The 117,922-nt window shown below is 54.7% G+C and overlaps 29 protein-coding genes across 29 annotated transcripts in view; 15 read left to right on the top strand and 14 right to left on the bottom strand.

Moving 5' to 3' along the window:
* Nucleotides 1–4,360: 4,360 nt before the first annotated feature.
* Nucleotides 4,361–12,418, bottom strand: THITE_53646 (polyketide synthase; the record flags this gene model as incomplete). Its single annotated transcript, XM_003653687.1, has 3 exons — nt 4,361–7,290; nt 7,366–11,852; nt 11,919–12,418. 3 exons carry the CDS (start codon nt 12,416–12,418, stop codon nt 4,361–4,363), a joined length of 7,917 nt encoding a protein of 2,638 aa, XP_003653735.1.
* Nucleotides 12,419–13,256: 838 nt separating this feature from the next.
* THITE_53797 (uncharacterized protein) lies at nt 13,257–15,138 on the top strand (the record flags this gene model as incomplete). The annotated part of the gene is made up of 6 exons (XM_003653688.1): nt 13,257–13,580; nt 13,654–14,019; nt 14,094–14,314; nt 14,387–14,831; nt 14,897–14,986; nt 15,040–15,138. 6 exons carry the CDS (start codon nt 13,257–13,259, stop codon nt 15,136–15,138), a joined length of 1,545 nt encoding a protein of 514 aa, XP_003653736.1.
* Nucleotides 15,139–15,423: 285 nt separating this feature from the next.
* THITE_2116297 (uncharacterized protein) lies at nt 15,424–16,779 on the bottom strand. The gene is made up of 2 exons (XM_003653689.1): nt 16,052–16,779; nt 15,424–15,986 (listed from the first exon to the last, which is right to left on the bottom strand). Exons 1-2 carry the CDS (start codon nt 16,539–16,541, stop codon nt 15,550–15,552), a joined length of 927 nt encoding a protein of 308 aa, XP_003653737.1. The 5' UTR covers nt 16,542–16,779; the 3' UTR covers nt 15,424–15,549.
* Nucleotides 16,780–17,514: 735 nt separating this feature from the next.
* Nucleotides 17,515–18,927, top strand: THITE_2029366 (uncharacterized protein; the record flags this gene model as incomplete). Its single annotated transcript, XM_003653690.1, has 2 exons — nt 17,515–18,745; nt 18,830–18,927. Coding segments are annotated over 2 exons (1,329 nt in total), but the record flags the coding sequence as incomplete, so codon positions are not given.
* A 203-nt stretch (nt 18,928–19,130) lies between these two features.
* On the bottom strand, nt 19,131–20,077 carry THITE_52934 (uncharacterized protein; the record flags this gene model as incomplete). The annotated part of the gene is made up of 2 exons (XM_003653691.1): nt 19,131–19,850; nt 20,000–20,077. Coding segments are annotated over 2 exons (798 nt in total), but the record flags the coding sequence as incomplete, so codon positions are not given.
* Nucleotides 20,078–24,053: 3,976 nt separating this feature from the next.
* Nucleotides 24,054–26,112, top strand: THITE_2144780 (uncharacterized protein; the record flags this gene model as incomplete). The annotated part of the gene is made up of 3 exons (XM_003653692.1): nt 24,054–24,075; nt 24,660–24,925; nt 25,111–26,112. 3 exons carry the CDS (start codon nt 24,054–24,056, stop codon nt 26,110–26,112), a joined length of 1,290 nt encoding a protein of 429 aa, XP_003653740.1.
* Nucleotides 26,113–26,413: 301 nt separating this feature from the next.
* On the bottom strand, nt 26,414–27,735 carry THITE_2116299 (uncharacterized protein; the record flags this gene model as incomplete). Its single annotated transcript, XM_003653693.1, has 3 exons — nt 26,414–26,882; nt 26,995–27,567; nt 27,624–27,735. Coding segments are annotated over 3 exons (1,055 nt in total), but the record flags the coding sequence as incomplete, so codon positions are not given.
* Nucleotides 27,736–28,518: 783 nt separating this feature from the next.
* Nucleotides 28,519–30,185, top strand: THITE_2116300 (uncharacterized protein). Its single transcript, XM_003653694.1, has one exon. It carries the CDS (start codon nt 28,678–28,680, stop codon nt 30,088–30,090), a length of 1,413 nt encoding a protein of 470 aa, XP_003653742.1. The 5' UTR covers nt 28,519–28,677; the 3' UTR covers nt 30,091–30,185.
* Nucleotides 30,186–31,188: 1,003 nt separating this feature from the next.
* Nucleotides 31,189–33,272, top strand: THITE_2116301 (uncharacterized protein). Its single transcript, XM_003653695.1, has 2 exons — nt 31,189–31,730; nt 31,794–33,272. The coding sequence occupies exons 1-2, from the start codon at nt 31,325–31,327 to the stop codon at nt 33,068–33,070; spliced, it is 1,683 nt and encodes a 560-aa protein (XP_003653743.1). The 5' UTR covers nt 31,189–31,324; the 3' UTR covers nt 33,071–33,272.
* Nucleotides 33,273–33,652: 380 nt separating this feature from the next.
* THITE_125678 (polyketide synthase) lies at nt 33,653–41,338 on the bottom strand (the record flags this gene model as incomplete). Its single annotated transcript, XM_003653696.1, has 2 exons — nt 33,653–40,132; nt 40,190–41,338. The coding sequence occupies 2 exons, from the start codon at nt 41,336–41,338 to the stop codon at nt 33,653–33,655; spliced, it is 7,629 nt and encodes a 2,542-aa protein (XP_003653744.1).
* A 1,342-nt stretch (nt 41,339–42,680) lies between these two features.
* Nucleotides 42,681–44,562, top strand: THITE_160963 (uncharacterized protein; the record flags this gene model as incomplete). Its single annotated transcript, XM_003653697.1, has 3 exons — nt 42,681–42,962; nt 43,015–44,383; nt 44,444–44,562. 3 exons carry the CDS (start codon nt 42,681–42,683, stop codon nt 44,560–44,562), a joined length of 1,770 nt encoding a protein of 589 aa, XP_003653745.1.
* Nucleotides 44,563–46,341: 1,779 nt separating this feature from the next.
* On the bottom strand, nt 46,342–52,869 carry THITE_2050784 (uncharacterized protein; the record flags this gene model as incomplete). Its single annotated transcript, XM_003653698.1, has 4 exons — nt 46,342–47,270; nt 47,329–48,590; nt 48,720–52,201; nt 52,264–52,869. 4 exons carry the CDS (start codon nt 52,867–52,869, stop codon nt 46,342–46,344), a joined length of 6,279 nt encoding a protein of 2,092 aa, XP_003653746.1.
* Nucleotides 52,870–53,303: 434 nt separating this feature from the next.
* Nucleotides 53,304–55,124, top strand: THITE_2144786 (uncharacterized protein; the record flags this gene model as incomplete). The annotated part of the gene is made up of 7 exons (XM_003653699.1): nt 53,304–53,349; nt 53,389–53,603; nt 53,672–54,037; nt 54,089–54,315; nt 54,375–54,813; nt 54,875–54,964; nt 55,026–55,124. The coding sequence occupies 7 exons, from the start codon at nt 53,304–53,306 to the stop codon at nt 55,122–55,124; spliced, it is 1,482 nt and encodes a 493-aa protein (XP_003653747.1).
* A 414-nt stretch (nt 55,125–55,538) lies between these two features.
* On the top strand, nt 55,539–56,666 carry THITE_2050139 (uncharacterized protein; the record flags this gene model as incomplete). Its single annotated transcript, XM_003653700.1, has 1 exon — nt 55,539–56,666. The coding sequence occupies one exon, from the start codon at nt 55,539–55,541 to the stop codon at nt 56,664–56,666; it is 1,128 nt and encodes a 375-aa protein (XP_003653748.1).
* Nucleotides 56,667–58,962: 2,296 nt separating this feature from the next.
* THITE_2027678 (uncharacterized protein) lies at nt 58,963–59,542 on the top strand (the record flags this gene model as incomplete). The annotated part of the gene is made up of 3 exons (XM_003653701.1): nt 58,963–59,152; nt 59,302–59,375; nt 59,438–59,542. Coding segments are annotated over 3 exons (369 nt in total), but the record flags the coding sequence as incomplete, so codon positions are not given.
* A 948-nt stretch (nt 59,543–60,490) lies between these two features.
* THITE_165582 (uncharacterized protein) lies at nt 60,491–63,161 on the bottom strand (the record flags this gene model as incomplete). Its single annotated transcript, XM_003653702.1, has 6 exons — nt 60,491–60,777; nt 60,848–61,857; nt 61,929–62,211; nt 62,268–62,299; nt 62,371–62,572; nt 62,670–63,161. The coding sequence occupies 6 exons, from the start codon at nt 63,159–63,161 to the stop codon at nt 60,721–60,723; spliced, it is 2,076 nt and encodes a 691-aa protein (XP_003653750.1). The 3' UTR covers nt 60,491–60,720.
* A 281-nt stretch (nt 63,162–63,442) lies between these two features.
* On the top strand, nt 63,443–65,023 carry THITE_2116303 (uncharacterized protein). Its single transcript, XM_003653703.1, has one exon. The coding sequence runs from the start codon at nt 63,692–63,694 to the stop codon at nt 64,682–64,684; it is 993 nt and encodes a 330-aa protein (XP_003653751.1). The 5' UTR covers nt 63,443–63,691; the 3' UTR covers nt 64,685–65,023.
* Nucleotides 65,024–66,003: 980 nt separating this feature from the next.
* Nucleotides 66,004–67,609, top strand: THITE_2129321 (uncharacterized protein; the record flags this gene model as incomplete). Its single annotated transcript, XM_003653704.1, has 2 exons — nt 66,004–66,053; nt 66,130–67,609. 2 exons carry the CDS (start codon nt 66,004–66,006, stop codon nt 67,607–67,609), a joined length of 1,530 nt encoding a protein of 509 aa, XP_003653752.1.
* A 306-nt stretch (nt 67,610–67,915) lies between these two features.
* THITE_2088904 (uncharacterized protein) lies at nt 67,916–69,385 on the top strand (the record flags this gene model as incomplete). Its single annotated transcript, XM_003653705.1, has 1 exon — nt 67,916–69,385. The coding sequence occupies one exon, from the start codon at nt 67,916–67,918 to the stop codon at nt 69,383–69,385; it is 1,470 nt and encodes a 489-aa protein (XP_003653753.1).
* A 66-nt stretch (nt 69,386–69,451) lies between these two features.
* Nucleotides 69,452–70,645, bottom strand: THITE_53079 (uncharacterized protein; the record flags this gene model as incomplete). The annotated part of the gene is made up of 1 exon (XM_003653706.1): nt 69,452–70,645. One exon carries the CDS (start codon nt 70,643–70,645, stop codon nt 69,452–69,454), a length of 1,194 nt encoding a protein of 397 aa, XP_003653754.1.
* A 254-nt stretch (nt 70,646–70,899) lies between these two features.
* THITE_160953 (uncharacterized protein) lies at nt 70,900–72,261 on the top strand (the record flags this gene model as incomplete). Its single annotated transcript, XM_003653707.1, has 3 exons — nt 70,900–71,582; nt 71,653–72,156; nt 72,216–72,261. 3 exons carry the CDS (start codon nt 70,900–70,902, stop codon nt 72,259–72,261), a joined length of 1,233 nt encoding a protein of 410 aa, XP_003653755.1.
* Nucleotides 72,262–72,490: 229 nt separating this feature from the next.
* THITE_125668 (uncharacterized protein) lies at nt 72,491–74,507 on the bottom strand (the record flags this gene model as incomplete). Its single annotated transcript, XM_003653708.1, has 5 exons — nt 72,491–72,664; nt 72,704–72,941; nt 73,020–73,939; nt 74,005–74,220; nt 74,319–74,507. The coding sequence occupies 5 exons, from the start codon at nt 74,505–74,507 to the stop codon at nt 72,491–72,493; spliced, it is 1,737 nt and encodes a 578-aa protein (XP_003653756.1).
* Nucleotides 74,508–75,519: 1,012 nt separating this feature from the next.
* Nucleotides 75,520–77,022, bottom strand: THITE_165581 (glycoside hydrolase family 7 protein; the record flags this gene model as incomplete). The annotated part of the gene is made up of 2 exons (XM_003653709.1): nt 75,520–75,645; nt 75,703–77,022. 2 exons carry the CDS (start codon nt 77,020–77,022, stop codon nt 75,571–75,573), a joined length of 1,395 nt encoding a protein of 464 aa, XP_003653757.1. The 3' UTR covers nt 75,520–75,570.
* A 1,254-nt stretch (nt 77,023–78,276) lies between these two features.
* On the top strand, nt 78,277–79,860 carry THITE_2129327 (uncharacterized protein; the record flags this gene model as incomplete). The annotated part of the gene is made up of 9 exons (XM_003653710.1): nt 78,277–78,310; nt 78,354–78,419; nt 78,456–78,528; nt 78,572–78,733; nt 79,046–79,145; nt 79,274–79,339; nt 79,388–79,576; nt 79,724–79,780; nt 79,837–79,860. 9 exons carry the CDS (start codon nt 78,277–78,279, stop codon nt 79,858–79,860), a joined length of 771 nt encoding a protein of 256 aa, XP_003653758.1.
* Nucleotides 79,861–80,601: 741 nt separating this feature from the next.
* THITE_2116305 (uncharacterized protein) lies at nt 80,602–82,972 on the top strand. Its single transcript, XM_003653711.1, has 3 exons — nt 80,602–80,836; nt 80,990–81,108; nt 81,235–82,972. Exons 1-3 carry the CDS (start codon nt 80,698–80,700, stop codon nt 82,936–82,938), a joined length of 1,962 nt encoding a protein of 653 aa, XP_003653759.1. The 5' UTR covers nt 80,602–80,697; the 3' UTR covers nt 82,939–82,972.
* Nucleotides 82,973–83,908: 936 nt separating this feature from the next.
* On the bottom strand, nt 83,909–84,951 carry THITE_2116306 (uncharacterized protein). The gene is made up of 5 exons (XM_003653712.1): nt 84,525–84,951; nt 84,353–84,370; nt 84,183–84,263; nt 84,070–84,118; nt 83,909–83,964 (listed from the first exon to the last, which is right to left on the bottom strand). Exons 1-5 carry the CDS (start codon nt 84,705–84,707, stop codon nt 83,918–83,920), a joined length of 378 nt encoding a protein of 125 aa, XP_003653760.1. The 5' UTR covers nt 84,708–84,951; the 3' UTR covers nt 83,909–83,917.
* A 470-nt stretch (nt 84,952–85,421) lies between these two features.
* On the bottom strand, nt 85,422–86,867 carry THITE_2116310 (uncharacterized protein). The gene is made up of 4 exons (XM_003653713.1): nt 86,262–86,867; nt 86,151–86,178; nt 85,751–86,042; nt 85,422–85,688 (listed from the first exon to the last, which is right to left on the bottom strand). Exons 1-4 carry the CDS (start codon nt 86,534–86,536, stop codon nt 85,612–85,614), a joined length of 672 nt encoding a protein of 223 aa, XP_003653761.1. The 5' UTR covers nt 86,537–86,867; the 3' UTR covers nt 85,422–85,611.
* A 23,621-nt stretch (nt 86,868–110,488) lies between these two features.
* Nucleotides 110,489–113,041, bottom strand: THITE_2116314 (uncharacterized protein). Its single transcript, XM_003653714.1, has 2 exons — nt 112,559–113,041; nt 110,489–112,487 (listed from the first exon to the last, which is right to left on the bottom strand). The coding sequence occupies exons 1-2, from the start codon at nt 112,695–112,697 to the stop codon at nt 110,647–110,649; spliced, it is 1,980 nt and encodes a 659-aa protein (XP_003653762.1). The 5' UTR covers nt 112,698–113,041; the 3' UTR covers nt 110,489–110,646.
* Nucleotides 113,042–113,171: 130 nt separating this feature from the next.
* Nucleotides 113,172–117,922, bottom strand: part of THITE_132390 (polyketide synthase) — a gene marked incomplete at its 3' end in the record, with an annotated part of 7,685 nt that continues 2,934 nt past the window's right edge. The window contains exons 2-6 of the mRNA XM_003653715.1: nt 114,923–117,922; nt 113,726–114,841; nt 113,569–113,624; nt 113,225–113,452; nt 113,172–113,187 (exon numbers count right to left, since the gene is read on the bottom strand). The exon at nt 114,923–117,922 is cut by the window's right edge and continues 2,129 nt beyond it. Of these exons, the coding sequence (XP_003653763.1) occupies nt 113,172–113,187; nt 113,225–113,452; nt 113,569–113,624; nt 113,726–114,841; nt 114,923–117,922 (4,416 nt within the window). The remainder of the gene's footprint in view (nt 113,188–113,224; nt 113,453–113,568; nt 113,625–113,725; nt 114,842–114,922) is intronic.

Consider the following 117,922-nt stretch of genomic DNA (forward strand, 5'->3'; position numbering starts at 1 on the left):
CCCTAACCCTAACCCTAACCCTAACCCTAACCCTAACCCTAACCCTAACCCTAACCCTAACCCTAACCCTAACCCTAACCCTAACCCTAACCCTAACCCTAACCCTAACCCTAACCCTAACCCTAACCCTAACCCTAACCCTAACCCTAACCCTAACCCTAAGTAACCCTAACCCTAAGTAAGGTTTTTGCAAATTTTGTTATAAGTTTTGGCCTAACCCTAAGCACTGTTTGGCAATGGGAGTATAAAGTAGCGATTGCTACTTCGGCTCCTAGTTAGGCAAGTAGATAGACTATATTATAAAGGGGTCTAACCCTTCTTTTTTAAACGTTACTACTACCTAGTCTTCTCTAGCTTTAGTAGACTACATTATATAGTCGAGGCGCTTACTTATATATAACGTTGCTTTATTAGCGCTATATATTATTTTATATTATTTACTTTATATATAGGGTAGAGTAGGTAGAGTTATAGTTAAATAGATTAGTATCTTTTAAATCACTACTAGGTTAAATTTCTCTCTCTCCTTTAGCGCCTAATTAAGGCAGTGTCTACTACTATTAGTCTTCTAGTAAAGTATCTTTAGCGTTATAGCTATATACTTAGTATAGAATAGAAGCCCTTAGTTATAACTATATTAGGCTATAAGGCTAGCTCTACGTTTATATTACGTAGGAGCGCTATATAAGCAGCGTTTCTATCTTACGCTCTAGCTCTTTAAAACGTTTATAAGAGTACTTTAAACGAGAATAGGTCTATACTATTAGAGCGCCCTACCTTCTAGATATCAATAGACTAGTCTACCTTAGTAGAGCACTTCCTTAGACGCTACTCCCTTAACTCGTCTTCTTAGCTTCTATACTATATATTCGCCCCTACTATTGTCATTGCCTAAGGCTAGGGTATATAGAACGTAAGTAAGTAGTTAAAGAACTGCTCCTTTATATACTTATATTGCTCCTATATAACTTTGTAGCTTATATTAAAGGCTATATAGGCACCCTTATAGTTGATGTACTTTAGCTAGTGCCTACCTAAGTTAGTCTTTATAAGGTTCTACACCTCCTATTCTCTTATAGTATTACTATTGCTATATACTATATAGATATAAACTAGACAATATACCTCCTCCTCTTTATAAAATACTGCTTTATACTTCTATTTCCTATATTTAATGTATAGGATTATATATACTATATCTTTAAAACGTTTATAAAGGTAGACTATATAGTTGAGTAGAACGCTTTAATTAATAAGCTTTATAGCTTCCTTAACTATATAGAGCTCGACTAGTATATATATTGTTTATAGCCCTTAACTACCCTCAGTACTACCCTATAGTATATATAGCCTTATATATATGATCTAACCTTGTTCTCCTTTGCTAAATCTGCTACTAAGTAGCTAAGGTTATCCCTATACTTCGTTAAAGTAGCTAGCTAAACGCCCTTCGCTAATACTATAAAGGTATAGCATTTAAACATTATAGTCGCCCTAAATATAATAGTAACCTACACTTTATTATCTTCGTTAATGAACTATACTTAGCTATCTTCCTTAAATATAACTACTATATTCCTACTCTTTAATAGCTTCTATATTATAATAGCGCTACTTCTACTACCTTTTATAGTTATTTCTATTATAGCTATAGCTATATTGACTATCTAGACTATATCCCTTGTACTTCTATTAACAATATTCGTAGACGTTTATCTAAAGTCGATTATAAGCTTATAAAATAGCTTCTTTAATATATATTGCGTATAGCTCTTAAATAGCTAAGACATCGACGTTGTAGCTACGCTCTACTCTACTATCTAAGCCTAGGTCTTTACCTAAATACCTCTAACGCCTATTTATAGCCTAACCTTATTCTTTATCTATATAACCTCCTCTTTTATATAGTCAAAGCTTTTATATAGCTTATATATATTGTTAAGGCAGTTTAGCTCATCTTAAAATACCTTATAGTAGTATATATATATAGTAGCCTATATATATAGCTATATTTTTAGTGACACTAAAGTATAGAATTCTTATAAAAGCTTTGATATTTTGTCGCTAACGCCTTCAATATATATATTTCAATCGTTTATAGCTCCTATAGGAGGGAGCCTAAGTCTTTGGCTACGTTGGTTGAGGTACTCGTATATATTAGCTACAGTGTCGCAACTTACAGCGCTCGCTATCGAGCTACCGCCATCGCTACTACGACCTATGCGGCTGCTACGCCCCCTCTACGACATCGTAGATGGGGGTAACTAGGTACGCTAAGAACGCTTGCGTTGTCGGATTTGATTTTGGCTTAACGGTTCCTTCGTAATCGGCGTTTAAGTGCGAAGAAGCTCTCCACAGTTTCTCCTTAGGTATAATATATAAGCAGGTCGGTTCCTAAAAATTCTAACCTATTTATAATATACAAGTAGGTTGGTTCCTGAAAATTCCAACTTGCTTATAAGATATAATTAGGTCAGTTCCTAAAAATTCCAACTCATTTATAAGATTTATATAGGTCACCTACCTAACTTCCAAATAAATGCCTATTCCTAACCCTAAGCAGGCACTAGGAGCTAATACAATGAAGATACACAATGAAGATACTGTTAGAACTAGCCTAGCTCAGGGCCCTGGGCTAGCCTACCGAGATTAGGATCTTCTAGCCTAATGCCCAACTGCTATGTAAGACTGGGCTCCTAATTAGGACCTCTCCTACAAGACAACATCTTCAACACTATAATTGAACACAGTTGTGTGCATTTGCCTGCATCGTAATAGCTTCATCTTCCTAAGCCTGCGAGGTGGACCCAACAGATACTTCCCCTTCCTCTCTTAAGATAGAAGTGGGGGTGCAGCGCCAGTGCAGTTTGCACTCGGCTTAAACTCTCCCACATTGACAAACCACGAAACAGTATTGAACTCGGAGTACGCTGCCTTGACAACCCTCTTCGCAGGACCTCTTTTTCCATCTCCCTCACTAACCCCTGTTTCAAGTACTACCAATCCCCTCACCCGCTGGACCGCCCCAGGATGCTCCCATAGAAAAGTGACATCATCGCAGGAGTGCCACACTCGCACAACACGAAACTCGAATGGCGGCAGTGTAAGCTGGTCAGCTGCAAACTCGGCGCGGTTACGGTCCAGTGGCTGGGGGCCGTTGGTGCAGCCGTAGCTCTCGAGGACGCGGATGCTGTCGGACCAGTCTGTGAAATCGACGGCGTAGGTAGCGTTAAGCAGCGCCGCGCTGTAGGTTGCGTTGAGCGACCAGGAGGAGACGAGCCAACCGAAGTTATCCGCGAGGGTTTGGGCGGTGCTTGCGGTGAGGCAGGCCGAGGAGAGGTGTGCATTGGCGGTGGTGGCGCGAGTGCCGCCTATAAGAAGGTAAAATGTGCCAATGAGAAGGCACATTGAGCGACAGACGATCATGATGCTTCGGTATGCTGTGTGTGTTTGTGGCTAAGCGGCTAATGGCGTCTTGTTCTCCTCGGTTGCTTGATGCTAAGCTGGGATTCACTTTGCCTATGAGGTGCCTTGTTATCTCTCTTATTAGTCGAGGTGAAGCGAGGCGCCGAGGCTCCTGGTTAAGCCTAGCGAGAAACATCATCCATTAGCGATAGGACAGACTGTATGGATTACCTAGCTGAATGTTGCGTGGAAACCCGTAGGTGAATTACTTCCCTAGCGAGAAAGCTGCTCTGGAGATGTTGCCGTCTTACTTTACCGACAGGGGTCGCCCCACTGCATGAGTAAGTCGGTTATGTCAGAACCTGGGCCTCAATACCAGGGGCTCGGCGCCCACGGGCCGAACTGCCGTAATTAGGATCTACCAGAGCCACAGATCTGGATGCCCAAGATAGCCCTCTCCCACACACACTTCTCCTCAATACAACGAACAACACCACCATTGATCACCATCTCTGTGTATCAGGCACTTCGTGATAGCTTCATTGTCTCCATCCTGCGCAGTGGTTCTGTCAGGTCATTCAGTTGCTTATCCTGCCAAGCTCAGAGAGCAAAAGCTGCATCAGATACCAAATCGGGCGCTCCTCCAACCTTGAAAATGGGGAATGGAAATTCGCGGGAGTGGCGCCGCCAAGGACGCAAGACCCGCTGACAGTTGAGGCCGTGGCTGTTTAAAGCAACACACGACACATCCTACCCCTGTCTGTATGCATTGTTGTGTCTGTTGAACCTTATGACAGGGCTGCCTTGCTTCATTGCCTCACCAGTTTTCTTCCTTTCCTAGTTGGACGTATATGTACCATCTTGCTTTGAGACACTAAATCAGGAACACGATGGCAACAGGCAATCCAAATTCCAGCAGTGGTTCTCAATTTCATCCAAGGTGTTGATCATGTAATTACGAATGAAGAAATCCCATCTCCTTCCACGCCCTCACATATTTCCTCACCAAGTCTGGACTAACAGGTCCTCGCTGGCGGAGGGTGGCAGAATGTGCAGTAGAGTGAGCTGTGTCCAGGACCAGGTTCCCGCAGGACATACGAACAAAGTGATGCTCAAGGAAATCCACCAGTCTCCCCGCAGGATTGTCCGTTTCGATGGAGCCTGGGAACCGGCGCACGCGGCGAAGCCATTCGTCGAAGGAGACAATGTTTTCTCGCGGTACATTCAGGGCATCAGCAAGCACGCGGATCATATCCTCCCAAGGCTGGCGGCTCGGATTCTCGATGTGGTAGATCGGAAAGACCTCACGGTCATCCCCCGAAAGCATCAGCTCGCCTAGTACCGTCGCTACGTCGGTAACTGGGCACCAAGACAGAGTTCCTGTCAAGCCTGGCAGCGCCCGCAGCGTCTGCGCCGACTTGACGACAAACGCAAAGTGCTCGACAGGGTTCCAGTACCCGCTGACAGCCGACCCAGCAATTTGTGCGATGCGCACCACCATAGCGCGAAACCGGTCGGGGTACTTATGAAGGGTTGCGTCGAGCATCCGCTCGCAGACCAGCTTGGCGTCGCCGTAGCCCGTGGGCAGCACTGAGGACACGGACATTCGCTCCTCGGGCACCCGCGTGGGGCAGGCTTGACCGCTGGGTTGGGACGCATAACATCCGACGGTGGCAATGGAGGAGATGAACTGGAAGGTGATTGCGCGAGGACGACGGCGAGCTGGAGAGGAAGATGCTGCTGCTGCAGCCGCCGCAGCCGCCGCAAGCGCAATCAAGTTCGCCATGGTTTGAAATTGCGACGCAAACGCGTGGATACCACGTGTGATGCTCATCGGCCAAGCATTGTGCACGATGTGTGTGACTGTGCGCTTGAGTAAATTGTGCTCGTCGTCAGGCAAGCCGAGCTTGGGTTTGGAAGTATCGGCCGCGAGCACGCGGAGCTTCGCCAACGCTTCCGCGCTGAGCGAGATGCCACGCGAGCGCATTGCCTGATGTTGTCGGGCCGTCGGGTCATTGTTGTTGGTGGTGCTGCGTCGGTTGAGGCAAATGACCTCCTTGACAGACGGAAGAGTGGCGAGGTGCGCCACGAGGTGGGAGCCGAGGCTCCCTGTCGCGCCGGTTACAAGGATGGTGGCGCGTCTGTCTTCCTCCTGCTCGAGGACGCCCAAATGCTGGCTTTGTTCGTCTAGCGCGGGCGGGAACTGAAAATCCCGTGTGTATTGCTCGACGAATGCATCAACAATGGCTTGGCGAGTGGCAATGTCAGCCGCCAGATCTTGCGTGTGGGGGCGCATAGAGCCAGGATCAGATTCTGGAGCAGAGGGCCTTGAGGGGCGGTCATACCTTGGCCCAGAGGCCATCGCGATGATGATGCGCTGCACTTCGGACTCGGGGAGCCGCCCCTCGGTCCAGTCGACGTAGCCATATCCTACGGAGCGCAGAGTCGTTTCCCACAGGTCGGGTGATGCAAGGGCGTGGCGCCGCCCGTCGTCAAACAGCCACCAACCCTCAATCAGGCCAAAGGTCAGATCGACCCACGGCACAGGCGTGGTCATCTCCAGCATCATCAGGAAGCCATCTGGACGGAGCACGTTGTGTATGTTGGCGGTCGACTGCACCAGACTGTGCGTAGCGTGCACGCAGTTGGTGGCTAGGACAATGTGCTGCGAATGCACGAGATCGCCCGTGGGCGGCTTCTCGATGTCGAATGTTCGGAAGTCGACGAACGGGTACTCCTTGGAGAAACGCTTTCGCGCGGCGGCCACGAGAGACGACGAGAGGTCGGTCACCGTGTACCGCACCGGGACGCCGAGGCCGGCGAGGAGCGGCAGCATCTTGGCCGTGGTGCCGCCCGTGCCGGCGCCCATCTCCAGGATGCGAATAGGTTCTCCCCCGGGTGGCAGATGCACTCTACCGAGGAGCTGCTTGAGAAAGTGCTCCATCTGCTTTACCCAGACCAGGTTGATCGGGGACTTGCCATACATGCCCGAAACGATTTCACGCCCTTCTGGGGTGCCGAAGATGAGCTGCAGACCGTCCATTCTCCCTATCAAGCAATCTGCCAGCTTGCGTCCCACGAGATACGTGAGGTTGTGGTCGTAGACATGGTCCGGGAAGTTCCTTGTCAAGTCTTGCCACAGCGTCTCTGCGGGCCTGCTAGGGAGCGAAACGGCTGTGCGTATGATGTCGGGCCCGTCGAGGTCGACAAGCCGCGCTTCCTTTTCGAGCAGCTCATACATCCAGTCGACAAACTGCCGGTGGCGAGGAAGATGCTGGATCCTGTCAAGCTTCTGCCCAGGCTTCGCGCTGCGGATCTTGCACCCCAGCTCCTCGAATGCGTCGACAATGTGCGCAACGCACAGTTCGGTCGATCGTGGCATGACTTTGTCCACGTAATCCCCCATCTTGTGGTCCCGGATAAAGTCATCCGTCGCTTGCTTGCACTCAGCAAATACTTCGAGGACCGTGTTGCCGAAGAGGTGATTGGGCACCGCGCTCCCGTTGACCTGCTTGACACCGTTCGGCTGGGTGATCTCAACTCTTTCATGGCTGCCGTTTCCCAGACCCTCTGCCATCTTGTCGCTTTCCTCTGGTTCTTCGTCTGTATCCGGGAGCGCAGCGTGCTTCTGGACGCAGGTGACCAGGCTTCGGAAGTCGGTCAATGCCATCAATTCGTCGGTGCTTAGCACAATCTCGAACGCGGATTCGATCTCTCTGGCCAGTTCCATGCCCATGAGCGAGTCGATGCCGAGTTCCACCAGGTCAGCATCGTTCGTGATCTGCTCTGGTTCAAGTCCCGAGAGGTTCACAATGATGTCTCTCACTCGGACGGAGACGCCCGACTCGGACTTCTTCTTCTTTTCCCTCTCATTTTCTCTCCGGTCTTCCCCAGCCGGCGGCGCGTATTCGGTGATGGCAGGAAGCCCCTGCTGTGTGGCTGCCGGGGGTATGGCTGGACCGTGTGGCGTGCATCCATTCGGCAGCTTTGTCTGGCCGTTGGTGCTGGCAGGGGGAATCGGTTCCGCGGTCGGAGGAAGACATTTCGAGATGGCTTTTGCCAGAGCCGCTTTAGGGACCCTCCGGTAATGGATGCCGAGAATAACTTCCGCCAACCTGCTGGTGCGTTGATCGTAAATGAACACGTCGCTGACGTACTCTTTCTCGGATTGGCGATGGTGGAGAGCGAGGACCTCCCACTCCGTGCGTTCCGTGGGGTTCATGTTGTCAACGCCGGCCGGCGAGCGGACCCATTGGTCGATCCTGTCGGAGATGTAAATGTCGCTGGGCGATCTATCCGTCATGGTGTTGACAAAGATGCCCGCGACCTGGCAAAAGGAGTCGGCCAGACCAGTGTCAAGCCAGGACTTGCTGCTGCTGTTGGACGTGGTGGTGCTGGTCTTCCTTGCAACGACTCTACCGGCGGACTCGTCACCTTTTCCAACAAGCTTGAGAACGCCTTTGTACAGGTCTCCGTACTGCACGATCTCGGCAAAACGGTTGTAGATCTTGGGGCCCTTGATGACCTCGTCGGGGTCGAGGTCGTTGAGCAGCCGTTCACATCGCTCCCAGCCGACCAGCCGCTCGAAGCGCGAGAATTCGTCCCTCCAGTCGGCATCGTCGGGTGCCAGGAACACAATGGTGCCAGAGACATATAGCGTGTGCGGGCCGTTACTAGCACTGCTGTGGACACTGCTGCTCATCTTCCAGGTCCAGATGCGTAAGTCCGGGTCTTGTGCCTCAGCATCGAGCCAGACCGGATCCTGCAGGCCGAGGGGCAGCGGTGTGTGACTGGTCATCCCGCGAAGCCGGGGCTGGAGGCTGGCGTCGACCCGGACGCTCATAAGGGCATCAATGGCGATATGGAGCTGGAGCGTGCTGGGACAGAGCGGCGCGGCCTGCGCGATGATGTGCCCGCTGACGTGCTCCTCGAACTCTGCACTCGTGGTGTGGACGCGGAAGCGCACGCATCTCCGGTGCTTGCCCTGATCTTGCCCGACAAAGGACCAAAGCCCCACCGGCCGCGCAGCAACGGTGGCAGGCGGAACAGCTAGCTCAGAGTTTGCCTTGGGCGGCGGCTTCAACTCGATCCAATGCCTCGATTTCTCGAATTGATACGGTGGCAACATGAGGGGCGGATACTGCGCTCGCTGCGATGCGTGGTGTGGCCAGAACGTGACGTCCACGCCCCAGTTCCAGAGCTGGACCGTCGCCTCCGCCAGGAAGTCGAGCGAGTTGTCCGCTGTAATGTTGAAGGATTGGAATTTGTGAGAGTTCTTGGAGGATGCGTTGCCGCCGATGGCCCGATAGGCGATGGATGTGACGCTCGAATTGGATCCAGCCTCAAGCCAGACGCAAGCCTGGTACTTCTTGGCGAGTCTGCGGGCTGCGTGGCTGAAGTAAACCGGCTGTCTCATGTGGTTGGCGACAAACCTGGAGTCTAATCTGTCAAAGCTCAGCTCGGTTTCGGTGGCATGCTCGACTGGGATCTTCGGCGCTTCAAAGCGAAGGCCCATCCCTATGCGCTCCAGGTCTGGCACCAGCGGATCCACGAGGGAGCAGTGGAATGCGTTGGTCACATCGATCCTCTTCCACCTGACGCCACGAAACGCCGCCTTGCTCTCCAGCGTCTCTGTCACAGAGCCGATGGCCCTGGTCGAGCCGGCCAGGGTGAAGCTCGTGGGGCCGTTGAAGCAGGCGATGGTAGCTCTGTCTTCGCTGCTGCCAGCCGCCGCCGCGTCGCTCAAGAGCTCTTCCACCTGTGACTGCTCCGCTTCGATAGCAATCATGGCCCCGGGGTCGCGCCCCCACTTCTCTTGGATAACACGGGCCCGTCCGGCGACCATGCCGATAGCGGTCTCGAGATTCAACACCCCCGCGACACAGAGAGCTGTCAACTCGCCGAAGCTGAAGCCCACCACGGCCGCTGGCTCTAGCCCGCAGTCTATCCAGCTCCTCGCGCAGGCGTACTGCGTGGCGAAGAGCATTGTCTGGAGTTTGACAACATCGCTGGCTGGGGTTCGTTGGAAGATGTCAGGGTAGATACTCTCCAGGCCTAGCGAGCGGCACATTGCGTCGCATGCATCCAGGTGGCTGCGGAACACGCTGACTTGGTCGTATATAGCACGATCGATGCCGACGCAAGTCGAGTTCTGGCCTCCGAAGCAAAGCACCACGGCAGGTTGCAAGTTGCCTGCGGGTCGACCAGCGCTTTCTTGGCTAGTTCCCTGCTCGAATGCTGCCAGCTTGTCTTGCAAATCCTCAACCGAAGTGCAGTTGAAGATGAGAGAACTCGGAAGAGACCGGTTTGACTGCCGAGAGAGCTGGAAAGAGAGGGTGGGGAGCAACGCAGTTGCCCGACCGGCGGCGCCAAGTTGCTGGGAGGCGAGAAACTGGCGGAAGCGGGCACAGTATGCCCGGAGGCTCTTTTCATCATTCCCACAGAACCAGAATGGATACTTCATTCTAGTCTGCGTCTCTCCCTCGGAAAGCGCCCTCGGTTTCCAGTTGACCTTGTGTCCCTGGGTGACCACCAAGCACGCGTTCGAGCCCGATGCACCGTAATTGTTGATGAGTGCCGCCCTGAAATCCACATTCCACGGCTCCAAGACCGTGGAGATGGTGATCCTGTCCTCTGGCGCTGTTTCGATCGCCGGATTAATCGTTTCAAAGCTCGCCTGAGGCGGAATGGCTCCCTTGTTGATCATGACCAAGGTTTTAAGCAAGGCTGCGATGCCCGATGCCGACTCGGTATGGCCCACAAGACCCTTGACCGAACCGAGAGAGAGCGTGACCGATCGGGACGGGCCACCCAGGACTCTGCGAATCCCGGCATACTCGGCAGGATCGCCCACTGGCGTGCCGGTTCCATGAGCCTCGACATATGTGATGTCGCCGGGGCGGAGACCAGCGTCTGTGACGGCTTTGCTAAAGAGATCGGCTAATGACGGCGCATTGGGGACTGTAATTGGAGTGCAATTTTGGTTCTGATAGACCGTGCTGCTCGCGATGACCCCAAAGATCTGGTCGCCGTCGGCGATGGCGGAGGAAAGTTTCTTCAAGAACACAGCGCCCACTCCCTCAGCCCTGCAATACCCGTCCCCTTTGGCATCAAAAGGCTTGCACTGCCCAGTTGGGCTGAGGAACGAAGCACCGGCCAGGTTCTGAAACCATTCTGGGCTGGTCATGACGTTCACGCCGCCTGCAAGCGCTCCCCCAGTGCATTCGCCAGACAAAATAGCCCGACAGGCCATGTGAACGGCCACCGCCGACGAGGAGCAGGCTGTGTCGACAGTGAGGCTGGGTCCAGTCCACCCAAAGTAGTGGCTGATTTTGCCAGCGGCAAAGCTCTTGAGGTTGCCAGTGGCGGAGTAGGCGTTCGCCGGCGCGCAGGCAATGTTGCGCTCGTAGTCGACAAGGCCCACGCCGATGTAGCAGCCGATATGTTTGTCCACTGCGTCCCGGTGAGGGCGGTTGAAGTAGCCCGACTGCTCCACGGCTTGGTAGGCGACCTGCAGCATCAGCCGGTGCTGGGGATCAGTCGACGACATCTCCCTGGGGCTCTTCTTGAAGAATTTGTGGTCAAAGGCGTCGTGGTCCTGGACGAAGTTGCCGTACCACTTCCTCGATGGCTCTATGTCGCGAAAGGCCGTGTCAAACTGAAAGCGCTCCTGCGGCACCTCGGTGTGCTGGGACCTGCCTGCACAGAGAATGGACCAGAATTCGTCAAGATCTGCCGCTCCAGGGAGCTGGCATGCCATGCCGATGACAGCAACTCCGTTGTCAAGCACACGGCTCCTGTACTCCGGTGGCCCGTCGAGACCCGAAAGTCTGACAAAAAGACTTGATTGCGCCACGTTCAAGTCGGCGAGGTGTGTGAAGCGCTGTCCGAGTTTCCGGATGAGAGACACGGGTACGCAGTTCTCGGGCCCGAAACACAGCACCTGGAGTTGTTCGTTGCTAGAGACTGCATCCTGCACTCTCGCAAACGCGCTTGCCCAGTCGGACTGGGCGGCGAGCATGGAGTGCAAGATGAGGTGATGCAACTTTCCGTTCGTGACGAAATGGCCTTCGGCGTCGAACCTGAGCGGAAAAGCAAGCTGACTGGTGTCGGGAAACTGGAACCAAGGACAGGTGTCGCACAGCTTTGCCAAGAGTTGCACTTCTTCGTGGTGGTCCGGGCAATGGAAGCGGCCCAGGAGAGGGACACTGGTGACACTGAAGCCTGCTTCTTCTAGGGCTGCCTGCAGAGGGCCTAGCTGGTCTCCCGAGACGGTCACGGTAGCGCGGGCATGGTCTTGGAGGACAGAGATATAAGCATCGGGGTGTCGACCAAGAATCTCGCTCATGCGGTTGGCGAGGGGCTGCGAGCTCCAGCTGACGGAGAATGATCGAGCTTGGCGTTGCGAGCGGTTCTTTGCGTCTACCACGGCGCCAATGACCATGGCACTGATACGCACCAACCATGTCAGTCAATGTAATCGTGTTCGGGATACCCCGGTTGTTGTTACTCACAGACGAACCGCGACCGCAGCATAATGCTGCAATTCTGCGCCCGACGACGACGAGGCTACCGCCGCAGCACTCAGCAGTCCGGTGCAAAGCCCGAGTGCCTCGGTTGAGCGCCTGCAAGACTGCGGAAGATCATCGTCGCCGCTGCTGTGCCCATGAATGCCGAGCTCGACGCTTTGTTGATACTGGGCCAGGTGGAAGAGGACGACGAGAGGCGTCAGCAAGATGTTTGGCAAAGGGTAGACTGCCTCCGGGAACAAGCCAGTGCGAAGCCAGGCATCCAAGTTTCCTAGGAGGTCTTCGCCTGGGAGAGACTGAAGCGTCGGCACAGCCTGGGACACGGTTTTCCAGAGGCGAGGCAGCTCGCGAATGACGCTTGCAGCCCAAGCCAACGAGTGACCATCAACCAGGCGGTCTCGGAGTCTCCGCGCAGAATCTGCATCGAAGGACAGTATCTGGGAGCCGAAGATGAGCAGCTTAGGGAAGGCTGTTGAATGGGCCATGGTGGGACGTGTCTCAACGGTAGACTGCGGTTGAATGCAATTGGTTGTCACCAACACGCTGGTTGACCAGCTTGTGGGATAACTAGCTGTCGAAGAAGGGACTAAACAAGGCTTTAACCCTGTGCGTTTATCTCTCAAAAACAATGAAAGAATGATAAGGCTGAACGTTGGCCCCCATTCCCGGCTCGCCGTACCAACAGGAATGGTTCGTTTCTGGCCGGATCACGCATCCACGCTCGCCAATTGGTCACGTACGTATCACACATGATGTTCCGGCTTGGCTGGACAACCATTGAAGATTCAGCTGCGTATAGTCGTGCATGCACAAGCGCTCAAGTCAACGCATATGATGCGCCGAGTAATAGCTGACTAAGTTACTCTTCCGGGTGTGCCAAGTACTAGTTCGTCGTCAGGGGAATTTCTGCCCGAGTGACAGGTCCCCGATGGTAATACTAGGGTCAGGTCGGAATAAGCCGTGCCCTGCGGCTTACGTGGAGCTGCATGAGCTATACAGAAACCATTTACCGGATCATCGAGGTGCTCCTCTTACCGTGGCCCTTCATGACAGGAGGCGATTGGCGACAGCAAGCTCTTGCCCGGCCAGTGCCAGGCGTGGCTGTGATATGATGTCCAATCTCGGTGGTGTGGCTCAGGTGACCCTCTGGACCACTTTGTAAGAGAGGAAACGAAGCGTCTTTCTACCCGACTAGTTCCGAGTTGGCATAAACACTACCTAGTGACTTGTGGGCTGCCGCATCCTCACCTTGAAGTACAAGCAAAAAGGTCAGAGGTGTTGATTTCAACCATCGTCAGCTACGTGCACACGTCGAGAATGAGAATGGCGCATCTCGTTCAAGAGATTGCACTCGCTGCCGGAACGATCTCGCCCGCGGGTGGTGGTATTCTGGTGCTACTCGCGACTCTCTGCTCCTGGCATCTCCTGCGCAAATTCTGGAAGCTCCGTGATATCCCCGGCCCGTTCTGGGCAAAATTGACGGATCTCTACCGGGCTGGCATTGTCAAGACAGGACGGTCCCACGAGATCTTCCAGGCCTACCATCAAAAGCATGGGGCCCTCCTGAGGCTTGGCCCCAATATGGTGTCGGTGGCCGACCCAGCTGAGATTCCCGTCATCTACCCTATGCGACCAGGCTTTCCAAAGGTCTGTCTAATCCGACAGGGTTGCGCGTTGTCGTGGGCTTGGCAGTGCTGATCCGCTAAGTCCGCTCACACAGGGCGAATTCTACGACGCCTTCATTCCTTACATCAAGGGCGGTTCCGCACCGCCAGCCATCTTCACCGCCAGGGACGAGGAGTTGCACAAGAGAATCAAGAGCCCCGTGGCGCCGCTGTATTCCCTCAGCAATGCGGTCAAGAGCGAGCCCTTCATCGATGAAGTCCTTGACGTCCTCTTTGATCAACTTGATGCCAGATTTGAGAAGTCCCAGGCAACCTTCGATCTCGCCGACTGGCTCCAGTTCTTCGCGTTTGATGTCATGGGCACCATGACATTCTCGCGGAGATACGGGTTCCTCGAGACAGGGCGTGACGTGCAGGGAATTCTTGCCACCATCTGGAATTTCATGTTAACCGTTGGGCCGGTAAGTTTTGTCAATCCCTGGTGTGGCCTTCACGATGATTGCAGATAACTAACTCAGATCAACTCTACATGTAGATGACCCAGGTTCCCTGGCTTGACAAGTTGCTGCATAAGAACGCCGTGATGGCAAGTTTCAGAAAGGCCAGCGGGAACGTCATATTCCAGATTGCTGCCGACAACGTGGCTCGTCGAAAAGCCGAAGCAAATGACGCCCCGCGCGCTACAGAAGGAGCAAAAACAGACTTCCTGGCCGAATTCCTCAAGATCCAGGCAGAAAACCCGTCCATTCCCCAATGGTGAGATCTCCACCCTAGCTGGCAGCAAAACCTGGAGCGGATACCCTAACAGATGATGGCCACCCAACTTAGGTCCCCCCTCGTCTGGACCTTCTCCAACGTCATCGCGGGCTCCGACTCAACAGCCGTCGTCATGCGAACGACCATGTACAACCTGCTCGCCCACCCCTCGTCCCTCGCTCGCCTCCACCGAGAGCTCACTGACCCCGCCATAACCCTCTCCCGACCCTATCCGCGCTGGGCCGAGGTCGCCAACCTGCCATACCTGGACGCCTGCGTCAACGAGGCGGTCCGGCTGCACCCGCCCTTCTGCTTGCCGCTGGAGCGTGTCGTGCCGACGGGTGGGGTGACCATCTGCGGGCGCTTCTTCGAACAGGGGACTGTTGTAGGGATGAATCCGTACGTTGTCAACAGGCACCGGGCGACATTTGGAGACGATGCGGATGATTGGCGACCGGAGAGATGGCTGGAGGGTGATGAAGAGCGGAGGAGGAGGATGGAGGCGGCTATCATGACGGTACGTACCTTAATTACCGACAGACACAAAAGGGGCTGCTGCTGAAGAGTCACCCCGGTGTACAGTTTGGCGCCGGCCGGAGAACTTGTCTGGGCAAGCATGTCGCCCTGTTGGAAATCAAGAAGATTGTCACAGCCTTGGTGCTGAATTACGAGGTGAGTGGTCACCAGATGAGGGCGCAAAGAATCGGCTAAGGGAAGGTTCGCAGTTCAAGCTGGTCGACCCGAAGGCTTATGTGGTGGAAAATTCATACTTCTTCCGTCAGAGGGGAATCATGGTGCAGATCAAGAGACACGAACGGTCGTAAAGTGCCGTTGGGCTTGACTGGAGGGCCAGAGATGTTGGTTTAAAATGCTTACATACCTATCGGTAATTCATCGACCGAAGTCCGGACCTGCTGCGGGGGGGGGGGGGGGGGGGGGGGGGGGGGAGAAGTCTTTTCTACAAACAGCTAACATCTCCGAGTTGTGGTTGAAAGTGACATGGTGCTTTCGGCTAGTCCCTGAACCGTGGTTCGTCTCTAACGATCGTAGGGGTCATAACGGAAATCTTATCCTTCACGGTTCGAAAACGTGCTCGACATGGAGATAAACGCAAATCTCAAAACGGCCAGAACTTCAAATTGACGAGCTACCTAAGTTGTGTTTTGAGCCCAACTTCCTACATTGCAAAGTTGATACCCTTACCCCAAGCCCCCTCCTCGGGCCAATGGATTGTCTCATGCAAGCTTCACGGCCCTGGAGATAAAGTCCTCCAGCGTTGTCAGCTTACCCAGCGCCTGCTCTGCAGACCACTTGACCCGTTCCGCAGTCTCAGGGCCATAGTAACCGAAATCCTGGATGTACAAGAACATGTTGACGATGGTGTCGGCGGCGGCAGGAGGCAGATAGCTGCGGTACTTCTCCTCAGGCATGACGGTGTACTTGACCGTCTTGCCGGTTCTCTCGCTGATTAGCTTCGCAACCTCGTCGAGTGAGTGAATGCACGAGGCGGCATAGAGAACTTGGCCGCTGTACTTGTCAGGGTTGGCCAAGATGGCGCCGACGAACTTTCCAGTGTCCTCGACAACGTCGATCCAGGGGAACAAGGCAGTTCCAGCGAAAAAGTTGGCAATGGCGTACGTCCCGTCACCGACGGGGCGCGGGGCCATCATACCTGTGGGGCAGTTTAGATGAGGTTCACTCAAAAGCTCGCGAGATAGCCCGGTGGTCCGATCATACCACTGAGGTTTTGCATGAAGGTTGCCGGGGCGAAGAAGGCGCTTTTGATGGGCAGGGTGCGAATATAGTCCTCAACCTCTGCTTTGGAGTCGTAGGAGCCGACGGGGTACTTCCCGCCAGAGACGGTTTCGGCGTGGCACTCGGAGCTGAAAATGATGTACTGCGCGCCCGCAGCGACTGCAGCGTCAGCAATGGCCTTCCCTTGGCGGACCTCTCTTTCCTTGGACTGGTCATCGTAGATGGTGCGCGTCATGGCAAACACGGTGTGGGCGCCTTCGAGAGCGCTGCGAATCGATTGCTCGTCGTCCATGTCGGCCTGGACGACCTCGACTCCCTCGGCACGCAACGCATCGGCGGCGGCTTTGGACGGGTCACGAGTAACGCCTCGAATTCTGTACCGCTTGGAGAGCTCCGGACTGGCGGCAACGAAGCGGGCGACCGAGCCTCCTTGCTGGCCGGTTGCGCCAAAGACGACGAGAAGCTGGCTCATGGCTGGTGCTCGAATGTGGTATGTGGGCGATGGTCGTTTGCTGGGCACTAAGAGTGCGTATCTCAACTGGGAGTTGGGGGGGTTGCACCTGCGGCAAAATTACCAGTGCATGGCCGGCCCGCGCCTATTCTCAGTTCCCCTTTTGTCCTCGAGGCGGGTGCCCGCAGTCTCTCTGCTGGTCCAGGCGGCAGGCTAACTCCGACTTAACTCCGGCACCGTTCGCAGAATGGGGTTTTGCTGTTTCCCAGAGGCGTGAGAGGGCAACATGGCTATTTCCGGGCACGTTGCCTTGCTTGTGAAGCGCAATGTCACCGCGCTGCAGCTTACACAGTACACAGTGGACGGTGGAATCGGTGGGCAGACGCAATGCAAGGCAAATAAGCTCACGCTCATGCTAATAACCTAAACATAACGTAAGAAGGTTAGTTATTTGGAGCCTCCACTTAGCCCCCGCCCCCTGGGGTAAGAAAGGATGCAGGGCTAACGTAGCCGACAGCTAGTGTAGTCACCAGGGACCCCGGCCATGTTCTCGTGCACATACTTGCACGGCAACGTTACTGTCACCTCCGTTCTGGGCACCCAATACTGCCTGTATGCACGTCCCCGCAACCAAGCTTTCAGAAGATTGTCAGAGAATAAGCCGGGTCTACAACATTTCCAGGAAAAATTCAGTGACTTGGGCAGCGAGAAGAGTAAAGCAAGCAAGTGCGAAAATGAGAGGCATCGACGGATGTCAGAGACCGCGAGCCTGGAGCGGTAAACCAGCTTCTGGCACGTCTTGACCTTCGGCACTCCGCGTCCAACATCTTCGAAAGACTAGCATTACCGGGCCTCATCTAGTTATCACAGCTCGAAGATGCCGTTCGAAGTGGGCACCTCTCTCGCCGAAGCGAGCCCCGAGACGCCCTGCATCCACAACATCATCGACGGGCAGCCCATCACCTTGCCATCATCGGCGAACTTCCCGGTTGTCTCGGCGCGGACCCAAGAAGTGGTTCACTATGGCCAGACCGCTACTGTCGAGGTTGCCACTCGCGCCGTTGACAGCGCTGCTGCCACGTTCCGGACATACAAGCGCACCCCCGTGCACGAGCGGCGCAGGATGCTGCTGCGTGCCGCCGACTTGTTCGAGCAGAAGGTTGTCGAGATGGGCGAAATGCAAATGCGCGAAACGAGCTGCGATGAAGCCTGGGCCCGCTTCACGGCCATGCAGACGTCCACCTTCTGCCGCGAGGTTGCCGGTGCCGTCTCCGCCGCCCTGGTCGGGGACATCCAGCCGTCATATTTCGGCTACACCCACCTCGTCTTCAAGGAGCCGGTGGGCCCTGTGTTGCTGATTCCGCCGTGGAATGCCGCTGTGGTTCTCAGCGTGCGCGGCGTCGCGAATGCGCTCGCTGCTGGTTGCACAGTGGTGCTGAAGGCATCGGAGCTGTGTCCTGCCACCCACCAGCTCGTCGCCCGCACCTTCCATGAGGCCGGATTCCCTCCCGGCGCCGTCAACGTCATCATGGCCGACCGTCCCCATGCCGCCCTTGTCACTGAGACCGTCATCGCCCATCCGGCGCTGCGAAAAATTGAGTTCATTGGCAGCGCAGCTGTGGGGAAGGCTATCGGGACCCTCGCGGCCAAGCATCTGAAACCGGTCTTCATGGAGCTAGGGGATCAAAGCCCGGCCATCGTTCTGGATGACGCCGACCTTGAAGAGGCTGCCAGGCTGATCGCCCATGGATCCATGTTTCATCACGGCCAAGTCTGCTTCTCCACGGAACGCATCATCGTGCAGAGGGCCGTCCAGGACGAATTCTGCCGCCTTCTCTCAGCGGCCATCGATCGCCTTGCCCCGGCATGGATGGCCGTCACGAGAAGCCACGCTGAAAGAGCCAAGGCCACGGTCGATGATGCCGTAAACCGCGGTGCCCAGTTCGTGTACGGAAGTTCCGAGCTGAAAGGCCCCGCTCAGCTCGCGCCGTCGATCCTGGTCGGCGTCAACCGAGATTCCCTCATGTCCTGCGGTGAGGCGTTCGCCCCAACGGCATTTCTCGTCGCCGTCGACACCGAGGAAGAGGCTGTCAACGAGGCGAACTCGCGTCTCGGTGGCCTCTCGGCTGCAGTGTTCACTCGCAGCCATGAGCGCGGATTGCGTCTTGCCCGTGAACTCGAGTTCGGGATGGTGCAGGTGAACAATTCGACAATTTTTGCGGAACGTAAGTACAATTCCCCTCTCCATAGCCCGCGAACCTGCGGGGCGATGTCGCCTCCCCGGGATGTGGGCTAAGCCGGTCAAACAGCAAGCGGGCCCGCCACCAACTTCAAGGGCAGCGGCTGGGGCAGCAATAACGGGAAGTACGGCATTGAGAACTTCTTATATTGCAAGGCCGTGTCGCTCGTCCCCTCCCGGAACAAGCCGGCAGAGGAGGAACGGACTGAGGCAAACGGCCCGACCCTGTCTTAGGCTGGTCTTAACTAGGTAGCAAGTAGAGGGAGTTCATTGGCAAATTTGGGATTTCCCAGGGACGGTAGCACCACGGCCTCGTGCATCGATGAGAACACCAATGACCCTTCAGTGAACTAGTCGTACCTCTCAGCCATCTAGACGGTAACGCCACATTCCCTTGCCACCCTGTAGATCTCAGCCGCGATTTGTGCCACCACGCTTGCCTTGATTGGGACACGATGGCCCCCATCCCACTGCACTATCGTCGTCGTCTCTGGGTCGCAGTACTGCTGAGCCAGCCTGCGATGCCATTGCAGTCCCTCGTCCCGCGTCCCGTGAACGTGCACCGTTGGCAGACGCAACATGTGCGGCGGCTTGTGCCGAGACTCGCTGCACTGTAGGCTCATCTCCCCCGGCGCCATGAGCGCCGGCTCTCCGAAGTTCTCTGGCCTCAGTGCCACCAGAGGACCCCTTCCGGCCATCAGGACACCAAATTTATACCCAGTCGAGCGGCTTCCGCTAACACCTCCATGCTGCCCCATTTCAACCGCGTCCTGATCAAACAACAAACTCGCCGCAATCTTCGCACCTTGACTAAACCCCAACACCCCGACCCACTCCCCACCACTCCCGCCTTCCTTGGCACAAAGCCAATCATCCTGCGCCTTGCACAACTCAAGGCTCCTGATGATTGCCTGAGCGGCCTCAGCATCTTCCACCGCCGGATGCGATGGCTTCCAGCGCAGCCATCGGCGGAAGGGCGGGCCCCAATTCCCGTAGACGGGCAGCACATCCGGCCCTGGCTCGGACGGGAAGGGGGCGTCGGCAAAGACCAGGCGGAAATGTGGCAGGTGCCGCACCAGAACGCGACATTGCTACCACCAAAAGCTGGGTGTCAGCTACTCCTGAGTATATTTCTTATGCGAGCACTCTGGGGGCACGTCTCCATGTCTGGGGAATCACTCCCCCCTCGGAGTCAGTCGAGAATGGGGAGAACAAAAAAAAACGAAAATTTGCTGCTTACAGCACGAAAGATGGCGGCGGAGGTGCCACCGCCGTGGAGGCAGAGGATACGGGGCCGGGAGTCAGGGACCGGCGTTGGATCCGTCAGGGTCTGGCTAAAGTTAACGGCTGTCGGGGTTGGGGGTTGCTCGTTGGAGATCAGCGAAGAGAACGGAGCAGGACAGGGGGATGGCAGCACGACCATGACGGACTGCCTGAGTATGTTGGGTGTCGAGGGCGAGGCAAAGGGGCCCTCGAGCGGAGGACTGGCTTGCGAACCCGAAGTCACCTCGGGGATCATCGATGTTGGAAAGGGGCTGGCACCCGTGGGCAACAGTGGCACGGTCGTTTCGCCGGGTACCTTACTTATCATCTGGTGCCTATCGTGATATCTGGGCGCACTTGGCTGCTTCTCGGCTACCGACGGCGCGCTGACGTGATGGCTTCCAAGAGCTTGCTTACGCGGAATCACCCGAGAGCACGCGATGAAGACTGCTTAAGCTTGGTGAAGAACAACAATAAGCTTATCTTTTGCCAAGAACAGCCAGCAGAAAACAATCTAGGGTAGGAATTGTAGCACATCCGTTCCAGGTTTGGTAATGATCTGCGAGGCTGTCGGCACATTGGGCCGAAGAACTGCTCAAATATGTATGTACACTTGTGCACTGGACATATACTACACTACGTATGTGCGCAAAGTGGGGCCCTTTCCCACCCAGACAAACGAATGTCAACCAAGAGTTATGGAGTTCCAAACACCTCACCGACACTCTATGCATGCCTACATGTACGCGTGTCAGACTGTCCATATGGCTGAAATAGGAAGGATCTCTTAGCGAGTGCACCCTAGTGTGCATATGCATAAATGTGCATTATCGAGCTTATTCTAATGGACAGCACAGTTGCATAGGCTCAGCCAGGGCGGAGGGGTTGGTTGGTTTTTTAGCGGAAGGGGGATTCCCGGCTCGGGGGTTGCAACGTCCTCCCTCACCCTTGCGTGTCCAGAGGAACCTTTCTCGCGGTACGGCCCGTGCTTGTCCCGGTTACGCCCGCCAGCCAAGCAGAAACCCTCGGCTCTGACTTGATGGAAGCTTCGGTCACAGAGAAGGCCGTGGAGGACTCGGAAGAAAGGCGGTGAGGAGGGAAATGGCTGGCCCCTCCCCGTTGAGGCAAGGCTCGGGAGAAATTTCCCTGGCAACTCTTTTCTTTCACTGATTTGTTTGTTTTTGCGGCCCTCCTGAGCTGCCTTCCATGCCCCTTTTCCCGAAGCAGATGTCAGGCCATTGCCACTTCGGAGCCTCTCCAAACCTCTCCTTTCTTGGGCGGCCAGTCAAATGCGGAAGCGAGGATTCCGGGCGCTACTGGCGAACACGTCTTTACCTCACATATCCGCTAGTTTACGGCAGAGCCTTGCAGTGTCTTCATGGTCTGGTGCAATAGCCGTTCAGGAAGAAAAACAAAACCCTTGAAAGGGCCCACAATGTGGCAGCCAGTCCCTTTTGTGAGATGCTGCATGAGGTTGGCACGGGCATTTGCGTCCCGACCTCGCCACCGTCAGACGGCGGACGAATCGTTCCGAAACGTTTCATGGCGGCTCTACCCGCGGAGTTTCCACGTGGGGGACCTGGCGAAATTGGCCGGGGGTCTGGAGAGTGGGTGGGTTTATTTACTCTGTACACGTGTAGCCTCTTTGCCTGCACATGATCCTCTTGACTCGGGCTGACTACGGGTAGCTGACCTGGCTCACGTTTACCTAGCAACTGCAACCACTTCGCTGCTGTGTCGAACCCAGTGTCCAGTTGACGTGTTGGGACTGGCACTTGCCCTAGCACCTCCTCGAAGATGGATCATCAAACACACAGCCACCGCTGGAGCAATCCATTCCAAACCGTTCCATCCAACACGAGCACTGAGCGTGGGAACAATGCGGCTTCGGAGAACCAGCCTTGTTCGACCGACCGAGACGTCTGGACGCCTGACATGGACCGGAAGACGAAGAAGCGTATTCAGAATCGAGTTGCACAAAGAACATATAGTACGAAACAGCCTCGTGGGTCGTGCACGGTGTGGGGGTCTGGGTACCTATGGGGTGCCGGTGGGCATGCTAACTTAGTTGCGGCACTCAGGAAGTCGAATGCGCCAGCGTGTGCAGGATCTGCAGCGGGAAATATACGCCCTGCGAACAGGACGACAGCTCGGTGAAACACGCAGCCAGTACCCCGAGTCTGGGTTTGACTTGATTGGATGCGAAACACGTGCCAGCGGGTTGGCTAGCAATAGCAGTTCGCCGTACAGCACCGCCGTCCCTGAGGCCAAGCACAATCTACCAAACCTCGGTGTTGTGGACAGCGCGAGTCATAGTGCTTCCAACGCCTGCGACGTGCTCCCAGACCTCTGGGTCGGCATGTCAGGTGAGTCTTTGTGGAACAACTTCGTTCAAGGACAGGGGAGTCCAGCGCTTCCACCATCCCAATTACCGCCTACGGACGCGGCATCCGAGGTGCCACCGGTGCCACCGGCGTCGACCACAGCGGCACCAAGCGGGTTGCGGCCAAGTCTGGACTCAGTGGAAGCACTTTCGTTCCACAGCCAAAATACGGGTGAGTTCATGCCCTTGGTCATACCTCGGATCTTAAATGCACGTTATCTTGATGTAAGCTGGATGTTACTTTGTGCAGTCCTTCTAAGTGTATGCTGCGACGACTGACCAAGGTGGCTATTCGAAGGCCACGGTGATCACAAAAGCTTCCCAGGACTCGGTCCGTCTCAGCCCGTGACCCGTTCCTGGGCATGCAGCGGGAACTCACCCGCTACCCCACCCACCGCTCTGGGTGTCACACAATCGGGCTCGGTGTTGCTGCCCAAGGAGAACGAAACCGTTAGCAATTACGGGTCTTGGAAAGATCCATCCACACACACAAGTGCCACGACTCCAAAAACCCACTCTGTACCGCCCACCCCGACGGAAACGCCGGCAACAGATCTCTCGGAAGAGAGCAAAATACCAGGCCCACATGCGACCGTGGAGGATCGCTTCTCCTATGTCCTCGCATGCGCCCGGCGCGTGGGGTTCGACTGGGACTTCGACGCGCTGGCCACGCAGTACTATGCGCACGATTTTGAACCAGGGTCAGCGCTGGCGCTGGAGCAGCGCCTGAGCCGGAAACGACGCCTCCCCACCCTTTTGGCACAGCTACGCCAGTGCTCGCCCACTTGGAGCCCCGGACAGCGCCGGGGGTACCAGGACGAGACGCTCAGGGCGGCCGAAGAGATCTGTGCGCGAGAGTGCATCGAGTTTCACAAAAAGAAGACGGCCGAAAAGCTCGAGGGAAAGGACGGGGATGATGATGGCGCGGCCATGTTGGAGGATCATGTTAGTGTTATGCTTTCATGTGTCCTTTTTTTTTTTTTCTTTTTTTTTTCTTTTTTTTTTGTTTCTTTTTTATTTCTCTATCCCTTCATCCTCAAGGAACGGCGGTCGAGGCACGAGTGGCTTGGCCTCCAGACCTCGTGACAATTCCATCGACCTTTTGACGGCACCGACGCGGACAGCAACCGGAACTACTAACAGCTCTGCAGTTGCCAAACCTCTGGGCCCTTTTGACAGGGTTAGCATCGAACAACCCACTGCTCCAGCACAGTAAGCGGACCAGCGTCGCATTGATGTGCATGAAGCTGCTTAGCGGGGAGGAGCTAGGCGCAGCTCGGCGGGAGGCATCGTAAAAGCTCAATTGAAAGCTTTGATGGGAAGAATCGGAAGCTACCTACTGCCGAGTACCCCATCATGGCAAGGCTGTGTATAGGTACCTAGCTTAGACGGCCAAATGATGCTCCAACCAAGGGCGTTAACATACTGTGTAAATTCTAATGTTCATCTGCCGAGGCCTAATCCCACCTCGTTACTATGCCTGTTCCCCCAAGCAGTGATCCTTTCATTGTGCAGCGTAAGCTGCCAATGTCGGGGGAAATCCCTGGCGGCTAAGCGGGCCCTGGTACATTCGGAATAACTACACCTGCATAAGAGAGAAGCATTTGCCTTACTAATATGATATTGACCACACAGTATAGCATGCCCAATGCTGCAGCTCTGCAATATGTGTAGGTTACACAAATTCCTCCCGCCGCAACGGACTTTGACTTCTTTATCTCCTTAACTCCGAAGTTGGACATAGGAGAATCAGCCTCCTGAGCTTGTGAACAGTACGGTATTGAACCCTCTCCCCAGCTGGAGGGGTGTAGCAAAGCGCCATAGAACAGGGTGCAAGCGGGCAGTAACATGAAAGTGGGAGGCCGGATATAGAGTGGATACTCAAGTCCGTTTCTCAACCGTTTTTATGGCGGTGGTTCGTGGAAGAACCGGTCAGTTTGCGCCGGGGCGAATATTCAATGCTTTCCATCTGGTAGCCCGGCTGAATTCCCGCTTTCGGGCGGACATCCTTCTGTTTGACGGTTTGCCGAGCAGCAGCAGCCAGCAACCAGGCGCTCACGGTATTTCAGCTGAGGACTGCTCCCTTTCCCTCTTACAGACCAGATCATCCGAGTTCCGACTCAGCTCCTCCTTCCACGCGACCACATCACCCTCTTGCCTATGGCCAACAGCACGGTTGACCTCCAAGACGATAAAGAGAGCAGCAATGGCAGGGACAAAATAGTAGGATCCTCGGAACGGCCATCCCCACCAGCAGAAAAGATCAATGGCGTCGCTTCCGCAGATACGTCGACCGCTGCACACAACACCAGCGCCGATGACTTCCCGGATGGCGGTCTGCAAGCTTGGTTTGCTGTTCTTGGCGGATGGTGTGGCATGTTTTGCACCTTCGGGTTACTCAATTGCGTCGGCGTCTTCGAGGAGTACTACGTTCGCGGTCCGCTGGCCGCCTTTGGTCTCTCGACCGTGAGCTGGATCACGTCAACCCAGCTTTGGCTCATGATATTCGGTGGGGTCGTGGTGCGTGTGTCACGCTTTCTTAACTTTCAATCTATGTCGTCGCCTGGCAGTATTACAGACGGGATCCTGAGGCTCGTCATCGATCATCGTGAGACTTGTCACTCACAGGCACCGTTGCGCGTCCAACATCTCCACATCAGAAATCATCATGGGTTTCTTAGCCTCAACTGACTGTTCCTCCCTAGTTCGGTCCCGTCTTTGACACCTATGGACCTCGCTGGCTGCTCATCCTCGGCACACTCTCATACGTCTTCGGGCTGATGATGACCTCCCTCTCCTCCGCTTACTACCAGTTTTTCTTGTCCCAGAGCATCGTCGCGGGCGCCGGCTCTTCCGCCATCTTTAACAGCCTGGTGTCCTCGGTGGCCACGTGGTTCTCCCGCCGCCGCGCAGCAGCATTTGGCATCATGATCTCGGGCGCATCTGTCGGCGGCGTCGTGCTGCCGATTATGCTGACCCAGATGATACCCACTGTCGGCTTCCCGTGGACCATCCGCGTCCTCGGCTTCCTCTTCCTCGTCCTCCTAGCAGTGACATGCGCCACTGTACGACCACGTATCCCGCCACAACCCCGACCGTTCGCCTGGGCGACATTTCTTGCAGGCTTCACCGACGCCCCGTTCGCGCTCACGGTCACGGCATCCTTTCTGTTCGTCTGGGGCCTGTTTCTGCCCTTTACCTACATCGCATTGCAGGCGCAGCAGCGCGGCATGGACATCACACTGACCAACTACCTCCTGCCCATCATCAACGCCGTCAGCATCGTGGGGCGCATCCTCCCGGGCATTGTGGCGGATCGTCTCGGGAGGTTCAACGTCATGATCTTCATCACAGCGCTGTGCGCCCTGATTGTTCTCGCTCTGTGGATCCCGGGCAGGAGTAACACGGCCCTGATCATCTTCGCCATGGTCTTCGGGTTCTCGTCTGGTAGCTTCATCAGTCTGGGGCCGTCGCTCGTGGCGCAGATATCGGACATCCGTCAGATAGGCGTTCGCACGGGCAATGCGTATGCCTTACAGTCGCTCGCCGCCCTGACAGGGAGCCCCTTGGCTGGCGCCATTGTGAAGGCGAATGGGGGTGACTTTCTCGGCTTGCAGGTCTTTTGCGGGGTGTGTATGGCCGCGGGATCTGTGGTTTTTGTTGCTGCGAGGTGGGTGCAAGTTGGATGGAGCCTGAGGAAAGTGTAATAAGTTCAACCTTACGTATGGTAGAACTGCGATGTTGAATGGTGTCTCCCTCCACGTACGTGCTCCGAACTTGGTGATGTTTTGGGTAATTACCTTGGAGCGCCCCGGGCTGTCCGAGAGTCAATAGGTATTCGAGGGAAACGTGTCAGAACCTGGGCCTCAATACCGGCCATGCGGCACCCGCCAGGATCCGACAAAACGAACATGCTGGAAACATCCACGTCACTCCCAACTGCATGGGTGCTTCCTTTTACACGGAAGCCAGCGCTACGATGAAATACCTCATTCGCAGTCGGCGCCAGGAATTTTCACCACATTTGACGTTTGTTATTATTTTGCAAATGAAGCAAAATGCGTATTCATCTGGCTGCTCTACGACCCTCACCCCCCTGCTCACTCATCTTCTCTTGAGGGTGCCGCCTTTTTGAATCCGTTGAGGACAGGTCGACCTCGGCTGCTGGATACCCTCACCTCAAGAACGCACTCCTCGTTCACTCCAGCTGGGTAGATGGCAACGATTTCTAGCCCCGCCTTCTCAAGAATAGTGTCATACTCCTTCTTGGTCCTTTCAGAAGAATTGAACATGCACATCATGTGAATGTCAGCAACTGCACTGTGGAGCTGGACACCTGTATTTGGGAGGACATAGTCGTCGATCAACAGGGTCGAATACTCAGGATCCATGGCTGGAACGAGGTTGCGGAGAATCTCGATGCACTTTTGCTCTGGCCAGTTGTGGAACACGGCGCGGAAGTAGTAGAATCGTGCACCTTCAAAAGGGTTGGTTAGCCAAAAACCAAAAAAAAGAAAAAAAAAGAAAAAAAGAAAAAAAAGAAAGAAAAGAAAAAAAGGAAGAAGGTTTTGTCCAGCAAGGGAACCTACCCTTGATGGGCTGTGGTGAGAAGAAATCGTAGGCCATGACTTCGATGCCATCCGGGGGCTGCCTCATGGCGGCAAGCGACTCGGGAAGATCCTGCAGGACGTAGCGGCCTGGGAGGTGCGGAAACTGCTTCTTGAAGTTGATCAACTGCGAGCCGTTGGCCCCGCCCACATCCACCATGAGGACCGCATCCGGTCCGCTCTTCAGGTTGTCATGGGACAGCGCTGTACAGGCTGGGTAACGCCTATGCCAGAGCGTTTCCTCATGTCTCTTCCGCTCGCGCATCCACAAGTCGAAGTTTGTGCGCTGCTCTGGCTGGTTTTCCAGGACCTGCCACATGGATCGTTTGTGCACGAACTCGAAAGCCGTGACCGGGGGGTCCAGAACTCGGCCGAAGTTGGTCGAGGTCAAAAAGCGACGCATGTCGGCCGCTACCGGGTAGATGATTTCCATCCAGCGCATGGCTCCTCTCCAGCCCGGCTGCACCAGCAAGGACGTGAGTTTGTTCGCGCGATATGTCTGTTCGCCTACTTCATCGCAAAAGCATAACGAACAGGCCAGACGCATCAGACGCACTGAACGAGTCCCAGTTAGCCCGGTGATCAATGACAGTCGGCCGAGTGAAACATACCCACGACTCCTTCATTGCAGCCGGACGCTTTCGCCAGTTCAGAGGAGGTAGTTGTTTGTGCTTCGCTCCCGACAAGCGCGTCCAAGATGCCCAGCTCGACGAGCATCATGATTCCCATGTTCTGGACCACCTAAGCACAGTGTCAGAAGCATTGTCTAGACACACCACAGGATCGTATCTTGTCCAACCTGGAGCCGGAAGTTAAAGAGAGTATCCTCCGGTGTGGCCGCAGCGATCTGCAGGCGCCGTACGCAAGTTTGCAGTGCCTTGTAGTTACTGATGTTGCTGTCGGCGGCATATTCTTGAACAGCGCGATGCACCGTGCCTGCCAACTCTAGGAGGACCCTCTGGTCTGCCATGCTGGGCTTCCTGATGCGGTTGGTTGGGATGGCTACCTGCACCTTAATGCTCCTGTCGGGAAAACGCAGATGCAGATGGATCCAATGTTAACCTGTGTCTGCAGCTAAGGTGAGCTGGACAGTGTCGACCAGGCGTTCCTTAACTGCTGCTCCTTATTCGTTTGTGATCATAGAAGCTGATCTCTAGCGATTTATCTTCGCCTCCGCGGCCATCTTCTTTTGCCCCTTGGCTGGGTGGTACATGTTGCGGACACGGCAGGTCACCAGCTTACCGCGAGCTCTCCCACGGTTGGCCGGCCAATGCCGTGGACCACAGCAGTCTGACGACAGTTGAATGAGCCAAGGCGGGACTGCGTGGCGGCGTGGAATGGATCACGTAAGCCGCATGCTGGCTTACTCATATGCATAATCTAATCACAACCATTCTAAACAAGTCAACCCAGGTAATTTCGTAGAGGGCGTAATACGGATCCTAGCGGAGTCGACGACGGGCAATGCCCCAGAGCAAGGCTCGCGAGACTCAGGGGCAGCGGGCGAAAGACTCGAACGTCTGAAACAACGTCCTCGGACCATGGCGCGATGATACTCCCCCGGCGTCAAATGAACCTATAAGAGCTGCAGCGTGATGATAGATTTGCGTGTCTCGGCGCCGAGCACCGAACACCTTGCTCATGTCTCGCCTTGTGCTGCCCACCATGGTCAGTCTCCGCTTCCTTATCTCCGTCTTTTCCAGCCTGCCGGCAACGATCGCGGCCGCATGCGCTGATCAGTTTGATCCGAGTTGCTACGCGTCTGCGGATGTTCTCACGCGAAACGTCGCAGTCATTGGCGGTGGATCCTCGGGAACGTATGCAGCGGTCAAACTTCGGGACGCGGGGCGGTCCGTTGTCGTCATCGAGAAGCAGGACAAGCTTGGGGGAAAAACGGAGACGTACACTGTTCCAGGGACTGGGACCACGATTGACTATGGCGTCCAGGTCTTCTGGAACACGTCGGTGGTGACGGACTTCTTTTCTCGGCTCAATGTCCCGATCGCCCCCTTCCAGCCGTCGGGCGGCGCCACGACCACCGTGTACGTTGACCTGAAGTCTGGCCAGTTCTTGTCGAACTTTACACCGCCGAGCAGCGACTTGAGCGCATACCGTCAGCAACTGGACAAGTATCCTTACCTTTCCTGGGGCTACGACATTCCCACCCCGGTCCCGGAGGATTTGTCCCTCCCATTTGGACGCTTCATCACCAAGTACGGTCTGCAGGACGTTGCGTTCACCATTTTCCACCACTCCGCAACGGGCGGGTTGGGCAATATCCTTCAGAGGTCTACCGTCAGCGTGCTCAAGGCTCTCAGCGAGCCGGTGTTCCAGGAGTCCCAAGGGAAAATCGTCGTCACGGCTGCGCACAACAACCACCAGCTTTACGACAAGGCGCTGGAAGCGCTGGGCCGAGACGTTCTCCTCAACTCCACCGTTGTCGCGGCATCTCGGCCTGCGAACAGCTCGGCGAGCACGGGCGTCCGCCTTGTCGTGAAGACCCCGACGGGGAACAAGCTCGTCATCGCCTCGCAAATCCTCTTCACCGCTCCCCAGACAATCGACAACCTCAGCCCGTTCGATCTGGACCGGACCGAGCGCCTCGTGTTCTCCCAATTCAACGCCACGGGCTTCTATGCCGGACTTTTGAACAATACCGGGCTGCCCACTGGACACAGCTTCATCAACGCCGGACTCAGCACACAGTATCACATCCCCTCGACCCCAGGTCTGTACCACATCCAGCCGACCGCGGTGCAGGGTATCTGGTCGTTCTGGTACACCAGCGACAGCGTGCTGCCCGAGGCCACAGTCAAGCGCGAGGTGCTGGCTGCTGTCAACGTCCTGACCAACTCATCATCTTCATCGGGAGTGGAGATCCTCGCGTTTGCCAACCACTCGCCGTATCTTCTGTACCCGCCAGCGGAGCAGATCAGCCAAGGTTTCTACAGCAACTTGGAATCTTTGCAGGGCTACAGGAACACGTGGTATACGGGTGGCTTGTTCGAACCTGCTGCGGGCCCTCTCTGGGTGTTTACACAGGCCCTGATTGAAAAGATTGCGGCTACTGTGCAGTGAGGGCTGGGGAGGGTGCGGCGGTGCCGGTCTGTATCGAGCATTGAAGGTCAGGTTAATCTAGATTAGAGAGAATGACATGGCCATTTAGCATCGGCAGAAACATCACTCCTCTCATCCGAGATGATGATCCAGTTTGAGCAACCCGAGTACGCTACGTTGTTTGTAAGTAAGAGCTGGATAAGTTGGAACATCTAACATCAACAGTCAGCCGCCATGTTACTGGACGAACGCAGGCACGTCCAGAGGGTGATACGAAGCGAAGGCGGCGTATTACTGGTCTGGTGGTTGGGAGCCGAATCGGACGATATGACCATCCATGACCATGGGATATCCTGGCTCTGCGCCCGCGACTGCGGGAGCCCCTGACCCACCCCTAAGTGTGTCCCAGCCCCGGACAATCAGGTCGAGACCACTTGACCCCGGCGAGACCTTTCAACAGAGCGTGCCTCGAAAAGCGAAGATAGTCCAATGGCTACCTAGTAAGACTTTGAGTCATTCCTTCCTTGCTTTTAGCGTCGCAATGGTCCAGCAACACACTCCAAAGTGCTAATTCAAGTAGGTTAGTGAGCACGTGATGCAACGTTCGCTATTCTTATTGGTGCGCATAATTAAGCTCAGCCAATCTGGGGGATTCTAACTAGTGTAATGCTAAAACGCCTAGCTCCGGTACTAACCAGCGTTGACGTGCGGGGCTCAAACAGACCCGCTCTATAACCGAACCTGGAGAACGAAATACCCCGAGATACCCGAGCCACGTTAGAGAGCTGTTATGCAACCATTGGTTCAAGATAGTATACAAGGCAAAGCGCCTTGACTATGCATACAGTTAGTCGTGCATTGAGTTGATACTTGTATTGAACCATTGTTTGCAGATATCTTGGAACCGGTGGCACTAACCCTCAATGCCCAATGGGTTAGGTTGTATCGCTTTTGTTCCAATCTATTCCGTAGGGTCGGCAACAGCCTCGGTCGGCAACAGCCAAGTGCTCTGTCAACTCAACGTCCCTGTTCTGCCGAAGTTCCCCACTCAGGTGGACCTTACGCCCGTTGATTGCCGGGTTGGCTTGCCCAGCCAGAACCTGAAAGACGAGGAGGAGGGAGCGATCAGCGGCGCATGTAACGCATATAAGTTCAGCTGTGGCCGCCCTCGGACTCCCATGGCGCGTGGAAAACAATTCAGTGCCAGAAACCAGAGTCGACCGGAACCCTCAGACCGCAGGCTTCATCCTCCACCATGCCACAGGCTACACAGCTGCAGAGGCTCCCGGGCTTCAACGTGGCCAACCATTTGGAGAAGCGGAAGCTCCTGATCGCCATCAACTGCATTGCCGGCTTGTCCATCTTCTTCTTTGGCTATGATCAGGGCATGATGGGCGGCGTCAACAATGCGAAGCACTACATCGATCTGATGGGCTTCGGCTACGTTGATCCAGAGACCGGCGAGCCGGTGGTTACGGATAGCCTACTGCAGGGTGGTATCGTCTCGGTCTACTACCTGGGCACCCTCTTCGGCTGTCTGCTGGGCGGATGGGTCGGCGACAAGACGGGCCGCATCAGAACCATTGCGTTCGGCTCCCTGTGGGCTATCGTCGGGGCGAGTCTGCAGTGCTCGGCTCAGAATGCAAACTGGATGATCTGCGGTGAGTCATCATCCGTATACGCTGATAGACTCCGCCCCTCGGTGTGCTGATGAATCGACATAGCTCGGGCGGTCAACGGCATCGGCACAGGCATCCTCAACGCCATTGTGCCCGTCTGGGCGACCGAGACGGCCGAGTACACATCCCGCGGTCAGTTCATCTCCATCGAGTTCACGCTCAACATATTGGGCGTCGTGGTTGCCTACTGGCTCGAGTTTGGCCTGTCCTTCATCGACGGCGGCGCGTCGGCCTTTCGCTGGAGATTCCCCATCGCCTTTCAGATCATCCCGCTGCTCTTTCTCCTCGCCGCGGTCTGGTTCTTCCCCGAATCCCCCCGTTGGCTGGCCAAGATGGACCGCGACGACGAAGCTCTCTTCATCCTGCAGCGGCTCCGGGGAACCGACGCGGCGGGTCTGGCGCAGGCACAGGCCGAGTACCACGATATCCGCAACGTAGTCGCCCTGGAGCGGGAAGAGGCCAACATGAACTCGTACTGGCGCCTGTTCACCGGCATCGGCTCCGGGGAGTTGCACGTCGGCCGGCGCGTGCAGCTCGTCATCTGGCTGCAGATCATCCAGGAGTGGGTGGGCATCGCCGGCGTCACCGTCTATGCGCCCACCATCTTCCGCATCGCCGGCTTTGGCACCGAGAAGTCGCAGTGGATTAGCGGTCTCAACAACATCTTTTACATGTTCGCCACCCTGATTTGCGTCTTCACTCTCGACCGCATCGGTCGGCGCTGGACGCTCTACTGGGGCGCTGTCGGCCAGGGTATCGCCATGTTCCTCGCCGGCGGCTTCTCTCGCCTGGGCGAAGATGCCCGTGCCGCCGGCGACCTGTCTAAAGCCGGCTCGTACGGCGCTGCCGCTGCGTCTTTCGTCTTTATCTTCACCTCCGTCTTCGGCGCCACGTGGCTGACTGTTCCCTGGCTCTACCCCGCCGAGATCTTCCCGCTGCAGATCCGCGCCCGCGGCAACGCTCTCGGCGTCTTCGGCTGGTCCATCGGCAACGGTTGGCTGACTCTGCTGTGCCCCGTGATGTTCAACGCCATCGGCGAGAAGACGCTCTACATCTTTGGCGCCTGCAACGTCGTGGCCATCCCCATCGTCTGGGCCCTTTACCCTGAAACCAACCAGCGCACCCTCGAGGAGATTGACTTGCTTTTCTCGGCCCCGACGCCGTGGACGTGGGACGCCGAGGCGGCCTTTGCGCGCATGAAGCAAGAGCGGCCTGACCTGATTGAGGCCGCACATCGAGGACAGGGGGTTTTGGGTGTCAAGAAGTTGGCTGACTCGGACGGTGGGCACGTTGAGAACTCGAACTCGTCTTCAATTGCATAGGTGCATGGTGCGTGAAACGCCTTCAAGCAAGCCCTTGCACCAGTTGTTCTAGGAGGGTTATGAGCACAGGGTTTAGAGTAGATTTATGTTTGCTCGAAACCGGTGTAGACGAGAATTCTAAGCAGAAACTTGGAGACATACGGCGTCGTCGACAATACCTACCCGACCTTAACTGTGACATTGACACAAGGCAAATATTCTTCTCCGTTCCCCTTGTCTATCCGTGGGACACTCCTTCGCACCCGGTAATTTCTGGACCATGTAGTGCAAAGTCAATTTGCCAGGGCATGGATCGCATCCCGCCCATCGCTGGGTTCTCTCCAGAGCTGGAAGATCACGCCCTTCCTTCCAGCGCGAGAACATCACAGAATGAAGATGCTGAGCGTTCAATCTCCTACGCGGTACATTACTATTTTCCGCCCTCGTGCTGCCGGAATGTTGCTCATCTCCTTTGATCGCTTTCTCCACAAGTAAATGCCCATCCCATATCAAAGCCACCATGACTCCTTCTATCCGAAACGCCGCAAAATCTCTTACAACACGCACCTATCAATATTGCGAAAAAGTATTGTAGATGTTTTTCTATGCAACCAACGTGCTTCTCCGTGCCACCAGGGCTGCAAACTCCCGCAGCGTCGCCGCCTGCAAAATCTCGAACACCGTCACATGGGCCTGCACGACGCTGCTGAGCCAGTTGCGTAGCTCCACGGCCACGAGGGAATCGACACCCACGGCGGCCAGACTGCCGGTGGCGTCGATCTCCGCCTCGGCCAGGTTGAACAGCGCCGCCAGCTTGTGCATCAGGCCGGCCATGACGACTGCAGCGCGTGCCTCAGGGGATGTCGCGGCCGCCACCAGGCCCTGCTTCAAGGCGTCGTCAGGGCTGTGCGTAGCGGCTGCGCCAGCGGAGGACGAAGCGCGCAGCCCAGCGCTGCTGCCGAGTTTGAGCGTGGAGAAGCGCGGGTCCTGTTTGACGGCCGCGCCGGCCGGGAGGCGGTCGTAGTCGATAATCCCGGTGATGACCTGGCTCGCTTCGGGAGTCGGTGGCATGGGCTCGCACACGGCCGCCTCGATCAGACGCAGCACGCGGGCGATGGGTATGATCTTGCCGAGGGTACGCTCGACGCGCTCCCGGACGGCCCCGCCGTTCTCGGCCACGAATCCCACCTCGTCGACGCCGCCCAAATCGATGGCAACGGCTGGCAGACCCTTGGAGACGCGATGGCGCGCCAACGCATCCTGGAACGTGTTGCCGGCCGCGTACGCAGACTGCGAAGCGAGGCCGATCACACCGGCAGTGGATGACAGCATGATGAAGAAGCGCACATCTGTCAGGTGGCGGTGCAGGTTTAGGGTGCCGGCGACCTTGGACCGGATACCGGCCTGCCACTGCTCAAACGTGAGGCTCTCGAGAATGGTGTCGTGAAGAGACAGAGCGGCTTGGATGACACCCCGAACGGGCGGCATTCCGGCGGCCGTGCAGTTTGCCAGGACCTGGACAAGCTGATCCTCTCGCGCGACATCGCAGTTGCGAATCCAGACGGTACAGCCCTGTGCCCGGCCACTGGCAATCAGAGACTTCGCCTTGGCATGCGACTCGGCCTGGCGCGAAATAATGAGGATGTGCTTGGCGCCCGACTCCATCATCCTGTGGGCAAAGGCGAGACCGATGCCGCCCAGTCCACCCACGATCAAGTACGTGGCTGTCGGGTCGTTGAGTTGGGCTTTCAGACCGGAAGACGGCGCCGCCAGAACCCTGACGCGCGTGTCTTCCCCAGGGATGAGAACCAGCTTGCCGATGTGGGCACCGCGTTGCATCTGGCGCATGGCCGTCTCCATGTCAGAGAGTGGATACGAGACGACGGGGTGTACGGCGCGGATGACCTTGGCAGACCAGAGCTTCATCAGAGCCTTCCAAGCGCGGTGGACAGCAGGGCGGTTGAATTGGCAATGCTGGATAAGGTCAAAGCCCATTATGGTAGCGTTGCGCGTCAGCGGGCTGAGGTCGAGACGCCGCGCCGCCTCCATATCGACCTTTCCAATCTCGCAGAAGCGGCCAAAGCGGGCCACGCAGTCCCACGATGCCTTGAGCATGGGCCCCGACAGCGAGTTGATGACGACGTCGACGCCCTTGCCGGAGGTGCGGGCGAGGATGGCGGGCGCGAAGGACGTGTCGCGCGACGAGAAAATGTGGTCCGCGTCCAGCCCAAAGCGCGTCATGAGCAGCTGGCGCTTGGCGTCGCTGCTACACGTGGCAAAGACCTCAGCGCCGGCAAGCCGAGCGAGCATGATGGCCGACTGCCCCACGCCGCCGGCCCCCGCGTGGATGAGCACGCGCTCTCCTCGCTGCAGGCGCGCCAGATCGAACAGGCACATGTACGATGTCAGGAACACAATGGGCAGCGACGCCGCCTCCTCCCAAGACATGTCGTTGGGAATCTTGGTGAGACATGTCCAGTGCGTCGACGGGTGAGTGGCGAACTTGCCGTTCAAGACACCCGTGACCCTGTCTCCCACGGCAAGTCCACTGGCCTCGGTGTCGGGGCCCAACCTGGTGACGACGCCGGCCGCGTCGTGCATGTACCGCGACTCATCGATCTGACCCATGGCGCACATGACGTCGCGGAAGTTGAGCCCCATGGCATGCGTCCTGATCTCCACGAATCCCGACGGCAGCTCGGGTCGGGCGGCGTCGTCGGTGAAGTACAGGTTGCTCAGTGTGCCGATCGTTTTTGTGGTATCCCATACCAAGGGCCGGCCGGCCTGCCAGAAGGGTTGCTCTTCCGGCGCCGTCTCTTCCGGCGTCTCGCTCGAGGCGCTGTCGGCTGCCGGGTTGGGATAGAGACGTGACACGTACATGACGCCCTCCTTGACTGCGTATTCGTGCTCAACTTCGGCGTTGCTCAGGCGCGCGTCAAAGCTTTGGCGCAGGGCCCGGACCACGTACTCAACTGCCGAGAGCGGCCAAATGCCCGCCCCGTCTTCGGCGTCGAAGTCAAGCAAGACGTAACGCTTCGATGGATCTTCCTGCCTGGCGGTGCGCAGCAGTCCCGATGACTGGGCGAACACTGGCTTGTCGGCCGTCATCAGCCCACTACGACTGAGCCAGAGGAGACCCTGACCCCGGACTAGCAACGCCCTGAGCTGATTGAACGCGGCCTCATCCATGACGTCGAGGAACGGGGAGACCATCTCGGGCACGAAGACGTACGTGACGTCCGGCCGGGCCTCAACCTGGCTCACGGCTGCGACGGCCACGGTGGCGCCCAACTCCTCGGCGATGGACGCCTCGAGCGCCGTCAGCCACTGCTGCTCGGGCCGCACATTGTCCGCGTGCACGACTGACACCGCAGTCGGATAAGCGGGCGGCTTGCCATGGGCCTCGACAGCCGAGCTAAGAATGACGCTGCTGGCCTGGAACTGCGCATCGTCGCAGTCGCCGACCTCCAACTCGACGCCCGCGAAGCCAGCCGCGGTGAGCAGTTCGTGCCAGTCATGAACCTCGCCGAACTGGAAACCCGCCAACCCACCGAACACGACGTGGGTATCGAGCCGCGGGCGTGCGTGTTCGAGGATGAGGACAAGTTTACCGCCAGCGCCCTCAACCAGCGTCCGGACGTGGCTCAGCGACTTGGCCGGGTCTGGCCCCAAGGCGCTTGCGTTCACGATGACGAGATCGTACCGGGAAGTGAAACCCTGTTCCGCCGGGTCCTTGGAGATATCGAGCGTCTTGAAATCCATCAAGGCGTCCCAGGGCACACATCTCTGCCGCACCACATCCAATGCCGAGCCGTTCAGCGAGGTGAAATCGTAGTGGCCCAACAGCGTGCCCAGCGTTCCCTCGGGGGCCTTGGCCGCAAAAGCTTCCAGGACACGGACGGTGAGGGCGCCCGATCGGCCGCCGACCTCGAGAACGCGCGCATTCGGTCGGTTTACGGCCAGCTGGACGGCTATCTTGTACACCTGTTCGTAACTGCGTTTTGCTAGCCGAGGCAGAGATTCGTAATACTGGTCGAGCTCCTCGCGAGTCAGAAGCGCCTTGGCATCCACATGGCCGCGCACAATGGCCGCGAGCTGCTGGCCCACACGCACAGTAAGCTTCCCGGCCGCGTTTTCGGAGGCCACTTCATCGGCAAGGCGCTGCTTGAGGCCGGCGTTAGTCTTGGCCCAGACGCGGCTCCCAGGCACCAGCTCGCCAGTCTCGGCCCTTGCCACGATTGCCTTCATCCAGGTGTAGAGCTGGGCAAGATGTGGGGGCCTTGCGATCTTCTCATCGTCGACGCTCAGGTCTCTGACGGCGTCTAGGACGTAGTTGAAGGAGACGCGGTCGAGCTTCTTCTCAAACACGGCGTCATTTTCGTCCAGGCTGACCCGGAGCGAGGCCGTGAAGGCAGGCGGTACCCCGTGGGCGATATCGACCTCCCAACGGTTTGTCGAGCACATGGGCGAGGCCTGCCGCGCATCGGACGAGTCCGTTTCGAGCGGCACGGCTTGGCAGTACAGGCCATCAAGCTCCAGGCGTGGAGCTGAGACGTCATGGTCGTTACCCCTTCCATTCACTGCAACGCCGCTGAGGAGCGCGCCGCGGCGGTCTGCGTGTTGCAAGTTGACGAAAGCCGTCATCTTGTCGCCGACCAGCCGATTAACGGTTCGCGGGACGTAAAGATGCCTGACGGACCGCGGCACTACCATCGAGCCCCGCATGGTGGCAGCAGGAATGGACACGTACGCGGCGTGCACCAGCGAGTCCATCGTGGTGGGATGCAGCACGTAGGGCTTTGGCTCTCCTTGGCCTGCCGCAGGCGAGACGGCCAGCGTCGTCACAGACTTCTCGGTGGAGGCGCGGCTACTGACCATGTTCCGGAAAAGAGGGCCGTGGAAAAGCTTCATGGAGCGCAGCACGGCAAAGAAGGATTCCGGATGAACGTCATTCACCGACAGGTCGGCGGCCGAGAAGAAGGCATCAGTGCGCGGAGCGGGGACAGCGGCCCTAGTCGCCGCTTCTTTCGCCTCGGATGAAAACTCGGCAGCAATGGTGCCCTTGCAGTGTTGAGTCCACGAGTCGTCGTCGCCGACCGACACCGACCACACCTCGAATTCGTACCAACCCTTACTGTCCAACTCCTTGTCGCTCAGGGGTCGGAGTACGAACTGGGTCTCGACGCCCCGGTCGGGGATGACGAGTGCGTTCAGGAAGTCCACCTCGCGCAGCCGATATCCCGCCACGGTCGCCTCGTTCGGGTCAGTCACGAGGCGGATAGCCTCTATGGCCATGGCAATGTACCCTGCGCCAGGCAAGACCACATCCGAGCCAAGCTTGTGCTCGACCAACCATGGGATATCGGCCGTGCGGAGGATGTTGCGCCACGTCGGCGACTGCCTGTTGATGCCGGGGACCGGGCTGCCCAGCAGCTCGTGAGGGGGGAACCGCTTGTGCCGGAATTCACGCGATAGCCGCGACTCGGTCCAGTGCTCGTGAGTGTGGTTCCACGCATAGGTTGGGAGCCCCGGAACGTAGTGGCCGCGCTGGTGGCCATTGACGCCCGCCAGCTGGACGGGGTAGCCTTGGGCGAGCAGAGCGCAGACAGCGTCCTGGATGGTATGGACGGCGTTGGCACCGCGCTTGAGACACGACACGTACGGCATGGGGTGGTCCTTGCCCAGCACCTGGCGGATGGGCCCTGCCAGGGTACCATGTGCGCCGATCTCGACGATCATATCCACATTCGCGTCGGTGCTGGGATTGCGCGTCCCATCCGAAGCCAGGTCGCTGAAGCACATGCGCTCAAAGGCTTCGGCGAAGAGCACGGGGCTCACGAGGTTGCGGCAGTAGTGATCCGGCCCCAGGACCTTGGGCGACGTCACAATGTCCCCTGTCACCGGAGACGCATACAGGGTGCCGTTCCACTTGGCCGCCGACGCGGGCGGGACAATTTCACGCAGTCTGTCGCTGTAGTCCTGAGCCATGGGCTCCATGTGGTGCGAGTGATACGCAAGCGGCACGTTCAGCTTGCGCGCAAACAAGCCGTCCTGCGCAAGTCGCTCTCGGACTTCCTCGATGGCTGGTGCATCTCCCGAGAGAGTTACGCTCTCCGGACTGTTGTGGCAGGCGACGACGACGCGGCCCTTCTCGGTGTTCTTGACGTACTCGGCGGCCCTCTCGGCGCCCACCCCGGCAGCCAGCATGCTGCCCGCGACGCTCGAGTGCGCAGCGTGCTGCGCGGCCAGCTCACCCCGGTAAAACACGACCCCGAGGGCTTGTTGGAAGGACAGGGCGCCGACGCAGTAGGCAGCCGCGATCTCTCCGCTCGAGTGGCTGACCACGGCGGAAGGAGTGATGCCCCACGAGGCGAGCAGGTCGACGAGGCAGAGCTGGAGTGCGACGCTGCAAGGCTGGCTGATGCTGATTTCATGCACGCGCGTCGTCTTCTCGTCGCGCATTAACTCTTCACGGAGTGACCACGTGGCGCCATAGTCCCTGAGGATGGCATCGGCGGCCATCAGGGAGCGGCGGAAGACGGGGTAGGCCGCAATGAGCTCGCGACCCATAGCATACCACTGCGCGCCCTGCCCGTTGAATACGAAGCCCAGCCTGGGCTTCTTGCTGGCCCTTGACGCCCTGGCCTTGTCGAGCTTTTCTGCCAATTCCGCAAGGTCCCCTGCACGCAGCGCCGTGACCCAAGTGAGTCGCGACCGGCGCTCCGCGAGAGTAAATGCCAGGTCCCGAGCCCGGGGAGCCAGTTCGAGCCCCGCGTCCCGAATGTGTTGAGCCAGATTTTGGTTCATTTGCTGGGCCGCTCCAGACTCTTTCGCGCTGACGACGTAGACAAACGAGTCCAGCGCCTCTGAGACCAGTGGAGTGCTCGTGCCCGTGCCGTTGACCGAGCTTGCGTATCCGTTCAGGTAGCTGCGCTTTCTGCCGTTCAAGCCAGCACCGCCATACCCAAACACATCGGGAGCTGCCTCCAGGATGACGTGAGCGTTGGTACCTCCGTAGCCGAAGTTGTTGATTGAGGCTCTGCGCGGCTTGCCGGCCGGCCATGGCGTCAGAGCGACGGGAACCTGCTTCGATGTTAGCACGGAAGCCAAGGACTGTTGTGGATCGAGACAGGATATTGCCTTCAACCGCCAGTCGCTGAGCGGGATCTTCGGGTTCGGCTTCTCGTAGTTGACGTTAGGCGGGATCACGCCCTCCTTCAAGACAAAGATGGTCTTGATGATGGCCGCCAGCCCGCTGACTGGCTCTGTGTGGCCGATGTTGGGCTTGACTCCACCCACCCACACCGGATCCTCCGGGGAGCGGTGCTTGGCAAAGGTTTGCGCGAGCGCCTCGGCCTCGATCGGGTCACCGGTCGGGGTGCCTGTCATGTGGGCCTCGACATAGCCCGTGTCGACCGGGTCCAGACCGGCACGGCGGTAGACGTCGAGAATCAGGTCAATTTGGGCGGCAGCAGAAGGCGACGTAATCGTTGTTGTCTTGCCGTCCTGGTTCAGACCAGTCTCGCGGATGACGGCGTGGATGTGGTCGCCATCCCGCAATGCAGCGTCGAGCGGCTTGAGCATGAGCGACGCGACGCCCTCGCCGCGCCCGTAGCCTTCCGCACGATGATCCCATGCAAAGCACTTGCCGGTGGGCCCAAGGACGCCGGCCCCCATCAGTTCAATGAAGAGCTCGGGCCCGAGACAGACCAGAGCCGACCCGACAATTGCCATGTCGGACTCGCCGGACCGCAAAGCGTGGACGGCCTGGTGGAGGGCTACCAGGCCAGTCGAGCAGCCGGTGTCGATGGTCATGCTGGCCCCTCGGAGATCGTAAAAATGGGATATCCGGTTGGACAGCATGGCGATGCCGTTGCCCGTGATGGTGCTGGCGTGCATACTCTCCGTGTCGCGCACCAGCATGTCGTTGTAATCTCGACCGAAGCTGCCGGCAAACACGGCCGTGTTGCTGCCGGCCAGTTTGTGCAGCGGGATTCCGGCATCCTCGGCTGACTCATAGACACTCTCGAGCAGCATGCGCACTTGAGGGTCCATGGCATCGGCTACGTCGGTCGTGAGGTTGTAAAAAGCCGAATCAAACCGAGAAATGTCTTTGAGAAAGTAGCCCCCCTTCACGTGGAACTTCCCAGATCGTCCTTTCCGCTCATCGTAAAACCCTGCGAGATCAAATCTCTCGTCCGGGATGGGAGAATACGCATCCTTGGCCGCCTTGCAAAGCTCCCACAGCTTGGACGGGCTCGTGGCGTCGCCACCGAATCTGCAGCTCATGCCGATGATGGCAATTGGTGCTGCAGTCCGGGGAGCGCCGGCGCCGGCGCCGGCGCCGTTGCTCTTGCTGTAGCCGTTTGTCATCCGGTTGCCTGTCATTGTTGTCGTTGTATCAAGCCCGCCTGGCTGGTCGAGGGTCTGACGAGGGGGGCAAAGAATGGTGTTGAATACCACTTCCGCGTTCCAAGGCTCGGATGACCCGACAATAGTCAATTATGTCGTTTCACTGGCAGCTATGCATATCTATGACGGGATAGTCTCAGTTTGATGGCGCATATATGCAGCGCCGCTAAACCGTAACGGCGTGACGCGGACGGGGCCCCTTGCCGTCGTCCCGGGATAGAAGCCGAGCGAAGTTCGAACTCAGCGTTGACCCCGGGTATCTTTGGCCGATGTTGCGAGACCTCGCCGCCCGGGGACCGGGTACGTATCAGGGCGGGGCTTTCTCCGTTCCTAATGTCCCACAGCTGATGGCGCTTATGGCGTATCAGTGGCAGACACATGCACAACCCCCCTTGGCGTTGGCCCCGGGTAACTTTGTGACTACGGCCGACCCCGGGTAGCCTCGCCACCCGACACCAAGTAACTAACTGAATGAGCCACGCCGCATTCCCGCAGCCTGCTGCTTTCTAGGGGTTCGAAGCGGAATACACGTGCGTTAACACCCTGTCGTTGCATACCCCATATGCAGGAATGAGCCACGCGGCGGCTTCCCGGGTACCTGGTTCAGGCGCTTTGGGTGATCCGCGAAGGGTTGTACTGCAGCTGCACTAGTCACGAGGAGAAGTGATTTACAGGAACTGCCACGTGAATTAGATTGTTGTGATGTATACTAGCATAGACGCCTTGAAAGGGGGAAGTGATGGTCGAAAGTACCCGGCCCGGCTTGCCGGTCATCAGGCGAAGCAACCTCTACCTGTCTCCCGATTCAACAATTCCTGCCCACTCGCAGGAGGCGTCAACTAACGCAAAGGAGTCCCTGGCTCGCATTGCCGATCCTCTACACGAGAAGGCTAGGCAGCTGCACGCAAGCGAGCGGTCATGTCATCGGGGGTGAGCATGGATACGGAACGGTAAGCATCAACTGCGCCGCTCAGCCGCTAACTCCCTCTTGAGAACGGAGGGCTACGAGCGGCTGACGAGTTGAGGCTATGCAGAACCGACAATCTCCGGGGCAGAGCTAGCGAAGCCATAAACTATATAACCGGACCTCGATGCTCTCGTTTGCCTCATGTTGAGCATGTCGGCACGCAGACCACCGCCTCCATCGCCCTCACGGTCTTTTCTGGTCTTCTCCCTCCCTGCCTCCGTTTCAATCGCTTGATCCTTTGTTATCTGGACCATGGCCACGGCGAGAAAGCTCCTTGCTCTCACTCTGGGCCCTGTCCTGGCAGCGGCACGTTCCTTTGACTATGTGATTGTGGGTGGCGGAACGGCGGGTTTGGTCGTCGCCAATCGTCTGTCAGAAAATCCCGGTGTCAGCGTGGCGGTAATCGAGGCCGGCGGATATATCGAAGATGTTGTGGGGAACCTCAGCGCTGTGCCCGCCTATGTCGGCCAAGTCCAAGCTGCTGCCGGGCAGAACCTCGATGTGGGATGGGGGTTCTCCACGGTGCCCCAAACAGTTGGTCTAGCCTTTGATCTTTCTGGTTAGCAGGGTACTGACCTCGCGTTAGGGCATGAATGGCGCTGTGGCCGCGTATCCCCGCGCCAAAGCCCTCGGCGGTTGCAGCACCATCAACGAACTGGTCTATTCACGCTCCTCCAAAGGCGCGTTTGACCTGTTCGCAGACAGGGTTGGGGACAACTCATGGAAATGGGATGCAGTCCTCCCCTACTACAAGAAGTCGATGAATTTCAGTGCGCCGGCCGCCACCCGCTTCGCCAACGCCACTCCTGACTACGACACCTCGCAAACGGCACGAGGGGGTCCCCTCTCCATCATTTTTCCCGCCTACGCTGAAGCCTGGAGCACTTGGGTTAAGGAAGGGGCTGAGGCGTTTGGCCTCTCCCCTTCTGGCGGCTTCCTCGACGGCAATCTGGCCAACCAGTCGTCCTGGTTTCTGGTGACCGCCAACCAGGCGACCGGCGAGCGTGCCACGTCCGAGACGGCCTTTTTGGAGCCCGTCAAGCACCGACGCAACCTCTTCATCTACACCCATACCATGGCGGAGCGCATTCTCTTTAACAATAGAAAGGCCGCCACAGGTGTCGAGGTGAGCGCCAACAACGGCACTTTCAACATCACGGCGACCAAGGAAGTTATCCTCTCGGCCGGCGTCTTCCAGTCGCCTCAGCTCCTGATGGTCTCGGGCGTCGGCCCCGCCAGCGTTTTGCAAAACCATGGCATCCCCGTGATCGCGAACTTGAGCGGGGTTGGCCAAAACATGCAAGACCATGTCATCACCTTCGCCACTTTTCAAGTCAAGCTTGACAACGTCCTCGACCTCGTCTCATCGCCAGAGGCTGTGACGGAGTTCAACACCAGGGCAGCGGGCCCCTTGACCAACACCGGCGGTGACTTTGGCGCCCTCCTCAAGATTCCCCCGGCGCTCCGCGCCAACTGGTCCGACGAGACGAAACAACAGCTGGCCGCCCTCCCCGCCGACTGGCCAGAAGGTGGCTTCAGTGTCCTGTCTTACAACTTCACCCCCATCGCCGGCGCGCAGCCAGGTTCGGCTTTTGCTGCCTTCATACCGTTTCTCCAGGCGCCCAAGTCTGTCGGCAGTGTCAGCATTTCGTCCGCGAGCATGCACGACAAGCCGGTGCTCAACCCTAACTGGCTCACGGCCCAGGCGGACATCGATGTTCTGGTGGCTCTCATCAAAGTTGCCCGCCAGATGGCAGCATCCAAGCCCATGTCCGACATCGTAGTCCAGGAAGTGATGCCCGGACCCTCGGTGCAGACGGACGAGGAGATCGCGGCCTACATCCGCGGGGCAAGCGGTACCATGTCTCACCCCCACTCAACCAACGCCATGGGCAAACGCTCCGACCCCATGGCCGTTGTCGACAGCACTGGCAAGGTGTATGGCGTGTCAAACCGTAAGTGTCCCCAGTTAGGAAGCTAGCCAGCCCCGTGTTCCGATCTGACCATTGCTGTAGTGCGCGTGGTTGACGCATCTACCTTCCCTTTCCTTCTCCCGGGCTCCGCTCCCCAGAGCCACATCTACATGCTTGCCGAAAAGCTCGCGGATGCGATCAAGGCCAGTTCATCATACTGAGCGCGTCTACATCTTCTTGAGGCATGCTGTTCTGGATTGGCAGAGCTTCGTTGTATTTAGAAACCGTTATAGGGAGAGAACGCAATGCTTAAGGTCTCTTTGCTTCTGGGGCAGTTCGCTTGAATCGCAACTCCTTAGAAAAATGAGAGCCAGACAAGACCGAATGCGCTGTCGTCCATAAAATTGTCTGTAATCTAAAGAGATGGTTGCACACTCAGGCTCCGCACCGCATCAGCACGGCGAACGATGCTACAACGTCACTCAGCCCCATATTGCTCGCCGCAACCTGATTACCGCCTGCGCTGCTTGCAGCCTGGCTCCATCGCGGTACTGGCGAGTCTCTGCAGACCACGTCCTGCCGGAGCCACCACCCTCTTCCTGACTCGTAATTACTCTATCTTAGCGACGGCATGTTCGAGACATGGTCCAGTTTGCCGAGTGTGCCACGCCAAAGATGAACAGCGACATGACGAAAACGGCGTGCTTTTGTTGGCTCAGCGGCTCGCCACTGGTGACCGGTGATGAGGATTGGCGGAGCTTTCCTTGTCTGTCTCCAGGACAGGAGAACCTCCTGAGTCTCGTGCTGCCCTGGTCCGTCACCATTTAAAACACTCATCACCATGGAGTCTAAATTTCCACGGGACACAGTCTGTGTTCCGGTAAGGAGTAATTTATGTTCAAAAGGTCTTTCTCCAGCAAGGCTCTAAAAAACTCAAGTCCACCCGACTCAATTCCTCTCAATTCAACATATTCAACCCAAACCGGCCGTGCTAGCAATCAAATATAAACCTGGATTTGTTTGATTTGCCTCTTTGCCAAGACCGCCCACGGGCTCCCCAAAATCACACCTAGCCATGCATCTAGCCACCACAGCCACTACCAACAGTCCTGTTTTGTTCTCACTCTAGACCTGGCATGCCAACAGAGCCAGTCGAAGAGACACATCACATCATGAACAAGTTTAAAGGAGGTCAACGCGACGTGGGAGGTTAACAACTTACATTATGTCACCTTGTTGCTTAGTCAAAGAATAATAAAATTGGCCAGTCCCGACTTCATTTGCTTTCTCAAGCTATTCAGCCATTGCAAGTGTTATTGAGGGCCAGAGTTTGAGAGCCAGAGTGGGAATGGAAAAAGGAGGTGCGGCATTGAAGAAGTGGGGGAGTGGCTGTCAGGGTTAGGGATATATATGATGATTTGCAGTTATTTACGCCGATTTGACCAATCACAAACAGCTCAAATACCACTGCGACATAAATACAAAATACCCAACGGCGACTGTCAAACACGATCTAGCACGTGGCCTGCCTTCTAAACGCTCTCACTTTGCTCCAGCCGTGGATTTGTTGTTCTTTTCCTTGTACATAATGAGTCCCCTGTCCTACTGCAAGACGGCGTGTTTTTGTCGTTGTTCCCCACGTCTGAGTTAAAGGGCGATGGAAAAGAGGGATGGGCACTTGAGTCAGGGGCAAGTGGATCCGAGGTGAGAATTGGCTGCTTGGCAATCCTCCTTGGCCAGTTCCAACACAGTTCCAACACAGTGGAGGTTTTCGCTTACTGCGTATCCCGATGCCAACTACGGAATAGTGGGAATAGTGGACGGAGAAATTAACCTTCTGTGTACTTCGTTTGTTTGTATGTGTGGATTCGATCGAGACGAGCGGAGCATAAGGAGACAGCTCTAGGTGTGTTTTGACCTACGCTCCCCTCGCCGCCTTGCCAGTTTCTCATTCCTCCTTGTAGTGGCAAATTACTCCGTACACATATACCAGGCTCATCTCACTGCGAAAATCGCACGTGTTTGCTCAGAAACTCGTACCCCTCGCGAACGGCCGCCTTCGCATTGCTGTCGCCCTCGTATGTCCGGAACATGTCGAAAAGATGCAACGCGCCGTCCAAGATGCGGATCTCGGCTTCTACGTTTGCCTGCCGGAGTGCCTCATGCGTCCGCAGCGCCTGTTGCCACGGGATCAGGTCGTCCTTGGTCCCGTGGATGAGAAAGGTCGGCACCTTGTAGTTGCCGCGTCGAATCTGCGCCAGAGGGCTCACAGCCCGCACCTGCTCTGGGCTTGGTTCAGGCAGCGTGTCGGTGGGGTCGCCGTGGCCGATGCTGTGGCCATGGCGTGACAAGCCGTTTAGCAGAACGCGAAGCGACCGGCCCGTCCAGTTCATATGGAGCGCGATGCGCGAGCGCGGGTCGCTGGGACTCATCCATCCGCCGAGGGCACGCTTGGGAGGATTGTAGGCTGTGATGGGGCCAGTGGCGCTGACGCCCTCGAGCAGGTCATACTCCCCGAGCTGCGCTCTGGACCCGAACGGGAGATTTGGCCGCGTCCAGAAAGGATCCTCGTAGTCGGTCGGGCAGTAGAACGCCAGCGTCGCTTCCGGCGGCCGAATGCCCCGCGCCGGCGCAGTGAAGCCCAGCGTGAGCGCAAGGTGGCCGCCCGTGGACCAGCCCACGGCGACGACCTGGGTGCCGTCCGCGCGAATGTCCGGGCGTTTGAGCGACAGATGAGGCAGAGTATCCCGTGCCCAGGCCAGCGCGTCGCAGACGTCCCGCATTGGGCCATCGACCAAGGTAACTTCCGGTGCCAGGCGGTAGTCGACGCTGACAGGGAGGAAGCCCGCTGCAAGAAGCATTTCGGTCTGCGGAGGACGAATGTCGCGGCGAGACAACATGACATGACCACCGCCGTGAATCATGAGGGCTGGAGCGAATGTCAGCGTGCGGCGCGGTGGTAGCCGGAAGGATGCCCGTCTACGCACCGATCGGTCGGGCCTTGTTGCCGTTGCCGGACTCCTGTGGATAGTACAGGTCTGCCTGAAGCGCGACGCTACCTTCTTGCTTGAACGTGACCGTCTCCATGGTGACCGGTTCGCTGGCACCCTCGACCTGGGCGGGTGAGGCCGTGATGACGCGCAGGACGTTGGACTCGCGTGAAGTGCCGACGGTCCAGTCAATCCAGCGAAAGCCCGCTTGGATCAGATTCTTCCGCCAAAGGCCCTCGTCTGCCAAAGCATGTCGGCGGCCGTCGTCAAAGAGCCACCAGCCCTCCAGCAGGCCAAAAACGAGGTCGAACCAGTACAAATTGCGGGTCAGCTCAACCAGGCAGAGCACGCCATCCGGCTGGAGACACTTGTTAATGTTGGAACAGGTCTGTGTCAGATTCTTGGTGGCGTGGATGCAGTTGCTCGAAATGATGATGTCGTACTGGTGGGCAAACTGGGAGGTGGGTTCCTGCTCGACGTTGAAGATGGCGTACCGCATGAAGTCGTGTTGCGCGAACTTCTTCTTCGCGGCCGCGACCAGGGACGAAGAGAGATCGGAAAAGGTGTACTCGAATCTCTTGCGCGTCGCAACCAACTGCTCGATCAGGTGCTTGGTCGTTCCGCCGGTGCCGGCGCCAATCTCGAGGATGCGGATTGGGCGGCTCTCCGTGAAGTTCTCAAACACCTTGACGAGGTAGCGGCCCAGGTTCACGGTGCCGGCCTCCAACATGGGCGCGTACGTGTAGACGTCCTCCATCAGCGTCCTGGCCTGGGCGCTGCCAAAGAGAATCTCCAAGGGATTGGCCCTGCCAGTCAAACACTCGGCCAGCTTCGAGCCCGTCGAGGCCAGCAGCTTGTACTCGAATGTGTGTTGCGGAAACTTTGCCAGGATCTCTTGCAGGAGCTGTTCAGAGGGGCGTCCTGGAACCGCGGTTGCTGTCCTGATGAAACCGCCCGCCGCGTCTTGTTCGACGATGCCCTCCACCTCAAGAATGTGGTAGAGCTGGCGCTTGACCTTGCCGTGTTGGGCAAGCACAGAGATGTCGGGGACGCGGTCGCCCGGCTTGAGTGCGTCCAGTGAGCAGCCCATGGCGCCAAACGCTTCGACGATGTATCGGACAATCAACTCCATCTGGGCTGGGTAGACTGCAGAGTAGAACCCAGCAAACTTGAGCTGTTCTTGGATAGGCTCAATGTCTCTTTGGACCTGTACGAAGCTGCTGTGGGCGATTGCAGCGAAGGACTTAGGCTCGGCACCGCTCGTTGGGACCACGCCCTGCACGTTTCCGTTCGGTTTGTCTTCGTCTGCTACCATGGCCGGCGTGAGCGGCGTCGGAGGCGATGGAGGCGTTGGCGGCGTGAAGTTGCCGGGCTCCAGGGCGGAAGACGAGGCTTGACAGCGTAGCGCGGCGGCCAGAACATCGGGGAGGTCGGGAAGCTCTTCGCTCAAGATGCTGATGCCGGACTTCGTCTCGCTGTTGGCCAAGATCTCGGGGGCGTTTGAGGAGACAATGCTAGGGTTAACTAGAGGCTCGTCGACCACGGCCTCGTAGGTCGGAATATGCCTAGTCTCGGCAGCGGGAGCTGGGTTCTGGGCTGAACCATTCACAGTTTGGCTAGTTCCCGACAATCGCGGTTGAGGCTTCTGCTGCGCTGTGGCCACAGGAGGCCCACGATGGCTGAGGAACTGGGCAACTGACTGGATGTCGCCCAGGGAGAGGAATACGTCGGCCGGGATCACCACGTGGAACTGTTTCTTGATCTCGTTCAAGACCTCAGTGCTCATAAGCGAATCAACTCCGAGTTCCTCCAGGGATGAAGTTGGCTTGACATCCTCGATGGGAATCTCGATGACCTGGCTGAACAGCTCGCAGACCCGGGGCAGCGCGCTGCCATCTTCAGGCTCGACAGTGGCCGTGGAAATCCCATTGACCGTAGGTTGTGCGAGCTCCTGGTCTTGCTGAGGCTTGGAATCCACCACGTCAGGCGCGCTGGGAACAGAATGCTCTTCGGACAACTCGGTGGAGTCGACGTCACTGTTCAGCTTCCTCAGCGTCTTTTCCAGAGATTTGGTGGAAACGGCCTGGAAAATAGCACCCGAAAACACGACAACCAGGTCGCCGGTCTCAGAGTCAAAAATCAAGATGTCGTTGACGATTGACTTGGCGGTCTGAGTGGTGGAGGAGGAATACACCTTGTAGAGTCGCGCCTCTCGCCGGTTCGCCAAGAAGCCGTCAGTGAGGAACAGCTCGCCGAGTTCTGTGCAGACAAACACCTCGTTGGCGCTCCTCTCCGAGAGACAGTTGACGTGAATTCCCGCAACCTGCAAGAAGTTGTCGAGTGTGATGGGGTCGCAGCTGGCCTCGTTCATGATGGGGTGACGTGCGGGTGCCCGGACCTTGGCCGCGGCCTCGCTGACTTTGGAGACGATCCGATCAACTCCTCGGTAGTAAGACGCATAGTCGACAACCTGGCCGAAGACCTGGTAGATGTCGGCGCCGCTGAGCGACTTGACGCCGCTGGAGTGAGCAAGCTCATCGCACTTGGCGGGACCAACCAGGCGCCGCAGGAACTGAACGCGCCGCGGATCAGGCCCCACGTCGATGACGCCGGAAGCGTGCTCGATCGATGCTGTGGCGTCTGGCTGAGCACGACTCAAAACCGTAAAGGCCCATTCCACGCTGCTCTTGGGCGTCAGCTGCACCAGCACCGTCCGGGTCGTGCCCACCGTCAGGGGCGACGAGATGCGGAGGTCTTTCACCGACGCAGATGATTGAACGGGACTTTCGCGGAGCAGCTCTGCCGCACGGAGCGCCGTCTCGACGTACATGGACGCCGGGCACAGGCTCTGACCCAGCACTGCGTGGCCTTGGGTACAGTGCCTGAACACTTCGTGCGTGGTGTGGAGGAGGAAGGTGACGGCCCCTTCCTCTCCGCTCTCAAAAGGCTCTAAGAGCGGTGTGGTAGGCGCTGTGCCCAACGTCGAGGCCGTTTTGGGCGCAACATAGTCAATCCAGAACGAGTTCTTCTGGAACTGGTACGGCGGCAGATTGATCCATGAAAAGTCGTTCTTTTGAATCCGGTGGAAGGGCCAGTACTGGACCCTGACTCCGGCCGCCCACAATCTAGCCACGGCCTCCGCCAGCCTGACACCAGCCCCCGGTGACCTGATGTCGATGGATTGGAAGAGATGCTTGCCGTCGGCATTCGTCGCCAACGCCCTTTGCGCCAGGGAAACTATGGGCGACGCCGAGCCGGCCTCGAGGAACACGCACGGTCCCAGCCGCCTCACGATTCTCTGAATTGCGTCCTCGAAGTGATCGGACATTCGGCTGTATTGAACCAGGGTCTCGGCGTCTACCATGGAGGGAGCCTCGATGGGAATAGAGGGCTGCCTGTACTCCAGAGTGGCTGCCACTTGGCGCAGGCCGGGAGCGATGCTCTCCAGAAGGCCGCTTCCAAGCCACTGGTTGCCCTGCCCGGTCAACGCGGCGCCCGAGTCCTGGCCCAGGGAAGATTGGATCAGACGAGCGCGCGACGAGATAAACCGCAGCGCGTCCGGTACCGAAAGGACGCCGGCGACGGCCAGGGCAGTGAGTAGGCCGAAGCCTTGACCGACGATAGTGTCGACTGTGAGACCGCAGTCCAGCCATGCCTTTGCGCTCGAGTACTGCAGCGAGAAGAGGCGGCTGTGCAGGGTGACCAGGTCTTGGGCTGGCGCCGGGCCGAAGATGGCGGGAAATAGGCTGGGAAGACGCAGCGCTTGGCAGGCCCGTTCACAGTCGCCGAGGTGTTTTTGCAGCAGCTTGCTGTTCTGGAACAAGGCCTCGTCGAGCCCGACGGCCCGACCGTCTTGGTCGCCGAGACAGAGCACGACGCTTCGCTTTGCTTCCACGCGGGTCACCTGAGCCCGGTCCAGGGCGGCTGCCACCTGGTCGAGCGACGATGCAATGAAGGTGTAGTTGTAGTCGAAGCTGCGGTTCTGCTTCACCGAGAGGTTATAAGCGAGCGACGCGTGGCCTTTTTGCATCCTGGAAACGGCGGCTTTCAGCACGGTGCAGTACCCGAGCAGGCTCTCGGGCGTCTTGGCTGAGATGAAGAAAGGCAGCGCAGCGTTGCGCAAGCCAAGGCTAGCAACGGCGGGGGCACCATGGTACTGCACAACGAGAGCGGCGTTGCTGCCGGCGGCGCCGTAGTTGTTGACGAGGGCGATGGGTCGGGGAATGGTCCACGGTTGCGTCGCCGTGGGGATGGTTATGCGGTCCGGTTCAAGAGCAGGGATCTTGGGGTTGAGCCGCTTGAAGTTGGCCTGCTTGGGCACGGCTCGCTTTTGCATCATCAAGACGGTCTTGATCAGGGCCGCAGCGCCCGAGGCCGCTTCGGTGTGTCCGATGTTGTCCTTGACCGAGCCCAGGAACAGCTCGTGCACGCGATTGGGCCCTCCGAAGGTCTTACGGATGCTCTCGACCTCGATGGGGTCACCCACCGGCGTGCCTGTACCGTGCGCCTCGACAAACGTCACGTCTTGGGGATCGGTGCCCGCCTGGGACAGGGCCTTCTTGTACAAGGCGCTCTGTGAGTCCGAGTGGGGGACGGTGATGGGCGTGCAGTTTGCGCCCTGGTTGACGGCGGAGCCGGTAATGACGGCCAGGATCGCGTCGCCGTCGGCGGTTGCCCGCGAAAGGGGCTTGAGCAGCACGAGGCCAGCCCCTTCGCCCCGGCAGTACCCGTCGGCGCTGGCGTCGAAGGCCCTGGAAGCGCCCGTCGGACTGAGAAAGGAGGCTGCCGCCAGATTCTGCCACAGGGCCGGGCTCGTAATGACGTTGACGCCACCTGCCAGGGCCATTGCACATTCGCCGCTTCGGATGGCCTTCACCGCCCATCTACGTTAGCTTTGGGATCTCGGGTGGCCCGAAAAAGGGGATATCTTACGTTGACGGCGGAGTGGATGGCCACAGCACCCGATGAGCAGGCCGTATCGTACGTTATTGAAGGGCCGCTCCATCCAAAGTAATGGCTGATGCGGCCGCTGACAAAGGCGCGGAGCGTCCCCAAGGCTGAGAAAGCATTGGCGTCGTGGGATGCTACATTGTCTTGGTAATCGACGGCGCCTACGCCCAAGTAGCAGCCGACGTCGCGCTCGGCGTGCGGCGTGTTAACGCCAAAGTATCCGGCCGACTCCAGAGTCTCGTACGCCACCTGCAAGACCAGCCGCTGCTGAGGGTCCATGTTCTTCGCCTCGCGACCCGACATGCCGAAGAAGCGGTGATCGTAATGGTCGGGGTTTCGGAGAAAGTTGCCGTGGTAGCCGGCGTCCCTGGGCTCGCGGGTCAAGTCCGACGGCTTGAAGCGATGCGTGGGGAGCGCCCGCACGGCCGACTTGCCGGCGCTGAGCAATTCCCAAAATTCCTCGATCGAGTCGGCGTCGGGAAAGCGACAGGCCATGCCGATCACGGCGACAGCCGTTGCTTCATCCAACGATCCATCTGCCCGTGCGGCCCCGGCACGGGCCGGGAGAGTGTTCCCTGACTGGATCATGACGAGCGTCTGATGCGCAGAGAGAGATGTTGAATCCAAGTATGGACTGTACGAGTGTGTCACGAGATTTGGAGAGCAAAGAGTCCGGAGTCTGTCCGTCTGAATCGAACGACAAACCACGGCATCCAGAGGGATACCTTATTTGGGAATGCAAATGAACCGGCCCCGGCACCTGTGCGCGCGGGCGGCACAGGGCCCGGTGGCTCTTCCGTGCGTAGCAATGCCGGCACCGAGTCTGCTGATTTCTACTCGGGACCCAAGCCGGACAGGACTGCCCTTGTCCACTCGGGACCGGCCGAGGGCCGCGGTGGTCACCTGCATCAAGCCTCCGGCACAGGCAGACGGCTGTGAATTGTGCACGTCTAATTAAGCAAGCTCAAACTCTGCTGTGTGTTGGGGTCTTTCCAAGACCGCCTTGCAAGCACATCGCAGACATGGACTTCTGGCGATGGGGATCAAGCGGAGCCCAGGCGATCCTGGGTGTGGTGGCCTCGGGCCTCGTCTTCTACCTCTTTCGAGTCTATTGGCGGCTTAGACACATTCCCGGTCCGTTCTGGGCCAAGTTCAGCGATGTTCAACGCGTCCTCTGGGTCACGACGCGAAATGCCCACGTGTTTCATCAACGAGCTCACGAGCGGTATGGCGACGCCGTGCGGTTTGGCCCCAACATGGTATCCTTGGCCGATCCAGCATGGATTCCCACCGTGTATCCCATCCGGCCGGGGTTTCCTAAGGCAAGCCTTCTTGCGATGTTTTGGTGAAAATGGTGCTAGAGTAAACTAACGACGGCGACGCGTCGCAGAGCAATTTCTACCGCACCCTGATGCCCTACACGAGAAGCGGGGGTGCGCTCCCTGCCGTCTTCAACACGCGAGACGAGGAACTACACAAGAAGATCAAGAGCCCAATAGCACCGCTCTTCTCATTGTCTAACACGCTGCGGCTGGAACCGTTTGTGGACAGGACGATCGACGTCATGACGGCCCAGATCGACCGGCGTTTCGCGGACAAGGACGTCACGTTTGATCTAGCCAACTGGCTGCAGTTCTTCGCCTTCGAGGTCATGGGCACCCTCACCTTTTCGAAGCGCTATGGGTTTCTTGAGGAGGGCCGGGACATCAACAACATGCTCAGCACAATCTGGGATTACATGAGCACAGCAGCCCCGGTCAGTCATCCAGAACTGCGCGTTGAGTGACTTGAGCTGACTGGGCATCAGTACACGCAAATTCCCTGGTTCGACGAATTCTGGAACAAGACGGCCCTGATGACCAGCATCAAGGGCAAGACAACCGGCATGGGCATTCTGGGATATGTTGGACGCTTCATTGCTGAGCGAAAAGAAGCCCAAGCCGCGGGCGGCAAAAACGGAGACGGGCCAGGCGACCGTGACATGCTGTCCCAGTTCATGGAACTCACAGAGAAAAACCCCAGCCTGCCTCCCTGGTGAGTAGCCTCGCGTTCCACCAACACCGCCATGCAGAACGGCAAGCTCACCGTACCAGGGCCGTCACGGCCTGGACCTTCTCCAATGTCATTGCTGGGTCGGACTCTACGGCGGCTGTCATGAAAGAAGTCATGTACAACCTCCTAGCGCACCCCGACACATTGAAGCGCCTGCGCGCTGAGCTGCTTGAGTCCGGGCCCCTGAGCAAGCCGTATCCGTCGTGGAAGGACATATGTGACCTGCCCTACCTGGACGCCTGCGTGCAGGAGGGCGTCCGCCTGCATCCGCCGTTCTGCCTGCCCCTGGAACGCGTGGTCCCCGAGGGGGGCATTATGATCGGAGGCAGATTCTACCCTGGAGGCACAGTAGTGGGAATGAGCCCCCACGTCATCAACCGGCACAAGCCGACTTTTGGCGAGGATGCCGACGTTTGGAATCCTGACCGGTGGATGGTTTCCAAAGAACTGAGGAAGAAACGAGAGGATGCCATCTTGACGGTGGGTGTCTTGCACGTGCCTGGTGGTGTGTGAGTGCATAGGTGCACGCTAACTGGCCCAGTTTGGCTCCGGGCGACGCGTTTGCCTTGGAAGACACATCGCCATGCTGGAACTGAAGAAGATCGTATCTGCGCTGATTCTACGATACGACGTGAGTAGCAAAGCATGGTCCAGAGAACCAACCGCGGAACTGACGTGTTGGTCACCACCAGTTCGATCTTGTTGATCCCAAGAGATACTGGAAAGAGAATGGGTGGTTCTTCCGGCAAGGCGGCATCGACGTTACGGTGAAGAAGCGCGTTGAGGCTTGATGAAGCAGCTTGGAGGCAAATGTTCTCTCCTGTTGCGGGGCTGCAAGTGCGCCAGCGGACAAGTGAATGGCGAACTATGACGTACAAGACAAGCATGTGTATGCTACGGTGCTCAGATATTGCTAAGACGGCCGAGTAGCCACTTGCAACATGATTAGGAAAGGCAATCTACACAGTAGGCGTCGATACTGGGGCCCGTCAAGTGTTACCCGGGGTTAAACGAGACTCCAAGTTGCGCTCAGGTCCCGGGTTGAGCAAGGTGGGCGCTAGTTCCGCGCCTTCTATGCTGGTCCCACGGCCACTAGGATATGATCCCACGCAAGCTACAGCGAAATATATACGCTAGTTGTGCAAGGCGTCGTTAGTGAGGAGCCTAGTGTAGTCCTCAGTGCTTCTCCAATATCAGTCCATACCATGGCGTCCTCGATTGCTCCCTATCTGGCACGGCCAAAGACACCCCCCGAGCTAAATGTGCCGCCGTCCACTGCAACGGTGACTGTGCGAGTCATAGACAGCACCACTTCTCTCTGGCTGGATGGGCCCCTGTTCTGGCAGCCGGCCATGGCCGGTTTCGACGGCATCGACGTGCCTATCTACTGCTTCCTCATCTCGCATGGAGACCGCCACGTCTTATTTGATCTTGGCGTGCGCAAGGACTGGCACCACTACGCGCCCAAGACGGTGGATCTCATCCGGCGCACGACGCGCTGTCGCACCGACAAGAACGTGAGCGAGATCCTGGACGAGCACGCTGCATTGACCGGGGTGCGGAGCGCCGATATCGAGGCTATCATCTGGTCGCACCACCACTTCGACCACATTGGCGACCCATCAACCTTCCCGGCTTCGACGGACCTCGTTGTGGGGCCGGGAGTCAAAGCGGCCTGCTGGCCGGCCTACCCGACAAATCCGCACTCGCTTATCCTCGACGCAGACGCGGCGGGCCGGACGGTCCGAGAAGTCGACTTTGGGGCGGCACCACTCCGCATCGGGCGCTTTGATGCCGTGGACTACTTTGGCGACGGGTCTTTCTACCTCCTGGATGCGCCAGGACACTCGGTCGGCCACCTCACGGCGCTCGCGCGCGTCACGGCGGCCGGCGATGGGGGCGACGACGCCTCGTTTGTCTTCATGGGCGCGGATGCGTGCCATCACCCGGGTGTCTTGCGGCCGACCAAGTACCTGCCCCTGCCCGCCCAGGTGTCGTTGTCGCAGCCCCCGCCTCGGATCTGCTGCCCGGGGGAGGCGTTGCAAAGGATCCACCGAAGCGGGGATCCTGCGGAGCCCTTCTTCCACGTGTCGACCGTCTTGTTTCCGGACCACGAGGCGGCCATGGACACGGTGGAGAAGATCACGGAGCTGGACGCGAACGACAATGTCTTCGTCATTCTCGCTCACGACGAGTCCCTCCGGGGCCACATTGACTTGTTCCCGCAGGCCATCAACGACTGGAAAGCCAGGGGCTTGCGGCCGCGGACGCGGTGGCTGTTTTGCAAAGATTTTGCTGCTGCCTTGGATATTTCGAAGAGCTTGAGGGACTGAAGTTTCGCTGTTTCCGTAGATAGATCCAATGCCCCGTCAGCAGTGATGTTTGAAACAAGCCACCATCTCGCATTTCTCAGCCCCACGTGGGAGATACACGTACACTAGATAGCATGCGACAAACAACAACGACATTCGCCACGTCGGGTAATCGGAAGAAGCGGAAGAAAACAGTGGTTAGTGTGTATAGACGCTGCAACATGCAGGCTGCAGCCCATCGGAGGAGTGCATCCTTCCTCTCAAAGCACAGCCGCTGTCAGCGTGAGCATTTGCTGTCACCGCGGCGAACAAATGGCGTGATTGGGCCGCGCTTGCTTAAGCCAAGAGAGTAAGCACATGCGCCCCGGAGATAGAGTCAGGCCCGGACCAGCAGTCGTCACACTATCACTGGTGAAAGCGTTCAGCGGTGTGCGTAGGTGTGAGAAACGCAATTCGTGTAAAGCACGTCAGCGTCCGACCAGCAACCAGGGGCTGAAATCTCACCCGAGAGCAATGCCCGTGTCGAGATCAAGGCTCATTGCTCATCCGCCATTCCACGAATTGGTGAAAGTTACCTAACTTGGTGTAGTGTACCGCTTCGCCTTTATCTCGCTTCGTTTTTTCTGGACGGATCGGCCCGTGGGGCTCAACCCCTGGAAGAGTGTGCATAGTGTACATTACACTACACTAGTGTAGTCAGTTAAAGGCCCCGGCAGTTTTTCTGTGGATCCTACTCCGCGGACATAAGGATCAGTGGATTCCGGAGGGAACGGAGGTAGTGCCAGCCGTATGTGCAAACAACATATCCGTAAGGTAAAGTCCGCGGCGGTTCACCAGTTCACCAGCCAGCCGGGCCCTTCTCCGCGGATGCCCCCCTCAGGCCCGTGGTTGACCGGAACTGAAGAGCCGTACCCCGACCAGTAACCTGAACCGGGGAACCTCTGGGGTGCGAGCCAAGAGTTGGTCGCATTTTCGTTATCTCGGCTAACATTAGACTGCTGTGTTACAACGCTGACCGTGAGACAAACCTGCGCAGTGAGAGGCTAACCCTGCGGCTGGCAATGAGCCCCAAGCGAAGTGCTGACCGAGAGGGGCCGCTAGGGGCTGCGGCCCAAGTTGTTGTGTATCGGAGCGATCCATCCATGCATGCATACGATCGGTTCGCCGCATATACGGATCGCTCGCTAGTGCACTTTTTGTCCGCCGCCTTGCCATACCCACGCAGCGCCTCGCCATCCCCCCACACCCATCACGGAATGGACGCACACCACGGGGGCCACGCAGTTCATCATCAGTTGCAATGCCCGGCCTCCGCCTCGCAGCCTATGGTCGGCCTGCTCGTTTTTCCCGTGCGTATCTCATACGCCCCTCATGTCGGCGGCTCGTGTTTCAAGGGTCTTCTTGGTGTTGACTTGGCGCCTACTGTACCGTACATAAGGGCGCACGCCTTTGGTCCGTTGACCCGCCCCAGCTGGCGAGTGAGATAATATGTACGAGGCCCCTTGTCGGTGGAGTCAGGTAGAATCTTGGCTGCCACCTCCGACCATCCCACTACGGGGAAGCTGGGTAGGTGCTCCGATCTCCCCGAGATCGCCTATGGAACAACACAGCCCGGCTGTCAACCTCCTCAGGTCAAAGGCTGTTCCGAGTCCTGGCAGTGGGCGGGGCTGTGCTGCCCGGGCCGCACCTGTACATACGGCGCAGATAACGTCCAGGTTATAGTTCTGCTCACACACTAGTGAGCGGAGTATGCTACGTCCCATGTTTGTCAGCCTGGGGCTTGTATTGTCGAGCGGGGTGGGGGAAAACGCTGACCAAACATGCTAGGACCAGGCTGATTATCCGCTTGGCGGTTTCGGACACAATGTTACACCTCCAGTCGGGCAGCGCGTGTACTGAGTTTGTGCCACGCCGCGGCGTCAGAGCAGAAGCTGAAGCAGGCTCGCGGCGTGGATGCCGAAGCTTCCTTGGGTGGGTGGCCCATGCTCTTTGCGATGATCATATCTGCATTTATATGAATAGCAGCTACCTTGTTCCACACGAGAGGTAAGGTAGGTAGGGTGAACATGAACCAGCGTCACTGTCAATGTCACCATGAGTCGCACACGCAGAAGCTGGACCGCACGCGAGGACGCGCTGCTTCGGGATCTTGTGCAGAAAGGTACGTGTGGGATAATCCGCCCGGGTCGCCCCTGAGCGGCCGCGCGAGGAGCCTGGAGCCTTTCTCGAGTGTTTGGACTTTGAAACAAATAACTGACCCGTCCGGACCTGCCGTCGACTGTGTCTTGAAGAGCTGGACAACCAACGCCCGCTGCTCTGGCGCGAACTCGCCAAGCACATTCCCGGCCGGTCGAACAAGGACTGCCGCAAGCGGTGGTGGAACAGCCTGGTCGGCGGGACGGCAAAGGGCGCATGGAGCCCCGAAGAGGACAGGAAGCTCGTCGAGGCCGTTGGCAAATACGGCACGAACTGGTCGCGCGTCGCGGCGGCCGTCGGCACGAGGTCCGGTAAGTTGGACGTTTGCCAAGCCGCGCGCAGAGCCTCTCCGCCCCCGAGGCGTTTTAAGCTTAAGTCTCTTAGTAACAACCGTGGGATCGGTTGGTGCGGGGAGAACTGCGCAGGGCTGAAGGAAGGCTGACCCCACACGGCAAACCAGGAGATCAGTGCTCGAGTCATTGGCGCCAAGTCCTGAACCCTAACATCAACTACTGCGACTGGACCAAGGAAGAGGTGTGAAGCGACCGTCCCTGCCGTCCATCTCGTAAGCGCTGGCTGCTCACACGATCTCGCAGGATGACCGCCTCTTAGAAGCAGTCCGCATCTGCGGGACCAACTGGAGCAACATAGCCTCCTTCCACGTGCCACAGCGGACCACGCTGGCGCTGAAAAACCGCTACTGGAAACTGCGCTCGCAGAGCCAGCAACGGTCCGAGGCCCAGACCGGAGCCACGTCGCCGCGGCCAGCGCCTTCTCCGGGCGAGAAGAGCCGGAGCACCCCAGCCCTGCCGTCGCCCGCAGGCGAGGAGACGGACGAGGATGATGGAGACGATGACGACGATGACGATGAGGACGACGACGACCAGAACAACGGGGACGGCGAAGCTGAGGCCCGAAACGCCAACGTGTACATGGACATGGACGTAGTAGATTGGGGCCTGGATGGCAACTGGTTGGCCACAAAGCCATCATCATCATCAGAAGAACAGCAGCAAAGGCCGCCCGACGCTTGGCCGCCATACCAAGAGCCAATGCCCAAGACCAAATCTTCAGGGTCCTCTAGCTACGCAACGCCGGCCACCGACCAGTGGATGGGGGACCTAATCGACCCAGCGCTGAAAGGAGGAACCACCGCCGGTCCAGAGCCCCCCGGCGGCTCATTTCTCACACACCCCGCAAGCGGCGATCAAGCTGCCAACAACCTGCCCTTTGCCATGGATTTGAATCTCGAAGCAAGTCCGGGAGCGCCGTCTCCAGCGGGCGGCATGGCCGCGCTTTCACCGATGGACACGATGACAGCAACAACCACGCCGCCCTCGTCCTTCTTGCCCCAGGCGGGCATGTGGGAGCCAAGGGAAACGCCACAGGCGGCGGCGGCAGCAGCGGCAGCGACCCAGGGCTCGTTGCACCGCGTTTCTTTCACCCTCTCCTGTACAACGAGCCAGTTGAGCAACATCATGTCGGTACTTGCCAGCACGGGTTTGGGCGTGCAAATCAAAATCGAGACCCACTAGTTCTGCTGCAGTGTCAATTTTGTTTCTGTTGTCGAATGACAGCGGAGAAGTGTGGGGTGGTTTGGTAGAAGATAGGTAGATTCACCGTGTGTTTTGAGTTACAATGAAGAAATTGAAAACCTACAGGGCGGTGTGTATCCATCCCCGTATTGTTGTTGTGGTGTCTATTCCTGTTGGCTATGCCTGGGCAATATGGCCTGTAGCATTTCATGCCGCAGTTCAGGCATCTTCAAAGAACAATAACTGACGGATTGTTTTCAAGCTTCTTATGCCGCACATCCACATCCGTGTCTGCACTGGGCTTTCGTGAGGGTCGTCGCAGCGACACTTTGCAACATGCAAAATCAATAAGCAGGACTAGGCTCCATGCCAGCCTCTCCAATGAAAGCGTCCCACGACATCTGGGCTTGCCCGTCAGCATTCTTCGATGACGTACATGAGGCAGCAGAGAAGAAGAGGAAGAGGCCTCACCCAATCAAAGTCCACGTTTGATAGCTCCTTTCCGAAATCAAAGATGCCGTTCGACATATTCAACCATGCGGGTACCGCCGCCTCTCCTTCCGAGAGCGGCACGGGCTGGAACGACATCGCCTGAGCCGAGGATTGGGCGTTGGGGTCGTCCGGCCGGAAGCCCGAGAGCAGGCGAGCCAAGAAGCGGTGGATCCTCGCGGCCTCGGTATGGCCTGCGCTGGCGGCCTTGGCCCAAGAGGCACAGCACTCCTCCAGGGCTTGCAGGAGCACGCCGCTGGCGGGCGAGGCGTTGGGGTCGGGGACTTTCTGGCGCAGCCCCAGCTCGAGGAACAAGACCATTGCGCCGAGGGTGAAAATCTGCCGGACTTGAGACGTTTTGTAAAAGGGATGGGCCAGGCGCTGCTGCAGGGAGAGGATGTCCAGCGCCGCCGAGACGCACCGGTCCCGGGAGAAGCAGTAGCGGGCGTCGACCCGTGACTTGGTCAGCGACCGGCGGTGGAGGATGCAGGAGCCCTTGAGGAAGTTGACGAGCAGGGACAGGTTCGAAAAGTCGGCCATGGTGCACACCGCGCCGCCGTCATCCAGCGCCGAGACCTTCATCTGGGGCGGGAAGTTGTGATAGGTGCTCTGGAGGATGTGGTCGATCTCGACGAGGCTCTCATACGAGCCCGGGCCCCAGTTGTAGTCGGCGACGCGGCCGAGGGCTTGCGTCAGGCGGCTCTTGACGATCTGGTACGTGACCGGGGTTGGTTCGCTGAGGGGTCGCGATGGCGGAAGCTCAGTCATGTCCTCGGTCAATTCCCAGTCGTGTAGGTTTCGCGGCTCGGCCGTGTCCGAGTATCGCACCGGCGTCATGTACGGGAACCCGCCGTTGAAGGAGAAAATCTCGTCCATGCTGATGACCGAGTACCAGATGCGCCTCCGGTATTCCGCCTGGAGAACGGGGATGGCGGGCGACGGCTCGCGATGGTAGCCCATGTTGATCGCTGTTCGGACGATGACGCCAGCCACTATTGTGTTGTTGTGTTAACTCATCCACACTGTTAACCCAGGTGGGAGGGTGGGAGGCGCCGAGTCTTACTGATCCAGAGCCCTCGCTGGTTGTCGTCCCTGCGGTGGCCCTCAGCAACGGCATTGAGGCGCAGGGTTTCGACCGTGTAGGGCAGGCACTTGGCTATGTCGCCGCTCTGGAGGCATTGGGCTGCTCGCTTGCGATAGAGCTGGAGGAGCGCTTCGGACTTGCCCTCGTATTCCGGGGGCTCGCCGTACTCGCGGTAGGCGAGCATGCTTATGCCGAGCACGGAAAAGAGCAGGCCCAGCCAAATAAAGCTTACCCGCGACAGGTCTTTCCAGTTCTCATTGTACTAAGACACAGTAAGCTGGTGGGGAGCATCAGCAAGGTAGTAGGAGGGGCACTAACCTCGCGCATGAAGGTGGGCTGGTGCAAAATGGCTTTGCAAGAAATGCGTCAGTCCGAGTTCCTGACGTGTTCAAGACGTGTTCAAGGCGGCGGAAGCACTCACGAGGAACGCCGAGAGGAGAGGCCTGCTGGGTGAGGGAGAAGAAGTGAGAGACAAGTGCATCTACCTGGGGCTTTGGAGGCAGATCGGAAATGAGGCGTTCGATCGGCTTTGGCTGGGTGAAAAGCAGGCTCGGACCGTCGACAGTATTGGAGATGGCAGGGACATAGCCGCTGTCGATGACATGGTCCTTAAGCCCATTGATCTGTTGGTCCATAGCGGAGGTCAGAGACCAACAACAGGCAGTGGCGGAAAAAAAGAACAGAAGAACTGGACAAAGATAGCAGGAATGGTCTGTCTACCTCTTCGAGGATGGCGTACAAGGCATCGCCTCCGTGGTAGACGGAATGACCATCGCGGTCCAAGACGGTGCGACCGTCCCCACCGGCTTCGGCCACCAGCCGAGCGCTCTCGGGTGTGTTGGGGCCGTTGGACGATTTGGGGGACGGGATGTTGGGGCTGTGGCTCTCAATCAGACGCTTGACCAAGGCCTCAAGGTCGTTGATGCGCTGGCGCAGACTGCCGTCGCTGCTGGGGGCCGGGCGCGTGGTCGAGACCGCAGCGCCGGCAGCGGCAGTAGCCGCAGCAGCAGCAGCGGCAGCGGAGCCGGACTCGTTCTTGGGGGCAACTCCGCGGAATTTGCAGGCCACGGCAGCGGCTGCCGGCTCGTCGCGCGCGCTGCAGTTCTGGCACGGCCACTCGCGATTACATTTCAGCTTCCTTGCGCGGCAAGGATCGCACGACAGTGGCACACGCGCTCGCCGGCTCCTGTGTTGCGACTGCATGGCCTGCATGTCCGCGGTGTTGAAAAGCGCGGCGTGGAGCTTGGGTTGAACGTCGACTGCGACCGTCAGCGAGGAGGTTGCCGAACTGACTGACTGGATCAATGCAGAGTGATAGGTTCCAGCTGGAGTGGACACGGTGCGTCTGACATTCCCGTCGGCAAGCGGCCTGACCCCGAGTGCGGCGGCACGAGCGGCGGCCTGCAGCCAACGGGATCCCGGCACGCCCCCCTTTCTTTGAGTCCTCCCGGCTCTTATGTCATCATGTCCGCGGAGATTGGCGGCCTTTGTCTCACAACACCACGCAGCTCACCGTCGTGTAAATACCACGCGCCTTCTGCTCGCTACATAATGTCTGGTTTGCTCTGCTTCATCATGCTGTTGCGGCAGGTTGCCAAGCTACACCAACTTTACTACCCATTTGTCCGTCGATTCATTCCTACGTGACACAGTATGTGTGCCCACCCAACTTGCCCCTGTCAACCAGCCCTTGACCAGACTGGATGGGGAAGGGCGTCCCTCGCTAACTCGCCCTTGCAGTCATGCCTCCCGCCGGGAGCTTCCTCTATGGCCAGCTGTTCGCCAAAATCCCCGTGCCCACGGCGTCCTTCGCGTCCAAGACAATTGTCATCACGGGCGGCAGCGGCGTTCTGGCCAGGGAGACGACCAAGCACCTTATTCGTCTCGGTGCGCCGCGGGTGATCCTTGGCGTGCGGAACTTGGAGAAGGGCAGGCTGGCCAAAAAGGAGATCGAGACCGCCACCCGGTGCAAGTCCGACATCATCCAGCTCTGGGATCTCGACATTGAGTCGCCGGCATCCATCAAAAGTTTCGTCGAGAAGGTGAACACGCTGGACCGGGTCGACGTCGTCATCAACAATGCCGGCCTCGGGACCAAGTTCGCCATCCACGAGGCCTACGACTGCAACCGCATCATGGCCGTCAACGTCGTCGGCACCCTGTTGTTCGCGGTCCAGATGATTCCCAAGCTCAAGGAGACGGCGGCCAGGTACAACACCACGCCGGTCATGACCACCATCACGTCGGCCCTGTACGACATCGCCAAGTGGCCCAAGATCCCGCCCGGAGAGGACGTGCTGTCCGTGTCCAAGAACCCCAAGGGCTTCAACATCCAGACCCAGTACAACCTCTCCAAGCTGCTAGTGCTGTACGGCGTCATCAAGCTGGCCCAGCTGGTCGACCCGCCCGGAACGCTGAACCCGCACCCCATCGTCATCAACCAGATGAACCCGCTCTTCCTCAAGACCGATCTGGCGCGCGAGGCTGCCGGCATCGAGAAGGCCTTCTTCAAGGTCTTCGAGGCCGCCCTCGCCCGCACCGGCGAGGAGGGCGCCCGCCTGGTCGTCGCCGCTCTCGCCAGCGGCCGCGAGACGCACGGCCGCTACATGGAGAGGAAGCTGGAGGAGTACCACCCCATAGCCAAGGACGACAAGAAGATCAACGCGTTCTGGGACGCGCTCTGCGAGAGGCTGGAGCGGGTGCAGCCCGGCGTTTTGGAGAATCTGAAGGCGTAAAGGCTGAAGGTCGTGAAGCGTGGTGTTTTTTTTTTTTGTTCCTATCTGGAAGGGTTGCGATGATCCGTCTCTTGTTGTGTATTCCCGTGAGCCGTGGTTAGATGTGGGTCGCTCTTAATGGTGGAGTCGTAGGGCTAGATTCTCCGCAGCGGCGTTTTCAATTTCATGATCTCGATCTTTCTGCTCGACTAGGTACTGAGGGTTTCCGCGTATCTTCTCAACGGTTGGTGTTTGGAGCTACTGCGCGGAAGAGATCAATGGAAGCTATAGCAATCTGAGCACTCGATAGCAATGCGTTCAATCGTGGTGTTGAAGACGTTGTGTTTCAGAAGAAGACTGGAAGAGAGGGCGCAAGTTGGGCGGTCGTCGGACGGCAGAGACCCCGGACCTGGTGGATCCTAATTTCGGAGTTCCGGACCGTAGGTGATACCGGATGCTCTCGTTCATGTAAATAGATGATGACCCCATCTGGGTTAGGCTCTGGGTTAGGGTTGTTCCATGCAGGGTTTGCCCTGCATGGCCCATGCGCCCCACACACACTGCCAAGAATATTTTGATACGGAAAGGAAAAGGCTGTTCAAATGGGTGTCAAATGCTCTCTGTATTGTGGTGGTTGATGGTTGGAAAGTGTGGAAGAACCACAGGGCTGCAAGGCCTGCAGGTAAATCTGGGCCACAGTGGGCACAGACCACCTGCCTTGCAAGGAGCCTTATCTTATCTACAGATCACCTGACACCCCCCTTTTCTACCAGCCCTGTATCAGTGGGCCAGGGGTGCCGGGCTGGGCCGAGCCAAACCTCTGGATCTGAGCTTCTGACAGTTGGCTTCCCTCCCCTTCAAGAGACAAACTCGATCAACAATATACGGCCAAGCAGATGTTCCATTTTGAAGTCACATCATCGACAGCAACAAAGACGGCCAAACACAAATGTTTCATCTTGCAGCCACGTCATCCACGGCAATAAATCGTTCGTTTTACGTACGTCAATCGACGACATGCGCGTGGGTTTCACCGCAGTTCCAGTACCATGGAAAGCAGGCCAAGCCACTGTCATTTTCTGTTTGTGCCTCGCTTGTATGCTGTTTAATCGGCGCGGTCTTCCCTTGCAATGTGCAGGGCCTTCAGGAGAAAAAGGGGAGACGAGACTGGGTGGGGTGAGCCAAGTCCCAAGTAAGGCGCAGCACAAGCCTCGACTTGGGGACGCGGCCCCGAGTTCAGGCCGACGGTATCAATTCATGAAGAATTTATCGGCCGGCAATTTCTTATAAGGGAATGACGGCCATGCAACAAGTCGCGAGCAAACCGAAGTTCGGCCGTCATGTCGGTTCCTGAGCTAACCCACGTGCCTCTCGGGCCCTTTGACCACTGGTAAGCGTCGAGTTTCAGTATCCTCTGCGTGCTTTCCGAGAAGCTGACTTTTCGTGGCTTGTCTCGACCGCGACAGGGTCCCCCGTGGCTATTTCCACGTCGCGCATTACCTGCCGCTCAAGACCGGCGTCACGGTCGCGCAGGCCTTCGACCTCCTCCACGAAGGTCTGCACCGCGTCTTCGTCGAGCAGCCCTGGCTTGATGGACAGGTGGGCGCCCAGGCCCCATCGACGCCGGGTTGGCGACCGGGGCAGCTCGAAATCCGCCACCGGCCGACCATTACCGCCGACGGACCAAGGCCGAGGCAGCTGCGGCTCAAGGAGCTCGCCACCGATCTCGACTACGAGACGCTCCGAGAGCTTGGTTTTCCGCTTGATGCCTTCAGCGATGCAGAACTGGCCCCTTATGGACCAGATTCCTTCGCCACCGATCCTGCGACGGCCCCCTGCGACGTGTTCGCCGCCCAGGCCAACTTTCTACCCGGCGGGTGCCTCCTCGTGGCCGCGATCCACCACGTCGTGTGCGACGAGGGCTCGTTCTTCCGTATCCTGAACCTCTGGGGTGGGCACTGCGCGTCGCTCCAGACGGGTGCCCCGCCGCCCGAGCCTCTCCCGGCCGGCAGTCTTGATCGGCGCATTCTGCGCGAGATATGGGAAAAGGAGAAGCCAGCGAAGACCGACCCCGAGGGCTGGCGGCTCATCGGGCTTGACCCCCGTGGTTTCCAGGCGGATGCCCAACTCCATGCTGAGCAACCACCTCTGCCGCCACCCCCTGCGAAGCCTGCCCATGTGACAAATACAGGAGGTGAGCGGAAGATGAAGTCGGGCGTGTTCTACGTGTCCCCCGAGCGGTTCGCGGCGCTAGGCAAGGACGTGGCGGGGGAAGTCGGTGCAGAGAGCCGCGTTACGGTGAACGACGCCATCGCCGCCCTCCTCTGGCGTTGCCTCATGCGAGCTCGCGCGGCGGCCATGCGGGCACAGGGTGTGAGCATTGCCGATGCGCGGGGGGTGCTCCTTCAAATCAACGACGGGCGCGGCAATTACTCGCCGGCGATGCCGCAAACGTACATCGGCAACCTTGCCTACCACGCCATCTCAACGCTCCCTCTGGAGAAGCTAGTCGATCCCAAGACGCCCCTCGGCACCGTGGCGGCCTTGCTGCGCCGGAACTGGGAAGCCGTCAGCTCGGCAGACCTGCTGAACATGTTTAGCCTGGTCGACGCCCTCTCGAGCTACGATGAGCTAGGTCGTGCACACCCGGCCATGGGAGCCGCCGACGGCACGTTGCTGCAGTTCATCTCGTCGCTCATCGGCGTGTCCATGGACAGCATGTGTTTTGGCGACGGGCCCGTGTTTGCCAACAGGGGCTTCGTAGAGGCGCTGCGCCCGCTCCTCGACGCCTACATTCCCGCCGCCAGACTGTGCAACATCTTGCCGAGACACATGACGGGCGGCGTCGAGATCGTCACGAACTTGTACCAGGACGAATACGAGCTGCTGCTGCTGGATGATGAGTTTTCCCGCTATGTGTTGTGCTTGTGCTGGCCGGAGGACTGATTGCAGGACTTGGGTACTGTCATGACACTCACTGGGGGTGGGGACGGGGCCCGGGTAGAGGGAGACTCAAATACTCGGGGCCGACAGCCACTCTCTCTCCACACCTATCATGGCATCACATTCACGTACATACGATAGTTGGATACATAACTTTTGGTGAAGCTTGTAAGAGACAAAAAAAATAAACACCAAACAAGTCGCATAAACCCGTCATTTACCTCAACACCTCGCCCATATCTTTTCTTTCCCAGTTTTCTCTTTTGATATTGCTTCCCTTTCTCTCACGGAGATATTCAACGTGCAAACATGGGTTTGGTCCAGACTCTGCTATCCATAGGCTCGCTGAACGCGGCCGCACTGGCCGTGGCAGCGCTGCTTTTCGCCGTGGCCTTTTACCGCCTCCATCTCCATCCGCTCTCGCACATCCCCGGCCCATGGTTCGCGGCCGTCTCTTCCGTCTGGATGCACGCAATATGCTACTTCGGGGTCGAGGGGCACGTTCTGCTGGACTACCATAGGAAGTACAAGACGGCCGTCCTTCGCATCGGGCCCGATTCCGTGTCCATCGCGGACGGCGAGGCACTCCACCAGGTCTATGTGGCCGGCGGCGGCTTGCCCAAGGACGCACGGTACTCCAACTTCCGCGTAGAGGGCCACGACACCATCTTCTCGGCAGTAGATCAGAATTACCGCGACCGGCGGGCCAAGGCGGTGTTGCCGCTATTCGCGCCCAGTCGCATCCAGTCGGCCTACGAGACGGACGGCGTCATGGAACCGCTGGTCGCCAAGTTCGTCGCGCAGCTGCAGGAGGCGAGGGCCAAACCGGACGCCAAGATCGATGTGCTCGACCTCTGCTCGCGGCTGTCCATCGACATCCTTACAGCCTATCTCTTTGGCTGCGTCTACGGAGGCCTCGACGAGCCACGCCGCCGCCCGCAGGACAAGCTGTCGGCCACGCCCTTTGTGCTGACCATCGTTGCCTTGAGCCGCTTCTCCCTGCTTTCCAACCGACTCTTCACCTTGCTTTTCTCGGTGTTATTCCACCATCGCATGCGGTCGGATCCCGAGTTGGCCCCCTCGCTTCAGGCCGTATCGCGTTTCGCCGAGTCCGTCGTCGATGGCCCGAGCAGCAAGGCCGACACGTATCAGTCGCGCCTGCGGGATGCCGGCATCGACCGCGAAGAGACGCTGGTCCAGTGCAAGGCCGTCATGTTTGCCGGTGCCGACTCGACGGCCGTGGTCCTCGCCACCATCTTGTTCCACCTGGTGCAGAACCCGCAGGTGCGAGAGCGCGCACGCGCCGAGGCCTCAACGGCCGCGGACCCCCAATCCCTGCCTTACTTGCGCGCCATCGTGCGCGAGGGCCTGCGCGTCGCCATGGCCAACCCGGCGCGACTGACTCGCCTCGTGCCTACCGGCGGTCTGCGCCTGGCGGACGGCACCTACCTTCCGGCGGGGACCAAAGTCGGCGCGGCCGCCTATGTCTTGCATCACGACCCCGCCGTGTACCCGGACCCGTTCGTCTTTCGGCCCGAGCGCTGGCTAGCGGCTGGCCAGGCCAGCACCGACGCGCAGGCGCGCAACGCCTTCGCTTTTGGCCTGGGACCGCGGGCGTGTCTGGGCCGCAACTTGGCCAACCACCAGCTGCATGCCGTTGTCAAGGCCGTGTTAGCAAGCGGCGTGCTCGAGGGCGCGAGGACGTGTACGGACCGCATCAGACTCATCGAATGGTTCAATGCCGAGATCAAGGGGCACGAGCTGGAAATTGCGTGGTGAAAAAAGTAGCTTGTTAATTAGATGATTATTTGAAAAAAAAAAAAAAAAAAGATCATTTTCATCTACCTATGCTAGCTCCGCTTCTATCACACTCTGCGTCGCCAGCGGCGAGCTCCAAATCTTGACTATGACGAAACCCACGGATCCCAGCAAGTCCTCCCACATCTTCTCGGTCCGCTCGAAGGCCGACACCTTCACCATCATGGTCAGGTCGTACGCAGTTGCCTGCGGGTGAGGGCGGCTGGCGGGCAGTACGTGATCGTGCACCAGCAGGCGGCTGTAGCCGCGCGTCATGGCGTCGCGCAGGTGCCCGAGGATGCGGCGAGCCGGCTCGTCTGCCCAGTCGTGGATGACGCCGTGCAGGTAGTAGGCGCGGGCCCCTCGCACGGGCTGCGGCTGGAAGAAGTCGTGCGCCATGACCCGCACCGTCGACGGGCACTTGGCGACCTTGACGACGTCGGGGCGGTCCTGCAGCACGAGCCTCGATGCAAGACCCGGCTGCTTCGCCAGGAACTTGTTGATATCGTGGCCGACGTTGCCGCCCACATCGACCAGAAGGGGCGGCGGCGATGGCGATTCGGGCTCGTCGAGCAGCCGTTCAATTGGGTACAGGTCCAGCATGCCGGCCTGCTTGGCCATAACGCCGCCCATCATGTAGTTGAAGACGGCGCCCTCAACGGGGTGCGTGTCGTAGTAGTCGAAGAGCGAGCCCTTGAAGCCCTTGGCGTACTGGAACACGCCGTTGGTGGGATCCGTCGGGTTTTGGTACCCGTGCTGAGCTAGGTAGATGGGCATCTTGTAAAAGCATGGCAGCGTCGCGTCGTAGAGGTAGTCAACCCATGCGCCGAATACCGGTTCAAGCAGCGACTTGGTGAAGGCTGTTTGTTTGTACAGGCCCGGCTGGACCTCGTCCAGCATATTCGTCGCCGAGAGGTGGCGGAGGATGCGGGCGAGGAGCATCTCGTCGCAAGTTGTCAGTTCCGCCAGCTGAGCGCTGGTCCGCGCGCTTTCCTGCCCGGCTTCGCTAGCCCATTTCTCAAAGAGTTGCAGGTCTCGGGCCACTTTCAAGGCCGCTCCCAGCGCCGGCTCGGTCAGGACAAGGCGCGCAACCGTGTCCCACGACGTTTCCAGCCGACTGACGAGAGCGTATGCTGCTTGAAGCGCTCGGATGCGGTCTCCATCCTCCGCGAACGAGGTGCGGTTAACGCCCTCGATGGCCCCGAGAAATTCAGTCAATGGGTCTGTGCCGTTGCTGGTCATGGTGGAATCGCGGCGATTGGAGCTTGATGCGTTCACAAAACACCGGCTTCCTCTTGTTGCGTGGCACAGATATATCCCGTCCGGTTGGAAACCCGGGCCGGCGCCGAGTAAAACCGGGGCGGATACGGCCACGGGCTTTACTTGGGGCCGGCCGTCCAGCCGAATAATACCCCCGAGCGGAGCGCACGCACGCACCCAAACGCGGCGCCTCCGACAAAAAAAATCCTGCCACGTTGCCCCTCCCAGGACACCCCATGCCGCTAGACGTCATCATCATCGGCGCCGGACTCGCCGGCCTCGTGGCGGCCATTGCGCTGCGCCGCGCCGGACATGGCGTCCTCGTCCTCGAGAAGTCAGCCTTCGCTACCGAAATCGGCGCCGCCATCAACCTCAGCCCCAACGCTCTTCTGATCTTAGCCCACCTGGGCTTCGATCTAGAGCGCGCCCGCGCCTGCCGCATCCGCACCACGTACTTGCTGCGCGAGACGGACCTGGCCAAGCTCCATGCCATACCGTCGCCTAACCCGGGCAACCATACGCTGCACCGGGTCGACCTGCACCGAGAGCTGCTGCGGCTGGCTACCGACGCTGGCGCCGAAATCCGCCTAGCGACAACCGTGGTTCGCGTGGACGAGACCGGCGTTGTTGTGCTCAAGGGCGGGACGGAGCTACGCGCTGATCTCGTTGTCGCCGCCGACGGGGTGCACTCGCTCGCGAGAGAATATGTTCTGAATGGAAGGCCTACCAAAGCCGTTCATTCGGGGTTGGCAGCTTTCCGCTTCCTCATTGACACGGAGACGTGCCGCAAGGACGACTTTCTTCGGTCACTGCTAGACGTCACAGGGCCCGCTGCTGTGAACATCATCGCGGACAAGGAGACCGCGGCAACCGAGGATCCATCCATGATCAGGCAGATCGTGTGGTATGCATGTCGCGAGTATGTTGACGGCCCGTCTTTCTCCTTCCCTTTGAACCTTTGCATGTTTGTGCTGATGCTGGGAGCGAAGTGGGGAACTGCAAAACGTGGCCGGCGTTCACCCGTGTTCGTCGACCACCGTCGACGATGGGGAAGAGCTCAAGGACGCCATGATGGCCGAGTTCAGCCATTTTGACCCGAGGCTCGGACGAATGGTCAAGCTCTCCAGCCACGTCAAGCGCTGGCCCCTCTATGTGCACGACCCGCTCCCGACCTGGGTTCGTGGCCGCGTGGTCCTCATAGGGGATGCCGCGCATCCGATGTTACCCTTCCTGGGCCAGGGCGCGTGCCAGGCTATCGAGGACGGCGCCGGCTTGGGTCTCGCTTTCCAGGACGAGAGCCAGAGCGTCGAAGTTTCACTTGCCCGCTTCGAGGCCCTCCGCAAGAACCGGGCTGCGCGGATCCAGATCCTGTCCAAGGTCAAGGAGAGCTGCGACACCCCGAGTGTGGTTGTGGAGGAGTTGAAACCGTATCTGGACGCCCAGGCGCCAGAGGCACCAGCATCCCTGGCCGAACGATTGACGCACGCACGCAGGTACGTCGTACGCTGGATCCCCTGAGTAATGTTGAGAGACTGATCTTTCATTTTCCCAGTTACGACTTGTACGCTAGCTACAGCGAGATTGTGGGGAAAAACTAAGGCAGCTCGGCCATATAAGACTCCCTCTTCATACGACGGCTGTGACTGTGCGACCCCAGATGTTCCGGATCTCGGTGCTTCCGTGTGAGGACTGCATGCCTCGTGCACCGGAATGCTTTTTGATGCCCAAATCAGTGGTTGCGCCCTGGGGTGCAGGGTGCTCTTGAACCATGGTAGATGCGGTCATGACTGTATATTCCGCGTTTGTTTATCGGTACTCGCATCGAAGTTACATCCCGAACACTGCCAAGCTATTCTCGATGAAGTAGTTGATGCCCTCCGCGCGCCAGCTGTCCATCTCTACATAGCTGCCCTTGTCGGTCCAGACGAGATTCTGCCCGACTCCTCCACCAGCGCTAGCATTGTACGGGGGCCATGTCGCTCCGCCCGGCAGGCCAAGGCCCTTTCGGCCGTTGGGGTCTTAGCCAGTGATGAAGTTCACCCAAGCCGTCGACATGGTCTTTGCTAGCGCGGTCAAGACACGAGTGTTGTTGGCGAAAGGATTCTGGGCATAGCCCTCGCCGCGAGTGTTGTCGAATACAAACGCGACTTCTTGGAAATGCGTCGCTCCGATGTACCCTGGGAGACTGGGCAGCACGACATCAAAACGGTAGCTCCAGGAAGGGATTCCCTGCTTGGCGAAGGCAAGACTCGCGCGCCGTCGAGAGTATTGCATCGTGCTAAGGACAGACTGGATCAGCCTCGCCCGTTTCACAATCGAAAATCGTAAGAGGATGAAAAGGCGTGGTCGAACTCACAAGTCGCCAAAGAGGGCAGCTGTGCGGCGGTATTGTGCCCCCATGGACTGAGCCACGTCGTCGCCTGGCTGGATGACGGGCCACTTGTCCAAGCTGGGGTCGCCAACGGCCTGGATGTTGGGGTAGAGGAACATCAGCTCGTCCACTACCTGCTTGACCGTCTTCCCGGTCATCTTTTCGACATCGGGCCCGACGATGGAAGCGATGGCGGCGCGCATCTCGTCGTCCGTGTTGACGCCGCCGCCGTTAGGACCGTATCCGACGCCGAAGGAAGATCCCTCATCCGAGTTGCAACCGATGAGGATGGGCACCTTGGGAAAGCGGCCCTCGCTCAGCTGCTTGGAGGGGTAGTCGGAAATAAAGTCGCCGTCTAGCACGGGCGGCCAGGGATTGGCGGCCGTGCTATTCAGTGCCTTATGCATCTCGTCCAGGGGCAAATCACGCAGACAGGAGAGTGAGGCTGGCGTGCCGACCGTGTGGGCGCAGCTGGTGTTGCGCACGAGCGTGTCGTACGTATTCTGCATGGCGTCGCTGGCGTTCAGGCCGCCAGCGTACCGCCCAATGAAGCCGCCGTAGCCAGACTCAGCGATGACGCCCCGGAAGAGGCCGTCGTCACGGCCGCCGTAGGCCAGGGTCTGCGCGCTCACGCTCTCGGCACCAGAACTCTCGCCCCAGATGGTAACCTTGTCGGGCGCACCACCAAACGCTGCGATGTTCTCGTGGATCCAGCGGAGGGCCAACCGCTGGTCTTTGAAGCCAAAATTTACCACGCCGGCATCCATGGCCTCCTTGCCACACAGAAAGCCGAAGGCGGACAAGCGGTAGTTGAGGCTAACGCCGATCATGGGTGTGCCTTGTTCCACGCTGTTCTGGACGATGAATGAGAGGTTGTACCGCCGGTCCGCGGAGCCGCCCATATACTAGAAACGAGTCAGCCAAGGCTGCAAAAGTCGCGATCTCTGGACCAGAAGCAGGGGGAGCTCACCAAGCCACCGCCGTGGATCCATACAGCAACGGGCAGCCCGGCGGTATTAGAGATACCCGCCGGCCTGATAACGTTAAGGTACAGGCAGTCCTCGGACATCGGGTACCCAACCTCGTCTCCGCCGTAACCTACGCAATGGGGCGGATAGGCCGTGGCATTCCGGACGCCCTCCCACGACGAGTTCAGGGGCTGCGAGACGGTGAACCGGGGCGCTACCTGTTGTTAACACGAAACACCAGTGTAAGTCATAATCTCCATGCATCATGACCGGAGCGTGGAGCTAGGAGGTGGTCAGTGAGAGAGGGTCGACGTACTTGCGCATAGGGCATGCCGAGGAAGAAGTCCTGGTTGTACTCAGCCGAGTAGATCCCTGCGTACGAGCCATTCTTCACCTTGACAATCGGGGCAGATGTCTGGTGGTGTGCAGGCAGTGCGTCCGTTGGAAGCGCGAACCAGCACAAGCTGGCGGCGCCAGCAAGCGACGAGGCGAGCCAACGAACCATGGTCTCCAAGATGGACAGACAGCAGAGGCCGAACGCGCCCTAGTGCCCATAGCCGCCGTTAGCCTGAAGTGTGCATCGGCTCGCTGGTTGCCAACGCTGCCCTACAGCCAGACTCCCCCTTAATTTATACCCCAGTACACCCATCACGGCAGTATTGACGGCCCTTCATGCCCGGTTACATCTCGGTCGAAGTCCCAGAGCTGCACGCAAGGTGGAGACACGAAGTAACCACGAGTAGCTCTTCACAGGGCGCGGAACATATGCCGAGTGTGGGTTTGTAATTAGTCACAGAGAGTGGCTTTGTAATCCGTAACATCTTTTCTTCCAACAAGGCGGTTGAGCCCGCGTTCCGGAAGGGAAGGCTAGGTACCTTAGGTAGTTTCCGCTTCAGGACTTCCCGGCTGGGCTGAAGGGCGGGGGCACTGCTGCAAGACCCAGGCATGAGTATCACTTACTCCACTGATTGGTGGACAGTCCATTCTGTGTCGAAATGTTCACTGGGTTTGCTTGGCCTGAACTTCCACAACGCGATGGAAAACGCTGGCCGGATCTACGGCGAGTCCTACCTGATCGAGACGCGCTGCCCAGGATGTGCGGGGCGTCACAGCACATATGAGGCAAGCGAGCCTCGGAAGCCTTCAGATGATTGGGCCGCTTAAATATCGACGTGAACATTCACTGAGTGGCGTAAGGCATACTAAAGCGGGCAGCGAACGTTCGATATAGCGATGGTTATTAATACTAGTACTTGGCATGCCTATGATGCGGTGATAAATCGAGAGTCCTACGATGACTTCCTGCTATCTCCACGGCAGAATAACACACGGAAGGTGGGCTGTGGTCCAACGCGCCTGATCGCGGGTCAGTCAGCGGAAGCACCTTGCAAGCAGCGTCCGGCTGTTGAGGTGGACGGAGTGTGATGGGACAACGAGTCATATGTATACTGGTCTGGCAAACTATGTACAACAGAATTTTACCCCTTTCCCTCCGTTCTGCCGACTTCTAAGTCCTTCAAACAGATTGGAGCCATGCCGAGCACGGAGTATGGCTTCACTGCAATACTTTAGAGGCACTGGTAGTACCAGGGGTTCAGCTCCTTGCATGCGTACGGCGATTCGCAGACGGTCGGTCCAGTCCACTGCGTAGGCCACGTTAGTTAACTTCCTCAACAGAATGCAGGAGGCGGTTGACGTACCCCGATTCCGCCGCATTGTCCCCAGTGCGTGGCAGTGGCCGTCGGGGCGGTGGTGGTGGTCGTGGTCGAGGTCCTCAGCGTGGTGGTCGACGTGGTGGTGGTCGAGCCGCCGTTGCCGCCTCCCGAGACCTGGACCGTCGAGCCGATGTCTCCCCAGCGGATGTTGGAGAAGACCACGTGGGTGTCCGGGTAGTTGGCCAGGATGTTGGACGGGTTGCCCTCGGTGCTGCTGCACGGGCCGTTGTTGCCGCTGTCGAGCCAGTTCATGTAGCCCCCAGCGTCGTTCCAGATGCTGAAGGTCAGCACCATGCCCCGTCCAAGCGCCGCGCCCATGTTGGCCAGCCCGCCGAACGCCTGGGCCGAGGTGCAGCCGGATGCCGTGATGATGTCGCCTCCGGACGCAGCCGACGCGACCGTCTTGCCATTCTGCACATAGATCCGCTGGATCTGGTTGAGGGTGCCGCTGGTCGTGCCGTCGTCGGTGATGAAGCGGGTAATGATGGTGAAGGGCTTCGACGTGTCAACCGTGAGGCCCGGTCCGTAGTAGCTCTTGTAGCCCTCGGCGTAGGGGTTGAGTCCGCACCCGCTCTTGTCGCAGCTGCCGTTGGCGCAGGGGTGAGGTGTCATCGCGTTGGCGCGGGAGTTGGCCTCGAGGATGTCCATCTCGTTGCAGCAGTAGCCCTGCCCGTTGGTGTTCAGCGTGCCGTTCATCCACGTCTGCACGGGACACTGGGCGTCACAGTAGCCCGAGCCGTAGTTGGCACCGCCGGTGTTGTACTGGTTCCTGCCACCGGTCGCGTCCATCTCGGACAGGTACAGCGCGCCGTTCTCGCCGCAGGGGAGCGTGGAGAGATCGACATCGAAGCTCAGCTCCTGGCCGAGCAGCTTGAGCATTACGTAGTTTCCATCCGAGCCGAGCAGGTAGAGACGAGGCGAAACGCTGTTGGTCTGCCCGTTGCTCCCCTTGAAATACTGCCTCATCGTCAGCGAACTGCCGGATGTGGTGACACCGCTGCTCGTGTAGTTGACGCCTTCCACGAAGCAGTTCTTCGCGCAGGTCGCCTCATCTGGACACAGCGTGTGGTCGACCCCGCTGGACGTCGTGCACGAGGCGGTGCCGTCGGCATTGTGGATCCAACGGTAGTTCCAGTCGAGCACCACCGAAGTGTCCTGCTGAACGCAGCCGCCGGCGGTCGTGCACTTCCACGTTGGCAGTTGCGGGTGCACCTCCGGCGTGAAGTTGCCGGGCTGCTGAGCCTTCACAAAGGGGAGAACGGCCAAAGCCGTGGCGGCGAATCCGTGCAGCGTCTTCTGGCCCATCTTGACAACGGCGGACGAACAGTGACAGGGGGAAAAGCTGGCTGGCGAGGTACTCGTCGAGGAGGAGATCCTTTCCAGGGTCTCGCGGGGATCGCTCTCATATTTATCTTGGCTGCACAAGCAGTATTTCCAGCAATCCCGGGCCCTTGCTGACTGTTGCCGCAGTCCATCCGCGGAGCCGGTTCCGTTTCAGATTCGGCAAGAACCTGGTTTACGGGCCGTCAAGCCCAAAAATGCTACGCACCGAGGCGGAGACTAGTCCGCATCTTGGCTATCTCGGAACAAGCCCTGGAGAACTCCTCGTTCGTGTGGTCCCCGAACAGGGGCCGCCCCACGCCCGCGGTGGAGGCACGGGGGGTTGGACATGCTACGCTAGCTCGCCGCCGTCAACGGAACGTAAGTACCGAGGCAAGCGTTCCCGGTTTCCCCAAGCTGCAGTGCAAATCCGGGCTGAACCACTGGGCTGGAATTCCGCCTTCGGCGCCTCTCCCCTTCATTTCGCCGAGGAAGATTCAGGGGCACAGGGAGCTAGGGAAAAATCTCGGGGAAGCGCAGATGGGGCCCACGGTCATCCGAGATTGGTATGGGCATGACGGAACATGGTGTTCGATGCTTCAGCGACCGTTTGGCTTTCACTTCCACCTTCACTGGCACTGCTGATTATTCCGTGCAATGTGAACAACCTCCATTGTTTCCGGGTGGCACTGCAGATGTTAGGTCGGGACTGATACAGCAAAAGAAGGGCCAATGTCTCCGTGCTTTGTTGGTATTCGGTATTTGACCCCTCGAAAAAGAGACCAGATGCAGGCCTGCCAATATTGAAGGTGCTGCAGGCGGCATCAGACTGGTGTTCGGGAGCCTAACTCCGCTTTCCGTTGACGGCGCAGGACTGAATGCTCGGCAACGCACAAGACTATGAGTAATGATCGACATCATGCATTCCGTTCTTATCTATGGTACCATGAGCGGTTTTCCGTCCGATTCAGCTACGATATGCCCCAACCGCACGTCGATGTACCGGGGACACATATTTCCAGTGCCTACCATGTCGAGACAAGTCGGGTGGGAGACTCATAGTATGGGAGGTGCAGGGTAGGTCGGCCGAGTACGAGAGGTGTTTCCATTTGCTTGACTTGAGGTCAGTTTTGAGCCGCGCGCTGTTGAATGTATTCGGTGACCACGAGATGGTTGAAGGAACTCGGTGAGTGAAGCGAAACATGACTATTTTGAGGATGCCATCCATACTAGCGAACCATGACCCAGGTCGCGAGGCCCCTATGCAAGATACGTAAGTGAGGGAATGTCCAGACAAGGAGATACCAAAGCAACAGGGAGACATAAAGATATTGTCAACAATTTGAAAACTTCAAACTCGAGCCCCATGTTCGACGTGTTGCGTGTGCTGGCGTGTGTTCCTTACTAGCTAGAAGCAGGTCCATTGAAGGACCAGCTCTGCTGGGGCCTAGTTCATGAACCAGGCGCAGAGAAGTGCAGCGCAAAACAGACGTGAGTCTGATAGGAAAGATAGGACTAGCGGACGATCGGCCAGGCGGGAAGAGACTCCTAGGTTCCCAGTCGTCAGGCTGATGTTCTTCGTCTACGGAGGTACCGCTAGTCAACACAGCCTCAGGGCTCCATCGAGGCTGCCACACGAGGGAGAAGAGGAAGCACAGCCCCTTATAGATGACGACATTCGGACGCGGACGTGGGGGTCGGTTTCGAGGCATTGCGCAGGGCAGCAGAAACAGTAGCGGCGAGCTGACCGGCCAAGCCGTCCTGGCGAGGCCGCGAGACCCAGTCCTGGTCTTGTGCGCCCTTACTTGGGGGCGTGCCATTTTGCTATTCCATGATTCGCATAGCACCATCACTGACACACACACCTGCTGAGCCAAGCCATGTTGCGCAAACAACACCAATACCTACCTTTCGGCGCCGGAGTCAGAGGGTCGTGAAGACAATTTCCACTGCGGCCAAGCACTGGACTTACAAGAGAAGGGACAACATGGTACGGTCAGGCCACCAGTGCATACGCGGCTTCAACGGCCGGCATATATCCATGTTTACCACGGGATCCGGTTGAAGCCGGGCTGCGTAACATCAAGATCCTGCAGCTTGACATTCAAGTAGGTGGTCTCCTGAGACAAAATTACAGTTAAGTACTCAGAAAAATAGGAGTTTGGCGGACTAACACAAGAACTCAAGGCGGATCGATGAGCCCTAACATAGTAATTGAAAAACACATGTACCCAAGGTAGTGCTGTTCATATGGAACCGCGTGTACGCAGAAGAGCCGGAAGGTCTTCAGTTGGCGAGCAGAGTGAAGAAATGAACGAAGAAAAGTTCAGATTCTGACTTCCCTCACAAGCAACACCTATACGACGGCTTCTCTGGCAGCGGGACACGACTGCTCGAGGCAAACCACGCAGGCCTCCCTGGGCAGTCACTTGGCGAGGAACGGATGCTAGAGTATGCTCCTCCTGGGAAGGTCCCGTCATCATTGTCGTCGCGTCGGTGCGACTGGGCGCGGCTGGCTCGCAATCCGGAACTAGGACATGTAAGTCTCACCCTTCTTGGTCAGTTCCCTGATCACGATGCCCGTGTGACGCGGCATCACGCGGCCCCCATGCTTGACCCGCCCACCACACCACCCACCACACCCCCATCCCCCATCTCCCCCACCCTACCCCAACCGGTAAGCAAGCACCAGCAGGGCACTAACATTGCGCTCGTGTCGTGCCACCGAGTAGTTGCGACCTTGGTATGGTATGCAAGGGGAGTTTGCGCCGCTCTTTCATCAGCCGACGAGTTGTTCAGTTGCAGAGCCCGCGATACGAGTGAGATCGCCGGAAGGGAAAAAACAGCCGTCAGCTTTCCATAACGTCACGGCTGTGTCGCAGCAATCGCGGCGGCACCGGGATCCTAGGCGGGATGCAAACCCCGCCCGCTCCGGGAGCCTGACAAATCGTCAGCTTGAACAAATTATCACGCATTTCTCCAGGTGCAAGACATGGTTCGAGTCGGCTTGAGGGGGCCGTTGCAGTGGACATCGCGAGCTTCAGTTTGAGCGCCGTAGAGGCTGGCCTGGAACGGAAAATTGTTCGGGTTGTCTTTTCACCAAGTCGTGTTCCCGCTTCAGCTGTGACTAACGAATGTCGAACACTGTTGTGTGGCTGCCCCTCGCTGGCGTGTCAGCAGACATGTGCCGACTGTTGATAGGAGGATTCAGGTATCTCGGTACTTTCAGGTAGCCTCCGTTAGATAAGGTAGGTAAGGTACCGGGTAGGTTAGGTAAGGTAGCGCGCCTAATTTTTTTTTTTTTTTTTTTTTTTTTTTTTTTTTTTTTTTTTTTTTTTTTTTTTTTTTTTTTTTTTTTTTGCCTTGGCGGATTGGTTTTCAGGACACCGGCAACAACAATCGCTGTCAAAAATAGCACCCCGTACGCTCTAGCAGGGAGCTGAAGTGGTTAGGTCTCTCGGCACCAACAGAGTGGAGAGGGCAGGTGAGCGACCGGGATCGAAGTGCAGTGCTTGGCCCGGGCGCTGCCCCTCACCGAACGGGCCTGGCGCATCGGGCTGCCGCCCCTCCATCCCACGGGCCACCGGGACTGGCTCAAATCTCTCCTCTGCCGCAGCTCGATAACCTGCACCCAAACCCGCCTCGTCCGAGAGAACGGCAATGGCAGCCTCGCACCTGAGTGAACATCGACATATGCGCAGCGGCAGCCTCAACATCCCACCACATGGCGGCCGCTCCGGCGGCGGCATGATGGGCCCGCCGCACGGCGCCCGCTTCGATGGGCCGCGGAGCCCTCCGAGTAAGTCGCCGTTTGGCCCTCAAAAGTCTGCTGTACGGCGCGCGCCCGTCCCTCGGGGGGTGCCGCCGGACGTCAGGCAGCGGCGACCTCGCCGCGCACAGCTTGCAAGCTCTTGCTGACTCGAGGCCTTGCTCCTTCGACCCGTCTCGACAGACACGTCGCACGTGCCCTGCAAATTCTTCCGTCAGGGCGCTTGCCAGGCCGGCAATGCCTGCCCCTTCAGCCACGACATCAGCGCCGCCTCCGAGACGATATGCAAGTATTTCGCAAAGGTTTGGCGCCCCGGCCGCCCCAAACCCCTCGCCTGGCGCTTGTTTGCGTTTCTGCCGACGGTGGCCGAGCGTTAGTTGCTCAAACATGGTCGTACTGATTCAGCGTGCCTCACGCGGTCACCGCAGGGGAACTGCAAGTTCGGTCCGAAATGCGCCAACATCCACGTCCTCCCCGACGGCCGCCGCATCAACTACGGCAAGAACGGTGTGACGATCGGTGCTCCCCCGGGAGTGACCCTGGGCGTCCGCGTGAACCCTACGACCTATCACCCGCCGTCCAACAGCGCGCTGACCAACTCGTTCCTGCGCGCCGGTTCCGCCGTGCCCCCATACGCCGCGCCAACCTCCGCTTACGCTCCGCAGGACGATCCCTACGGCCACCAGCTGGGCCGGCAGCCGAGCATGGAGAACGGGCTGCCCGTAATCGACACGACCTACAGCTCCAACCCCGCTTCCGCCTACGGCTCCCCGCGCGACGAGGACACGAACCGGCTTGGCCTCGGCCTCTCGCCCGTGAACACGGCGGGTCTCTCGGTTCTAGACGCGCCGCTCCCGGCGTCCTTCGACAGCAACGGCATATCGCTTGCGGCGCGCTATGGGCCGTTCCCGGCGTCGGTACCGGCCAAGTTCGGTCTCGAATCGCCCTCGCCATCTCTCCACGCGGCTAGAGACGGCCGAACGTCCGAGACGCTCAAGATGCTGCACAACTCGGCTTTCGGCAGCAGCGAGCACCTCTCGCCCTCCGCCCTCGGCGCCGCCGACGCAAATGGTTTCGGGAGCAGCCCGTCCGTCGGTTCGGCCGCCCCGGGGTCCGCGTACGGAAGTGACGAGTACTTTGGGAAACGGACGATGCACAGCACCTCGCTGCGATATGCCAAGCCGCGGCTGGTGAGCAGCAGCGTCCCCAAAATCGACCGCGATTGGGAGGCCGAGTTCATGTTCGAGGAGGACTACGTCCCGGGCTCGCTCGCGAACGAGGTCCTGACCCCGGCCGAGAAGGCAAGGAGGGGCTCCAACACCGCGAATACCATGCGCATGACGGACACTCTCGAGCCGGCTGTGGAATCCCTGCCCGCCGGGGCTACGAAGTTTGGCAGTCCTGGCATGGCCGCAAGCCCCAGCCGCTGGGGGCCTCTTTTCCAACGGCACAAGGACGATGATCTCGACGTTGGAAGCCCCGCCAGGTCCATGAAGCACGTTTCGGCGTTTGGCCACGTGGGAAGCCCGCTGAGGAACTCGAGCCTGGCCTCGGCGATCACAGCCGAATCCCGCGCGGACACGGCCGCCGGTAGCGACACACACGGGGAAAAAGAGAACGGGATGGAGTCAATCTCCGCCCTGACCCGGCAGCTCCGAGAGACGAGGTTAGCCGAGGGCGGATCCGGAAGTGCCGGCCCCGGCCCCCAGACGCATCCGACCGTGCCGCGGAGCAGCAGTAAGACGGGCGGGACGGGCGGCTCGGGAGGAGCGGGCATCATCGGGCGGGAGCGCGAGAAGGACCGGGCGCTGGAGCGGCACGTCAGCAGCGGCTCCACCAGCTCGGGCCCGACGGGCCGCTTCGCCACGCCGATCGACGAGGAGGACTCGTCCTTCGTCTTCCGGATGGAGGAGGAGGACGACGCGCAGCAGGCGCGGACGACGCAGTCGCGGGCGGCCCGTAAGCGCGCGTCCGGAGGGAACCCCGGCGTTGCCAGCCCGCTCAGCGGCGTGTGGAGCTATGCCAATGTGGTCGCCAGCAACAGGGGAAGTACCGGCGCCGGCACCAGCGCGAACGGCGGCGGGAAGCCCGCGGCGGGGAGCGGTGCCGTTGAGGCCGCCGGAGCGCGGTGAGCCACGCCGCATCCCAAGCGGGCGAGCGAGCGGGCTAATGGGATGATTGGGACCATGACGATAACGATTTACATTTTGGCATGGAAACGGCGTGTGCATTTGCTTGTGGCCCTTTGAGTTTCCTGGAGGGGGGGCGCACGGTAAACAGCAGGGGCGCGCGCCCCAAGCGGCGGCTCGCAGCTGGCTCGGCGTTGATATATACACAAAAGGGCGCTTGCCCCTGGTCGGCCGGTGACACTGCACCTCATTCTCCTACATCTGGCGGCCCATGTTAGGATGGAGCATCTTGTATAGACGGCTTGCGGCCGGCGTTTGGGCGAGGGGGAACCGGGTGCGGCTCCTGATTCCGCTAGCCAGCCGGCAGGCCGGGCCCTAATGTACTTCACCACGTAGCCATGCTTTTTCATCTATGCAAATTCGAACTGGAATTGGAGAATGGGTAATGCGACGTCAAGTCGCTGATACGTGCGGTTGTCTGCGACGGGCCGCGGCATGGGAAGTGGTGTTTGAAGCGTGCATGTTGCAGGGAGAGCGGACCAGATGCATCGTGTGGAAGGCATCTCAGTTCCTGGGGCGACGGACCTGGGCTTGCAAGAACGGCACGAAGGTAAGGTCACATGGCATCGCCGAATGCTGCAACGGCGCGAGACAGTTGTGTCTCGGCTGACGAGGTGCTCGGGATGCAAGAACCGAGGCGTCAAGAGCACGGCGGTCGAGGGGGAGTTGAGGGATGTGAGAGATGGACACACAACACACCACAGATCCAAGGAAATATTTGTGTCCCAAAGAACCCACGGGAAGAATGCCAACAGCCGTCAGCAGTCCATTTGATACACGCCAGCCCAATGTGACAGATTAAAAGCCATCCCTTCTTCCCCAAGCCGAACAACACCGTCTAATGGACTAGGGAGAGGTGTGGCATGCCGGGTGGTTTGACGATGGTCATGATATTGTACAGGCAAAAAAACAGGAGGCAGGTCTAGTTCGCATCGGGTTGGCTGAGGATATACTCGACGGCCTTGTCAACTGTTGGGGGAACGATGGGTCAGTCTCCAGCAATACGCCACGGGAAACGGATCGCACGGATGGCGCGGATGGCGCGGATGGCGCGGTGAGAGGGCGCGAACGTACCGCTGTGAATCGTGTCCGCATCCTTGTCGGGGATCTCAATGCTGAACTCCTGTATTGTGTGGAATCTGGTCAGCGCTCGCAGCTCGTTTGAATGCCAGCAGGCGGAAACTAACCTCCTCGATGGCCATCACAACCTCCACCGTGTCCAAGCTGTCCAGGCCGAGGTCGTTCGCAAAGTGCGCAGTCTCTGTGATCTACAACGTCGAAGAACGGCCAGGTTAGACGCGGACGAGGACAGGTCGAGGAGAAGACTCGTGGTGGCTGAAGGTCGCAGGAGACTCACGTTGGCAGGGTCGTTGACCTGGGGACGCAAGCGCGTTAGCTTCGTTGCATGGAGACCCGCGAACCGAGTCTGGCAGAGCGTGACGTGTGCTCAATGAAGAGCATCCGGAGAGCATCCGTGGCCGGGGCTGATGGAGGGTGATAAACAAGAAGACGGCGGAAACTCGACCCACCTTGTCGAAGCCGGACAGCAGCTGCTTGATCCGCTCGTAAACCTCGGTCCTGTCCAGGCCGCTCCCGGAGGCGTAGCACCGCACGGCTTGCCAGGCGAGCGGCTTGGGAACGAACGAAGGGGCGGTCCTGGGGAGCGCGACGACAGCTGCCCTTCTCGCGGCGGCGGAGGGGACGGGGCGCATGGCCGTCCGCGTCGCGGCGGCTGCAGATCGGAGAATCGCGGTGCGGAACATGGTGGTTGGCGGTGTTGCAGCTGTGCGGAGGTACGGTCGTCGCAGGGATGGCAATTGGGCCGACTCGGCACGGGAATCGAAGGTGCAATAGACGGTTGACGGGGAGCAATGCTGGAGATGATAATTTTCTCGCCCGAGTCGGGATGCACTGGAGAGCTCGGATTGCTGATGGCTAAAGAGGTCCCGCCAAGACTAATTTCGGCCAATTGTCGGCAATGTTTTTACAACGTTATTACGCAGCCCGATCGCCAAGGCGTATGCACTATCGCCAAGGCGTTTGCACTATCGCCAAGTGGTTAGTTCGCCGGGGGTACGGGGGGCGGCGCTAGCCCCCGCTGGTTAGGGTTCGGGTTATAGTTAGGATACGGGTTATGGTTAGGGTGCGGGTTATCTCGGTTTTCTTTTTTTTTCAATTTGGTTAAGGTTTCGTGAAGTTGTTGCGACGAGTCTTTGCGATTGTTCGTTGTTGATGTTGCTCGAAGTCGTCGAAGTCGTCGTGGCCCCGCTCACCCCCCGTGGCAATTGTAAATACTTGTAAGCGGCAGTCTCCGAAATTAGTCTTGGCGGGACCTCTTTAGCCATAACCCTCGGATTGCCATGCGCCAAGGCTCGGAGTAGCTCGGTGCCCCGTGCTCCGACACGTGACTCCACCGGCCCAGCGTCCTGAGTTCCAGGGGCTGGAATAACTCGGTTCAGAATTGCAGTTCAGTCGGCTGCGACAAAGAAGAGGATTGCTTTTCTAGTCTCGCAGACAGAGGTATTTACAGTGCTTCTACAAAATATGTCCATGACAGTCCCTGGCCTTCCCGACAAATCCCCCATTCCTCTCTCTGCTTCCAGCACCCGCAATTCCTCATCGGTAGGGAGCATCGGCGCGGATGGCCGCGGCCAGCTCGGGTTCCCACTTGTCGCCATTGGCCAGGAGTTTCTCTGCGGAAGGAATTAGCGAATCTGCACGGTGAGAAGAGTGGAAGACTCTGAAGGCTTTGTACCCTTGTTGTAGAGCAGCTCCTCGCGGGTCTCGGTAGCATACTCGGCGTTGGGGGACTCGACGATGGCATCGACTGGACATGACTCCTGGCAGAAGCCGCAGTAGATGCACTTGGTCATGTCAATATCGTAGCGAGTCGTCCGCCTGGAGCCGTCGGCACGCTCCTCGGCCTCGATCGTAATGGCCTGCGCGGGGCAGATAGCCTCGCACAGCTTGCAAGCGATGCATCTCTCTTCTCCCGAGGGGTACCGGCGCAGGGCGTGCTCTCCGCGGAAGCGGGGAGAAATCGGGCCCTAAACAGCGGGCGGTTAGCGCTGGCACGAGCTACGAGATTGCATACGACCGATGGGCGCAAGTCATATTTCTCCCGCGTGCCGAGTGCAGGTCGGTCCGCGACGCACCTTCTCAAATGGGTAGTAAATCGTGTAGCTGTGCCATCAGAGCGTCAGCACGCGTACGCCGGACCTCCTTCTCTCCTTCTCCAAGCTTGGATGTGACCCGGAATTACTCACGGCGGCCTGAAGAACTGCTCCAGCAGGACGTACATGCCCCGCAGCATCTCCGTCATGAGGAAGTACTTCCCGACCTTGTCGAACGTGCTCTCCTTCTCCTGGTCCCACGACGCTGGCGGCTTGAGTCGGAAGTTCTTGGGCGGCGGACCGGCCGGCGTCGCGTAACCTCTCCTTGCGACCAGCACCTGCGAGGGAAGGGTGCGGAGGAGCGTCGACGGCACGCGCACGAGCGGCATCTGGCGCGAGGCCATCGAGACGGCTGAGCTGGCGAGCATTGTGAGGGGAACGGCGGCGATCGATCGCAGGAACGGCGGGGGTTGAGGGACAGAGGGGTCGAGGTTACGGCAAATCGCTGTGTTCGGGATTCGCAGCAGAGCGGGTTGCACCAGTTTTCGCGCAAGCCGAATTTGGCGCAGAGACTCGGACAACCGCAGGATTCGAGTTGGATGGCTGCTGCAGACTCAATTGAGTCGGCCAGGCCGAGCTTGCATCCAGTCGGGACAAAGAGGGAGAGTGGAGATGTGGGAGGCGACTTTCTGAGCTCCGTCCGACTCCGACACAGTGGTCGCAACTTGACGTCGGCTCTTTTGGTCCTGGAGCTTTGGGAGCAGTTCGGGGATTTGGAGCTGGCACTGGCGCGATTACATTTCCTGGATTTTGATTGGCGCAAAGCCGAATGTGGGGTCTATCAAGAGAATCACGTGATGGCAGCAGAAGCCGCCGCTAGCACAGGACGGAGTACGGAGGTGCTTGTTGTTGTTGTTGTTGTAAGCGCTTAACGTCCGATGTAGGGCTATACAGTGGCCCCACGATATACCTATAGCATATATGGACGCGCTAAGCTGGATATATATAAAAAGGGTAGTTCCTCCCCGTATTATCTATATAGCGACTCAAGCCTATAGGGCACCTTGGCAGCGTAGCTACCGCCTTGCTAGCCGCTCCCCTCCCCTCTATTTAGGAGGGTATATAGGCCAACGTTACTAAGACTTTCGCCTATCCTAGCTACTACGATAGTATACGCCTTCCTAGGCTTAACTCCTAGCCAATAATATAGTACGCCAAGCCGTTGGCGTAGCTATAGCAACTTAGAGAGTAGAAGGAAAGGAAAGGAAAATAAACGAAAGAACCTATTATAAAGAGACCCTAACGCTAGACCTAAAGCTATATATATAGGAAACAACAATAAAGAGCGAAAAGAAGTACTATCTACTACTTTATACCTTATATACTATCTCTATCTTCTTCTTCGTTAGCTAGCCCTAGGCCGCTAGTCTAGTATAAGCCTATAGCCTAACCTCCTTAGCCTACCTCCCCCCCTAAGGTAAAACGCCTATATTAGCCTAGGTCGCTATTATAGTCTTATACCTAGGTAGGAACCTACCTACTCTACTAGAGGCTAGGGGCTCTAGCAAGCAGGTAGTTCTAAAGGAATCTAGGGGATCTATAAAGCCTACTACCCCTACTATAGCGCTATTATTCGCTTTATACTTTATACTCTAACTCTATCTCCTTTTTTGTTGGCTAGCCCTAGGCTACTAGTCTAGTATAAGCCTAACGCCTATCTTCCCTAGTACACCTCCCCCCTAGGGCAATATGTCTATACTAGCCTAGAAGGCTACTATAGTCTTATACCTAGGTAGAAACCTACCTACCCTGCTAGAGGCAGGGGCCCTAGCAAGTAGACACCTCAAAGGAAACTAGGGGATCTATATAGTATAACAATAATAAGGCCTAAGCAGAGTTAGCGTATTTAGACACTAGCTATAGAAGCTAAAGCCTTAGCTAGAGACTAAGTTGTAATCTAGAATCTATAAGGTTGTTGTAAATCTATAAGGTCATTGTATATTAATAGAAGCCTATTTTTATTATAAACTCCTAAAAGAGCTTTAGCTTATATATTAAGTTCTATAGGTATAGCCTTTTCTCTATTATATCTAAAGGCCTTTGTCTATCCCTCTACTTATCTAACTATAGCTATTCTAAAAAGTATACTAGTATTCGTTAGTAAAATACTAGGTGTTCTAGCCTCTTATCTTCGCTATAGTGCCTATAAGCTAGTTTATAGTCAATATAGTTATATTAGCGATAGTACACTATAAAGTCCCTATACCCTATTTATATCGTTAGAAAGTAGTATAGTATTCCCTAAGAGAGATACTCTAGCTCTAGTAGGCACCTAACGTTGTACTCTAGTTCCTAGGTCCTATAGTGCTACGATAGGCCTTATTATAGCTCGCTCTATTGTCTAGCCCTAAAAGCCTTTAGACGTTTATATAGATCTATTTTAACCCTAGAGAGTATAGGTTGGCTCTCTAGGTCCTAGTCCACCGAGGCCCCCGCCTTAGTAAACCAATCTACTATCTCGTTGCCTAGAATGCCTATATGCCCTAGGCTCTATTTAACCTAGACCCTACCCTTATAGGCCTCTATAGCCTTATAGAAGGCTAGGAAATAGGCTTATAAAGTCTTAGAAGCTATACTATATAGGTACTAAATCGCCCCTATATTGTCGAGGCAGACCTAGATCCGGTCCCTAGATGCTACTACCCGCTAGACCGTCTTAAGAGCTCTCCTCGCCCTAAGGGCCTCTATATCGAATACCACTGTATATAGGTTAAGGGAGACGTAGCTAGAGTCGACTAGTTCCTTTATGTCGCCTACCTTAAAGACTATATAGCTATATCCTAATTTCTATATACTATTGTCTTTTTCTAGCAAGCTATTAGAGAAGGCTATAATATCGCCTAGTAGTAGTCTCTACTACTAGGCGTCGAAACGCTTAATAGCCTTCTTTTTATCGAGCTCCCCTATAGGATCTTCCCTATAGCCTAGGGTAAAGTGAATTAGGGGAATGATAGGCCTATCGAAGAGGGGGAACTCTAGTCCTATATATTAGAGCTAGGTACATAGGCAATATACTATACCTACCCTACGTCCCTGCTATTGGGCTAGGATCTCTATTCTTCTAACTAGGGGATAGTCCTTATCTACTATATATAGGCGGAAAGCAAAGTAGAGCTAGGCCTCCTCTAAGGCTACCTCTACTATTAATATACTTATATCTTAGTAAAGAACCTTGTTTAGCATAGTACGCTATACTAGGAAGGTAGCCTTTATAGCTATATTTATAACCCTTTGAATCGCCTTAATATAATATCCTATATAGGCGAAGGTTCTCTCCTTCCTACTATAGACCCTACTATATATAGGCTTAGTACACCTACTATACTAGTATTCTATACTATATAGCGCTATAGGGATAATTACCGTTATTATAGCTTTTTATAGTATATAAGTAGGGAGCCTATACTAGATATTAGCGAGGTTATATAAGTAGCGCGCTACTTTCTTAGCCTTTGTATATCGTTTATAGATATACCTCTTAAAGGTAAGACGTCTATTAAACTATACTTTAAGCTATTATACTACTACCTAAAGTAGAGGGCCCCCCTCTTTAGGCTCTAAGGCTATAGCTAGGTATATCGTTAGATAGTCGTTAACAACAATAGGAAGATTCTAGGGGTCTCGTTGTCTTATAAAGTAGATTAGCTCCATTTTATCTATAGAGAACTATACTTTGTTGTAATCGCTCTACTCTAAGACCTTTTTAACTATATCCCCTATATCCTATATATTCTACTATAGGTCCCTCCTATAGTTGAATTGTACTAAGCTAACGTCGTTGATATAACTAAACTAAAGGGTAGGTTTAGCTTAGAGGAGCTTCGCTAAGTAGAGGATATAGAGGATTAGGGACTAGGGGGAGCCCTAGAGGGTCCTATAGAGGATAAGAAGTTCCTCTATATACTCTCCATTAATCTAGGCTCTAATCTTCTATTCGCTAAAGAAGGATTCTATAAGTCGTATAACACTAAGGGGCTAGCCTTATTCGTATATATAGGCTAATAAACGCCTAGGTAGGAGGATATCAAAGGCGCTCTAAATATCGAAGGTAACTAGGGTAGCTACGCCTCCTATCGTAAGCTCCTACTTAATATTGTATATTAGGTAGGCGGCTAGGTCGGGTACTAACCTTTGTAGAAGGGCACTAATATATTAAGGACTTAGAATTTTAGCCTTAAGGGTATAGAGGGTTATTCGCTAGGCTATAACCCGCTTAAGGCCCTTACTTAGGCAAGAGATTAAAGCAATTAGCTAGTAAAATTTAGGTATTAAAAAGTCCCTTTTACCTAGCTTTAGAATAAAAGACACCTCTATAACCCTCTATAGTTTTGGGTAGTACTATAATACAATACATTTGTTAAAGAGGTCTATTACAACCCTACTAAATACCCTCTAACAGCTCTTTATTAGGTGTACTATAGTTTTATCAATGCTAGAGGAGGTGCTTTTAACTCTAATAGTATATATAGTAGCTTCCTCTAGCGAGACGTTGCCTAGGCACTGGAGCTTAAGCTTCGCCTTATATAGCTACTAGCCTTTAAGGGGGTCGCTATCTAGATTATCTACTATATTGAAGCGCTCTAAGAGGGCCCCTATAATATAGCGTACTTTATACGCTAGGTTATAGATAGTCTTTTCGCTAACCTTGATTAGGGGGGACCTCCTATTTTATACCTATTTATACTAGGTAACTACCTTATAAAGTTCTAAGTCTATATAAGTATTGTCAAGCTAATCAATCTAATATTGCCGTTTCGCCTTTTTAACCACCTTGTAGAAGGCCCTCTAGGCCTTTATACACTCTTTATAGTCGTCTTTATCGCTAGGCCCCTCGGCCTACTGCTACTCGGCTATCTTCCACTGTCTCTAGGCTTCTTTGTACTCGTTGGTCCACTAGGTAGCACTCTTGCCGCCTAGCCTATAGTAGACCAACGTAGCTATAAAGACAGAGTTCTAGGCGCTACTAAGCTGCTCTATAAACTAGTTAATCGCCTTATAGTCCCTATCGGGGATGTCCGTTACGCTCGGTAGCTAGTTTAGCGAGTAGCTTAGTACCCGTCTAAATAGGTCGAGGTTAGAGTCTAGGACCTAGTACTTTGGCTAGAGCGGGGGCCTATCGCCCTTGCCTAGGACAATAGTTAAGAGGGTACGATAGTTGGAGCTAATAAGTAGGTTGTAGTCTATAAAGGTCTAAGTAAAGGGGATATTGCTAAAAGCGAGGTCTAGGACGTACCCCTACTTATAGGTAGCTATTCCTAGCTCTTCTATATATAGTATCCCTATATCCTATAACTAGCTAGCTAGACGTTGCCCCCTATACATTGGGTAGGCAATGCTAAACTCCTATATAGGATCTAAGGCGTTAGCATCCCTGCCTATTATATATCTTATAGTAGGTTTAAGGCTATATACATAGTCGATCGCCTCTAGTGTATCTAGCTAGTAATAGAAGTTCAAGAAGTCAATGCCGTTGACTTATACCTATAGTATATTATAGGAAATAGGCTATTATAGCAATGCCTAGATATAGTATACTTTCTATATATAGGTAAAGACTTATAGTCAGTCCTTAGCAGTCTCCTAGGTCTCGACTAGGGCGAATATATTGTATTCTAGGTATATCTTTGTCCTAGAGCTAGGCTACTAGCAGGGCTCCTATAGGTAGATAATATTAGCTTAGTTATCCTAGCTAACGTTGAGGGCGACCTTATATATATCCTAGCTACGTTGTATATTCGCCTAGATAACCTAGAGGTCGTAGGCCTACTTAGCGTTACTTATCGGCCTAGGTAGCTAGCAAGCTACTTAGGGCCCTAAGGTTATATTCGATAGGGACTGTATTAACTATATATAGCCTACGCAGGGCCCTAATTATAATCGTTGGTTGTACCTAGGCCTAAGCCTAGGCTTTTTAATTAGAGGCTAGTAGCTCCCCTAAGCCTAAGGGCTTAGGTAGGCTTAGTTCCACTAACCGTTGAGGGGGCTTAGATACGCTATATATAACCCCTTTATTGGTATTTAGTATAAGCGTAGGTATAGCTGTAAAGCACTCCTTGCTCTACTCTTTGTTAGGGCTCTAGAGTCTCTTATTAGCGTAATAGGTTGTTATTTCTATATCTTATAATTAGTTAGCTTTAGCAAAGAGATAGCTTCTAGCCGCCTTAACTATAGCCTAGGCCTTCCTTCTAAAGGGGACCTAGTGCCTATTCTTATAGGTAGGCTTAGTAGAGTAGTCTTTATAGCCTAATATAAAGGGTCCTAGATAGTTAGTATATTAGATAGGTGTAATACGTTCGTCTATATAATAGTCAAGTCTATTGCTATACCTATTATAGTGTAGCTAATGCGGAGAAGTGCCGTAGATGCGTAGAATAACAAGATGTAGATTGATGATAGTGGTGGATCGAAGATCTGGGCGGTAGTGCACTAAGAAATATATATCTATAGAGCAGAACATATATATGTACACCGCCTACCCAAATAGGCCTAGCGTTGCAAAGTCTACAACGTAGGATATAGAGCACCTTTATCTAATCTACGTATATAGATATATAGGTTATATAACTCCCTTATTCCTCCTACCCTATATTAAGTCTAGGCCTATAGGAAAAAACGGCAATGCCCTCATTGCCTTACCTATCTAGATCCTCTATATCGTTAAATACCCTTTAATCGAGTACTACGACGTAGGGCTAGAGGCATAGTGCTAGATTGATCTGGATAGCGATCAACTAGCTTCTTCTATATCTTGTTATCGCTAATAGGAATAGGGTTCTTACAAGGCTAGCTACGTTTACAAGCCGGTTAAGATACCTGATCAGGTATAGGAGGCTCTTCCTAAGAGATTGGGCGATCTAGATAATCGCCTTTACAAGCCTAGTATTCGTCGATTAGGCGCTACGTATAGCGTAGCTTGTATATAATTTTTTAAACGCTCTCTTCTTAGCTATAACCGGTCTATTTGATCAAGTATTTGAGGCCTTTGTATGTAACCTTGTAGTCTAAGATTATATCAACCTTATATTTATCGCCTAATTCGTTGCTATTAGAGAAGCAGTCTAATTAAGAGTCGATAATTAGGCTAGGAGATAGCGTATTATAGCTAAAAGGATCGTCTTCCTAAGGAGCTAGGTGAAGGTAAATAACGGAAATGACTAGGTAGATACCTATATTAGCTAGGAGATCTAGTTTATATACTAGATGCCTAACGTAGCGCTTAATTAGAAAAGGCCCAACATGCTATTGCAAATACTTCTAGGACAGGTTGCCTAGGAGATAATAATTATAGTATAGATGTAAATAAACCTTGTCGCCTATATTGAACTCAATGTTACAATATTTACTATTATAACAGCGTTTAGTATATATTATAGCGAAGTCTATACTTAATTAAGTATCCTAATATAGAGCATTTTACAAAGCTAGAATAGTAGCTAGCTTAGTAGTAGCTTAGTTAGTAAAAACTTCTAAAGGCCTAGGAAGCTTAAAGCTAAAGAGCTACTTATAAAGCAAGGATTTAATAGCTTTAATATAAGCGTTATTAAGGTACTATTGTAGAGGTATAATAATATCTAGCCAATTGCCTTTAAGGCGCTCAAATATATAGAAGCAGATTATAATTTCTATAGTCTAGTTCTTATACTTTAAAAGGCTATCCACTTATAGGTAGTAAGATATTGTTATTAGCAACTTAGTACCTAAAGCCTTCTAGACGCTTTGCCAAAGGTCGGAAGTAAACTTGCGATCATAGTCGAAGATAATCGTAGTAGGTATACCCTAGTCGCTAAGAAGCAGTTAGCGAATTAGAATATACCCCTATTCCTAAGCCGAATAGCTAGAATTGCCTAGAATAAAGAGGGTACACTTCAATGACTTATAAAATACTATAAACAAGCTATCGAAGTGGTTGTAGTTTAGGAGCTACTAGGGTAAACTAGTAGCTAGGACCTTTAGTAGGCCTAGAATAAAATCGATAGCAATAACGTATATTGGTAAGGTATTAGATAGTCGAATTGGTTAATAGTTGCCTAGTTTAGAGCAACGATCTATTATATTAACTTGGTACTTTAGGTATAGTTTAATATACTTCTTAACGTTATAGGTTTTATAGGCTATCGATACACTTTATAAGTCGTATAATATCCACTTAGTACTAAAGTAGTACTTCTTATCGTAGGTAGCTTCTAAGATAGTTTAAATTATATTGTAAGATATATAGAGTAAGTATAATTCGTTGGATCGAATATTATAGAGAAGGCTATCTATAAGGATAAATAGGAGGCTAGGCTAAGAGAAAACCTTACTATTACCCTTAGTAGTTGATTCGACGGTAAAATCTTTAATAATAGCGGCGTACTTAGCGTTATAAAAGTATATAGCTATAAAGCGAACTTAAAGGTCGTTATTTAGCTTCGCTTTTATAAAGGTAAACTAAATGTTGTCGAGGACTACGTTGCTATTACCAGAGCTATTCTTATAGTTTAGATTATCCTATAGGGCCTTTAAACGGCTAAGTACGTCAAGTACTAGGTTTAGGCGGCCTAGAAGGTAATAGATCTCTAAGTTGTATTACGAGAGGTAAATAGAGACGTTGATAAGCCTATAATTAGTTCGCTTAGTAGACGATATATCTAAAATAGTCTAGTTAACAATACCTTTTATAGAGGTGTAATTAGTAAAGACAACGACAAGCTTATATAACAAGTAGATCGTAGTATATAGTTTCTTAACTACTTAAACAAGGTAGACGACCTCCTATTTAGAAGGTCTATACTAGAGTTCCTCCTTAGTAAAGTATCGGCTTAGAAATATAATAGGCCAAACCTAGGTTAACGGGATAACAGTCCTAGGCTTCTACTTATAGCTATTAACGAGGTAGAACGCTATAACGCCAAAGCTATACTCTAGGCATCTATCAATCTATAAGAAGAGGGTCTTGTCAAGGTCGAAGTGAACTAAAATAGTAGGGTCTAGCTTATAGATAGTATCCTAGATAGCTTTGAAAGAGGCCTTTTTAGTAGACGTCAGTTTAAAGGAAGTCTTAACGCAATAGGCAGCGCGCTTACTAGGGTTACTGTTTTCCACTTAGCTAGTTGCTTAGCCTTTTGTAAGCAGCGTTGCCTTATAGTTCTAGAGAGGCTCGATAAGCTATATATAATATAGGATCAGATAGCGTAGAAATCCTAAGGCGCTAATATACTACTCTAGAGCCTTTAGGTTATTAGGGAAGGCAAGGTTCTAGAAGGTAGCTATATAGTGCTTAGTGTTAGTCAATCTGAATCTATCGATATAGAAACTGAGTAGCTCTATACTAGGATATGCAATATAAGATTTGGCGAGAGCGATAGAGATATTCTTCTTCTTAAAGAGGCTAAAGACGGTTTCTAGGTACTTAGTGTACTAATCTACAATGTCGTTGAAGATAATAATGTCGTCGATAAATATATAGGCGAAAGAGGCGTAAAGGCGAAGCAACTAATCTATAAAGCGCTAGATATATATAGGAGTATTATAGTAGCCTATTAGATATACTTTCAGCTATTCCAATCTACGAAGGCTAATTAGAGTAAAGCGATTATAGTATAGAGGATATATATTAAATTAGTAGAAGAAGGATATAGTATTAATAGCGGTAATGAACTTTTTGCTTTATAGATATACGATAATGTCCAATTACAAAGGTAGAGGGTAGTTGTTAGGTACTATAACTTTGTTAAGAGTATATAAATCGATAACTATATAGCCCTTGATCTTACTATAAGAGATATGCTAAATGATAAATACCAAGTATACGAAAGGAGTGGCCTTTATAGCCTATTCGAAGCGCTTTTACTAGTATAGTTCGTCGAAAGTAGCGTTAAGAACTTTATAATCGCGAGTGCTTAGAGGGTATTAGCAGGTATAGATCTTCTGATATTACTAGCCTTCTACGAGAGGCACTTGTATTATATCCTCTTTATCCTAGACAACCTAGCCCTTATCTTTCTATAGGCGGGGATAACGTTTAACGATATTAATAAATCGCTATACTAGCTTACGATCTTAGATATATATATATATACCCTCTAAAGTGAGTATCTCTAGTAAGTCGGTAGGTATCTTAAGGCCTAGAGTCGAATGTTTCTCTAGCACTACCGGCTTATAGTTATTAGACTACAATTCTAAGCTAAAATTGCACCTATTAGTATAACTATCAGTCTCTAGCGTAGGAGGTGTATTACGCCTATTGGTAGAATCTAAGCATATAGGCTTAGGGCCTAGATTACACCTATTGGTATAGCCTTTAAAGCTAGGATCCTAGATCGATTAGCGCAATATAGGCTAAGCAGGCTAGCTCAGTAGGTACACCAATTGGTATAATGTAGGTCTAGATTCGGATAAAGTAGTTAGCTAATACACTATATCGCTATAAGGCGTCGATAGCTCTGGCGAATCTTGCGAAGATGCTAGAGTCTAGGACAAAACATCGTTTACAAGTTGCGTAGAGTCTCCTAGAATAGTATAAACTAGGCTATATATATCGAATATAGTTAATACGCTAGGGCTAGTGTACTAAACGGCTATCTAAACTAAATTAGAGCTTATAACGGTAAATGATATAGCTATTAAAGCAGTCGCTATAGTTAATACTATAAAGGCTATCTCCTAGGAATAGGCGATATAACTACTATCGTTAGTATCTTTGATCTAACTAATAGGGTAGCGCTTTAGAATAGTAAGAACTCCCTTAGTTAGGTTCTTAAGAGCTACTACTTTAGAGGTCTTAGCGTTGACAACGGCGTTCAATATAGTAGAATAGCGAACGTTGAACATTATAGACTAGTCTATTAGGAGAGGCTTATATTCTATAGCAACGAACGCTTCCTATTTAGGCTATAAGGTGACAGCGCGTATAGTCTTGACCTTATATACATAGGGGAACATCCAAATGTATATAGCGAATAGTATATCGAATCCTTCTAGGATACTATATAGACTAGCGATCTTTATACTATAATCGATAGAGGCCTAATATGGATCTAGGAAGTTAGCTCCCAATAGGAGGTTGGCGAATAGCTTATCTATTATCTAGGCAGACTAAGTGAACTTGAGGAGTACTAGGCTAATAGCGGTGACGCCTAGTAGGTAAATGACGAAGGTTGCCTACTAGGTAGGCAAGGTCTTTCTAATACTACGAATTCGGCTATTATAACGCTTAGTCGAGTATTTAAGAGTACTTAGGAAGGTCTTGTCAATAATCGAATAGCTAGTACCTAAATCAAGGTAAACTTTTAAGTCTTTATAGCTAGGCTAAGCGTAGGCCTTAATATACAAGTAGGTATAGGCGCTATATAGGCTATCAATACTTAGGTCGGCCGCTTTAGGGGCCTTTCGCACTTCTAGGTCGATAGCGAAGTCTATAGCTAGACTAGAGCCTTTGGCAAGTAGGATATCATCCTCTAAAGCGTCCTTAGCAATAGCGATTATACCCTTTAAGCACTTAATAGTACTAGAAGCGGCTACTAAACAAGTTTTTGGATATTTAAAGAGCTAGTTCTAGGAATCGAACAAGGTATCGCAATATCTATAGGTTCAATGGCCTAGGTTAGTTTAATTAGCTCAATAGCGGCAAATGCTTTTAAGAACAATTGTATTACTATAAATACAAATATATACATTAGTAGCAAGAACTATATTGAAGGTCTAATAGTACTTATAATAGGTTAGCTTCGAATTATAAGCTATATAGGCAATATCCGACTTATTAGTGTCGTTAGAAACTGTTATAGACCGGGCTGTACCTGGGCTAGGTATATAGGGCTACGCCTAGGATCCGTAGCGGCTCTGGGATAGACCTGTGGCGGGCCTGCCTTGCGCCTAGAATAACCTTGGTCCGAACCTGTCACGGCAAGGCAAAACAAGTGCTGGATGACTCGCAGCGGAATTGATCCTTGATTGACGAAGACTTCAAGTCTGAGGAGAGAGAGAGGAAAACTAGCAATATATAGGTAGAAAACCGTGCTCAAATACCTTGGGTGGTGCGCACAGACAATTTGCAGTGGGGCTACAAAGTTTGTGCGCTGCGGGGTAAGACGCGGTTCGCCTTATTAGCGCGTTTTTCCTTATCGGCAAGTCAACCCCTCCTTCCCAATCCGGAAGTCGACTCGAATCTTGCAAATCCACCAACTCGGGAGGTCACGTGAGTGTGTGGTCACGTGACAGGTCTGTGCGCAAGTCATGTGACGGTGGTCAGCGTGCTGTGCCGTCACAGAACCTACTTCGCAAACCTCTGAAAAACTCTATACGTAGAGACTGTAGCCTATACTTCTCCTTTTTCCTTCTTTAAGGTAGTTGAATAGAACATTGTACATTTATCTATAGACGCTATAAGGCTAGTACATTACAGTTCAACTACCTTCGCGTAGATAGAGTAGCTATTACTTCTAGGCGTAGATGAGAGCAGTACACTAGGCGTCTCGACGCTAGTACCGAGTAGACTAGACGCTACTATAAACAACTTAGACGTCCTATAGGTCCTAGACCTAGATTAGGTCTATAAACACTTCCAACTCTTGTAAGAGACGATCGTATATTAGAACGTAATTATTAAAGAACTTTATATAGCCTAGATTACTATAGCTTAGGCTATAAACGCCTTTATAGTAGTTAACGCCCTAGCTCTAACGACTAACGCTATAGCTCTAGTAGCTCCTTAGATATAGTAGAAGCGCCTCTCTATAGGACAACTCTTCGACGATAAAAAGGAGCTCTTCGCCGTTTAGAAGGCTATAATAGTGTATATCCTAGTAGTAGACTAGGACTTTATTAGGGGCCTTCGCGACTAATAGGTATTTATTTAGAGGAACCTTAGCTAGGGGGTCTAGGCTAAGGTCATAGCCTTCTATAAGTTGGGAGGACCTAGCTATAACTACGACTTAGAAACGTTTCTTAAGTATTTTGCAATAGTCTATATAGACCTCTATAAATAGGTTATAGCCTTAATAGAGCTAGATATACTTCGCTAAGGAGACAACGAGCTATTCTCCTCTTTTATTATTCGCTTTAAGGTAAAGCTATTAAAGGCTAAAGGACTTAATTAGAGCAATGAAGTATAACTTATTAGACTATAACGATACCTCTTTTTAAAGTTGAAGTATATTGCAATAGGATAGGGGGTCCTATAGAACGACTATACTATAGCTATTACAAAGTACTATAAGATCGCTACTGACCTAGAGGCCCTCTATCTAGAGGAATAATATAAATGGTCCTAAGGTAAGCGACCTAGGCCTAATATAGACGTAGAGAAGGATATAGATAGAGATATATCGATAATTAAGATTAATATAACCTATATTGCCCTAGCCTAGGAGGAAGCTAATAAAGGTCGTAGAGGAAAGTAGTAGTAGAATAGAGGAAAACGAAGTATAAGTGTACTATAGGCGAAATAGGTAAATAACAAAGTATATATAGTATACTAATAAGCTAGAGCTTATATCCATTGTAGGCGCTAAGGCCACTTTGTAGCTACTTGTCTCTTTGCCCTAGCTAAGAGACTAGCTCCTTAGGTCGATATTAATAAGTTGGAGGCTAAGGAATAGGTAAAGGAGGACTCCCCCTCTAAGGAGGAGGAGAGAAAAGAGTAGCCCCTATACAAAGTCTTGTATAAGAGCTAAAAGGACCTAGCTATTTATAAAACAAGTTTATAGAGATTAGAGAGAGAATAGATAAGCCCTCCTTTCTTATCTCTATTTTCTTAAACTCCTCTAGTTTTATAAATATATAAGTAGATAATAGATACTAAAGCTATAGAGCTATTAGTAAAAGAGTATATTAGAGGTTAGGGATCGAGTAGGTAAGCTTATTAACTTTCTATACCCTAGGTATAGTAGTTAAAAGGGTATAAATTATAAAGAAAATTATATATATCGCCTATATTACAATAGATATCGATAAGTAGATCAGTGCTACTATATTTTATATAGTCCTAGGGCTAGCCTACAACGTTATATTAGGGCTCCCTTAGATAAACTACTATAGAATTGTACTAGACCTAGCTAACAAAGTCTTTACTATTAATTCGTAAAGTGGCCTATAGGTATATAAGTGCTCTTTATAGTAGAAAGAAACTAACACTACCTTAGTTATAGGTATAGTATTTATAGGTATAGCCTATAGGGTATAAAAGAAGAAGTCTAAAAAGATATAAGATATATTCTTTATTACTAATATCTATAAGATAACTACTATATTAGGAGTAGCTATCTCCTAGCCTAATACTAACCTAGACCCGAAGGTCGCTTTACCAAAAGAGCTATATAACTTCGCTAACCTCTTCGACAAAGAGAAGGCGAATAGCCTACCCCTTTATCAAAGGGAGGCCGATCATTATATCTATCTTAAGATGGGCCTAGACAGAAAACCTTTTGAACTCCTATAGGGACCCTTATACAATATACTAAGGGACTACCTCCTAGAGATTCGAAAATAGATTATAGACCTATTAAATAAGGGATAGATCTAGGTAAGCTTTTTATTAGTAGCCACCCTAATCCTTCTTATAAAGAAGCTAGGAGGAGGATAGAGGTTCTATATAAACTACCGAGCTTTAAATAAGATTACTAAGTAGGACTAGTACCTACTCCCTTTAATTAAGGAGACCCTTCGGTCCCTAGCTAGGGCCAAATAGCTTATAAAGCTAGACGTTAGAGCTATATTCTACTATATCCGAATAGCCAAGGAGGATAAGCACCTTATAGTGTTTTATATAAGGTTTAGACTATTTAAGTAGCTAGTCTACCCCTTTAGGCTTATAGATACTCCTACAATGTTCTAGAGATATATTAATAATGCCCTTAGTCCAATGCTAAGAGACTATATAACAATATATCTTAACGACATTTTAATATACTTAAATAAGAGCTAAAAGGACTATATAAGGAAGGTATATAAAGTTCTCTAAAGACTAAGGGATATAGGCCTTAACCTAGACCTTAAGAAATATATATTTATAGTAAAAGAAGTTAAATATCTAAGGTATATTATAGAGGTAAAGGTCTATATCTACCTCGACCCTAAGAAGATCAAGGCTATCTATAAATAGGAGGCGCCCTATAAAGTCTAAGGAATATAGAGCTTTCTAGGATTCGCTAATTTCTATTGCGACTTTATCTTTAACTTCTTTAAAAAGGTAGCCCTACTAGTACGCTTTACCTATAAGAATATCCTATTCTACTAGGGCAAAGAGGAATAGGAAGCCTTCGATATACTTAAGGCTATATTTATATTAAAGCTAATCCTTGCTTAGTAGGACCCTAAGAGAGAGATAGTTATAAAAGTAGACTGTTCCAATATAGCGCTTAGTAGGTGTTTATCCTAGTAGAGAGAGGATAAGGTTCTCTACCTTATAGCCTACTATTTTATAAAGCTAAGCTCTACTAAACGTAACTATACTATCTACAATAAGAAGCTACTAGCTATTATCTTTTACTTTAAAGCTTAGTTAGTAGAGCTCTAGAGTATAGTAGCCCCCTTTACTATTTTAATCAACTATAAGAACCTTAAGTACTTTACTTAGCTATATCTAATTAGTGAACGACAGGCCTAATAGGCCAAGACGCTCTCCCTATTTAACTTTGAGCTAAAGTACTAGCTAGGATCCTAGGCCTTGTGCCCTAATATACTCTCTTAATATAAATAGGACAAGCCTAAAGATAGCTAGTATATCGTCTAGCTACTCCCTTTGATCAAAGTGTACTAGACTAGTGTATAGGAGGAGGCTAGGTTACCTATAAGAGAGACACTCTTTAAGAATAAGTAGCTTACTACTTTATAGGATAAGGGTATTATCGAAGACGAGTATTATATTTACTAGCTCTAAGCCGTTTACAACGGAGCCTAGAAGTTTCTAAAGGAGGCAAATATAGTATAGACCTAGATTGTAGACTACTCCTTTAATATATAAGGTGTACTCTAGTTCTATAGCCGTCTCTAGCTCCTTATATAGGAGCCTTTAACTACTATAATTATCTAGTAGATCTATAACTTAGCTATATTAGGATACCTAGGGTATAATAAGCTATTTAAAATACTTTAGAGAGATTACTACTAGGACCTTATATTATCTAATATAAAGTAGTTCGTTAAGAACTATAATTAGTGCTATTAGAGCAAGATCTTTCGATAGCTATATCAAAGGCTTTTACAACCTCTACCTATCTTTAATTACTTCTAGAAGTAGATCTCTATTAACTTTATAACCGACCTCCCTATAAGGGATAAGGGGGTACCTAGCTACTTTATAGTGATTACCAACTACTTTTCTAAATATATATAGCTCGAAGCAATATATTTAATAGGAGTAGAAAAGTACGCCTTTCGGTTCTATAATATATAGTAGCGCTTCTATAGGTTCTTAACTTAAATTATAACCGACTATAGGTTGGACTAGCTAAATAGGTTCTAGATCGTACTATATAAGGCGATAGAGGTAGAGCAGCTTCTATCGACGTCTTACTATCCTTAGACGGATAAAGGGATAAAGCAAGTCAATTAAGAGGTATAGGCAATCCTCTAGATCTTCGTTTCTTTTATATAGTACAACTAGCCTAAATATCTCTTAGCTTACTAATTTACGTTTAATAATAGGGACTTGTCTATAACCGGAGTAAGTTCGAACTACCTTTTCTATAAGTTCGATATAAGTCCTATATAACTTATTATAATTCTAATAGTGCCTATAGCCTTTCTAGAAGGCTATACTACTAGGTTCCTTCACTATCTAAAGAAGAGAATAGAGTAGACCTAAGTAGCTATTGTATATACGTAATAGCGGTAATAAACGAATATAAACCGCTCTCGTTGCTTAGCTAAGCAGTTCTAGGTTAGGGATAAGGTATAGCTCTCTCTATATAATATAAAGACGAACTACCCTAGTAAGAAGCTCAACTAGCTAAATGCTAAGTACAAGGTAGTTGTAGTGCCTACCTCCCTAATAATAATGCTTAATATACTAAATAGCCTATATCCAACCTTTTATATTAACCTAGTCAAGTAAATAGCCTTCGATCTACTCCCTTTATAGAAAGTTATAAATAAGCAACTAGACCCTATATAAGTTATATCAGAGGAGGATATTCCCTAGTAAGATTATAGGGTAGAGGCGATCTTTAAAGCTTAGAACACAAGGGGGAAAGGGAACAACTACGACGTATATATTAAGTAGATAGATTATAATAAACCAATATAGGAGCCTTTAGAGAACTTCTTAGATACTACTACGCTTAACGAGTTTAAACGAGAATAGGGAGATATATAGTACAATAATAGGCTAGTATTGAACTAGAGGAGGAAAGGGAAATGTTATATTTATATATAAACTACCCTATAAAGACTAACAACTTAGATAAATATAACTACCTAAGTATAGGGAAACTATAATATATCTAAGTCTAGTTATTCTCCTAAAACTAAATAGAATATAGCTATATATAAAAAGAAAACAAAATATATAAGCGGCGCTATCTACTCTAGCTCTATAATAGGTCCTATATCTAGTAGATCCTCCTCCTTATCCTTAAATAGGTATATAGGCGAGGCGGGTATATGTAGAGGCGGAATAGGTGTATAAGGGGTATAGGGCAAGGGCGGTATACACATTTAATAAGCGTATAAAACATCCTCTATAGAGAAGGATAGGCGTCGCCTATAGTATAGGTTATAAGGGGATGTATATATATAGGGTAAGTAGCGGGGGCAGGACCCCTAAAGGGTATAGATAGGCGAAGGGGAGGTAAGTATAATAATATACTCTATAAAGTATAAATTCGTCTTAAGGACAGTTGCTTAAGATTGTACTATAGTATAGATAGCCTTTGTAATACGCTAGTTCTCCCATTAGGAGGAATTGAGATATTACGCTATATACTCGATAAAGCGACTATAGTACTATATAGCGAGATTGTCCTAAGGAACTTAGTATAGAACTAGGGCTCTTCGCTAGCTTAAGGTCGAAGGCGTAGAGGAGATGACTAGAGGCGCGTTAAAGGCAAAGGCGAAGTATATTAGGGATTAGTATATAAGGGCTATACCAATTGTACTATAGAAGCTATATATAAAGGCGATAAATAGCGTCTTTAAGATAGTATAGCGGACTAGCTTGGTTTCAGTTTTCTTATAAGTAGGCTCTATAATAGCTTTATTGTCAATATAGAATTTGATTAAGCGTTTTAAGCTAGTGTATAGAGAGGAGTTAGTCGCCTAGAGTATTAAATCCTAATAGCACTTAGTGTACAACTTAGTATACTCTATATAGCTCTCTCTACGTCTTTGGATATATTTAACGAAGTTACTATATATAAGCTGCTTAACGTAGTTTAGGTAGACGTCCCTTTCCTCTTTAAAAAGGGCGTTATCCTCGTTATCTAAGTCGCCTTCGACAATATAGCTATTAATAGCGTAGTAAAAGGAGTTATTACAATTGTTATAGTTCTATCTAAGATATTGTCAACTTCTAGCCTAGGGCCAAAGTAGACCTAATAAAGGATAATATATATTATAGTCCTAGTTGTCGTCTCCTCTAGGACGGCGTCCCTCTCTATTATTACTAAGCAAAGCGACTATAGCCGATATTCTAGAGGGTATAGATAAGAACGAAGTAAATAAGTTCTAAGAACGTATTACTATTGTAAAAAGAATAGAAAGCTACTATATAGGTTAAAGCGAACAGATAGGATATATATAGGATATATATATAAAGGAAATAGTAGGAAGCTAAATATATATAAGGAGAAAGAGTTATAAGAACGAACTAAGTATATAGTAGGTTCTTATTAGGTTTATATCGAAGTTGAGGTAGTAGCGTCGTAGATATAGAATAGTTATATAAAAAAACGACGAATATTGCTAATAGGGCGTAGAACAAAGATACAACGAAAATAGCGAGAGCAATATAGGCGTTGCTATATATAAGAAAGTTAAGAAATAGGTATAAGATAGAGACGAAGTAGAAAGAGCCAATATATAGAGAGGATAGAGAATAGAAATACAAAGGAGGGATAAAGGTATATAGTAGAAGCGAGAAGAAAATGTAGGGTACAAAGTTTATAGGGGAGAAGGGGGTTTTAATAGTATAAGAGGGGGCTAGGTTATATATAATTAGTAAGCACGCCTAGTACAACGTAGTTGCGATATACAAATATATACGAAGCGGGGAAAGGCCAATTAGCGACTTGCCAAGGCGATATAAATAAATAACTCAAGTCTAGGCAATAGAACAACTATAAGCGGCAAGGCCTTAGTAGGCAACTACGCTAGGCTACCCTAATAACGAGGCAAGCGCTATACGACCGAGTAGCAGGTGCTAGCGTCTATCACAGCTAGCGCTATACCGGACCCGAGCTACGTTCGATATAGCGTTATATATACTCCAATTTAGCCGCCCAACGGGGCGGGGGGGGGGGTATATTATAGACTAGGCTATACCTAGGCTAGGTATATAGGGCTACGCCTAGGATCTATAGTAGCCCTAGGACGGACCTATAGCGGGCCCGCCTCGCGCCTAGAATAACGTCAGTCCGAACCTACTTCGCGAGCCCCTAAAAAACTCTATACGCAAGGACCACAGCCTATACTTCTCCTTTTTCCTTCCTTAAGGTAGTTGAATAGAACATTGTACGCTTATCTGCAGACGCTATAAGGCTAGCACGTTATAGAAACGGATAATTCGCGATCGGCCTTAGCTTCGTTATTAGCTTCTAAATCGGATAACGTCTTCGAATCAGCGTCGTCGATAAGGTATATACAGTCTTAGGCTCGATCGTCACGCTTAGAATCACAGTTATCTAGGCGGCGTTTACTATCTTAATTGTAATCTCGGTTATAGCAGTCATCGTTATAGTTATAGTTGTAGTTCCAACGGTTGTCGCTATAGCGATTAGCACGTCTAGAGAGCTTCTTATCAAACTTAGTATTACCAAAAGTAGTAGACTTGTTAACAAGCGAAGACTTTTTCAACTCTAGGAACTTGTTGTAAACTATAGTAATAAGTATAGGCTACACTTCTACAATCTTTTATATATAGCGTGCTAGAGTATACTTCGTCTTAGGCTATAGAAGAAAAGATATAATAGTTGAGTCTAGACGATTATAAATAGTGTTTATAGCATTATACTAGTTTAAATTATTATAATTAATCTAGCCTACTATATATATAAAATGCAACTTCCTCTAGAAGAAGTTTATTAGAGTATTAAAGTTCTCTACAATATACTTAATAGTTAACCATCCTTGGTTAAATTTATTAATAGCCACTTAGCGATCTATTGTAAAACGCTCTACTAATTGATCAAAGACTGTATTTAGACTAGCTTAGCGCTACTACGAACGCTCCTAAACAGTGACTTCACTATTCTACTAGAGGAGGGCTTAGCTAGCGAGAACTATAGGTAAGAGGTATAGGATTTACTAGGCTACGTCGTAGCTAATATCGGGATCCTCTAGAAAAGTTGATAAACGTTAGATAAAGCAATAGATATCGGTAAAAATTACGTTCTTACTATCTATAACGATGCTTATATCGTTAAAGTCCTTGTAGCTAGGATTGAAAGTGCTGATATTATTACACTTAATCTTAAAGGTAGAGATAGATTAGCTACCTCTAGTACCGGCGGTATCGTAGGAATGCTCTTAGTAACCACAATTCGGAGGAGGTAGGAATAGTAGGCGGTTGTTCAGACGGTTGTTTAGACGGCGCCTACCGTCGCTGTCGTCTAGGTCGCTTAGGTTGTTCGGATTATAGCTACTAGCGTCGGAGGGCTATCTAAGAAGCGACGTAGCCTAGCGTTAGCTATCCCAAGGTAGCTCGCCTTAGCGGGGGTCGACCTAAGGCGACTTAGCCTAGTATAGGTCGCTATAAGGCGATATAGCCTAGCGCTAGCCACCTAAGTACAAATTGTTAGGGTATATAATATAAGCTTAACGTACTAGTAGTATATCTATAGCTAGGTTATAGGCTATATTGATATCAACACCTTCTAGAGGGATAGGAAAGGCGGTTTATAAACGAGGTTATATATACTACACTAGGAGAGGCGTATAGAGGCTCTTAAACAGAGAGGCTGCTATTATAACCGAACAGCGGCTCTAGGTCGAGGGGGTATATATCTACAACCCTATAGTCGATATAGAAGTAGCTAGCGGAGGCTCCTTAGCCAAAGCAGAATTAGCTAATAAGTTCTTGCTAGCCAACCGAGCAATAGCGTAGTCAATCTTACTCAACTAATTGTTGGTATTATATATATATTAGATGAAAAGCTCCTCTCGATACTAAGCCTATTGCATAGCTTCTACATTGTCGATAGCGGTAGCCTAGAGGCAGTTGATAGCCTTAGACAAGCCTTCTAGACGCTAGCAATAGGTCGTCAACGTCTTAAGCGCTTATCTAATATTGGCGACATTGCCTTAGAGCTTATTAACAGTTTTAACAGTGTCTTTAAGAAGAATAGTGTATACGCTAACGGTCTAGCTAAGCTACTTAACGAAAGGCCAATTAGTACCGACCTTAATATACTCTAGGAGGTTTAGAATATCTTTCGCTTCCTCGAGATCGCTCTAGGTATCTTCGAAGGATAGCTCGTCGCCCAACTATATATCGTCGAGATCATCCTCTTAGCTAGCAGCAATATTACAATAAGTTTACTCCTAGGGAGTAGGCGGCTCTAAAGCTAGAGGAATAAAGCTCTTATATAGGGTATATAACGTCTCCTCGATCTTCTTAGATATAGTAGCGTCGTATTTAGAGAGTTGCTTAGCTAGCGAGGAGGCGTAAAAACGAGTGTTATAGCCGTGATTAGCTATCTTAACTATCGCCTTAGTTTAAACTGTAGAAGTTGGGTCGAATAGGCATATCATTGATATATTAATAATTGACGAAGGCCTAATAAAAGGTTCGTTGTTGGGCTAGAGAGGGCGTTCCAATCGCTATTGGCCGTCGCTACTATATAAGAAGAATTATATAGTTAATCGGCCACTGCTGTCGACGACTAGGATCGCTACTACGTAGACTGATCGATCGATAGCTAAAGATCGTAATCGCTATCGGTAGAACCGCTATACGATCGAGGCTCTTTAACTAAACCGTTGTTCGAAGTAGATTGGGTGCCTTCAACACTGTCGACCTCGTCAAGTCGCTATACGAAGAAAGCGGGGGTTCAACTAGCTACTACTATCAGTAAAGCCGTTGTATAGGCTAGTCGATTGATGACAAAAAGAATAATTAGGTCAATGATCTTAAAGTCGTAGCTACTACTTAATACAGAGAAGTGCTATAGATATATAGAATAACAAGATATAGATTGATAATAGTAGTAGATCGAAGATCTAAGCGGTAGTACGCTAAGAAATATATATCTATAGGGCAGAACATATATACGTATACTGCCTACCCAAATGGGCCTAGCGTTGCAAAGTCTACAACATAGGATGCAGGGCACCCTTATCTAATCTATATACATAGACACATAGGTCATATAACCCCCCCGTTCCTCCTGCCCTATATTAGTAGCACTCGCCTACACTTGGTAGTAGAGTAGTAACCCTAGTAGCTAGGGTTATATATCTAAAGGATTGGCTTTTTATTAACTAGGTACACTATCTCGCTTATACTAAATAGGCAGAATAGCTATACTAGCTAGAGGAATAAGACAATAAAGGTCCTATAGCCTAAGTATAGGTCTAGGCTCTACTAGGAGGGCGTGATATTATATAGGGCTACCCCCGTCTATACTATTACTTCCTCTTTAATAATTTCTATAGTGTTGACTATACCCTACGTAGTATAGAAGGTCTATAGCACTTCCTTAATAGCGTACCGATACTACTTCTCTAGGCGGCTAATAGAGGTGCCTCTATAGATATAGAGGATCTTAGTAGCGTTAGCAGGTTCGAAGAGCGTATCGTAGGTAGCGACGTCTACTATATAGATAGCGTATCTAGAGTTAGTCTAGGTATAGTCTAGGATTTACTAGGTAGCGAGCTATAAAGCTTATATAATCTCTATATATATAACGAAAGCCTTCTAATAGAGGGCCTTAGTAGTATATCCTATCTTATTATAATTAAGGGCTATAAAGACCCTAACGTCTTCTTTCTTAGGCTAGGCTCTAGCGTTAGCCTTTATAGTCGTTATAGTCGCTATAGAGTTCTTTAAAGTAGGCTAAAGGCTTATAAGCTAGTTATTGCCCACTGACTTAGTAGTATAGAAGTAGGTACACAAGGCTATTATAGCCTAGGAAGCTTCGCCTATAGGCGCTAAGGAGGTCGAGGGTATAGGTACTAGCTAGGTTCACTAGGCAGCCCTAAGGAATTGTACTTTAGGATCTAAGTCTTTCTAAATGCTATCGAGCTAGTAGAGAGCTACAACTATATTGGTTATAATAAAAATGTAGGTACTAATAAAGTGTAAGACGTTATTAACGACCTCCTAGTACTCTTAGTATAGCGTTTCCTAGTAGGGCCTCTAGAAGGAGGCTACTATACTATCGAGCCTATTAGCAATGGCCTCGACTACCTTCCTCTAACGTTGTAGCTTCTACTTCGCCTTATAGAGGTACTGGCCAAAGGTGGCTTTGGCCATTCTATTGGACTCTATTTTCGTAGTAGCGCCCTTCGCTAGATCTAGGGCAGGTAGAGGTGTAAAAACGACGTTTTTATACCGCTTAGTGTACTATAGGTTGGTGGCTATAGGAGGGTCTGTAAGGCAGGTGCCTATAGCGTTCGATACAATGTTATCTAGCTATAATATCGCCCTAGGCGGCGTTGTAGGAATGCTACTAGCTATACCATCAATACGACAGTAGCTAGCGGCCTAATCGAAGTTAGTAGGTTTGATAGGGCGCGTTAAGGCGTAAGCTATAGTGCTAGGCGTTGACACTAACAGTGGGTGCTAAGAAAAAATTTTTCAAGGAGAAGGTGAGGGTCGTAGTTATAGAGGTCCCGCCAAGACTAATTTCGGAGGTTGCCGCTTACAAATATTTACAATCGCTATAGGGTAAGCAGGGCTACGACGACTTAGAGCAACATCGACAATGCACAATCGCGAAGACTCGTAGCAACAACTTCACTAAACCTCAACCAAATTGAAAAAAAAGAAAAGGAGGATAACCCGCACCCTAACCTTAACCCAGATCCTAACCATTAACCCGAACCCTAACCAGCGGGGGGCTGGCGCCGCCCCCTATACCCCCGGCGAACTAACCCTTGGCGATAGAGCAAACGCCTTGGCGATCGGGGTTGCGTAAAAACGTTGTAAAAACATTGCCGACAATTGGCCGAAATTAGTCTTGGCGGGACCTCTATAACCTCCAGCAAGGTGAGTACGGAGGTGCAATGTCACCATTTGCACAGTGTAACCACGGTCTCAGCCAAGGAAGTGTCTCCCTATGTCTGCCTAAAATTGTTTCCGTGTTCCCTGGGCGATCGAACAACAGGACAGGACGACACCTCAGAGCATCCGCCCCCATGTGGTCCACCACACGCCCACGTTTGCGGCGACGACCAGATCCAGCATCTTCAGGCCCTCGTCGTGGATGATGAGCTTCCCCAACTTCACTCTCCTCCCTCGGCTCCCGCCTCCAGCGTGCTCCCTGCCCAGGCTCAAATCCATCGGCGCATCGACGCCGTGGTCGCCGCCGCCCTCCTCGTCGTCGAAATCCTCGTCGCTGTCGCTGCTGCTGCTTCGCGACCTGTGATGCAGCAGCTTGCTAAACTTGGCCGAGAGATGGTTGGCATCGCGGTGTCTGCCGCCGCCCTCGGCCCGTGATGCGCCGCTGCTCGGCAGGTTGAAGCGCAGCTCGCTGACGGGTTTGGCCCCCACCAGGGCCGACGTGAGTTCGTCGCCGCGCGACCGGCCCATCGCCTGCGCGTCCCGGATGCTCTGCGCCACCTCGCGCGGGTCGAGCCTCGCGGCGGACGTCGGGTCGAGGATGTGGCGGCACTTGAGGCTGCGCCCGTTGGTGCTGGTCCGGAACTCGCACCGCCCGTTCCACGGGCTCAGGAACACGTAGCCCTTCGGCTTCAGACCCGGGCCCGGGTGTGTGATGAGCGTGGGCGAATGCCTCCCGTCGGCCGAGTCGACGGAGCCGATGGTCGAGGTGCTGCCCTGGCGCGTATGGAAGGGCCGGGCAGAAAGTAGGTCCTCGGCCGCCGTGCGCCCGTCATGCGTGGGACTGCCGGGACGGTCTTTGCGCTGCAGGGCCCTTTTGAGGTTCGATTTCCAGCTCTGGCCGTACGACATGACGACTTGCCGCGAGAACCCCTCCTCTGCCGGGTGCCATGCAGGTTTGAGCGTCGCCGCAGGCTTGCCAACCTGCGTGGCGTCTCCCACGGCGCCGTGAGGGCCTTGCTGCGCAAACGAGGACCCTGGGGCAGGGCGGTATCCCTCCACATCCGCCCGGCTGGGCATGTCCCGGTACTTGGCGTAGCCCGAGGTCTCGAGGCGGATGTCGATGCTCTGCGCATGTGTCGCCAAACCCCCCATGTTGTCGGGATCGAGGTCTGGGTCGGCGTTATCGGGCGTTGGCACGTTGGTCTGGAACCCAGAGACCTTGCCAACGTTGCACTGCGTTCCCGACGAGGGGTCGCGTCGGATGAGCGTGAGCGAGAAGGATACCGAGGCCGGCCGCCGTCCCGGCTTCCCAGGCGACGGCGTCCGGCCCAGGTTCATCGGCGAAACGGGTGACGCTAGAGACGCAACCTGCCCGGTAGGGTATTGTGCTGGTGTTGGGGGTTGTGTTGGGGTCGCCGGGCGACCCTGTGCTGTTGAGTTTGGTGGCATTGGCGGCGTGGCCATGTAGGCCCGATCCTGTGAGCTTGGCAAGTTGGATCCCAGCGCCTTTCGCTGGATCATCCCCGCGGAGGATACGGGCTGAGCCGGCGGGGCGGGGCTGTCGGACGGGACGCCGGATCGCCGCTTCCGGAACATGGGATTTTCCCTATAGCCTTCCACGGTTTCGCTAGCCGACTGCGTTTTACTCTCGGATGCTGGGGCCTGCGGAGAAGGCTCGTGAAGCATTGGTGGAGGCGCCGATGGGGCTGCCGCATCTGCCGGTGTACGGCTTTGGGGGTTTAGTTTTGCGGCTTGCCCAGATGCTGGCAACGGCTTTCGCGGGATCACACTCCTTGCGCTCTCCACGCTAGTGCGGACCGGAGCGACAGCATCAGCCCGCTGAGCGGCCGCCAGAAGCTCATCTTCGGGTGAGTCAAGATGGACGTAGTACAGCGAGTTCGTGATGTCCTCTCCGGTCACATTCTTTTTGTGTGGCCGGAACGTGGACAAGATGATGTCTGAGCAGCGGCCGGGCATCAGCCATGTTAACCACCAACCGGAATCCCGGGCCCGGGGCTTGGGAACGCACCTTGTGTACCCGGCACCCGCGAGATGTACAGCGTAAGCGACTCCCGCAGCTCCGGATGGTAAGGGTACTGCGGAGGGTTTGCGGCGAGATAGTTGACGGTCGACAGCGACCTCGCCTCCAGGCGCGGCCTGGCCGCCATTTTCCTTGCTGGATGGGCCGCAAGCGGTCTTGGCTTGGTGTGATTTAGAGCCCCGACAAGGCACCCCGGCTGCTGCGGAACGGCGGCGCACGATCGGTTGTGATCAGCGGTTGTGGGTGCAAAGCACGCCGGGGAGTAAGTAGGTAATCAACAGGATGGGGAGCTCGGCGAAGAGCTGAGATCGCGATGAGTCTGAGTGTATGCCCAATTAAATCGTTGAGAAGAGCGCGAAACCCGGCAGCGCCACACCAACCGCGAAGCGCCACTTGCCTGGGCCCAACGAACCTATCAGGGCCGGTCCGATGTCTCTCCGCTCCATCTCAAGCCAAATTTTGCCCGGCGCTCTGTCTCCAGTTGGCGCCGATGAGCCACAATCATGCGCCAAGCGCCAGCTGTCAGTGACGTCGCCTCCGCCAGCGAGCAAGGTTCGTCGTCAGCGCCCCGGAGGCTGTGCCGCCCGGTGACTTTCTTATTTTAAGCCGCTCTTGGGCTGCGTCGGGGGTAAAGTGTATTCCGTACTCACTCACGCAGCTGCATGCATGGCATGCATGTAGGCCAGCAACATGTCTCGGCTTGCCTGCTCCCGGTCCCAGGATCTCTCTCGACTTTCCAGCGCAGTGCCCTGGTACCTTAGGTAGGTGCCGTGGGTAAGGAACAGGACGAAAATGAAGTTCGCGGGGCCCAGCCCCGCAGTCGCCAGCGGTCGGCCACCCGGGCCCACCTTGCAGAGGGTCTCGTTCTGTTTGATGGCTGCTCTCGGTAAGGTAACCTGTGTACGTTACTGCGGTAGCCCTGAGTGGAGTGCCAAGCAGGGGTTGGTGGCTTACCTTTGCACCGACACCACCGCTCCTCGACCTGAGCTTTACCTTACCTACCGCCACCAAAGTTACCTCCTAGCGCGACTGGCCAGCCGACCAGCGGCCCAATCTAAGGTACCTAAAATACCAGGTACAGTCCCATGTGCTATATGCATAAGGTAATTCCGGCTGGCAACTAAATCAATTCTTCTTCTTCCACCCGTTCTTTACAATGCTCGCTGCGAGGTCCATGAGGGTGCCGCTCGACAACAGTTGCATAATCTCTAGGGTGACGCGGTACTCCTTGGACACCCAATTGCGGATCTCAATAGCCGTTAGCGAGTCTAGGCCGAACGCCGTGATGTCCCTCGCCACGTCCAGATCGTCGGGCGAGATGGACAGCACGTCCGACAGCTTCTTGATGAGACCCTGAGCCGCCACGCTGGTGGCCTCCTCCTCCGAACCCGCCTCCTGGAACGCTTGCCCAGTCGGCATGGGCGCGTTGAACGCCTCGCTCCCGTCCTTGGCCTGGGCAAGGCTTGCCGCCTTGAGCATGTCGAACCGCCGGTCGTGGGCGGCGTAGTAGGGCCAGTCTCCGTCGCACGCCGGCCGCAGCTTCAGGCCGGTGAGGTACTGCGGGCCGCCGACCCCCCGGACCGCCGCCGACAGCAGCGCGAGCACCTCCCTCTCGCTGATCGTCTCGTGGCCAAAATTGCGGAACACGCTCTCCTGCCGCCCCTTGTTCTCCGCCAGGTAGCCGGCGTTGGTCACTGCCGTCAGATCGAGCGCGGCGCCCGGGAGCCCGATGCGCACGCGGTGCTGGATCAGCGCGTCGAGGAATGCGTTGGCCGCTGCGTACGCTCCTTGGCCGCGGCTGCCGATGATCCCGGCCGTCGAGGAGAAGACGACGAAGTACTCCAGCGGCACATATCTCGCCTCAAGTGCCATGTGCATGTTCCACGCTCCGTCCACCTTGGGCCGGATGACCCGCCGGTAGTCATCGTACGTCAAGTTGTCGAGCAGTGTGTCCCGAAGCACCATCGCAGCATGTACCACGCCGCAAATTGGAGGAAGATGGCGTCGGCAGTCCTCGACAAACTCGGTGACCTGGCGCATGTCGGCCACATCACACTTCATCACTGTTAACATGGCCCGGTAACGTTCCGTCTCGGGCTTGAGTGCTTCCACCACTCCGCTGTGAAGGCCGCTTCTTGACACCAGCACGATGTGGCGGGCGCCGTTCTCCATCATGTACTTGGCTACCGATCTGCCGAGACCGCCTGTCCCGCCGACGACGATGTGGGTCGCATCACTCCGGAACACCGACTTCGGTCGGCGGTGCACTGCCTTTTTTTTGTTCAGAGCATTAGCCTTGTGCGTTTCTTCTCGATCAGTTCAGTGAGGACTTCCGTGGAGAGAGGGACCTACCTTCACCCGTCCCCTGCCATCAACGCGGACCACCACCGGCTCCACAGCACCTTTGCGGACCAGCCGAAGGCCGCGTGCCAGCTTCGACACCGGCACGACCTTCTTGGCGGGCAGCGGGTCGAGGAGGCCGAATCTCATGTTCTCGATGGTTGCCATCAGCGTCCGCTGCATGCTCTCGGGCTGCTGCGTCGCCAAGTCGTACATATCCACCGAGGCGAAGGCGGCATTGACGCTGCCGAGCTCCACGCGCGTGCGCGGGTGCGAACCCCGCCGGATCTCGACGAGCCGCCCAAAGTCAGCCAGACACTTGACAGCCACTGCCGTGTTTGGGCCGGCCAGAACCAGCGCGGCGTCTGCGCCCCTGCCACGCGTGGCCGCGTGCACATGCTTCCGGAGGTACGCGCTGCGCGCGTCCAAGATCCGGTGGTCTGGCACGCCGGCGCGTTGCGCCGCTCTGGCCTGCTCCTTGTTTCGGATCAGCACCAACGGGATGGCGCCTCGCGCTCTCGTCACCTGGATCGCCGCGAGTCCGATGGGTCCGGACATATCAATCAGCACGCGCTCCTTTGGATGGATGTCTATCAAGTGCTCGAGGGCGTAAATCGCGGGTATCACGGCGTCCGGGATGCTTGCTGCTTGCTCCCTGGTGATCCAGCGGGGCAAGCATATAAAGTTTCCGAGTTTCGCGCGGACGCGCGAACTAAAGCGACCCTCAACGAGGGCGAGGACCCGGTCCCCTGGCCAATACATGATGGCGGAGCGGCCGACTCGCGTGACCCTTCCGCAGCAACCGCGCGTCACGCGCCCGGTGTTTCCGGCTGCGACGTCTTCCGCCGAGAGCGTGCACGCGGTCACGGCGATCTCCACTTCGTCCTCCCCCAGCGGCGTCTTCGGGGCGTCCTCGAAGTAGACTTCCTCGTTGCCGCCGGACGAGCCGCTGCCGCCGCGCTGGGGCGCGAGGCTGAGCGGGCGCCCGGGCTGATGGAAGTTCTGCCAGTACGGTGCCGACTCGCCCAGATTGCGCTGGACTTCGACGTTAGCCTGCTTGTCGGGCACGATTCTCGGCACGGTGAGGGTGCCGTCGGCCTCGGCGAACTCCATCTCGGTGGGGCCTGGGCCCTCCGACAGCACCGACGTGGCGAAGGCTTCCCAGATCAAGGCCGCCTGCGCGGCCGCGTCGAGCCACGAGTCCGGATCCAAGTCCAGCGTGGCCGCGACGATGCACCGCTCCGAGCGCACGGTGCGCAGCAGGCCGCTGGCCAGGCTGGCCTTGGGGCATGTCGGGAATCGCGTGGCGCCTTTCGTCACCCACAGAAGGCCGGGAGCCTGTGACAGCAGGGCCTTGACGCGGTAGAATATTTCCTCGCCCATGGAGGCCAGCACGGGCGTCCAGACTTCGGAGAGGACGATGAAGAAAAAAGGGGACCAGACCAGGATCTCCCCGAGATGGCGGACCTTTGGTGCCACACCGGTCTTGCTCTTGAGTAGGCTTGAGAGTGCCACGACGAGCGGGTCTTTGGCCTGAAGCATGTCCCGGACGACGAGCACGATCCTGCGGCTGGGGTTGTGGCACAGCTCCGCGGTACCGTCGGGGATGCAGTCCACGAGGTAGCTCCAGCTGGCCTTGTAGCACAGCTCGCGCGGCATGGGGATCTCCGGGCGGCTCGGCTCGAGCGCCGCGAATTTCAGACCGGACATGCAAATGGCGGCCGGGTCGGTGGTGTCTGTGGCCTTCCAGAGCTCGACCATGAAGCTGCCGGGTTCCGGCTCCGGCGTGGCGCGCGCCGCAGCCGACTCGCCCGCGCGAAAAGCCTTGGCCAACGACGAGTGTACGGTCATGTGGCGGATGAAGGAGGGAAGGTAGGGCACCGTCGTCTTGCCCCAGGCATCCAGCTGGTAGCTGAACACGGGAAGCTGGAACATGGCTTCTACCACGGACGGACGGAGCTCGTACCGAGCCTCGTGGCTCATCGGCATCTCCGGGGCCCCGTCTTGGACGAGGAGCTGGCCGCTCGCTTCACTCTCATCCACCTCGACGGCGACGAACGACTGGAACGAAAATGGGTAGACCATGCCCGCTGCAACGAGGCGCTGGTAGACGCCCGCCAGGGTCGCGCGGAAAGGCACGGCGTGGGGTCCGCGCCAGTCACCGGGACTGACGTAGATCTTGTGGGCGCGCATGGCCGCCGAGCGAAAGAGCATGCGTCGGCGGGCCCTCGCGCTCGTTGCTTGCGCCGCCCGGGCGACCGCAGCCTTGGCGCACGGCGTGCGACGGGGCGCGGCCACCAGAGTGCCGGTGCAGTGGCTCATCCACCCGCGGCTGCATTCGTGGGAGGAAATGTGGAAGTCGTAGCTGCCGTCCGTGTTTGGCCAGCTGGAGGAGCGCGTGGTCAACACGAGCTCGTACTCGCGATCGTCGTCGACGAAGAGATTCTCGGCGATCTTCAGGTTCCAGATGTCGAACTGGGCGGCGTGCGTCCCCTTCAGGGCTGCCATCTGCGTCGCGGCCTCGATGACCATCGAGACGAAGCCGCCGGCGGGGAACACCATGCGCGACTGCACCCGGCACCACCTGAGCCAGGGCAGGTCGGCCGTGGTGAAGACGTTCCGCCATGTCGGCTCCAGGTCGCTGGACCAGTCGGCCATGGTGCCCAGCAGGTCGTGGCGCGCGAACGGCTTGAGCCGGTGCAGGCGGCTGACGCGCGACTCGTACCAGTACTTCTGCCGCGTCCAGGGGTACGTGTACGGCGACGGGATCAGCTGAGGCGATTCGTTCTCCTCGTGATGGTGGTTGACCTCGTAAAAGTTGAGCGGGTGTCCGCGCACGAACAGCTGGCCGGCCGTCTCGAGACAGGTGCGTGTCGCGTCCTGGTCGCGGATCAAGGTCGGCAGGTACGTGGTCTTCCCGGCGATGCCCATCGCTTGCAGGATCTGCTTGATGGGGCCCTGGAGCGCGGCGTGGGGCCCGACCTCGATGAGAATGTCGGGCTTGTGCTCGAT

This window comes from Thermothielavioides terrestris, chromosome 3, assembly GCF_000226115.1.
Source record: "Thermothielavioides terrestris NRRL 8126 chromosome 3, complete sequence".
NCBI classification, from domain to species: Eukaryota; Fungi; Ascomycota; class Sordariomycetes; order Sordariales; family Chaetomiaceae; genus Thermothielavioides; species Thermothielavioides terrestris.

What these genes read in the sequence shown, in the direction of transcription:
- THITE_2116310 (XM_003653713.1), bottom strand. Translation starts at nt 86,536, where the DNA reads ATGCTCGCCAGCTCAGCCGTCTCGATGGCCTCGCGCCAGATGCCGCTC. An exon ending in GAGCAGTTCTTCAGGCCGCC is followed by an intron (nt 86,179 to 86,261) that starts GTGAGTAATTCC and finishes CTGATGGCACAG; the next exon opens with CTACACGATTTACTACCCAT. An exon ending in GGAGCTGCTCTACAACAAGG is followed by an intron (nt 85,689 to 85,750) that starts GTACAAAGCCTT and finishes TTCCTTCCGCAG; the next exon opens with AGAAACTCCTGGCCAATGGC.
- THITE_2116314 (XM_003653714.1), bottom strand. Translation starts at nt 112,697, where the DNA reads ATGGCGGCCAGGCCGCGCCTGGAGGCGAGGTCGCTGTCGACCGTCAAC. An exon ending in GCGGGTGCCGGGTACACAAG is followed by an intron (nt 112,488 to 112,558) that starts GTGCGTTCCCAA and finishes GCCGCTGCTCAG; the next exon opens with ACATCATCTTGTCCACGTTC.
- THITE_2116300 (XM_003653694.1), top strand. Translation starts at nt 28,678, where the DNA reads ATGGTCAGTCTCCGCTTCCTTATCTCCGTCTTTTCCAGCCTGCCGGCA.
- THITE_2116303 (XM_003653703.1), top strand. Translation starts at nt 63,692, where the DNA reads ATGCCTCCCGCCGGGAGCTTCCTCTATGGCCAGCTGTTCGCCAAAATC.
- THITE_2116306 (XM_003653712.1), bottom strand. Translation starts at nt 84,707, where the DNA reads ATGCGCCCCGTCCCCTCCGCCGCCGCGAGAAGGGCAGCTGTCGTCGCG. An exon ending in TTGTGATGGCCATCGAGGAG is followed by an intron (nt 84,119 to 84,182) that starts GTTAGTTTCCGC and finishes CACACAATACAG; the next exon opens with GAGTTCAGCATTGAGATCCC. An exon ending in TGCGGACACGATTCACAGCG is followed by an intron (nt 83,965 to 84,069) that starts GTACGTTCGCGC and finishes TTCCCCCAACAG; the next exon opens with TTGACAAGGCCGTCGAGTAT.
- THITE_2116305 (XM_003653711.1), top strand. Translation starts at nt 80,698, where the DNA reads ATGGCAGCCTCGCACCTGAGTGAACATCGACATATGCGCAGCGGCAGC. An exon ending in TGGGCCGCGGAGCCCTCCGA is followed by an intron (nt 80,837 to 80,989) that starts GTAAGTCGCCGT and finishes CCGTCTCGACAG; the next exon opens with ACACGTCGCACGTGCCCTGC. An exon ending in TATGCAAGTATTTCGCAAAG is followed by an intron (nt 81,109 to 81,234) that starts GTTTGGCGCCCC and finishes CGGTCACCGCAG; the next exon opens with GGGAACTGCAAGTTCGGTCC.
- THITE_2116301 (XM_003653695.1), top strand. Translation starts at nt 31,325, where the DNA reads ATGCCACAGGCTACACAGCTGCAGAGGCTCCCGGGCTTCAACGTGGCC. An exon ending in TGCAAACTGGATGATCTGCG is followed by an intron (nt 31,731 to 31,793) that starts GTGAGTCATCAT and finishes GAATCGACATAG; the next exon opens with CTCGGGCGGTCAACGGCATC.
- THITE_2116297 (XM_003653689.1), bottom strand. Translation starts at nt 16,541, where the DNA reads ATGAGCCAGCTTCTCGTCGTCTTTGGCGCAACCGGCCAGCAAGGAGGC. An exon ending in CTTCATGCAAAACCTCAGTG is followed by an intron (nt 15,987 to 16,051) that starts GTATGATCGGAC and finishes ACTGCCCCACAG; the next exon opens with GTATGATGGCCCCGCGCCCC.